Source organism: Paralichthys olivaceus, chromosome 9 (genome assembly GCF_024713975.1).
Source record: "Paralichthys olivaceus isolate ysfri-2021 chromosome 9, ASM2471397v2, whole genome shotgun sequence".
Classification (NCBI taxonomy): Eukaryota; Metazoa; Chordata; class Actinopteri; order Pleuronectiformes; family Paralichthyidae; genus Paralichthys; species Paralichthys olivaceus.
In genome coordinates, this window is record NC_091101.1 from 9818422 (window position 1) to 9938901 (window position 120480).

General features: G+C 41.0%; 1 protein-coding gene across 1 annotated transcript; it reads right to left on the reverse strand.

Annotated features, from left to right (window-relative positions):
• Positions 1 to 20055: 20055 nt before the first annotated feature.
• On the reverse strand, positions 20056 to 94646 carry gria1a (glutamate receptor, ionotropic, AMPA 1a). The gene is given in 18 exon segments (XM_020083542.2): positions 20056 to 23305; positions 23308 to 23376; positions 23378 to 23539; positions 25464 to 25598; positions 32290 to 32404; positions 36513 to 36760; positions 37278 to 37476; positions 55433 to 55875; positions 56806 to 57012; positions 61612 to 61722; positions 62477 to 62581; positions 63593 to 63760; positions 64183 to 64341; positions 68736 to 68789; positions 72121 to 72305; positions 77395 to 77634; positions 93990 to 94124; positions 94260 to 94646. Coding segments are annotated over 18 exon segments (2892 nt in total). The 5' UTR covers positions 94348 to 94646; the 3' UTR covers positions 20056 to 23236.
• Positions 94647 to 120480: the final 25834 nt, after the last annotated feature.

Here is a 120480-nt window from a genome sequence, read left to right on the forward strand (position 1 = left end):
AACGTTTTGCACTGAATCCACACTGTCTCTAATGGAGAACAGGGAGCATAATAAGTGACTTGTTGTTGGCAGCGATTCCCCTGCGAGGACAAGTCTTACACTCGTGTTGTACTTCAGAGAGGCTGTGAAAAGCACCATGGCTGACGTGTTCCTGCTATGTGCTGCAGCTTTGCAGGAAATGTTGGCTGATGTGGTCTGATGGTCTGTGTGTAAACTGCAGACATGTCTGTTGTTCTCTGCACAAATACATCTATGTTAGTACATGTCAAACTAAAACTGAAGCAGTTTTCATGTGGTGTATATGTATTCTGCTTCTGAGCCAAGAGCAGTACATTATCCTGATCTGATTATCATTTATTTGCTTATTAAATGTTAAATATATCAAATTTAAAAGCAAATCCTTCATCATCTTTATTAAATGTGCCTGTTTTTTTTTTATCTAAGTGATTTTTAAATGTTATACCACCATGTTTTGGTGGTTACAGTGACATTACGATCTAAATGGAGATGCTGAGAAATGGTGCAATTCTCAGTGTGAGAGAAATTGGAAGAGAGGAGGGGTGATGGGAGTGAAACATGCCTCACATACTTATAGATAGACACTTTGGCACAGAAACAGTTATAATTACGGAGAGAAGTGTGAAGTGCTGCAGCTGCAGAGGGCTGAAAGAAGCCTCTGGTTTTCTCTCTTGTGGATAGAAATTAAAATTAGAATAGCTAGAATGGGTATTCCCAGTGAATTTATAATTGAATGATATTTTTAGGCTTTCTTCCAGCACTTCCATTGTGTAGTCGTAGAGAAATGGCAGAGATTGCTGTGTAAAAGTTCACTGTTTGTGTTATGTTCTTCTTTCATCCAACCAATTTATAATGTGGGAGGAAGCCCCTGCAAAGTGTGATCCTCACAGCAAGGGACACATCCTTCTATACACAAAAACAAGTCTGCATGTTTTCCACCAGGGGGCAGTCTGTAGCTATGGAAGTCTATACAAGTATAATACAAATGGAATCACACTTTATAAACAAGGCGCAATCTTGCGAGAATATGGCTCATAAGGAAAAGGAAATGGCTTTTTTTTAAAAACAAGCTCATGGTTATCACAGTTTGGGTCAAAAGAAAAGCGAGGTTCTGCATGGGAGGGAGAGCCAATCAGATCAAACAAGCTGGGAGGAAGTGGTTATTTCCCATCAAGCTTCAAGAGAACAAAACATTTGTGAAAGTAAGAAGAGGATGTGTTGTTGTGCGTGAGCAACACTCCACAAACAAGAAGGTAAAAAAAGAAAAATCAGCATAGCAGAAGTAAGACACGTTTCATGACTGTGTCCTCTGCATTGGGAGCAGGCAAATGAAAAGAGGTTTCACTGGCTTCAGCTGGGTTCTGTAATGCAGCTCAGCATCTACATCAAAGCCCATTACATTTGAAGAATGCTGCAGCTTTTCTGTACTAAATTGATCCATCAGCTTGCTCTGACTCCTTGCTTGTGTATGACTGAGTAAGGATGACAGGCGTTTTGTAGGAGTTATCACAAAGAGGGGGACCGGCTGTGGTTCTGTGTGTGTGTGTGTGTGTGTGTGTGTGTCTGTGTCCTGGCATGACTACTGTTAAAAAATTTCCTCACAAGGACAGAAATGTGACGAGAATCCTTCACTGAGAGGCTTTTTAGACTAGTTAGGAGTCAGCATCAATAATTTAAGTTGGAATTAATGTCAGGTTAGGGTCAAGGTGTAACAGAGAGGATGGTTTGAGTATGAGCCCTGAAAACCATATTACACGTGGGTGTGTGCATGAGTGATGCTTGATGCTTCAATAATCTTCCATAATTATAAAGCAACTCGCTGGGGTCCCCCTTAAAATAGAACAGCCTGCTTTGTGCAATATGGAACGACAGCTAGAGAGTCACAAAGAGTATCAAAGGATGAACGCAGCACTGTTGTCATAGGAACCAAACTCAGCCTGCAAAACCTCAATATCAAGGGTAAGATTATCAATTAGATAATTGTAGAACTTTTGTCTTAAAGTGAAAAAGCCTGAAAGACAACACTCATGGAGCTAATTCCCTCAATACAAAACAACAAAAAGAAAGTCACAACGAGTATCAAAGCATGAACACATAGAAACTTAATCCAAGCTGTAAAACTTAAATATCAGGAGCAAGATTATCAATTAGGAAATTATTATTTTTTTGTCTTTGAAGTGAAAAGGTTGTAAAATCCCACAAAATAGAACAACAGCAAGTCACAGAGAGCATCAGAAGATGGATGCAGCTCTGTTGTCATAGGAACTAAATCCAGCAATATCAAGAGCAAGATTATCAATTAGGACATTGTAAAACTTTTGTCTTTGAAGTGAAAAACCCTGAAAGACAATACACTGCAAAGTCTGACAATATTGAACAACAGCAAGAGAGACGTAGAGAGCATCAGAGGATGTAAGCAACTGTGTTGTCATAGGAACTAAATCCAGCCTGCAAAACCTAAATATCAAGAGCGACTTTATCAATTAGGACATTGACAACTTTTGTCTTTGAAGTGCAAAAGCCTGAAAGACAAGACGCAGGGAGCAAATTCTCACGTCTATGTGTGGTGAATTGGAGTGGAGGGGAGACAAGATAGTGAGCTCAAGTTACCAAACGTGTGTGTGTTTTGTGCAGTGCTCAATGCCTCTTCTTTGGAGGATTACAGTTTTCCTGAGTGTATGTGTCAGTAAGTGTGGCGTGTGTGTTCTTCTTTGGGTGTGAGGCTGTCTGTCTTTGTATAATCCTCTCGAGTGTCAACACGATGATAACGCCCTGAGTACCCTCTTATGTGGCAGTGCCTCTGAGAGCCAAGGTAAACATATTGGCCACCTGCCTCTGTCAGCACCATGGGACATCTCATGAATACCTTGATATACAGAAACACAAGAGAACAGAAGAAAACACAAAAAACAAAGACTCTCGACCCAGAAAGCAGCATTGTCTTGCAGGATTAGGAAACAAAACTCTTTCCTTTCTTCTCAAAGATCTTACTTTTTCCCCTCCAAGACTGATTTAGGTCTGGCTTGAACTTAAGTTCAATGAGGTAACAAATCTGAGCGTTGCATGATTGTCCATAAATAAAGAACGATCAGCTCCTTTGTCCCCACTTCAAAGTAAATATCTGAGGCAGAATCGGCACAGATTGAGTCGGAAGAAGTGAACTTGGCTGTCCATTTATATTCTGGAAATTCCTTGTGGAAGAAAAACCCAAAAAAAACACCAACAAATGAAGCAAATCAGGATCGCCTGCTGGGAAATGAAGGACAGAAAAAACAGGAAGCAGCGGAGGGAGGAGGGGGTGAGCGCTGCGGGAGACATGATATAATGCAACTGGCTCACCGATTCATAGAGTTACTGCCTGCTGGGACACACACCTGGCTGAGTTTCATAAAGTCCTCATGATTGTATAAAATGAGGTGTTGCTTTTTTATATATATTTTCATACCTGAAGACCAGAGAGATCTAAATGTAATCATGGCAGGACATGCCCAAAGACAGTTTGTTAGAGCAATGCATGTGTGCATTTGCGTTTGGGCATTCTTAATTCTTCAGCTGTGTACTGTGTTGTGTTGTGTGACCAACAGATGTGTTTTCATATGAGTCCAAATATACCCATTTTGTGCTTCGTGCAAACTTTTTGCAATCAAAAGATGGCGCCATGTGTGACTTCAGAAAGATAAAATGTAGCACAGCCTGTTTTGTGTCACTACAAACGTGTCACAAAATCTAACTGGTTTATTTTTACAATTTTACTGATTTATCTCTTTTCATTTGCTGCAATCTTCTTCTGTCTTTCAGCTCTTGGTTTGAATTTTCCAGCCCAAAAAAATATTGTTCCTATTGTAGCAGACTGTGAAAAAGCAGTAGAAACCTTTTAACAAAGATCTGTAGAACATGGGGAAATGGGAAAAAGGGGTTAAACCAACAATTCACAAGTCAGAGTGACTTTCTTTACTTAGCAAAAGCATTTCAAATTCTTTGGTGGGACGAGCTACATAAGCCTTTGACACCTATGATGTAACGAAGGAGAGACAATGTCAAACCAGACTGTCAAAGTCCAGCACATTGTAGAAAAATGTCTGCTTAACGAAAGGGATGATGGGACGCTGGGTGACATACAGTTTGGGAGAGATTACCTTTGAATAATGGCCATCTGAAAGATAAAAAACTATGCAACAGTTCATAATGAATCAACAACAACTTCCAAGACCATGGTGAGGATAGTGAGTGCGAAAAAGATGATGAAAGAAGAAAATAAGTAGTTGAGGAAAAAAGAGATGATGCAGAGGAAGCAGAGGAATTGAGATAAGAGGACGGACAGATTCAGGGGTCAGCTCCGTTTGATAAATATGCTCATTTTAGTAAATACAGTCATATCAGTCTATTCCATCTCATCACCTAGTGGCCATAATTTTACCAGGGGCGTCTTACCTCAGGTGAATTTCAGATTTCAGCTCCCTGCCGACCAAAGGTGTGTCTGAAAGATAAGGAGAAGTGTGAAAAGAATCAGCCACCACAGCTGTGGTTGAAATTATATTTACTGTTCACCCTTTGAGTCTCACCATTACAGTAAGTCCTGGAACAAAGGAACAATGTGCAGCGGCAGGGAGAAGGGAGTCAAGTGTTTTCCTCAAACATGAAACATGGGCAGCTTCAGTGCAGTGACTAAGTGCTTTGATCCGACTCATCTCAGCAGCTATCGCTGAGCGCAGTCATTTTCTCCAGTTCTGATGTTTGGTTGTCATGGATGCGAGGTGGTTGGCCTTGGTTACCATTACATTTATAATCTGCTCAGTGGGCATTTCTTAATTAGATCACTGCTGGATGCAGACATCCTGTGAATCCAGGGACAATATTTAATGATGTATGTGTGCAAATAAATTAATAATAAAATAATCAGTATCTCAGTATTTCAAGTTGTTGAAAATTATTGAAGTTGATGCCAAAAGTAGTTTATTAATTTCACAATTTATTCACAGCTTTATAAGACTTTATAGTTCATGTGGTCATTTCCAATAAATGGGATAAAATCCACCCTAATGCTGAGTGACAGTGGCCTGGATCACTGGATGACGCACAGACAGCTCTGTCTCAGTTTGGGCAATGTGGTCCCACTCAAAACACAGCAGGCGAATAGTTCGAAATATACAGTGCTCAATTAGGTGTACACGTCCCGACACGTGACCACAGAGCTCTCAGTGTGAACATTCATTACATGTGTGTGTACGTGTGTGTTGACTTTTATCATGTGGCTGTATAGTCGCCCACAAAGACACATGGAACGTGCTGTAACAGGAACGATAGAAGAGGAGGAAGTGCTGTGGTTGTTTCTTTCTGTCTTTGTCAGCTCAGGGTGCGTGCATGAGCGCACGTGTCTGAACGGTCATATGCCTTGTATCGGTTTTGCTTAAGGGAACACTTAAAGAGACGTATGACGACAGAGCTGCAAAGTTATTCCAAAGCCACTGAAAAGCCCCAGAAAAGACGACACATTCAAGCATGTAAGTAGCCATATACTGTCTGTCATTACTGTACATGAGTGGGAGCATGCACACACATACCCACATGCTCCCACACACACTTGTACACAAAGCATGTGCTGGAGATTTGTGAGTGCAGGGTGCGTGTCTCCTGTGGGGGATTTGCAGAACATAGCAGTGAACATAGTGCAGGATTTCTGTCATCATTGAGCACATGGGGAGAGGAGTCTGCCTCGACAGCAGCATTGACAGATTGCATGAATAATTTAGGAACAAAGTGAGAGGCCTCATAGACCTCTGAATCACTACCAATGACAGCTGCCTGCTCTGACTTCGTCTCCTCTCTCATCTTTTTTAATGCATATTATTTCCATAAATTCCTTTTCTTACATCTCTATGCTGTGTCCGGATGCAAAGGGCATAGTGCTGAATCTGTCACAGCACGGCCACAACTTTGAAAAAAATGTTTATCTTGTGTTTTTGCTTCCACCTTCAGCGAGCCTATGCCGGCCCCGCCTCCTCAGCTGCTAACCTCCAGCCAGACAACGCCATCCCCGGCCTGGCGCTCCAGCCAGTCTCCTGCCTCCTACTGCCGCCAGCTTTTCTTTCATTAAACCACCGTAAACTTGCTGACCTTGTCTGTGTGTGCCTTTGGGTCCAACAAAAATACAAAACAAACTGTCCCAGGTTCTCTGACATGTGGACACAGGCACAGGAGAGATAGCCTTGAAGCTTCTCACATATTTTCTTGAAGCAGTGAAACCACAAGTGTCTTTGCTTCTTGTCTGAATTTATAGGGAGGAGGCATAGAAGAGCTGGACCTGACATAAATAACCTTACAATGTATGATACATGAGACATTACAAAAAAGATCTTCAATGATCCATGCTTATATTGTGGGCATTCCCTTATGGGTGGCAGAGAGTCTGTATTGATTTGCGATTTCCAGTCATATGCATTTGGGGGATGGAGATTAGTGGACTTGTTCATTTCAGAGGTAGGAGGAGAACTGGAGGAGAGAAGGGAGGAAACACAAATGAAAACCGCTGGGAAATATTTACAAATTGGTTGCTGCACTGCAGATGTCCAGCATCAGTGAAAAACAAGCTTCACATCAGTGACGTGATTAAACTTTTAAAGACGGAGATGCCCAGTAAAGGTGTGCTGATTTACCATCTCAGTGCTCCCATCACTGAAGACAGAGTAACAACATGAACTGAAGCTTTACTGAATTATTGTTTAAATTTGCATAATCATAACTTTCTATATCATGTCATTATTTAGACAGCAGAGGTATTTCACAAGGAAATGAAAATCTACATAGTTCAGTGTATATTTCTCCATTATATACAAGAGCTAGGGAGCCAATATTAACTTACTGATCATATCTGTCTATATTTCAGCCAATAAATACAAAATATATAACATATATATATATGTTATATATTTTTTAGAGCAATGGAAAGTAAATATCTACATTAGACAGTACTGTTCAATACTTCAAATTCTGAAGTAAGTAAATCTTTAAGCAATAAGATTCTCTGTACATGTTAATGGATGTGAAAAAAGAAATCTAGAAATGTAAAACAGTAAATACTGTTAGATTGTGGGCATTATGTAGATTGACAGCATTTACTATATACATATATGTTTGTATTTAAGTTTGCTTATGTTCCTTTGGATTGCTCAGGTATACATTTTAAATGCTCAACTTTTTATTGTAACAGATAAAATTCACTCTGTGGTATTGATACTTTCACCTAAGTAAAGAGTCTGAATACTGACAGTAAATTACTTTTTAGTTATACATGATTAATTTATTTTACTGCTGCTTGAATTATGATTTTTAAACCATAGACTCCTTCACAGGATTTTCATGTGACGAGATGTCAGGGAGGATGTCATTGTTATGAAAGTTTTCTGGAAGCTGGTGACAGCAGAACTCAGGCAGCAGCTGATGTCTTATGCAGAATATTTTAATGTAGACTTGAGGCATCAACGAGACCAGAAGGTGCAACAATATACAAATGCTACCAGAGTAACATGAGCAATTGTCACCCCCAAGTCTGAGGATGTCTCCCACAGCATCCGAGTACATGTCCCTCTACTTGTGTCACCCATTCTAACAGCACATCTATGAATGGCTAGTATTGCTGTCACTCTCTATGTTACATGTAGATGTTCGCATCCTATTGGATAGTTCAGCCTAAAGTATATATTCCTAAATCACATTGTGTCCTTACGTCTTGCCACTGGTGAAGTAAGCAAAATAGTTGAAGTTGGTGCCTCTCTGTCTGGAGCATCTGAATTAGATATGAAAGTCCCTCAGCGTATGACACTACAATGTACTGTTGGTTGGTCCTATCTATAACCTGACCTTGGGTACTGTTTAGAGAGAGAAGGGAGTACCTGTTGAATTAGACAGGCACTATTCTCCTGTACAGATATAATATACAATATACATTATATATATAATATATAGTGGAATATACAGTAATGTGTTAGGATGGTCAAAACTCAGATCTGTCAGAGATTCACAATGTCAGTCGGTGTGCTTTATTCTCAGGTTCCTGGGATATACATGCACAGTGTATTCCCCCGAACACTGGGGTTTTAGATAGGCGAAAAAACTGGACCACTTCACTGCATCATGTTTGAATTTAAGCCAAGCTGCCGGGGTTGATACATTCACTTGAGCTCATGATTAAAGAGGGTTTAAAGCTCTGTCTGGAGTGTGTGTTTGTGTGTGTGAGTGTGTCACACACAGAGAGGATGGGATATGGTAGTCAGAAAGGATTGCAGGCTGCAGCATCAGTGCCTGCAGACTCGCTTCACAGTGTTTGGACTGATTTTTAACTTTGGACAACTTGCCCCAAGAGCCCTGACTTCAGGAGTGTTTCAGAGTCACTTTTCCAAGGCAACCAAAAACAATCCTGGTACATTCTGCCTAAACCCCATCAGGCACTCTATAATCCGCACAGCCATTATTAAAGAGTGACCTTTTTCATTGTGGATTTAAAAAAATATCACAGAATCCACTGATTCTTAAATGACCTTTTTGCACTAGAAGTGATTAGAAGCAGCATTCCTGTTCCCCATGTCACGTACAGAGGAACAGTCGGACAGACCTGCTGTAATCTGCATTTTGACCCCCCTCCCCATCCTTTCTTCAAAGAGGAAATTGGAGGTTTATTAGAGTTGGTGGCCTGTGATTGTGTTTTAATGAGAGAATGACTGCGGAGGGGAGATAAGGCACCCAGTTCAGGCTGAGAGGTCCTTGGTGGGATTAGAAAAATCATCAAAAAAAACGCCATGTCTTTAAAAAACACACAATGGAACAGGGTCGCTCCTGTCATCCTTCACTCCTCTGCCCATTCATCCCTCCATCTCACCATCCCCTCCACCCCAACGTCGGTCCGCCAATTGACATTCCAGGGTGACGGTCCGCTGCTTGCAGTGGAGTGTGACATTTCCTCTCATCGCTCTCTGCACAGCACCAAATGTGCGGTTTTACCGATTAGAGAGTATAGAGGGGCAACAAGAAAAACGTGAAGATGGGGCGGGGAGAGTGGATGAGAGAAGATGTGATAGATGTAAGAGATTGAGGAAGCACATACAGAGAGACAGGGGGAGATAGAGAGAAATAAAGAGGTGTTCTACCGACTTAATGCAAATCCATGATAGTGAGGCATTCAGATACACGCTGCATCATTAATCATCAAGATTTCAGAATTACTGTGTTAACTTTATTTACACATTCTCTATTTAATGTCAACAGTTGACCACTGGCTGTCAGTTGCATTATGGACATCAGAGGTTGAGTGGGACAAATATAACAGCAGTTTTTAGTAAGGTCTCTCTTAAATGTCACATGTTAATGTAGCATTAAGACTATGTACAGTTCTCCCTTTGGCTGAAACTGGCTTGAACATATGTTCATATATTAATCTGTATATTATGTGTTTACATTGAGGAAATATATTCACTAAGCTGCAGTAGAGCATCATCTGATTTTGTACATTGCAAACATAACAAACCATGGAAAACACATTGTGTCAATAAGTATTAAGTGATTTCTCTTTGGCAGTCAAAACAAGCTGTAACCCAACACTGATATGATTTCACCTTATGATGTTGATTTGGTGAGCTCATTTGAAAAAAAAAATGCGAACAACGTTATATTCATGTGGAGTTATTCCACAAATATAAGTCCAATATTCACACCTTATAGCTCTTTTTTGTTCTCCTCCGCCTCCTGTCTGGTTGGCAGCAAAATATTTGCAAGTATTTTTATACTCTTATACTGTGGTTGTTGTATATGAGTGGGTATTGAGAGTGATTCGAGTAAAGGTTGCCGACAGCGAAACAAAAACAATGAGCTGAAAGGCACTAAAATGCTCTTTAGAGGGAAACCGTGGTCTAGAGCTGAGCTGCTTTGTTGAGCTTTTGATTAACTGGTCGATCTAAGTTCAGACCCTTAATCATGGTCATCAGCTCTGGGCTGTGGCAGAAAGAACAACATTTCAAAGTGGCTGAAATAAGTTTTCTCAGCTCAGAGTAGCTCAGAGCACTGATCCTTCACGTTTGAAAGGGACAGTTGAGGTGGTTCGAGCATTTAGTCAGGATGCCTCCTGGGCGGCTTCTGTTGAAGGTTTAAGAGAGTGAGCCTGACCGGGGGGAGACCCAAGGTTGACCCAGAATTTGCTGGAGGGACTACATATCCCATCTGGTCTGGGGACGCCTTGGGGGTCCTCCAGGCAGTGCTTGATAGCATGGCTGAGGAGAGGGACATCTGGAATGCCCAATTTTGACGGATTCCTCTGCGTACCGAATAAGCGGGAGATAATACATAAATAGATGGATGGATGGGGGACTGCACAATGATAGAGGTGATAACTCTGCTAGTTTGTCACGAACAAAAATGTTTTCCACTTTTTTAAGTTTAATTATAGGATCTTTTGTTGTTGTTTGAAAAACTTCCCTCCAATGTCATCTTTCAGACTGTGAAAGAACATTTCCAAGTACTGGTATGAACAATGCACTGGTAAATATGTATGTAAGTATAGTTTTATATTTATAGCCTTATTTTACCTCAAACATTTAAAATAGACCTGAGAGGAGAATAAGATTAGAATAAAACCAATTTTAAAAAATGATGTATTGTTGAACATGTCGGTATGAAGAGACTTCTTTCCTTCTGCTCTTAAATCATCTCTCCGCAGTGTTGAGAATGACCTTGGAGCTACACTATGTGGTGTCAGCAGACTGAATTTGTGCATTGAGACTTTTCACAGCTCTCATATGTGAATATTTCACAGGGCCATAAATTGACCACTGGGAAGAAAAGCTCGGATCCCCCAGTCGTATCCCACCCACAGGTATTATTTGATTATTGATAATGATGGCCCAATCCCGCAGAGAAGCAGAACCTGTGCTGCAGAGTCTCGGAAAAACCCACCCCACCACAAGAGAGCCTGTGTGGGTTGTGAATATTATTGTGTGGTTACCCTGTGGGCGTGTTTTTATGTGTGCGTGAGGGAGAGAAAGTTCAAGAGGTGTCTGAGAGCTTCTGTTGTTATTCTGTATTTAGTAACGCCTTCATCCCTGTGCATGTGTTTGCCCTTTTCCAAATCCGATCTCACTGCACACGTAATTGTGATCTGTTTTATAATATCATTGTCCTCTAGCTTTGCACTAGTCATTAACTAAGCAGGAAAGTGAAGAGCAGTTTCAAGGTTTCTGTTATCAACAAGTTGGAAAGGTGTTTAACATTGATAGAAGCCGCTCATTCCCCAAACGCAAAGATGCCACAGAGGTCGACGTGCAACTTTCATTCCAATTATCAAACGGAGAGGACCTGGGTGTGATAAGGTGACAAAACCCTGTAGGGGACAGGGGGATATGTGAACTCTGTTCAGCTGGAACACTCCCTTATTTACTGCTCTTTAAATGCTGTTTAAATCAGGCCGGCTAATCTGAAAAGCTTAACCAGTGTTGATGTGTGTGTGTGTGCAGTTTGTGACAGAGAGAGAGAGAGAGAGAGAGAGAGAGAGAGAGAAAGAAAGGGAGTGTTAGTTTGCCGCCTCTCTCTACAGGGACTGTGGATTATGTTTCTCTGCTGTCATGTGTTCTGACATTCAGAATGTTATTAAACTTCAATAGGCTGAGCTCAGGGTTCACTGATTACTCTTACTGGGGCTACATCCATTATTCAGAGTTTATGCCGCACCGTGTGTTCACCAAAATCACAATCACACCTGCACGCTTCACACGCCGATGCATGCACACCTGCACATGCACGCATATATGCATCTTCCCTACAGATGTTTCAGCAAGAAGATTTGTACACCCGGATATAAATGCATTAGGCTAAATGCACATTACTGCAGAAATGCGTTTAAGGTAATGTGACCTTGGACAATTTGATTTGTGTCGCTGCTAAATATGCGTTCAGGCCGATGGGTAGGACAAGGCCAAACCTTCGAGTTAAGGATGTTTCTTGGGTTATGTGTGCATGTTTCAAGTGAACTCTGACATTGAGAATGAGAACAGAAAAAAGAAACTGTCTCTTAAAGCTGAAGAGATTGCAAACGCACAGCTCCGAGCAGCCGCAGCAGTGTGCGCTGACTGGTGGAATGAAAAATGTCTGCTTGTGTCAAAAAAAAAGTCCCTTTCCGACAAATGGAAAGGACAGATGAAGCATTGCTTTTCAGCAGGGGGCTTTAAGAAGGGAATTCTGGCCCATTGAGTCAAACATTACATTGAAATGGAGGATATTTCCTCTATCTTTGGATTTTGACCCTGTCCCCCAGAGCGATTGGCCAGGAGTCCACCTGGGTTGTGCAGGGGAGGCTCCCTAACTTTGATCACGGTGGAAAGTAGCCCTGCTCCATAATCCCTTCATCTGTCATTCTGTCTGAGGCAATGTGGGCCACCATACATCTCTCCCTCACTCCCTCTCCAGCTCTCTTGCTCTCTCTGTCTCCTGCGCGCCGTTTACTACCTCCATCCATCTTCCCCTCCAAACCGTCGTCTGCCCATGTCCACCGAGATGGACAGATGGGAAATGGAGGGGAGAGAGAAGTGGGGTTCAGGGTGCACACTTTCCCTTCAGTCCAGGAAGGGCTGGCAGAGGAGCAACTTTTCTGTTCGCCAAACCACGAGGAGGCACATATCTCAAACAGGGACATTAATCTGGAGAACATCGGCTCGGTCTCGTGATTGACTGTCCCTTTCAGTCGGTCCCTGGGTGACCCTCAGCACCCCAGATGGGAGAACCAATAAAGCTCCAACTGGATAATAACCCACCATAACCTCATACGTTTCCATTTACAGAGCAATATAACTGCATTACCAGTTATAAATCAACACCTAATGGGATAAGTGGCGCCTAAAACTCTGAGTCGTGATGTGTGTACTGGCCACTGAGATGCTGAAGCAATATTTAAGACACTCCTGCCTGAGGCCAGTGTTGTATTAGCTGATCACCAGTCTGGTCCAAAATATTAAGCTTTATTTATTGTGTACTGCATCACAATGAAACAACTGACTTTTATCTTAAATTTGAATTGTTTGCATCCACATCAGATTATAGGAGTTTTTTACCCAGAACCCCCCAATTTTAGATCATAGAATGTAATTTACAAAGTTAACACAATTTAGAGCCCCTATTTGTAAGATTAAGGGCATTTGTTCTCTTCCAAGATCAGAGACTGCATATCAGGATGACCAACATGATGGCTCCCCATGCCTGTTGATGTGTCAGGTAGTTCTTACACTGATGTTTGTTCAAGTAATTATTCAGATAAATTCGTTTTTAATTAGTTATTGGATGCTATAAAAACAGGGTGAGACATGATGATTTACAGCTGAATCTGACTCAGGATTGGTCGAGCATGTGGATCCACAGGACCTCACTACCGCAGCCCCATCCTCCGAACACTACCGTAATACATTTTATTCATTCAATATCTCCTGATTGAATTACTGTTTCCCAATCATTTCTCAGGGCAGTTTGCACAAACAATGCTTGATTAGTATCTTCCTCACCCTGTTAAGATGTAACAACAAACCCTGTGATCATTCTTACTGGTACATAGTGTTTGGAGACTTCATGTTATATCAAGCATAGCTCGGACCAAATCACATCTGACTAAAGGTCTAATAAGATGGGGAAATACTATTTGACACATTTCACATTGCTTTTCTGAATGTAATGTTCTGCACATGTTTGTCCATGTTTGTCCACCAAGACTGTCCTGGAGAGATGTCTGTGTATTGTCAGTGTGTTCTTAGATGCTGTCTTCAGATCTCATCCTGCTGCGAGTGCCTGTCACTCAGACTGAGAGAGGGCTGGATGGATGAGAGGCGAGAGGTGCTACATGCTACTGAACAGGGCTTCTCCCTTACAGCATCTATGTAGGCGGAGTGTGTGTGTGTGTGTGTATGTGCACTTGGGCTTGTGTGCATCCATGTCCATCTCTGTGTCTATGCTCATGTATGTGCGTGAAAGAAAACTCCCACTCAGAAATGTGTGCAACCACTGCCTGCAGCTGCCTGTCTACAAGGTATACACAGCACACATGGAGGGGACAGCTAGGGGGCTGACACAAGAGAGACAGAAAGGGTGACAGGTGAATAAAAGCTACCTTTAAAGACAAAAATAATGAGGACGAGTCAACATCCCTGAAGCTGTGAGTGTCTCTTCCCCTCAGCTAAAGACTGAGGCATTTCACGGAAGCTGAACCAAAGAGGAGCGAGCATTTCCTCCCTGATGGGCGTGAGACTTTACTACATCCCCACAACACGACATGGCAGCAGTGTCTTCTCCACTATTGATTTCCTTTCCTCCTCTGTTTGAAAAAACATGGCTCACCTGCCAGGAAGGAGACACGGCAACAAAGTCAGACCAGCTCTCTTCATAACAGCATTACTGAAATGCAAAGGACGAGGAAGAGCGGGGGCTGGGAAATGACCTGATTTGAAAAAACAACCAGCCCAAAACAAATTATAACAATAACCTCACACGAACACACACACGAACACACACACACACACACACACACCCATCCAAAGTAACAATGAAAATATTCTCACAAGCATAAGCTCCTGACTACACACACAGCATGTATAGAACAGCTATCATCTGCTAATTGAGTTCAAAGGTTTGCGAATACATCACCCAAAAATTCTAGTTATTAAAACGCGCATTTCTTCACAGAACTGGGAGCGACAGAATTTATTTCAATGAGGTTTACTAACCATATTGAAACATTTTTGAATCACGTGTCATCATTATCAGTTGACTGCATCACATATCTTCAAAGATAGATTGACACACGTTTTGCAGTTGTTGATTTATCATAGAAAAGCACCACCTTTACAGTGTCTGGTTTGTCTGCTCTAATGTGAGTTAAACACTGTCAGGCTGGCTTACACAGTAGCTTAGTACCTACAGTGAGTCAGTAAGTGCATCCGAGGAGGATTTCATACTAGATTATTTTGTGGGTTTAACAGCTTATGTAAAAATAAAGCCCTTCATCATAACACATCCACCGTGTGGTAGTTTTGCTTTATCAGATAGACTCAGATAGACACATAGTTTCCCCAATACTCTATAACTCTGAACTGCAATAGAAGAACATATTAACTGTGTCTCAATTCAGGAGCTGCATCCTCCAGAGGATGTGGACTACCCAGCCCACGATGACTGCCTCCTTTATGGGCCAGGTAGCTGAGGTCAGACACAATGAGAAATGCCTGTTTGGTTGAATTAACACTAAAGCACTGCACACCTATTGGTGTCATTATCTCTTTGATAAATGTTTTGTCATTGAAGTGCAATGAATTGTGGGATAGGGCCCACAAGGATACAACCGCTGGAGCCTTTATTTCTCTGGGATGGAAGGATGCATTTGTTGGCTGCATTTGAAGAAGCCTTCAAAAAATCACTGACACAATTGGTTTTTAAATGGAGAAGCAATTGAATTGAGACACTGTTGTTTTTTATGCTGATAATTATCTGATTAGGATGCTAACTGTTTGTCTGGGAAATCCATCTTTACCTCAACCTCTTCACAACATCGTGCAACCTTTAAGTTGCCGTTTTAAAACAACTCAAACATTAAGTCAGCCGCAACAATAATGTTAGCTAAGTCTGCTACAGCTCGAATGTTCTGTCTTCAGTCTGATATCAAAATGAATTGTTTTGAAGGTTTTAGTGTTAAATCTTTCCCTATAACCAACGTCAAATGCATACAGTATCATGGGAATGGAAGGTCTGACATAGCAATGATAACTAAGTGAGAAACGGGACAATATGTATTGATCCAGAGCAAGAAGAATGGATCTGTCCAATATGCTGTCTAAATGATGCGGATCGTTTTCTACTGTCACTTTTATTGTGACCTCTGTAATGCTCAGTTCTTTAAAATACAAAAAGATTGATTTGTAAATATGAGTGATTTGAGCTTTCTGTTCATGTATTAACTTCATAATTTAGCCAGTTGTGTGGTTATCAGAAATCCTGAAAGAATCAAAAAGTTCAGTTCGGTTTTTGGTCCTTTTCACTTTTCCACGTTTTGTATATATAATACCAGAACATGTATATAAATTAGGGGTGTCTTGTAGTCCAAATAAGGGGTGGGCCAAAATGCATTGGCAGGACACAGCAATACAAATATATGTATTTATGTACATATATAATTTTGTGATTTTGACTGAAACATTTTTTATTTGTGACACTGCACCTGTGTTTGTCTGGACGTATTGCAGACTGTCCCTGTTGCTAATAAACTGTCCCTATTAGAAAACCTATGCATCTGTTTATGAGTGTGTGTGTGTGTGTGTGTGTGTGTGTGTGTGTGTGTGTGTGTCCACTTGTCTGGGCATCAACAATTCGCTAATGAGAGATACAAAGTGTTTGTAAGAAATCTGCACCTGGACACAATTAACCAGATAAAGACTCTCCTCATACTTTTCTTTTCATGTCTTGTTTATCTCTCTTTCTCTTTTGTTTTGCAGACTTTCTGATTTCCTCTTTACTCCTACATAATATTTCTGCTGCCTTCACCACCATCACTGCACCTTCGGGTGTTTCAGAGAATCTTTTTTTATTCCCTGAAAACATCATGGTTGTAAAGGATTTTAGGATGTGATTTCACTGGTCTGCAAAGATCCAGGACAGGTGACATGTCCAGATTTAATTTTAGATAAGGACTAATTATCCAGGCTCAAACCTGGGGACATGATTTTACTCTCCTGAGATGAATTTCATCCACGGTGTGAGCTCCGAGTCAGTGACTCTTTAGGACCAGCGGGCAGCCCAGGACATTTATATCACGGACCAGAATCACGCAGCAAGGAGAGAAAGTTGAGTGATTTCACATAAATAAGATGTGATACTGGAAAACACATTTAAAGGTTTGACAAGTCTCCATGTTACAAAATGAGGGTGAAAAGCAAAAGCAAGACTGTGAGTCTTGAAACACCTATCTCAGGAAGGAGAGCGACAGAAAGGAAGAGAAATAGAGATGTTAATTATACATTAGGCCTGAAGCTGTCAGAGGGAGGGAGCGAGGCCTTTCTGGCTGTCGATGTCACTAATCATGGGGTGTGACACAGCATGACACCCTGCTATGTCTGTGTTTTACACACGCACACACACACATGCACGCACACACACACACACACACATTATTATTATTATTCATCATAATGATAATTCCTTCCTCTCAGTGATAATATGCTGTTGCATGACATTTTTCTTCCAGGATGTAAGGAGGCTTCATAAACAAAAAGGCTAAGAATTGGAGAAATGTAGTTTTGATGAATCTCAAGTCATTGTCAAAGTAACTGGAATTGAGAAACCTGCATTTATGTTTGTCATTTATGTTTTAATGTGCTCAAAGATCTGAGCTATAATTTCTGAAAGTAAATTGCAATCTAATAGATTTGACAAAATGCACAGAGCGACTGCTCATTTCCTGTTTATGATCAGTGAAGGGAAGCCTGTTCTCTAAGTCAGCTCAAGTCTGCTGCCTCACTCGCATGGCAAACTACTGTCCCTGCAGCATATTTGTTTTTGACATGACACGTCTCCACACATCATTCACCTGCAGAGCTGAGTCTCCAGTCTCCCAAGGACAAAGCTACCACTTCCTGCCATGCTGGGCTTCCGGTTGGTTGTGTGGAGTGATGAGTTCAGAGCAGAGACGTCATTATATATATATCTGAAGTAGTAGCAGTAATATTATTAGTATTATAGTATTAGCATAACATTACTTGTGATACTTCATGTCACAAATGAGGATGGAAATAAAGTGTGACCACAGAAACAGGAGAGAAAACTGTGGTTAGCCTCACTCAGACCTACTAAAGTTTTTTGATTGGTTAGTTAAAGCTACAGTACATAATATCTTCAAGTAACAATGGAGACGGACAAAAAAAATGTAGTGTGACAGACGTCTCTTATCATGATGAGCCCACAGACACTTATCGCCCGGCTCTGTGGTTCCTCTCTGTTGTAGGAAACATTGTAGTGTCTTTCAGCTCACTGTTTTGATTTTGAGCCTGACTATTTTGGTTCAGTCTTGTCACATTTTGCTCAGGCATCACTGGAGTTGATCGAAAATGACTGAGAATTAGCTGTTTCTGCAGTGATCTGGTCGGAGCTCTGGATTTTATGACGGCTGTGGAGGGTTGTACTCTGAGACTGTGGGGATAAGCACCGGTTTTCAGGTAGAGCAGCTCTCATGTTTTCAAGGCTGAGGGTCTCTGTATTTGATATGCATTTGGAGTTTGAAAATACATGTCAAGTTGTTATACCTCAAACTTTCAGAGAAGAAAATGAATCGGAGTACTGATCCATTCCTGTATTGACAAAGCTTGACAGGAGTGAAGCGATGTCTGCTACATCACACCTATCTGTAATATTTGATCTTGGATTAATGAAGCACAGTGTCTGGTATAATAAGAGTTTGTAAGACTTTTATACATGTTAATATTACCAATATAATACATTAATCATGTTTATTGTGATTTTAACCTTTGTTATTAGTTTATTTTTTAATGTCCCAGTCGAGCTGTGGAGTAGGGGTGTAAAATGTATTTGTAACTCGTGTACCAATGCAGTCTCTGCACGTGTGGAATGTTTTATGTGTGCAGAATTCAATTTGAAAGCCCAAAGCGATAGCAAAAACCACAGGTCCTTCTAGAACACGTGACCTCGTTGAGAACACAGGTTTTAAACACGCTGACAATAAGTGATTCCCCTAATTGAGCCCTGAAAGCTGCTTTATTGTGAAGTACAATAAGGTTCAAGCACAGCTAGTTTTCTAAATGCCTCACCTCATTTATTTATTTTTTTAATTTGAAGGTGGATTTATTTAATTAACCATTGTGTACACTTTCATTAGCAGCCAGTTGCGGCAGTATCACAGACTTCAAAATGACAGCCATAGTCTGCTAAGTGAGCTTAATGCAAAAATGCAGTTATTTCGTGTTTTAACTTAACTGAAAACATACCAAACCCAAACTTCAAAACCTAACTACATAAATTTTTGTGTAGCTTACCATTACACCCCTACTGTCGAGGTACCTTTGTGTTGACCCTCGTTTAGTGTTATCACTGCTACTAGCTACTGTTTCTCACTGGTATATTTATCATGTTCACTGCAAAAAATGTACGTATGCAATGTAAGGATGTGTCACATACAAAATCACCACTGGGATCAGTATTGATACCAAAAGAGGTGGTGACCTCTAACACAAACTGCAATGTCTCCAACACAGACTGTACATAAAGATGATGAAGTGTCTCCATTTCCTCCTTCTATCCAGAAATGAAGTCAAAATATCTCAGAACGCCGCCCAAAAATGTAACATACATCAGTGTGATAAGAACTACCTAAAATAACAGAAACTATCTTTGCCAATAAAGTGGCCTATTTAACGTGTACTTTTTGGTTTAGTCCATGTCCCATCTGCAGTCATGGAGGAGGGGTTTACGACCCATACTGCAGTCTGTCACCAGGTGGCAATCTAAATGCTTTGGCCTCACTTTTTGGGAGGAGTCATGTTGTCCATCTTTATAGTCCATGGTTCCCAATATGAACCAATTGAAAGAACCTTTTCATGTCATCACTCTCTCTTTCTACATTTTCTGTTTAAATCTGCACGCTATCTGTCTGATAAAGGCATGTATGCCTACATATGCAAATTAGCGTGAAGGTGGCGCTCAATTAAGTCTTGTCTTGACTCACTCATTTGTAAGACCCTGACGAGGACCATTAAGTCGACACAAATTGGCTGTCTTTAATTCTTTCGCAGCTCATGTAGCACTGTTGTTTTATTTTCTTTAACATGAGACAGGGTGTCTGAGCTCATTTTTTGGATCACTGCTTTCCTTCCAGACAAAGACAGTGCTTTATCCCCCTCTGCTTGTGATATCTCAAATCACATACCATTTGCCCAAGGCTGCAGTATTAAAACTGAACAAATACATCATTTTTTCCCCTTTATTCGGTTACAAAAGCATGATGACTTCCTTCCAGGACACTCTGGTTAGAAAAAAAAGTTTATTTCTCAAAAGTTGGATTCCTAATATCTGTATTCTTTAAATTCTTTTAAAGTGTCAACCCATTTGTTGACCATAGACCATGAAATTCTGAAACACCCTTGTCAAAGTATAGGAATAAAAAAACAAAAATAATGATGCTTCTGGTCAACAAACTGTGAGAAGATTCCAATAGTAAAATACTGTGGAAAAGAAAAAACGACAAAGAATTATTCAAATGGTGTTAAATTCCAAGCACTTAAAAAACACTGACAAATTAAACTAACTCAAAACTGGCTTTAAACAACATTAGCGTCTAAAGATTATTCAACATCAGTGTGTGTGTGTTTTTTTTACACTTGTCCAAGTGTACAACACTTTGCCGGCACCCCAACTGTTTCTTCAGTATAATACAAACATTGAGTCTTTTTTTCGTTTTGCTTTTTTTAAACAAATCTTGTTATGGCATATAAAACATCTTTCTGAAGGTAAAACCTCCACTGAAGAGCTGTGCTGTGTCCTAATTAATACAACATCAGCAAAAGAAGACGCGTAGATGACGGAGGAAAGGAAAAGTACTCACGCAGTAGGTAACTAAGTCAGGTACACAGAGGCATGGTTTGCAAGAGAACATTTTCACCGGGGGAAGAGGAAAAAAGCCTTTTATATACATAATAGGTGGAGATATGTATGATTTCAGTAAACTTGAACTGCCCGTTTTTTATGATTCTGTGATGATTTGAGGGGAAGGAGAGGAGTCATACTTAAGATGTGGTACTTTTCAAAGCAGAAACTCACAGGAAGAGAGAAAGTAAAAGGTGCTGCCTTTGTAAAGATGCTTGGCCTCTTCTGTGAAAGGAGGGGTCAGGAAGCGTTCATCACATAGAGCTGACCACTTGCATCACACAGCAGCGAAAGCCCCATGTCAAGCAACAACCTTCCTGTCACCTTAAAATAAAATCTCACCTCTGAACACATACTGTGATGATAATGATGTTCAGTGCATTTCAAGACTGTACATTGTTATGAATAATTTGATACCCACTTACTTACTCAAGCTAATTCATATACTTATATATATAAATATATCAGAAAATCTACATTTGGTACAGTTGTATTTAGCTGTGGAATATTTGTGTGGGTGGAGAGAGCGAAAGATAAATAAGCAAGCGGACAGGCATGAGATTTCTAAGAGGGCACACAATGTCACCTTTACATAGCTTGTGGCTGTGATGTGTTGTGAATAACTGTTATTGGTTTGTTTTACGCTCTGACAATTATCACCTTTGACACAGCTGAGTTTAAAAGAAAAGGCTGGCGATGTCTTTTTACTGACAACAAGTCCTATAAAAAGATCAAACCCCACACTTAAACCATGTTATAAAAAAGGTGTTGTAAAAGCCTGATCTGGAACTACAATTAAAAAAAATGGATATGGTTTTTAAAAAACATATCTATCACATTTTGAGACATATTTCTAAATCCTTTGACATATATCACTTTTCCCAATTGAGCCTATTCTCTCAAGTGATAAGAGGTAAGACAAAAGTGAAGACGATGAAACATTTCAGGTGAAATTGTCAAAACGGTTGGAATTTCTGGCAGAAAATCATGCCTCCATGTTAGAACTCATTGCTCACTGGAAGACGCTGGTTTTCAGGCCTTCACTGGAAGTACTAACAAATTATTGTCATGAGGTTAAATGGCACTTGTTGACAATAAGAAATAATGCCAGCTTTTTTCTTTTGCTGATTAAAAGTGTAATTTAATTAATTGATATAATGTTATGTTTTCTGCTGTGGGTCAGTCACTCATGGCAGTGTCCAATCGTACAGTCCTGTAAATGCACATGACATCAAGAGTAATTTTGTTCACACAATGGAAATTTTTGGGGTGAAATTTTCTTTTCAGGACCTCCGGGTCCAGGCCCTGCCACTCTGATTCCTGTTTACCTCACACGATCTGAAAGGGACGACTCAGAGCTGAGCAGCGACCCCTTGACTTGCAGAAGACACAGACGATACAGACTGTGACATCACCTTCCTCAGCTATAGCTAGCAACAGCAAGAGAAGGCTAACCTTCCTTTTATAGGCCGTGCACGATCTGAAGGGGATGTGCCACTCTCAATTAATCGAGGGTGAATAGCTGCCCATTTCATTAAAAGTGAATACAGCTGAAAATAAATCAGAGGAGAGAGTGAATTATGCATCAACGGCTAACTATAGTTTCTCCAGATAATATCTGGATTTTGTCGATCTTTGTTCTCTAACGTGCTGCAAATAGACTCCCAAGGTATATTGATGGATATGCTATGAATGTCACAAGAGGAGAATACAGTGTAAGGTCACTCAGTACTGTACAGAACCACAGAGTAATGTGTGTTTTCTCTTATCTGTCTCACAAAGATCAGAGTCTCTGAATCTGAGCTCTGCGATAATGATATACTAAAACTCTATCTGCAGGTCAAACTAATGACTAAGCAGCAACAAGTGTAAAGTGTATCTGTGTTCATCTGTGAGAATGGTCATATGGCACAAAGACAAGGCATGATGTGTTAGATGAGGTGTAGCAGCAATGCATGTTTGTCGTAGCCTGGTCAAACGGCATCAACCTTCAGTCGAGGAGTAGTCAAATCAAACTACAGACAAAGCACTATTTCAACAGTGTAAACCATACAATATATATCTGAATACTGGCTTTGCTACACAGAGCACTCTGTCCTTCCAAAACATAGCGCATAAATGTGAGAGTGAGAGAGAGAGCGTAAGTCCCAAAAAACAATATCAAATCATGGCAGCAGTCACAAGCGTTTGTCCTCCTCCGCCAACATCTGTGCAAAGACATGTTCCATTAGCCGTCGCAAAGCATCTAGGTAGTACAAGGTCAGCGGTGAAGGTGAGGATATTGCACACGCAGTCTAACGTCAACAGCTCCATTGAAATGGCACAACGCAGGCGTCACACTGAAGAATAAAGTTCTTTTTTTTCACACACAGTAAAGGAACACTGTAAAAAATTCAAAAACACGCCCCTCATCTTTATTGCAGCACATTTCCTTTCTTTTTCTTTTAGAACCTCTTTTTCAACTCTTAAAAAACAAAAAAATCAAGTCTCTGTTCTGTTCGTAGTTCGTAAGGAGTGGTTCGACAGTGCATTTTGGCAGTAAAGTTAAGTCTTTAAAGAGTCAGAGCAAGTCGACAGCCGGGAGAATAGATGGGTCAAAGTGGACAGCCATGATTTTTGAGGTCCTTAAAGAGTCTTGTGCTCTTCTTTTACCCCACCCTGCCCGTTCCTCGCCGCCAGCACAGTCATGTGATGATCACATGCCGGAGGCACCCAGACCCATGCTGGCGGTGTGGCTCATGCAGGGCAGAGTCTGAACGGTTTTGGGGAAGTCGTGGGTGAGGATTCGCCCGTTCTCGCCCCCGCTCCCGTTGCCACTCATCCTGGTCAGGGTGGAGCAGCGCATGGCGTCGTTGATGGATTGCTGCGAAGACAAACAGGTAAGAGTTAGTCTACATGCCTGATTTCTATGTATCTCAACCACATGCATTAGAGGAATCTTAATCACAACAGAGACGACTTATGTAACAGAATTAGCAGCATTTTCAGCTATACAACAATAAAGATAACTCTGCAGAATATTATGAAATTTCCTGCTCTTTATTCTATGAATACATGCACATCAGCAGGGGTTGAGTCCCTATCTGGATGTGGTGCTGGCACACCAGGAAGATTCAGAGGCAAAATGGTGTGATAGAAGTCATAGGGTGCTAGTTTTCACCATCTTTATCTGGGCTTGAGTGAAATTAAATGCTGGCCTTTGTGCATCAACTAATTTGCAACAGGTTGGAGCAGAGCGACGTGTGGGCGGTAAGACTGCAGCCGAGCCTTCACTCATTGGTTTAATAGGTCCGTTCTCTAGTTTGGCAACAATAAAAGCCACTGAGCCTGAAAGCCAACTTAATGATGTGTGATGTATGTATGTGTGTGTACGCAAGCACACTTGTATGCCTACCTCCCTCATTCAATAGCTGAATAAATTGGGCAAAACAAGTGCAACCTGGAGCAACCGGGGAGTGGAGCACTGCAGGCGGATCTTAGAATCACGCCGCCCTCTAATTGGAACAACGTTGTTGTTTCTTTCAAGCCAAACGGCATAAAGGCACCTCTGGACTAATTATCTCCTCGCCAATCTCATCAGCATACTGATCAGGTGCATCTCCGTGGGCTGATTAAAACATACTGGTGTAGAAGATCACTCCTCGTCTTGGCCCTGAATTGCTTTTTATTGCTGTTTACATGAAGAGTAAATTGATTGGCTCTGATGTTGGATGAATGAATCAAATTGTATTTGTTGTAAATTGATCCACGAGGCAGAGAACAGCATATCGCAGCTGCTGGACCAGAAACTTCATGTCTCCAAATAAAAGTATTTCACTACAGGTTATTTTGAGATTTCTGACATACAAACATTTTTCGTTAAGACTATTCTGGGTTATAAAGCGGTGATGGGACACATGTGAGCCGCAGCAGGCCTGCCTTATGGTATACATATAAAGGATGTTCACCACAATGGGCCCTGCGTTTGCAAGACAGTCAGCAAAAAGAGGGGAAGGAGCAGCGGAGAGGTTTGCTCACAGCGACAGAAGTAGATTGATGATACCACTGCGATTCAAATTGCCTTTATACCCATGATGAACAGTAAAATTTCCTCACTTGGGAATGTGAGCTACAAGATTATTAAAAATATGATTTAACTAGAGGCGTGAGGTGAACATTTTGGTTAAATTAAATAGAAAAGTGTAATGTGTGCTGGGTTAGACAAAGTTGAGATAATTTCCTTATGATTGTCCAACAAAAAAAATTGCATATTGAGATAATTTGATGATATATTATAGAGTCTTCTTTCATGACCCCCAAATGTAACTTAAAATATTTACTAAAGGAAAATGGTTTATTTTAACAATCTTGCGATACAAAAAACAGGAAAACAATATTTAGTTTAAGAACATGAAGAAAAAACTGGCATAAGGGCAATTTAGAATTGAGTGATTCGACAACACTGCAGGTCAGTGACATAAAGACTGAGCAAGGGAGCGGCAGAGGTAGAAAGAGGTACAGGAGAGCGTTTGCACTGCGGTGGAAGCCTTGAAAGGCCCTACTGTGATCACAGGTTAGATGGGCGGGGATGTGAAGAGGCAGATGTCATCATCATCATCATCATCATCATGGCTTGATCACAGCGTTTCCTACCCCATGGCTGTGCTCTGCTCTTATATCTTAACAGTGTTGTTCGCGTACAGGCCGTAGCTCTGCAGCTCAGTGTAGGGGGCGCTAGCACCACTGTCTAAGGCTGAGCAGTGAAAGGCCTGAGCGGCTGAGGCGGCAGCGGCCCGCGCAGTTGACACCTTCATTCGGCGCGACTCGGTCCTGGACTTGTAGCAGAACTCCACAAGCGCCACCAGCATAGCCAGGCCCAGGCCGCCGATCAGGATGTAGAAGACCCCCGCCACGTTGCTGAGGCTCAGAGCGCTCGTCTTGTCCTGTGGGGGTGGGGAAGAAAGAGCGGAGCAGAGTGTTGAGAAGCCATAGTGAGGTGGAGTGACACCAAAGACTTGACAGATACACACACACATACTTACAGACAGACATTAACCTTACACACACACACACACACACACACACACACACACACACACACACACACACACACACACACACACACACACACACACACACACACACACTGTACATGTAAAGTATATGACTGGAAAACAAGACAAACATAAAACACAAAACAACACATTAACAATAAAAACACAGGTTAAAGGCCTGTCTCACAAAGTTCAGTTTATAGTATTACCTGGACAACTTTAATAATGAAAATCACTCACACCTTTAATCTCACTAACAAAGGTAGAGTTTAAAAAAATGAATTTATAATGTAGATAATCAGGCCTATGGGTGAAAACATATTAACTGTGAGGAGAAAATGAGTCAACAATCCAACAGGATCCAAACTAGACAAAAACACTACACTAGTCACAGCCTATAGAACTTTTTATATGAACTGGTGACATCTCTTTGTTTTATTATAATTTATTAGGTTATTAACTAGAACCAAGAGATATGATCACATCACACCTGTTTTATGGTTTTTAACATTGATTCCCAGTTTGTTTTTGTACTGATTCAAAAATGTTTCCGATAACTTTAAAAGCCTATAGCCAGAAGCTATGACTCTGATCTTGTAATTCCTTATTTACTTCTTTGCAGTTTGCGATCTTTGGGTGGGAGTTTACTGTCATATCTGAAACTAGGCTGACAACTAGGGGGGGCAGCGCATTTGCCATCAGGGCTGTGGAATGAATTGTCTGAGGAAATAAGGCTGTCTGAAATACTCTTTTTTGGAAGACATTCTATTTATTTTTGTTGTTCTGTTATTTCTAATATGAGCATTATTATTCATGCACTTCTTTCTGTATCTTAAACATTTGTTTTCTAGTTGTACTCTACAATTTGTTATTTTTATATCAGACGTATATTAAAGACTTAAACTGTCACGTATCGTCGTCGGCACAACAGCAGGTAATAGAGAACGATGTAAATGGACTCAAAGTAATTTTGACAGTATGTTAAAGCAGAGATAGAAAATGGTGTCATCTGTCAGAGGGCTCATTAAATGTATGATGATATGGCCCAATACCCACTGCAGGGCCTAATTATAGGTCAAAACATCATTTAACATGAATACTGGGAATATCCGCTCATCTTTTGATACATGTCACCATGGGAATGGATAAAAAAACGCTCATTAATAATTTGCAGTACAGCTAGCTATCTACCTTTCTGGCAAAAAAAAAACTTCTCACAGAACAGCCAGTACAGTGGGGGGTTAGAAAACCCATGAATAGAGTCGAGTCTGCTGCTGCATATTAATATTACTGCACTGACGTTCTTTCTGATTGAACGTAGACTGTTGGACTCATTTTCCATCACAGCAGAAACCGAGAATATGAGTCGACTTCCTTGATGACACTGTCACATAAATAAGAGGCATTCTGATTGCGCCTTAATGAAGAGGAGAAATCAGCCTTTTTTAATTTAAAAGAAAAGACGATGAAAATTAGCTCCTGCTGATTTATCCAAGTTACATCTTGGTCACAGGCCATCATTAAGTCAATTTTAATATAAGAAAGCAGACTCCTGCGGTGAGCCACAACACTGGGAAACATTTTGATTTTCTGTTTTTTACCACTCATATTTATTCATTCTGTAAGAAGAAACACAACATGTTTTCATGTACATGTGTTTTAAGCTGTGTGGCCACCAGCTTTCTGAGACATTGTCCAGAATCAGCAGAGTAAGATTAGTAAAACAGGATGCTAATTCCAAGAGATGTTGCTTTGTGAGACAGGCCCTATAGATATATAAAAAATTTGATCTAGAATTTTTTTTAAACTTACTTATACATTTCTGAACATTTTACACAAATGCTGATACACAAAATTGCTGTCTAATTATTGCATTTTGTGAGGGAACAGGTAGGAAAGTGCATTAATACCCCATGCATTCATGCAGCTACAACACAAACAAGTCTTCAGTTTGACTTTCCTTCATTTTATAGCTCATTATTCTCTATTTGCAATGGCTCAGACCTAATTATAGAATTGTAATGAAGTGGAATCATTAAGATTAGGATTTAAATCAGTCAACCTAACTAGCGTTCATGGAGCAATAAGAACTAATGGGAATGTTATTTCCTGTAAATCCATTTAGGGAAAACCTTTGAGTCAATTGAGGAGATCAATGGCACATGAAAAGGCATTTTGTTAAGATGGTTACACTTTATTATGCTTTGATATGGATTTGAGCTTGCAGGTAACAAAGTTTATAAGTGATCTCTAGCTACCACTTAAATTCAGGCTGTCATGTGTCCTATAGATCTGAATTGGAACACATTTAGTCAGTCTTTAGGTTGCTGTTATATGAAGTTAGATTATGTGACATAAATCATATTTTTATACTAGGGCATGTATTCGTGTCAAACTGTGTGCTATCACTGGGGAGTCAGTAGAGATTTTCAAAGACTGTTCTTCATCCGAGCTTGAATTTATATTCATCACCTGGAGCTGTACAAAGCCTCCAAAATATGTATAAATACAAATAAAACAGATGGATTTCAATGCCACTGGACCTAGCTAGCTGCTACCCTGTTTATACAAAGCAAATCTAACTAGCTGTAGCTACATTGCTAGCACATAATGTCTATGTGAGTATCAATATTCTCATCAGACTCTCTGCAACAATATGTTGCCAAACTTTTAGACTATTATAAAAAATTATTAGACAGGGATTTGAAATTTAAGCAAACCGCCTTAAAGCAACACTATGTAACTTTAAATGAGTAGCAGCGCCCTCTGCAGCCATATTTGGTGATTAGTTCTGTTAAACTCCAACATAGAATAGAATGGTGGATATTCCTCATGGATCCCTGGCTTCCTAAACCATAAGAGTTTTGAATGTAACAAATACACGTAACGTTGTTCAAAATATTTCATATTTTAAAAGTTTCCTTGCTGAGTAGATAAAAGATGGTTTTAATGACTTCTGAGTCTTTTTAAATGATCTACAGCTCAGCATGATTCTTGAACTTGCTGGATGGATTCTGATTTATTTATGCATTTTTATGCTGCAACAGTCAGTTAAGCACTTATAACAGGAGATCGTGAGGAGTGGGAATGAAAGCAATTCCATTCTCCCTGTTCCAAGACCGTGAAACACAAACTCATTCTGAAGCTGCTATTTTATGTAAAACGTGTCACAGTGTTGCTTTAAATAAAGATGTACAGTATGTAACATGTATCTTCTTGACCGCTGAAAATATATTCTGATAATTCTTAAATCACATAAGGCTTTTCTATGAGCCTTTAGCTGTGTTTAGATTTCAAAAAGTCATCCTCCGATTATTTGTCATATTTTCTCCTGGGACCAAGCCCTTCATAGCACACAGTTTGACAGTCCTGCACTAAAACTATATAAATATATGAGCAGGGCTAAGGAAATGTGCTGACAGATCAGAAGGCCAGCTGACATTACAAACACATGCAGAGGGAGCTGAGCCAAAGAGCAAGAGCTTTTCTGTCGGGGGAACTGCTTCATGAGACAGTGGATCAACCACGAATGCATGCAAGCACAGTAGCAGACTGTGTTTGACTTGGGGGGTCAATGTAGCAGACTGACAAGGGTGGCATCCATACATGCACACTCTTCAGTAAGAATTGGGGAAGAATTTTTCCAAGAGCCAGAGAGCAAAGGTCACTGCTCAATATGGTCCATGGGTTCAGTTAAGTCCAATGGCTTTATGTCATCATCTGTCTCACCCTGCGTCCTCCCATTTTTCTTTTCCTTATTTTTTCTCCATAGGAAGGAGATTTATTCTGACAAATTGCTTTCAGAGTGATTTATATTTAATCTACAGTACAACTCAAGGTCATCGTAACGCTTGATCTGTGTGTATGCATCTGTGTCGTGGGGGCGGTTGGACAATTTATCTTGAGAGGATTTATTCTACCTATATGGTAAATGTGCTCTCTATCTGTATAATAGCTTGAATAACAGTTTAAGTCAACACACAATATTTATGTACACTCTGGTATCGAACATTAAATCTCTGACAACACAAGCTCATCAGTGAGAAGAAATAGACACCTGAGAACCACCAGAATACTGGCCCAAATATAAGAAGACGTTTTGGAAAGTACATTTGTAACCGTTAGAGTCGCTGCAAAAGAGGACAACATTTTTAAGGTTTTACAAAAGAAGATATTCTCTTTTAATACTGTGTTCTACAGAACTGTTACTTCAAGACTCAGCTGCATGAAGCTAGCTTGTTTTAGGGTTGCTGAGCAAGCTATGTTTTAATATCTGCACTGATCAACCCCAAACATTTCTAGTAGGCCTAGTTTAAAGCACGCCGTGCAACATTAGTTTTTGTTTTTTAATAATAAAATTTGTAACATTTTTGTCCAGAAAATTTAATTTTGTTCAGTGCAATATTGATGGGCCTTTTTCTTGACTTTGGTATTACCACTTGCTTTTGGTAACTAATGTTCATAGGGAAAGCCGTCAAACTTAAACTGCGGGACTACTGTGACTATGTTTTTTGGCTAATGTTTAATGGATAGATTACCCAATATAAAAATGCACTAATTATCTACTCACCACTATGCAGATGGAGGGGTGGGGGAAGTGTTTGAGTCCACAAAACACTTCAGGAATTTCAGGGGTAAACAGTGTTGCAGCCAAATCTAACACAATTGAACTTAATGGTGACCACTTCTTCAAACGTTAACAAACAGCAAATAAAATCGTAAAATGCCTCCATACTGCTCCTGTGGAGAGTATTGTAAGAACTTGCAAAAGCCGCAGCAGTAACACGGAGGAGGACAACATTAAGGCTAAAAACATAGTGTAAATTATGCCGTTTCAAGTCCTGCCACAGGAGCAGTAGTACGTTTGAATTAGTGGTCACAATTAACTTCATTTGTATTGGATTTGACTGCAATGCTGTTTACTCCTGAAACTCCAGAGGTGTTTTATGGACTCAAACACTTCACCCACCGCTCCAGCGGCATAGTGGTGAGCAGATAATGAGTGAATTTATATATTTGGATGAACTATCCCTTGAATCTTACAGCAGAAAAGGATTGGACAGTCAGTGGTGTCAATTAGCTTATTGGAAAGCCAAAGAAGACGCTGCTTAAAATGGGAAAAAACACAAATTAAACAATACCTTACAGTGGTGATAAAATGGGCTTACTGGTGATACCATGATGATACACCATTCATTTTCAGCAGCAGTGGTAGATGTTGTAGTATTTATAGGAGCGGTAGCTAATATTAATAATACTAACAGCAGTAGTAAGAGACTAGAAATAAAAGTCAAAGCATTGACAGTATCAGTAGTGACAATAGCAGAGACTGAGGTTGTTTCAAGTTGATTATTGGAATTTAAAATGTTAATTCACAATTAAAACTAAAGTCAAACTATTTGTTCCAGTAAATAAAAAATGGATTGTGCTTCCAAAACTGTATTTTATGTACTCAAGCATAACTTGAATGTCGCAATTATGTTAATTATTTTCTTGACAGTGATTTACTGCACTTTCATTTATATATTTTAAAATCTTAAATTTTTAAAATAATTTATATTACAGAATGTGGGGTTGTCTTATATTTGTGCCAATATGGTGGTGATCTCATAGTCACATGGGAAGCATTGCTCAGTGTGATGGAGGCTGGGGGCAGGACTTTGGGCTATTCTAGGACCAGGGCAGGGTTGTGCTATAGGAGGTGCTGTGAGGTGACAGGTTTGGGTTGGAGACTAACCTTTCTTGCGGAGTCCTTGCTGCCACACTCCCCTTTATCGTACCACCATTTGTTTTTCAGTTTGTCTAAGACGGCTTGCTCATTGAGTTTCAACACCGCTAGGTTTACTGGGATTCTTCCAACCATAAGGAAATAACATAAATAACATATTATACCATGTTATTTTATGTTATTAATTCAGAAACATAGAGCAGCAAATACATACACACGTTAATGCTTTGAGCTTGCTTATAGATATTAAAAAAACGTATCACACACACACAATACATACGCACACACGTACACATATATAAAGCATAAAAATCATTAGAAACAACAGAGTTAAAGTGATATGCATTAATACTCCATCTAGCTTTGTTGGCTTGCTCCCTAGGGCAGTAGATGTGTATTACTATATCACTTTGGGTAACCGGCACACTGCTTATCCTCGCAACATGGTAGTGTCAATGATTTCAACAATCTTTTGTTTGAGAAATTGGCCACAATTGTTCATTTAACCTGAAAAAATCCAAAGCCACTAAATGTGATGTGGTGGTATATATATCACTGAGCATGGGGGACCCAGCTAGTTTAATTCTAGATTCTGATACATTTGACATACTTGTTCCTTTTGTTTCTGCAAATGAGATGATACAAAAGTTTCCTCTCTGTGGATTTCAAATTCAGCCACCACATCCCCACACTCACTACAGCTCCTCTGATTTTTCCCACGCCACAGAGAGGTCAGTGTCGCCTGAGTGTAAGCGCAGCGTGGGCCTGCCGGTTACCCCGTCTCCCCACAGTCCCCGCCTCCACTCCCAGTGGTGGCGGGTTACCCGCAGGGTTTATCAAACTGGCTCTGACCTTGGAGTCCCCGCCCCCGCTGCCGCACTCGCCCTTGTCGTACCACCACTTGTTTTTCAATTTGTCCAAGAGGCCCTGCTCGTTCAGTTTTAACACTGCCAGGTTTACTGGGTTTCTTGAAAATGATATCAAACAATAACCATTAGGAGACACTCTATGGGACAGATATAAAAGAAGATTGGTCGCATGGTGGTGGTGATTATGGCAACACTGAATTGACTATTCAAGACTCTCCTGCATGTAACTACTGATATGAAGCAGGAGTACTGGCTTCAGATGCATATATGTTAGTTGGGGCTGAAATGCTGAGGACCCATACAGTAGTAGAGTCAGGTTTTACCAAGCAGGGGCCTCAGAGGGAGACAGAGCAGACACTGTGGATGGAGATGATTTGGATACGGAATTCTGTCCACAGATGGTAATTTCCTTTCAGTGGCACCAGCATACAGATTGCCATGGTAACTAACGTATCAATATTCAACCACGCACGGCATCCTGGTACATGTGGAAGCCCCCGTTGATTAATTTAGAACTATCAGGAAAGACAAATGAGAATGAGGCCTTAAATGTTTCACTTTAACACCAGAGTTATGCCTCTATCTGGCTGAAAGGAAACTATGTGACCAGCTACAGGTGACGTCTTGAAACCGCCCGAACCTCCTCATCCAAAGCATCTCCTCAAACGCTGCTCTCTCTCTCTCTGGTGAGCGTGTGTGTGCATTTCCTTTAGTTGACAGTCCAGGAACAAAGACTCTCTCCATTCACAAATCACAGAAAGGCAGAATGTGCAATCACAATTTGCATAAAAGAAGTAAAGATTACAGCCTTTGCCAGATCTGTGCCCTCAAATCAGTCAGTCTGTGCAGCAACATTTTATTTAGGTGACATTCTGCCTTTCTCACCATCAGATGAGTGGAGAAGAGTCTTTATCTCCCAAACCTTGAGTGCACGACACAGCTGTAGGGAACACAAGTATCCTCAGAGCTGGTAAAACCTCTGAATTCTTTCGTGGCCCAGTGGGCTCAGACGGAAAGAAAGAAGTCAAAGTGTGTGGACGTGAATGATCTGGAGACCTGCAGGTCACTGGTTAGTTTGGTCAGTTGGTTTGAGGCGAGCAGATGTCACAGATGTCAGAGAGGCTACTGTATGTTAGGTGGAATGGGGGGAAACAGTCAGGCAGGTATGGGGGTGGATAGATGAAGAGTTCTTTGAAGAAAGTCCTGTAAAATGAAAAGTTATCACATTTGAGTATCTTTGTTTTCAAAGCACTAATTTCAGTTAGACCAGCACTGCAAAAGAATACATAAAATGTAAATATTTAAATATATTCAGTAGGACGCTCAGATCTTTGGGATCAGTGTCAAGTGACAGATCTGTGCTCCATTCAAATGTTGCTGTGAACTAAATGTATGTGTTATATCACTATTAAAGTAGCCAGATATTTTACTGATGTAAAGGTACTGCACTGAAAATGTTACTCAAGTAAAAGTATGCGTAAAAGTACAAAAATTATTTTAGTATCAAAAGTAAGTAGTACTTAAGAACTCAGTGAAGAAAACTGATGGTTAATATTCTATCATTAGATTATCATTAATGTCCAAGCAGCATTTTACTATTGTAGTTTTTCAAAAAATAGTCAAAACCTCAATCATTTAAAATAACCCAAATTTACTGAAATAATTCAAAGCAAAAGCAATTACTTATCACACATAAATTAGAACCATGAAATATTTGACTTTTTTTTTCTAAAATGACTTAATTATCAAATTAGGAATATATTCAGTCAGCTAATTGATTAATCAACAAATCATTTCAGGTACAATAGTTTTAATTTGCCACAAACCATCATATTTACGAGTTCTCCACATATTTTGTATGTATAATTCGTAATCCGTGGAAGTGCTGTTAGATAATCAAATAATAAAGACAGATTTTGCCTTTGGAATGTCATGAAGAAAAAGTGGCCTTAAAAAAAAAAAAAATCAAGAACAAGCACCTCATATTTTACAGTTAAGAGCAGTACCTGAGTGAATATAGTTTACTTTCTACCCCTGGTTACTGTGCACTTGTGAATTATGAATTAATTACCAAAAACTGATGTGATAAGTGTATCTTTTGTTAAAGTACAGTTAACTTGTAAATTGTCATACAAATCATCCCAATGAGGGATGATCATGCAAATGATTTTCATGTGGAATGAAGAAAGATTACAAATATCTGGAATAGAGAGAAGTGGTATCTGACTGATGCAGATACAACGAGTTTACATGCATGAGCATCTGGAGAGAAACAGTCAGATTGGTGCTTCTCTTATATGCAGCACTTTGATGTATGAATGATGCATTGCAGGTATAACTGAACCCAACTCTTTGAATTCACTGCACATTCACTCATGTCTGATTCTGGGTGAGCAGGACAACTGCAAATTCTACTTCAACAGTAAAAACATTTGAATTAATCATGTTTTCATCCTTTAACAACAAATATCCTAAATATTACTCATCTGTCAATGAAACTCAGTATCAGACATCTGTGAATGGACCAAGTTGCAGCCTAACAACAACACGTCTTGAATAATATAACAGAAAGAGGCAGACGAGAGGGACATCCTCAGCATTTAAACACTGCATCCCATTGGTACATTGTAGGTTTAGACCAATCTGACCTGGGAGCAGATTCATTTTACTTGTCTCATTACTAATACAGCATTTAACTCGCTGCATGAAATCCAATTTGTAGGAATTTTATAAGGAGCCCCTGCGTAAACATGGGAAACATTTCTCGTTCTTGCTGTTCTGACCTTTGGCTGTCAACCAAGGTGGAACCCCGAATGAATCCTCAGCGACTCTGAGTGAAACCTCCCCATATGGCTCCTTTCATTAAAATGAATGAGGCCTATTAGAGACAGATTAAAAGCTTCAGATGCCACCAGCGTCTGTGTACTCTCTCTCTCTCTCTCGGTCAGAGCAGGAGAAATCCGAATGGGACGTTGGTTAAGGTGTTGTAATGTAATGTGAAATGACAGCTGCTGCTCTTGGACATCGGCGGTAGAAGTGTATCAAGTATGAATTATCATTCATTACAGCAATTATCACATTGCAAATATTAATTCAACTCAGCTGACTTCACATTCAAGGTGTGAGCCCCGGCCTAAGTGGGAAAGTAGCCATATGAGATGCAGTCATACACAGCTGTGATTCCTGCTTCTGGGGCCCTGCTAGTCAATGACCCCTTCAGACCTGGTGGTGTGGACACATTCTTTTCGCTGAGTGAACACAAATGCATCCTGGGCCACATATGAAGGACCGTTTACTCAGTGGACGTCCTGTGACCTGCGAAAGTTTCACTATGAAGCACATTTTGGTACTTTTCTTTTCTTAAATTGGTCAATTCTTTCTTCATAGCAGAGCTGCATCCATTCAGCCTCTCCTGACCCCTCTCTCTCTCTCTCTCTCTCTTGCTCCTACAGACATCGTAACACATGGCATACACATCGGGATAAATCTTTAAACTCAGACTGGGCAAAAACAGCAATTTGGTCTTCCCAAACATAAATGACATGACAGGATTATTTGCATATAGAGCAGGGAAGTGAGATCTGATCACAACTGGTCACAGGAGACACATTCAGGATGCATTTTGATACCAGGTCTGAACAGAGCCTCTGACACATACATTAACATTTTGTGTGTGTCTTTAGGTGATACTACAGGTTTACAGAAGACTAGTGAAGAAGACTATAATTTGAGAGCAAGATAAAATAAGAGAGGGACATCCCTCAGTCCTACTTCCCACTTCTGCCAGTGCTCAAAAGTCAGCTTTGAACAGGCTTGGGTGCATACATACATGTGCAGAAACAAACATAGATGATCTTTAAAGGTGCAAATGGACTAGAAGACGATGTCAATGTCTGTGTGATGAGTGCAAACTAAAAACAAAAGCAGAAAAAAGTTGGATGCAGTGTTGTCAAAGTAAAAGCATGCAGTCTATATTATGTATCGAAATTGTAATATGGACATGTTATAAGATAAAAAACGAAGCATGAATAAATCAAAATGCATGAAATGTTACATAAAGGTGCAACTAATCAATCCAAGCTCATGTATGTGTTCATACATGAGCAAATGCAACAAGAAGTGAGCTCTATGAACAAATGAAGGGATGACGCTCATGCGTGAGCTGGATGGCCTCCATCCACGCTGCGGTGGCTGGGGCGTAGTTACCTGAGAGGAGAGCCCTTCGGCGTGGCGATGCCGTAACCTTTAGAATCCAGGTTCCCTCCCACCTTCATGGTGTCGCACGGCTTCCTCTGCTCTATGTACTCATTCATTGTGGACTCCAGCAGGTAGGCGTACTTGCCCTTGGACTTCCTGACCCTCATCACGCCCTCGTCCGTGGTCTTGACGAACACAGACGGGTCAGCCGCCTTCATATAGGACCACATCTTCTCAAACACGGCGATCTTAGACCTCTGAAAACCACAAGTGGAGACCAGTGAGACAGGAAGACAGAGAAAGAAGCAGCATCAGAGTGAATATAATAATAATAATATTCCTTATTCTTTATTAAATAAAAGCCCATTTTTGTTTGTAGTTATGGTCAATATATCAAAAACCTTTGTTATAGTGCTACTGATTACAATTACATTGGGATCATTACTTATTGCCCAGCCATAGAAGAAAAGGTCGACACTTACCAGACACTGTGGCTCAAAGATACTGAACCCAGACTTGGGTTGTACCGACAGTATATAAATGCGTGTGCATATAGTAGCGCTGAGTGTGTGCATGAATGGGTGAATAAGACTTGTACTGTGAAGGGCTATGAGTGGTTGATAAGACTCAAAACGTGTTATACAAATACAGTCTATTACGAGGGAATCACAGTAATTTATGCACATATCTGATGCAACATTGCAGTTTGTAATTTTGAGCACGGAACATGCAAAATGTTTTGATTAATGTTTAAGTCTGTATTTTTCCTCTCACCCTGAAGAATTCTTTGGTGGATCCGGCATCCAGCGTTCCATAGGCGATCTCCGTCTGCTTGGCCAAATCCTCTGCGCTCTCTATAGGAGACACCATCCTTTCCACTGTCAGGAAGGCAGCCAAGTTGGCAGTATAGGACGAGATGATGATTAGGGTGAAGAACCACCACACGCCTCCGACGATGCGGCCTGACAGAGAGCTAACAACACAGGGACAGAAGGTTTGGTTTGGACGAGAATAGACACTTAAAAGACCTAGCATGTTTAAACGATCTTATACTTCAAATTCTCTGCATGGTTTCTTTATTCACGAGAGAGGTGGTGACTTGGTAAACAAACAGCTTCAGTATTTTTCTTCCTGGCCAAGTTTTTGCACACAATCAAGAAAATCAATCTAAAAAGTGTGTGATGTTCACACCATCCACATGACCTACATTGCATCACACTCCTTCCACACTCACATACCCTTCATACCACTGGGCTTGGAGAGCTTAGTCCAATGTGCTAAGGAAAGATAACCAGTTCCATAAAGGCCCACTCAGCTTCTTGCCTGTCAAATTAATCTCACTTTAAGAAATTTGCCAATATGTTTCATGCAACCATGCGTATTATTTGTTGAGGATTAATAGGCAGAGGAGAATACTTAGCCACTGCTCTAATTGCACTTAATACAAAATTTTTTTGGCGCAAACTCCCCTGAGTCAAATCCCTGTCTTTCCACTCTGCACGTCTCTTCACTTCAAGAGAAGCCAGAGAGAAGAGAAACAGCAGAAATCATGTTGCGTTACATATCGGGACCCTCGACAAGAGTGGTGCAGCTTACGCAATGAAAATGACACAAATCTGAAACAAAAAAAGGCTTTCATGATTCACCTTTGTACCGTCAAGCCAAACTCAGCGTGAACATGAAGGCAAGATTAAGTGTTGAGAGCAAAAAAAAATGGAAGACGCTAAAACATAATCATTTAAGATGCTTTTCAGATGACGGGTGGATGATGAAAGAGCAGCCGGAGAGCAAGTGGAAAGCAAACACAGAATGGATGCCGAGGCTTTGAAAATCAGTCGCGAGAATGCAGAGCTGTCTGCAGGGTGTGAGAGTGTGTGTGTGTGTGTGTGTGTGTGTGTGTGTGTGTGTGCGTGCGTGCGTGCGTGTGTGAGTGTGTGTGTATTTTGACTTGTTCACTCATCATTGCTCAAATGGGTGTGGGTGAGGTTAAGCTTTGACTGTGAAGTGAGAAAAACAACATTTCCAGATACCTCTGTGAAATCATGAGCAACTGGTTGGTTCTCTAATGTAATAAACAGCACTGGTATCATGTATATTTATGTAAACAAAGAAACCGCAGCATCCATACATGAGGTCTATAGTGGTAAACAAAATCCTTAGGTTGTAAACAAGAATGGTACATTATCAAATATAAAAGCCCAAACTACATATATACATATTATACTAAAACTGGTGCAGTCTAATACAATCATACCTGCTTCATCAACATTATAATAATTGTTTTTTTGTATAATATTATGCGATAATATTTTTGATTCCACTGAAGGATCATTTAAAAGCTGCACTTTGGGTTGCTGTTCTTCTGCATCACATTATACAAGAAGGAAGGTCTGTGGTTCAGCCTTCTCCCATTGGTTTTAATGGAGTAGACGAAATAACAGCAACACTGCGAAACATAATGAAATGTAGTTCAACAGCAACACAGCTCACATCCTCTAAAATGATCTGTAACACAGTTTAAACCAAAGCTGAACATTGAAACCTTAATGAGCCTTTATTACAGAAGTGTTGTATTGAGCGGCACTAGTGTTAGCTGGGTGTACCTAATGAATAGAGTATAAATCTGTCCAACCCCACCTTGCATCTCTCTTACTGCTCTTTCTGACAGTACAGCCATCTCCAAATGAAGAACTGGTCAGTCCACATGTTCTGACTCATACATTGTTAAATGACTGAACATGGTCGACTGTTTTAACTGGAACACTCCTGACATGAAGACATGTCACCGAGGTCCACGGAACTCTTGTGAAATGCAATATTAGGGGAGGGCAACAAGTCACTTGATTAACTATTGTCCTCGAATACATAGAACTTGTGATAACATAGAGAGACGAGTGCCCGTCCTCAGCCTCTTTCCAGTGTTCCACAATCTGTGACCCATCAAACTCTGTGACCTGTTGCAGTGTAACGTACGATTTCGCCTTGTGCCAACATGTGTTCAGAATAAGTGATTTATTTAGTCTGATTAATAAATATTGTTTCTCCTGAGCATTTTTTACTTAAGCATGTAGAGCTTCTGTAGCTGCAGCACACCAGTGAGGTGCAAATGCCACTTTCCAACCACAGACAGAAAAAGGAGTGACACCAGGTCTAATGAAGTCCTGTGTCACAGAGCAGTGAAAAATACATGGTGACCATTTGAGCATAGTACAATCTCTGTGGTTTGGATGTAATACAAAGTGGGAGAGAAATGGGAGACATAAGGAACTGGATTCGAGTTATATAATATGAAACACATCGAACACCATCCCGACTGACAAATAACAGGAAGTTTTCATGTTTCAGCTGCTTTAACCAGTGAAATGTTGGCATTAATGCTGAAAAAGACTGGAATTATTATTTTAATGAAACAAAATTGGCCAATAAACTTTCTGTCTAGAAGAAGATTACATTTATCAGACTGGGGGGGTGTCATCTACATCAATATAAGAAAAAACTATTATACATCTCAGCTGATGCATGATATCAGTTGAAATAACTAGATCAAATATAAATCTTTCAAAAGCAAAGAGCCCCCTGTACGATTGGTCTAAGTGTGCGTTATGTTCGGCTGCACAGCTTTAAGTGAGTGAGATAAATAGAGAGGAAGGGAGAAATGGCAGCAGAGATGAAAAGTAAACTAGATAATACCACCGGGGGCTGACAAACTTCCTAGCTTTGACTGCTGCTGGCCTCCAGAGATGGCAGTAAACAGCTGTATAATCCTCCTCCAATTATTCAGCCATTCTTCTGTCCTACTCCCTCTCTCCACCTATCCTTTCTTTTTCCTTTCCCTCTCCATCCACCCAAACGTCCCTGCTGTGCTCGCTGCCTGTCTCTTCCTGCGCTCCAGAGCTGACAGGGGTTTGTTTTTGGCAAAGACAACAATGGCCTACACCTTGGCTCAGGCACTGATGCACCCAACAAACGCACAAACTCCTCAGAACAGTAGTGTTTGCATGTTTGTATCTATACATGTGTGTGTGTTTGTGTGTAAAACAGGTCACCATTTGCAGTGAGTGTGACTGTGCTGAGGAGAACTAAAGGGGCTGTGTGAGAGTAAGAGAGAGTGTGTGTGTGTGTGTGTGTGTGTGTGTGGGTTCTCATGCAGCACTCCTCCTCCCTGGTCGAGCAGAGCGACTGACAAACACAGATCTGTTAGTCTCCGTTTGTTTCCTTTTGAACTGGTTTCCGTCTCGCCTCCTTTTCCGCTCCTCATACATTATTGCACAGCAGCCAACTTTGGTGCTTTGGTGAGACATCAACTCAGCCGTCTCCTTACAGTAAGGGACATCATCAAAGTAGCATTGTAATTTCATAGTCTTGTCAAGGCAATGATAAATCATTTATTCACTCTGCCTCTGTTATCTCATTACCATGAAAAGGAATGGGAGCGGCCAGAAGCACGAGCTCAATAGCAGCGCTGCGCTGCGTACAGGAATACAGCTGTGTTTTTTTTCATTATTGTATCGTTGAAATCATTTAAGACGTAGACATACCAATGAATTACCAGTTACCAGAATAAAAGACTATGAACTAGAAGGGCACTCTGAGAGGGTATACCTCCACTAAGGCTAATGCCCTATGTCACCATGTAAAAGCAGTGTTTCCCATCAACTATCTAGACTGTGGCGGCCCACCATAACTAGTCCTTACACGGTTTCATAATGAACCACAACCATTTTTACACTACTCATAATGACATTAGAGATTTCTAACTTCTTGTTTTGCTCCATTGCTGCTTTGTATAGCTGTGTGCAGCAGTATTTGCAGCATGCTATCGCCCATAAATTTGTTCCTTTCCACTCAGTCAGACCGCAGCTACAGTTGCTCTCTTGCCCTCAAGTGGCATGTATCGCAGCTCTCTCTCTCTCTCTCTCTCTCTCTCTCTCACTCACACACAACAACTTGACTTTTACCCTTTAGTCTGTTTACCTGTCACTCGGGAATCTGTTTTGTGTAAGAGCCACGTTACTGTTAAAGATCGAATTAATTCTTTGGGAAAACACTGCAGAGAATGTCAAACTAAATTCCTTGATTCCCCATCTTTTTGAATCCGCACAAAAATTCTATGGTTTTCCTGAAACCATACTGCTTCCTTTCACCAAGTTTTAATCTTTCAACTAACAGACAAACAAAATAAAAACATTAACACCATGGTGGAGGTAATAACAGATTTTAAAAAACTCAATAAAGTATTTTCTCAAATTTGAATCCAGTACCAAATTTGTATGCTTCCAAATCCCTGTTTGAATTAATTTAGGTTTAACTATTATAGAAGTATACCTCAAAGAGTGCCAATATACAAAGTGTTTTGAAAAGTGGGGGACAGTGAACATGTGTTGAGGAAATTACACTTTAGATTTTCCATGTGGATGAACAGCACATCATATTTTTTGGCCCCAAAACCAAATTAAATTTTTTTTTGGCTTCCAGGGGGATACACAAACCACAAAGGTGACATGACTGTATCACCTCATAAAGCTGATAAGGCGAAAGTGTGAGTAAACAGTTATTATTTACACATCCAGTTCACAGAGCAACAGAGCCACCTGTACATGTCCAGCTCTGCCTCTTCTTTAACTCCTGAGGGAAATATGTGGCTCTTTAACCGCTAAAAGCTCCACGATGTTGAGCAGCACGTCTTTTAACCTTTCGATTGTTTTTACTGATTAACTTAAGTTATTCCATAGAGAGTCTTTAAAACGAGTGCTGTGGAGGAAAACAGCTGCTGCTGCTGCGTCTGGAAACAGGGTTTGACAACAGCAGCAAGACTGAACCAAAACAAGGAGCTGATAGATGGCAAAAGACTCTGAGCATCATTATCTGTGGGTTTGCCATGAAAAATGTGTGCTTTTATACATACTTTTATTTTAAAGAACATTTTAAGAATGGGTCCTTTTGTTTCACCTCGTGGAGAATGCAGACCAGAAACTAAATAAAAGGATTTTTAAGTATCACTGTTTTAAATTTATTGCCAAATAAACAGAATAAGGACATAAAATGCTAAATTCTAAATCCTCCTACTGAGATTGAGGATGAGGCTGAGGTCAGGGACGGTCTCTGCTGTAACCAACCTTCCCCGTCATGAGTCATGCTCGCCAAATTTAGAGATAAGCGCCCACCCTCACCACCTGAGGAGGGAGGTGGGCACATATAAACAGAAATAAAAGTCAACTTTAAATAATAGGAATTTAAATATATCTCGAATGTGGCTTTTTCAGTTTATCTTTCCTCTATTTTATTACATGGACTTTTTCTGAGAAAGATTCTGCAGAGTTGAAAATGTCCAAACTCCCAATAAAGGAAGCTCCTATTTCCTATAGAAAAAACACTGCTCTTTAACACCTCATCAGTCGTATGGCCATAATTCCAGGGTATTGTGACATCATTATTCACAGTCAGGTAAAGCGGAACCAATCACAGCAGGGTGCGTCAGCTGACCTATCAAAGCAGAATGGGCTTTTTTGGAGGGGGGTCTTAAAGAGACAGGAGCTAAAACAAAGCATTTCAGGCAGAGGCTGAAAAGAAGAGCTGCAGCAATTGAAAGTATGAGGAAATGTACTTGTTTTCTGAACACTGAAGCATGTAAACCTTTTCAAGTAATAACTCAAATTAAAATTAGTATTTCTGAATATGAGCATAACATGTCACCTTTAAAATAGATCCCATACATTTATAGATTTTAGCAGCTTTAATTTATTCAGGTATTTTCCCCAACACAAAATGCAAATCCAATGCATACTGCAAGATGTAGGTGATGTATTGTGCATTTGCAATATATTCTACCCTTGTCAGTAGCAAATGCTTATGTTCTCAGGCACTTTTCCAGGTGTGCATGTTTTGTTATGATGAAGAGCAAAATGAATTGGAGCGTCTGTCTATGTCAGTTCCAGATCTTTATCCTTTGTTATAAGATCTCCACCCAGAGTTCCCTGAGATTCTGCCCGAGCACTAAACTCTCATTAGAATTCCCCTGGCTGGCCTACTCTATTCAATATGGTAATTAGTAATGACTAATGACTTTAGCAAGTGTAAAAAATGAGCCAGTAATGGCCACATTACAATGGATTAGGAATTACAGAGGTTTAAATGAGAATGAAAACGGTCTCTAATTGTGGTGTGATTCTAAGACAAATCAGGGGTGGAAAAGGAGTTTTCTGCTACACTGCCTTTTTTTCCCACTTCTTGACAATTAGCAAGACAGCTGTATGTTCTCATTGATTGGGCACAGTCACTCCCATTAAATCTGTTCTGACAAGATTTTTTTTCCCGCACCAGTCAATCGAGAAGATAAAATGAGAGTGACAGTGGCTGGCAAGAGAAAAGCACCGAGGCAGGAAAGATCTATAGATACAGCAGACGGAGAGAGTACGTGTATAAGCTGCTTTCAGACCTGCACTGGACTCCGCAGTTCATCTGTATTTTCTCCGGAGATTGTGCATGTGTGAACGCAAATGTCCGAGGGAGACTCTCCGTAGAAATCCAGGGGAACTTGATGTGTGAATCCAGCAGAGGATAACCCCCCCAACTTGGATTCACACATCAAGCGAGTGAGGGGGGGGGGGTTGATGGAGCTTCAAACATGCGTCAGACACAAATATGAAATAAATCATCAAGAAAACCAATATCTCCTGGTGAAAAAGCAGGGACACGCTACAAAGACAGACAAAGACGTCAAGAGAGTTTGTGGTGATTAGAGCCGACGACAGCACTTATCACGTGATCTCCACAGCAGAGTTAAAACGCCACTTACTGCCTCTGTCTGCTGCATCCGGCTGACAGAGCCAGGTCGTGTCTGAAAACGGCTATACATTGAACATACACATCAGTGTAGCAACAGAGTATGAAGTGTTAGTGAGTATGTGCTGACTAATTGGCCACTGCTGTGGCGGAGTGCAGGAAACATCCTTAGCAACCACAGCTCCCTAGATGTGAAAATTATGACAGAGTTGAGAAAAGGAAAAAAACTAAACAAATATAACACCAGGGCATTATATCAACAGCACATCGGACAGCTTTCACTTAACAACACAGGCCCATAGAGGAGGGGATGTGACATGAAGACCTCAGGTTCAACAAGTTCAACACTTCAACACAGCCTTCTAAGTGAATAAATACACCTCCTGCTGCTGCCTTCTGATGATACTTCTCTAAAACAAAAGCAGTGCAGCTCCACACTCATGCTTCCAAGCCGTGTGTGCACGGTGTCTGTATTTGCTGACTTATACCACAAGGCTTTTGCTAATTAGCGCACCCTCGACTGTGCTTTAGCTGCTTGTAAATGTTAGGAATAGATAAACATTTTATGAAGCCTCTCGAGTTCCCCACAGCCTCCTCAGCAGAAAACAGCGTGTGAAGAACATGCATAATAATGTGCTAGTGTCAGGGTTATTAACCAGAATAAAGTATTTATAAATGTGATTACCTTTTTATGTAATTCCATATAGGTCACTGTGGTTCCTTCAGCTACACACAGGGGGGCAACCAGGCTCAGTGGAGAGGGGCATTATGGGTTTGATATGCAACACATAATGCTTTTGGTGCATGCTTGGCCCATAACAGTGTATATAAAGATGGATGACGTTTCTCCAATTCCAGAAATGAAGCCAAAATATCTATATCTCTGTAGAGTCTGCACAGAGGCCATCGGGGGATGGAGTGGCAGCAGTACGGTTCTGCAGATGTGCTTGATCAATTAAAAGTCAGTCTCAAAAAAAAATAAACATCACTGAGATAAATTAATGATATATACAATCAAATACAGTCTTTATATACAATCTATGGATTATGTATTTTTTGCAACCATACTTTCACCCAAAGAATAATTTAAATGTTGCTCCAATCATCCAACACAACTATACATCTAAAGCCATTGTGCTAGTGTGTTGCTGAAAGCAAATGTCAGTATGCTAACATGCTCACAATGCTAAAATAATAACATTTAGCTGGTGCGATGTTTACCATCATCACCATCTTATTTTAGCAAGTTAGCATTTTTTTGCTAAATGCTAGGACACAGAGATTAGGTGAGGCAAAAAAATGCTGGCATTCCTGTCCTTGGAGCATGAAAGGAATTTAAAATAACTGCAGCTAGCGGGTGGTGATCGAGACCCTATGGCAGTCATGTTGTCCAACTTTATATACAGCGTATGGTCTTATACAGACCTGAAAGTAACCCTAAAATTGGTATATATTACATGAAGTGACCCATAATTAAGTTTGTAAATTACGCTCTATGACCTAGAATAGGGGTTTATGGATTAAATGAGCCACACTAATAATTTAATGAGATGATAATGATAATTCAAAACTGAGCTATATGTTAGTTGTTTCAAATCAAAGTCAGGGTGCTACAGTACAGAACAAGAGTGGCGAACAGTAGCGCTCACACCTCTACCAAGGTCCCTTATGAAACCATATTCAAATTCACAAGATCTGGATTTTTGCACTCCATAAGTCCATGTCCCACAAACTAACATGGAGAGGGGGAATTAATGACCTATACTGCAGCCAGCCAGCAGAGGGTGATTGAGATGCTTTGGCTTGAATTTTGAGGAGCAGTTATGTTGACCTGACAGATACTTCCCACTGTCTCAAAATTGCTGAATGAGGCTCTGAGGGATGAAAATGTGCTAATGTCAATGCTGTTGCTAAGTGGTGAGTTTACTTACAGATTTTGTTTGCTTGCGCATTTGTTTTGTTGGTCTCGCGATTATGTTGTATATATTTAATGCACTTTCATCTTCGAGGCTGACGCGAGCTTGAAGCAAGGAGCAGAAACAGATGATTTCTTGAAGCATCTCTCTTTCTCCTCCTCTCTCTGCATCTGAAGGTCAACATCACCACACCACTGAGTTGAAAGGGAATATTATGATAATGCTGGTTACAGCCTCCCACCAACACAACAAGAGTGGGTAAATGCATTCATTCAAGTGCGCTACAGAGAATCTGACAAAAGGCATTATGATTTAAATGCAATGTTTATTTCATTAATAAGTGGCAAACGCAGAACAATGAGTCTCCCAGTTAATTATTGGCGCAAAGGAAATCGATATGTTTGCGATACGACGACTCTAACCCTCGGATCTGGGGCTGTACACACGTGTGATGATATCATGGGCACTTTCTTGTAACCTCATGCAACCTGAGATAAGTTAGTATTGGCGAGCTGTGAGAGCGCTCGCGATGCGCCCACACACATACGCACAGCCTCTTAGTCACTCCGGCCAGAAAACAGGGATACAAACAGATACATCACAGCTGTTCACTGAGCAATCAATAACCATCAGCAGACACACAATCTGACTTATGGCGCATTAAATCAGGCTGCATAGTAACGCAGAGGAGACATGCATGTGTGCTCAAGTGCAGTTTTAACAGACCAGAGACAATTGATGTGAAGCTGCGCCACTCTGAAAGAAAAATCTCTTTATGGTTGCCATGGCAGCACACTCTGCGCTCCAAACAGTACAGCTGAGCTGAGAGAGACTTTTAGTCATCCCACTCATCTCCCTCTTTGTGTTTGCATCTATAAGGGTGAGCACCCCTATAGTAGGATAGATTTGCCATTACCTGCGAAATGCTCTCATTATGTCTCGTTTCGACTTACTTATCTTTCCAGTCAAACTATTGGCAGCATTTCCTGCGATCCAGGTAGATTTCCCATACGGCCTGTGGCCTGGTGTATAATTCATGGCTGAAGAAAAGATGTTCATATACCATCACAGCTTGATTACAGTATATACCCTTGCTGTTCTGGAAACATATGTGACTGTGTTTTAAATGCAAATTTGACAGAGTGTGCTCCTCTGAGGAAATGGTGTCTCTGTCTGTGAACAAAGTGTGAAACCCAGTGAAATCCTCAGGGGGTGTGTGTGTCTGTGTGTGTATAAGTGTGTTTGTGTGCCTTTGCATGTATGATCAAAAGTTTCCTTCATGCGATTTCCAGATAAATAAAACATAAAGTGTTGCTGTGAACTAAAATGAACTGTCTCTTTATGAATAAAACATCATTTCCTACCAAGTCTTCCCCAACTGCTTTGACAGCAACTTACTAACTTCACAATTATGTAACTCAGTGGTGTGTAACAAAATCTAATTTCTTGTTGTTACAATAAATAACAGCAATGTTATATCTAATGGATTCCTGTGCAAGATCAATAACGATTACAAGAATCTGCTGGGTTTGTCCCAGTGGGCTTGATTAGCAACAGCAACTTGAATCTGATCATACAACGCTCCTAACATTATCACATTTTCTGCATCATGAAATCTATGGAGATCATTTTCCTAGGTGAGAATCTAATATTTAACATGGTGACACATAAAAGCAACAAGAAGGGGATCAGAAACAATAGATTAAAACACCACCTGCAGCAGCAGTGCCAAGCCTTAAAGAAAATATGGATTTTTTAGTTCTTTAACTTATCATGTCATATTAAGTTGACCATTATTAGTCCATATTTGAAAATATGGAGGCAGTGGTTTCCATTCCCTCTGAGTATGTCATAAACATTAAGCTGAAAAGAACTGAAAACATTATCGAGCTAAAATCTTTCCCACAGAGAACATTTTGTTGAATTTATTTGTCCATTACCACCCAGCGCTAATGAAGTTGCAAGCAGGGACCATTGTGAAAGCTCGTGGTGGGGTGTTCAAGGACACTCTGACATAGAAAAATATCACAGTTATTTTTATCATCATCTGTGCAGAACTACAAGCCAATACTGTAACTATGACAAAGATGATGAAATATGAAACTTACAAATTACAGTTAATAAGTTTGCTTTGGAGAATGTTTAATAACATATTATGCAAAATGGTTAAAACATGCAAAAACATTGGTGCTGTACTTAAAAACACCAAAACATCTCAATATTGTATCTTTGTTGACTCTTGCTATGCATCTACTGTATGTCTAAAGGGTCATTTATGCTTTACGTACAAAAAGAGTGTTTTAAACAATGTAACCGTCACTGGCGACATACTTCTATGCGTCCTTTACGTTGGCCTGGTTAATGAACACTACATCCACTAGAGGTCAGAGAAGACTCAAGAGTTGCTGACAACAACAAACATGTCGACGATGGAGGAGGTTGTGATAATGGAGTTCTGAAATAAGAGACAAAGTGCCCATTCAAAGTAACATCATATACTGTAGATGCCTGCAGTGTCTTATCAACTCGCAAAGTCGCACATTTCTTCTTACTGCCCTGGGATCGTCTCGTATGAGCTATCGGCTACAATGTCCGCCACAAGTTTCAGTGGTTTGGCATCATTTTGTCAATTTCGTCTGTATCTATAAGCTTTCAGAAAACATACACAAAATGAATGCAGAGTACAGAGGGCTCTGTACATTTCCATATACCTCAAGATTGACACAAAACTGCCCACCAAACAGGTAATTAATCCCACCTCCTCCATGTTAGTGGATAGGAAATAGACCATACTAAAAAGTCACCTCAAATAAGTCTTTCTCAATGATGGTCTCTGTCAATTTAGGTAGCTCTCTTCAAACGGATCGCTACTGCGGCTGCATCTCCTACTACACAGGCTCCAAATGCACAAGATGGTGCCGTCTGTAGCAGGATATTTTGGCTTCATTTCTGGTTAGTGGGACAGTAGAATCAAATGTGCATTTATAGAAACAGTCCATGCCTAATATGTACCACATGCACAATAGTGAGTAAGAATTTCTTGAACAGATAGAAAATAGATCTTGGTCTATTAAGGCTACTCTGTCTTTGCCCTGTCCGGTTTAATGCTTCAAAGAGGGAAACAAGTATAACTGTATGACTCAGTTTGAGAAACACTGTCCCTCCCCAGGTTACCATAACACACCACAGACACACAATCCATTATTGAATGATTCTGACCGCCAGACTGAGAAATTGCTGTTGTGGCAGCAGGGTGTGAGTGACAGAGCTGATTTATTTCAGTCTACAATCATGTTACAGCAGAAACACAGGCACAGAGGAGAGGAGACGACTCCATGGGGCCATGCAGTTCAAACACACGCACACGCACACACACACACAGATATTGAACACGGACATTAACATCTGCAAACACATTCTCTGAAGGAACATCATGAACCCACGCCCTTTTTACGCAATTTCACTTCCTGCCGATCGAGACCCTACAAGCTTCATACGGAAATAGCTGCTTCACAGTAGAAGCATTTGCACCAGCAATGGAAGTATCACAATTTGGAACATCAAAAAACGAAATCTGAGCCCGAGGTGCAATTAACAATTCTATTCTGATAACTAACAAAAGCCCATGATTTTTTTCATTATCATGAAAAGACAAAAATCGCACAGTAGAGTCTGCTGGTTCCTCACTACATTTTTAAAAAAAAATTTATGTGTGCAGCTGTTTGGCACATACGTGATATGAAACCTAAAACATTACTGAAGCTATGACATGCGACAAGGAACACATGAACAACAATCATTGGAAGAGAGATGAAAGATGGAGAGCAGAGAAAACTGAAAAGAGGCGAGCGGAGAGGAAGTAAATGTGTGGATGGATGGAGGTGTTGGTGGTGGTGGTGGTGGGGGTGTTACTCTCAGAGTGCACCTGTCTGCAGAGATAAACACGGGGAGGGTCCGACTGCACGGACTGGGGCTTATGGGAGGGCCTGACTGACAGCGCTGACATTTAGAAAGAGCACAGTAAACAAGGTCTCGCACAGGAAAAGTAGCAGGGGGAGACACATTTATGTACTGTACATTAATGCATCACATCTGTGTGTAAATGCATGATTACCACACACACGCACACACACACGTGCACACACACGCCTGTAAAACCTTGAAGCAGAGATACCTTTAGGATGGTCCAATCAGATTCTTACGATGTAGAAACAGGAAAATGGCAGTAAGTGTTTCTTTTAATAGAAACAGCTAATACATACACGTACACATGCGCACGCACACACGCACCAGCTCATACAGGCAGACAGGGAAATTAAATACGCCCACTGATTAATCCAGGACAGAGTGGATCGTCAGTGTTGTTCCTTGGCCTTTTGTCTCTTAATTAATGGAGGATCGTAAAGCATGAAGCACGTCAAGCTGCCTACCCTCGAGCTGAATGCACCTTTTACAAAATTGTCTTTGTCACCTACAGGCCCTGTTCACAGCAGACATTTTGACTTGCCACAGTAGGAAAAGCACAGGTGTAAAATATAAAACGAACGATGGTTGTATTGAAATTAACAATGTTATCACGAAGACCTGAGCTTCTCAGTTCACAATGATGGTTATAGGAGCATGTTCACAAATTTCAGAAACACCATTAGTAAAATTTTGTACAGATTATAAATGAACCAGTGTTAAAATTGAATTATTAAAGTATTGTTCTCATTGTTGTAGTTCAATTATTTATTCAATTTTAGACGTTTGTATTTCATAATGACCTTAATGAATCCAAGTTATTTCAAAATGATTCTTTGGTGATTTTTATTTTGTCACTTTTATGTGAGTGATACTGTTCCTATCAAACAACTTCTCCCTTTATTAGTAAGCTTAACACTTGCTCCCAAATTTAGCCTTTAGCTCCTGTTAGCTAGAACAACGACGTCTAACTAATTCTACGGACAAACTACCATTGATATAAATAAACATGGTGCAAACACTAGCTACTTGCTGCAGGCATCTTATGAGATATATGTGTAGATCCACCTTGTGGTTTCATAGAAAGATAAATATTCACATTCAATAAGTGATTACAAACCTCTGAACCCCATTGTATTTACTTTACTCCACTACATCTATCTGACAGATACTCACCTTCTAGAATACACTAACATGATCAGCTAACAAAGTACTGTTTATTGATTCATCAACATTTCTGTTATAATAAGACCAAAAACATCTACTTCAAACTTTTGTGGTTAAATGTTACATGCAGGACTGGTGCCTGTGACGGTGTATTTTTATACTCAAACTGAATACTTGTTCCACCACTGTAACTAATTGGTATATTTGACTTGACTGTTCAAATATCTAAAATCCTCTGTTTGAAAATATTAAGATATTATTTCAGCTTCTAAAAAAACACAGAAACTAGACGACATCTTTATGAGCCTTAGAATCCAGTTTATTGAAGTTTTCTTCATAATCTTACAAATGTGCAGAAAACCTGTCTGTGTCTTTATGTATGTATATATTTGTGCATGCACATATGTAATTCGACTATTTCAAGAACCATTTCTCTGATCTACTTAAGGCTTTGCAAATGTGTTGCTGGGAGCCCGAGGGAGTGCAGTAGTTGGTGCAATATGGGCCCATGACGCGTGAAATATTGATACATTTTGGATAAACAGAAAAACAGCACTCCCTAGCAAATGGTGCTGGACTCTTGTGCATACTTGATGTCATCAATCACGACTATGGCAGCACTTGGTCCAAAACAGTAAATAAGGGTCCAATCATAATTCCTTTGGCGAACACCCTGTAGCTAAAGAGCTTTCAGCCCGGATCACCTAAACTGTGGGGGTATAAGACAGAGACCCATCAATGAGGTTCTCTGTAAGCTCTTTGCATTGGAAATGTCACAGCATCATACTGTATATCAGGATTACCAGCATAGAAAACGTGCTTCTGTTAGTGGTACACAGCAATTTTCTGAATGTTTCGTAATTGGTCTCACGACTATTTCTGCATTGCTGATGTTAAGGTAACTTTGAAATGGGTTAAAAAGGAAATACTTCAATCCAGGTTGTAAATGGGTTCAGAACCTACAAGTATGAAGAAATGAACAAATAATTGCAGGCATAAAATAACTAAAAAGCCTCATTCTCTCAAGTCCAATTAAGTGAAACTGTACACTGTGTTAATGCCAAACTCTGACAACAAAATGTGAGGTTACGAGGCTCCTACTGTTTTCATCTGACAAAGCCTGAGTAAAAACATTACATGTCCCTTTAAATCCAGCAGAGCAACTGAGCGCTCACTTTAGAAGTCGCATCAACCTGCAGCTCGGTGTGTGAATATGCGCCGTGCTAACTGGAGCATCTAGGTCACCCAAATTTTCAAGCGGAAGATGTTTCCTTCAGGGCAGAAATTAGTGGGGTGAAACATTCGCTGTGTTGGTTTTCAAGACATCAGGCAGACTCCACCACACGATAGACCTGTTTTTTTCAAAAGCTTCCATGCGGAGTGCAAATGAGAATAAGGACACTGTAAGTAAAGAAAGATGTCTCTCTCAAGGCCTATATGAGGACACCACCCTCACTGATGACACAAAGGACATTTTCGCTTCTACCTGAATTATTTTTAAGCTAGAATTTACCAAGTGCCAGTTACCAAATATCCCAAAATACTAAAAACTGTTACTGGGCAGACAAAACTCAATATAATCTGTAGAGTATGTCACATCTCAGTATAATAGTAGGTAAATGGGCCAACAGCCTTGTTACAGTTATTAAGAGATGATGAAATATTCCTCAGAACTGGTTAATTCTGCAGTCGGAGGAGGCATCAGCAGGATTTATCTGTTTTGTCCTTGTAAACATTCAGGGAAAGGTCTTGCATCAGAAGGGATTGCTTCCCCCGAGCAAAACAAACGCAGATACTGTACAAACAAGAGCAAATCAATGTGTGCTCAAGCTCATATATAGTAACATACATGCAATACAAACAAAACATGTGTGTGTGCATAAGAAGCCAAACCACAGGGACCAGATCATTTGCAGGAGCACAGTGACATTCTCCCTGTCTCTGTAAGGTGTACAAGGAAATCAATAGTTATTGGAGATGTATTTTCAGCTTGTAGGAGAACACTGAGACAATAGCCATCACCCTGCATGAGGCGCAGCAGAGTCTCCAGGCAGAAAATGTAAATATCAAGTGTAGGCCTGTGGGAGTGGGGTTTCGCCACGTACATCATGTACTGCTGAGCACCTATGTGCAGCACGCAGGCCTGTGGGTGCAGAGATTTTTTCTCCCTTCTGATATTTGTGCAAGGTAAGAGTGGAAACACATTCTGTAAATGTCACACGATGGAAGCCAAGATAAAAATCGAATGTCGCTCGCTGATATAATTTCTTTAACCTTCAGCCACTCAATCAGGGAAGGTAGACTGAGAACCACGGATATTTCTCAGCTACATGCTTCAAAATGAATGAATACATGTCTCCTGTTGTTGTTGTTGTGATCGGCCTTGGTAGTCAATTTGCTCCCCCTCCCAAAAACAAATTACCAGTGTTATTGAGCCATGCATATTTGTTTAATACACAGAGGTGGAAACTGATACCTCTCCCTTATCTATCAATCCAATATTGACTTATTGCCAGGAAATGGTTTGCCTTCTAACATTTAGCTGTTAAGTTTAATCCATACAATTACTGAAATATGATATTACTGTATATTCACACATCAATTACTATGCACATTAACCAACTAGCTTTAGAGGAGCTATTGGGTAGATTCATTTCTATTCTAATCCTTGTGCTTGCCTAACCAACTTATGGCTCAGGCTTCATATAACATAAATCAATGATACCGCTTTTACACACAAATTAGCAGGTCTAAGCAGGTTTTTTTATCACAGGAAAAAATATGCAAAAACTGAATGACGTCTTTCCTGTTGCCAAAAGAGGAGTCTGTCTTTCTGTTTTTTGTACCCCTGCAGTGAGTCTTGTTCGACATGACAAACTCCCGGGAAAACAACGCATCTAAAACCTTGCTTTCTTGGTAGTGTTGCCACTTGCACAATATATAGGAAAAAAAAAACATTATTCCCAAGCTGTAAAAACAAATAAGCACACAAACCTTAACATCTATCAAGGCACCAACAAAGATATAATGTTGCACTGGAAACATTTGTGTCAAGTATAGTTTAACCGTTATGACTGAGTACAAGTTATTATTTATCCAGGTATTGATATTAAGAACTGTTCAGCTTTGAATCCAAACCACAGCAGCAGCATCAGTCTCTCCATCCTCACAGTATAGTACACTTCAGAGAGATACATTATGTATACATGCACCACCACACTGCAGACATACATAATGCATATGTAGCTTAATGTTTAAAGAGACAAGAAGCTCTGTGTCTGTCCATGACCTAACCTGCCTGTGCTGGTTCAGAACTTACAGTGATCACACTGACATTATCTTCTCATCTCATCCTGCAGGTCCCTCTGGAAAGCTCAGAAAGTCGACCTCAGTGTCTCTAATTTCAGACACTTAATGAGATTTTTAATTGGTGACCTTTTGAGGACTGTTTCATACAGCGGCTCATGAGAGCACTTGAGGGGAGTCAAACCACACCACGCAACACTCACACCAGGATCCTTCATACGACCTCTCAGGCTAATATTTACCTTTACCCACACATACTGTAGATATATGGACAAATAAACAAACAGAGCTAGGTAGGTGGGTGGGTGGGTGGATGGATGGATGGATGATGAGTGGGTACATAGATAGATTTAAAATGTTAAACATTGGCGGGAGCTACCTGTAGGTTTTTCAAGTCCCAAAGGTTCATGCCATGTTTATACCACTACAGTAAGTGTCTGGAGAGACTGAGAATGAAACACAACACTCTGCAACATCACCACATCATAAACTCCCTCCGCTGCTCCTCGTGCAACTTTTATCATTGCTCTGTATGACAAGTGAACAAAATCTCAACCAACAAAAGCCCAATATCCACAGTCGCCAAAGTGCTTGCTCATTGTGGAAACGGTTGGGTTTCTCTATATTAATACGATTTTAAGGTCTTGACCTTCTATGTAAAGTGCCTTGAGATAATGTATATTATGATTTGGCGCTATACAAATAAAACTGAATTGAATTGAATTGAACACAAAAGCAACATGTTATTCAAAGGAGAGTGTAAGTTTGTGTAAATCCACAGCCTTGGTTTCTTACCGTGGGGAGATATCACATCCCTGCTGCATGAAGGCGCCCAGTGAAAACCAAAGGGAGTTGAAGATGCCAAACTCATTAGTCTGCTCAAGACTCTGCTGGTTTGTGTTCTGCTGCGTCTGTGTCTGGCCCTGCTGCACCCCATTGGAGGCCGAAGCTTGGGTGGGAGACTGTGGCTCTCCTTCCTCATAGTCCTCGGCGTGCCACTCGTAGGGGCTGAACCGACTGACGAGGAAGAGGACGACGCTGACGCCAATGTAGGCAAACACTATGCACATCCAGATCTCATAAGCCAGCGGGTCAAGGAATGAAAACACACCAGGTTTGGATTTGGTGGGTTTCTTAATCATGATGGAGATTCCAAGGGACATGAATGGCTTGGAGAAGTCGATGACTTCTTCACGGACCAGGGTGATGGTCAAAGGAGCCACAGCCACATCCGCTTTCTGATGGAAAAAAACAGAAACATATAAAGACATAAACACAAGTACAGTGTGTCATTAATGTCAGTTTTTTATGTTCTACAGTGTTTGTTAATTTTTCAGCTCTGCAAGCTATTTGCAATTCTCAGGGAATGTCAGCATTGGTTGGCCTAAGCTAGTCTTTGATTTGACGTAAACAATATACCTGCTTAGTGGTATTATATCAGCATTGTTAGCATGCTGGCATTTGCGTTCAGCTCAAATCAACAATGTGCCTGACTACTGCCGCATAGAGCTGCTAGAATTGTGGCTGTAGACCCTTAGTCCTGTTATATGACCTTTAAATAACCTTTAAGTGATTCTCATGGTGCAAGTTTATACTGGACTGAATAAACATGAATGACATGACGGCTCTCTAAAAGTGAAGCCAAATCATCTAGCTCGAGCCCTGCAGTATAGTTTATGAACCCTGTCTCATTCATGTTAGTGGATTGGTTATGAACCAAACTAAGATAGAGTCTAAGTACACTTTAATTCCATTATTCTCTAAGATTGTTTTATTAATTTTAAGTAGTAAAAATGGGGTCGAACATAATGACTGACAGCCGAGACTGACTCCTGATTGGTCGAGCATGTGTATTTGCCGGTCTTCAGCACCACAGTTCCCCTTCCTGATCACTCCTGTGCTGAAACTGTCTCCAAACAACGTCAAAAGCTCAAGATGGCGGCAGCTGTACTTGTACCCGAATGCAGACATTCACTCTCAGTGTCACTGCCTTTTTGATTGTATCATTGTGTTGTTACTGCAAAATAATCAAGGCAGACTACTAAAATACAATTGTTAACTAAACATAAAAGATTGTTTGTTTGAGTATCACTGTTAAGCCTTTAGACTTTTTGTAGGTTGTCTTCCAGCTTTAAGTGGAGAATGATCACAAGTCTCTGTCTACTCACCCCATACACCAGTTCTCCCACCATGCCGTTCCACATCTTGGTATCTGGGTCTCTTGCTCCGTACTTGCCATCCGAGACAACCTTGAGTTTGTACTGGTAGCCCACATGTTTGGCTATCTCTGCAGCCAGCTCCACGATGTAGCCCTCATACTTATCATTTCCCACAAGCTGCTCGTGGTTCTTCTTCAGCATGACATACGGTGACTCCTGTCAGATGAGGTGAGGCAACATGAGTAAACAACAGCTCTTTCTGTCCACACTCATCGATTCTACATCAGACTTAAAAAAATCACACACAGGAAATAAATCAAGAATTTCAGTGATCTACACTGATGTGAATTTCTTGACAAGCTGATGTGACTGTAAGACACATAACATTTACAGCAACAATTTGTAAAGCTAATCAAGTCAAAGACAGCATTACGGCTGATGATAACATTTTTAGTATGTAGTTAAGTTTAATAATACTATGTGAATATTTTGGAAGACATGGATACATTTAGTGCCTCAGTGCAAACCCACCGACCCTGAGCAAAGCTACGGGCTTTTAAAAAACTCTTACTGGGCCCAAAATATAATTGTTAGTGTGAAAGGTTCGCAAGAAAAGATAATTCTATGAAATTACGAGGTATTATTTTGGCTTTATTCCTTGAAGGTATGGTGTGTAATTTAAATACAAAAGGTGCCTAAGTATGATCATTACAGCAGCGTTGCCACATTAGAGCGGGCTGCGAGGAAACAGAGGAAGAGGAGGAGGGTTATTAAAGCTGAGAAGAGGCTCAGAGAGGAAGGAGCATGTGTGTGTGTGTCTGCATGCGTGTGAATGTTTAAGCCATGTAGAAGGGGAAGCAGACGCTGACCTTCGCACCGGAGCCAGGCTGTTCTTGCTGTATCACACTGATATTTGTACATGTCACACTGATTGGGTGTCGTGACAAATTACAGCAGACATGACATCTGGGGCCGCACTTTCAGAAAAATGCATTTCATACAGAATTCCACTGCATTGTCCACATATGCTATAGCAGAGCCTCAATTCCCATAAGTTGTTATGTGGCTGATTCTAGCTAAGGCTGTGCTGAGCTGAGCAAATCCTGCCACCGTATTTCATCAGGGTCTGGAGACGAGGTGGGGGTGCTGGGGGTTTCCTCTGTGTGTTATGGTTATCTGGGTTCTCCTGCTCTTTATGGCTGAGGTGAAGGTAATCAGTGTTACACATGGAAACCCGAGGCCCGCTGGTGGAGACACGGCACCCCAGGGGAGTGGAGAGCGAGAGAGAGAGGGAGTGGGGCTGGTGTGCAGCGCTTCCACGGGCTATGCACTTGCACTCACAGTCACTAGACAACAACAGACACACACGTGAGCACACAGACACACTAACACACACGCACATTGAGATATGGCACGACATACAGAGGGTCCTCCAGGACTCAGTCTCATTGACCTCAAACTGTTCCACTGAGATCCATCTTTACTCAACCATGATGAATATGCCACAGACACACACAAGAACACATTTCAAACACACATTATGTTTACAAATGTAAACAAACACATTGAAAGTAAACAGAGTAAAAGAAAATGCATGGAAACTAGACCAGCACTCACATAGCAAACACCTCTAAGGCCCAACAGTCCCCTTATGTTTTATTTAGATCTGCACACACTCAAGTAACAGTCCCCTGAAAAGTTTTTTTAAGACATGGAAAAATATTTCCAGGTAGAAGTTTTAGCAGACAAAAACAAAACCACCTTGACTTAGGTATTTAGTATGTTTAGTTAGACATCTACACCGTATTACATAATTTGAACATTTTCTCACTGAGAGCCTGCTCAACAGTGAATGTCATTAATAGCCGACTCCCACCAAGCACAACTAAACCCTAAAATTCCAGTCATAGCCTGGTTTTACTGTAAAGCCAAGATTGTGAAGACACATAACTCAAGCTCTCAATTAAATATGTTCTACTTCACTCCTCCAGGCTTGGACTGTGTGCACAGTGGGACAACAGGGTAAGTGTGTGTGTGTGTGTGTGTGTGTGTGTGTGTGTGTGTGTGTGTGTGTGTGTGTGTGTGTGGAGGGGGATGAAGTGATACCGACACACTGGCAAAACAACATGCTCCCTCGAGCGACGAATCAGTGGGGACAAAAGTTATAAGGTGCAAGAAAACTCCACTCCACTGCTTGCCTGCAGCCCAATGACTGTTCACACCTTATCTCTACTCTTAGGTTCCAAGACAGAAAACCAATTTATCTTCCTAGAAAAGGGGACACTGATAGGAGATTATGTCAGAGAGACTTATTTTAGATCCGTTCTCTTGAGACACTGCAACCGTTGGGTTTAAATGAGGATTTTCATGTTTTTTAATTAGATGCCAATAGACGACGATGTAAAGTTTTCCAAACTATGCCTAGGCTTCCAACATTTTATTTGTCAAATGCCAATTTAGAGTCTCTTTAGGTTGCTTAGATCAAATCTTACTACTACCACTTTTAACGAGTTTCTCTGCCTAGTTTGCACACAACCGCAGTCGCAACATGTTCATTAATTACAGCAGACTTAATTTATATATAAAATCATAGTTTTAATTCTTTTTAATTAATTGAGCTACTCAGTTTTCCCCTTGGTGTATTTTCAAATTGCACACGATTCATGCAGAATGTCAAATTGGGAATAGTGCAAAGATGTCTGTGTAATTAAGCAGTTGCTCAGCACGTACACACCAGTTAATCTAAAAGTAGCCCAATACCACATCCGCACTAACGCTTTGCAAAACAAACCGTTTCCTCTGTGTTTCGGCCTCTCTTCCACAGGCAAATGGTGCTTTAAGTCACTCAAGCTGAGATTTTTACAAATGTCTTCTGAAGTACAGTCAATAACTCCAGTTTCTGTGTATCCATGTTAAATAAAGTGTTTGGGGAACAATGATGCTACAGTTTATTTCACCCAGAATCCACAACAACAGCAGCAATATACTGTTTTTTCTATGTTTTTTAGCACTGATAGGTCTAATTACAAGTTTGGAGCTAAATTGAGCATCACAGCACCACATTACCTACACTCACAGGCGACTGTCTCACACTATATTCTCACACCACAGTGTTCTTCTCTGGTATTTGACGGATCATTGGTGTAGACTTTATCGCCACCGACTGGCCCGGCATGCTCATTTGAGCATCTGTAGCAATTATTGTATTCCGTCTGGATGGAAATTTCTGGGGAAAACAAAGGCTGCATGGACGGAGGGGAGAATATCCACAATGCTGGAGACAAGGTTATTTTGTCTCATTTCTATCCTGTTGTTATCAAGTTAAATCAGGTATAAACAAACTTATTTCTTTGTTAAATTGATTGTCATAATATTAATGCTGAGGTTCATTTAAATTCAACTTATGTACTAACAGAACAATTTTGGTACAAATTTGTTGAGACTTGACCAAAACTTTCCTCCATTTTGAAGATTGCAGCTGGAGATTCCTCATATCTTAATTAAAACTAAGAGGCTGACGTGAGCAGTTATTCCCATTAAGGTGCTTGTATATGTTCGATAGGAAAACATTACCCAATGATTCTCATTGGAAATGTGCTTCACATTGTAGTGTTCGCCTGTTTCTTGCTGATGCTGCAAGATCTCAGACTGAAAGCCTTACATCTATAAAATAAGATGGCGCAGGTTGGAGTGTGCTGTTATTCTGTGTTGTCTGTCAAGCTTTTATCTGGCGAGTGGTGAATTTCTCTTAAGGGAAACCCCTTTACCCAATTAACCTCTCTCAGTGGAGATCAGCTACACACGCTGCCCTGCCAGACCTGAAGTCACCAATAGAATATCTAAAATCAGCAAGTGCATGCTTTTTTCTTTGACACACATTTTATCCACACCTTAGCAATAGCTGCGCCTTTTCTTATTCCAATGAAATAATACAGTGGAAGTAAAACCCAGAGATAAAAGACATTGCCGTTTCAAAAAAAACAAAAAACAAACACCTGAAGAGCCAATGCTGGGCTCCAGGGGTCCACAGGCATGGATCAATCTCTGATATTAAATTTTCAACAAGATGCAGACACTGAGAACATCCTGTGCCTGCAGAGACATGCACAATACCATCTGTATTATCCTCGGATGTGTATCAGCCAGGTATTGCCTGCTGCTGTAGGTCCTCTCTTTTCAGAAAATGTCAGGATAAGCAAACCGTCATGACAGTTGGTCAGATTGAATTTTTTCCTCCCTGTTCCTCAAATCACAGCCCCTGCTAGCTTCTTCTCCGATATATAGGCCAGAACACTTCACATAACCTGGACACATCACATTCAACAGCCTGGTGGTGACATGGGAGCCAAATAAAGAACATGGCAGCAGAAAGAAATGAAGGACACATTGACACTTCACAGCCTCAGAAGTGAAGTGCTTATAATGTATTTTATAACAAGGCTATTTAAAGCTGTATGACCACCGGAGCCTTCAACTCTTCCTGTGTTTTTTGACATGAAATTTCAAGGTTGTGCTGCCCTTGTCTTTTAAATGTGCCAGTAAGCAAGTGTACCCCGTACACATTTCTGCACTTCTGCCTTGTACCTGCCAAATAAAGCTGTTCTAATTCCGAGCAGGCTCCAGACAGGACGGAGAAAAGTTAGCGGAGTTAAGAGTGGAAGAAGGGGATGGAGATACAATCACTGGTGTCTGCTGAATTCTTTCAGGGGCCCTGAACTTAGGGATCTCTATCATAAAAGAAAATGAAAAATGTTACCCTGACTTTCTCTTTCTCATCTCACCCACCTCCAACAAATCCCTCTCTGTTTGACTCACCAAGATAGTGGTGACTATGTAGGTTCTGTTCTGCAGGCCGTACGTCTCGTTGCTGCCTCGCATGAAGCTCGCCGTGGTCACGTACTTCTCATCTTCATTCCAGTAGCCAACCTATAAGCCAAGGAGAACGAATCATAATCAAAGGTGTATTTATTAAACTGTCACTATTACTGTCTCTTATAGGAAATGCTTTTACAAAATATCATTAGTCATGATGATACTGTTATCATCAGTGTATGTATAATCAAATCAGAAAAGGGTAATTAAGCCACATTAAATATTCCACTTTTTTCATTATCAGCTGAGCAAACAACACAAATGAAGCTGACACTGAGTTTTTGTCACTTTTCCCTGTTTGTACTTGTCAGTGTGGTACTAAATTCACTGCAGCAGGATTTCTCTCCTCCTGATTTCATTGTCTTATGTTTCCATCATCTAATCCATTGATGTGGATTATTCTCCTTCATTATGAATGAAGGATTTCATACAGATAATAAATAATAATACAGTAATAATGGAAAAACAGTTTGAGTTAATTGTAATATTTTTTCTAAGAATGAGCCGCTGAGCAAATGTCCTTGTATGCACATAAATAATCCTGAGATCACTTGAGAGCTGTTATAATAGCTTCTTCTTACACTTTAAAAAGCAGAAAGTCTCTTGTTGAAAGTGTTTTTCACGCCATTATTATTATTCTAATTCTTTTACATCTTATGAATACAGGCCCAGGTATTTCTTGAATTTTGTAAAGTCCTATTTAACGAGCAAATAATAATAATGATGATGAGCATGCAGCCACAGTTTTAAATACAGCCCTTCAGCAGGAATATATAATATAATTCAACACCTCAGGCTGCAGACTTACCTTCTTGGGTCCAGATGGGGCCAGTTCCATGACGCTCACAGTGTAGTTTGTTCTGCGGCCTTTCTCGTTAAACTGAATGTGACCAGTCAACCCATCTATACGCACCTGGAATGGAGTCACAGATATTGAATTACTAACACATGGGCTTGGACTCACATCGGCAGATGGGTAAATAATGGCTGCCGCCAAGCATATTCATACACGCCATTTTCTGCACCTCTGCACTAGGAGCTAGCATTTGCATGTCATGTTCACATGCGATGCATGTTAAGCATAGTTTTTTGTGCGTTTGTGTATTGATTTGTAAAAATTCCACAGTACCCAGGTCCCTGCAGAGGTGAATGACAGGCGGCATGCGTGTATGTGTACAGTGCCGTGTGTTTGTCTTGGCCGTGTGATGGGGTTAATTGAGCGAACACGGCTTCAATCTCCAGTCTATCCGCAGGCAGATGGTTAGATTGACTATGAGCAGGCCTCTGCACAGCCACTCTGCAGACAGGGCCTCAGGCTGCACACTCCCACATGCAATTACACGTATGCCCTTGCAAACATATTGCATTTATTATACACTGTTCATAGTCAAAGTACATTTTCTCACTGAAAATTCTCAGGTTCCAGATTAAAAATACAGAAATCTCAACATATTTGAGATTTGGCTTTTTAATTAGGACTAAAACATTTTTAATTGTCCCTACTCCTTAGTTTTCTGCACGTGTGTGTGTGTGTGTGTGTGTGTGTGTGTGTGTGTGTGTGTGTGTGTGTGTGTGCATGAGATCAAGGAGTCAATCCTGCATTTCCATTCCCAAATATAACATCTCTAAACTCAATTGCTGATGTCATATTCCATGATGATCACAGCAGAGTGTTAGTGCCCACAGAATTTGTTTACTAGCCATGATGTCACATTTGATACTGGAAAGCTCTCCAACGACTTAATGTGAACTTTATACGACAGAATGAGACCTAATTTGTTCAGCCAGCCCCGACTCAGGAGCTGTTAGCTGATGTGTCACTCAATAATTTGTGCAAATGTGAGCCCCCGCCCATGTATGTGCATGTGTGGTATGTGTGTATGTATGTGAATTTATTAGTGTGTTTCTATGTATGGCTGCAGACCTGCTGCAAGGCTCTCTGGATGTCTATGCCCTGTCCCCAGGGGGCTGGTGGGTTGGCGAGACACTCGCCAGCGTTGCCTCTGCGAGAAATGTCTATCCTCTGTCTCCTTAAATTCTGGAAGGCGGTGGACATGACTTTCACCCCGTCGTACGTTAGAGCGCCAGTGTACTGCAAAGAGAGAGCAGACAGTTCAAACAACAGCGACACTATTACAAACCGATAAAGGTCTAAACTGAACAGGGGTGATTTGAGTTGGTTTTTGACTTTCTAAACACAAATGTTTGGATTTGGAATTAATCCTCTATCACAGCTGGTTTGGCCAGTTGTTAGGAATAAAAATCAATAATCGTTTAACAGCACAAATCCCCCATCTGAACCAACAAACTCAGAAAGGATCAAAGGTTATCCACCAACTTATATTTAATGAAAACCGTTTCATAACCTTTACCAATAAACAGCTGACAGTCAAACAAACCTCCTGAAAAGAGAAATTTAAAAAAATGCTCTCGGCCAAGGTAACCGTAACCTCGAGCAGAAAATCAGTGATCAAAACTCCACAGTTGAGTGACAGGAGAATGAAGGTCAAATACCTTGAGTCCACTCTTGGGCACTTTGGAGTCTTTATTGTCAAACTCCAACCACTGCTGGACGACACGGCTGACACTGGGCTCAGAGTTATTGACGAGCTGGAAGCCGGTAATGTTCGCCCCACCTTTCCTCAGGTCTGTCAGGTCGATGTCTAGGAAACCCTGAAGACAGCGAGGAGGACAGGCAAGGAACATTTTAATTCATGTGCATGATTATAATGAACAAAGCAAGCTCTTGCAACATAATGCCTCACCATACATACAACAACAAAAAACAAGAGAGCGTCCATTCAAGCAGAAACACGACTGCTAATTGTGTTTTATCTGGAGTGACCATCGTGCTAATTGGCTTGTGACCCCTGAAAATAAATCAATGTTCATTTGCAACCACTCCTTACTGGTTGTGAAGTGCACTTCAAATCTGATCAGTTCCAAAGTCCAAAGAGAGATTATTTCCTTGTACATTATTTTGTTTGGGATTTTTAGAAGATGTCAAAGTATCCAGTATTTCGCAAAAAAAGAACCCTGCAAATCATCCATAGATACGAGCTCATACATGGTGATGATTCAATTTTCAGTACAACTACTGACCCACATCCTTTAATTTCTTTATTTGGAGTAAGACCTGAAAACTTTGGCAATCAACATTTAATATACATTTAAATCTGAAGAGCTAAAAATCTCCATCCCATGTCATGTGGATCAGGGACATTATGTGTCATCTAAAATTGAGAGGATAAAAATACCTTTAAAGAGGAGCAAAGGTAAGTTCACAAAGGTCTGGAGACCTTTTCTCTATCTACTAGTCTAACCACTGTTTAGCTTTTGATTATAGTCTGAACATTTTAGCTGTAGAATGAGTGTTCTTTGTTTAGTTATCAATCAATGTATTCATTTTTGTATTTATTTATTTTACTGTGAAGGGAGGGGAGTAGGGGGATTTGCGATGTAAAAATATTCAATGTGGGATTTATACACATGTTTAAACAAAACATTTCAATAAACAGATTAAAAAATACGCTGCAAATCTGATTTTCTTTCTAATTTAATTATTTGTCTTGATTTCAGGAGTCCCAGCCATCAAGTTCAATGAACCACTGCACTTAATGATTGACAGGATGGGAAAACAGAAAAAAACCCAACATATTTCTCACTTTTTGTGTGTGTTTCTACTGGAATAAGTCAATCGTACCTCTAAAACCTCTAAAGCTGCTGATCAGGGGTCACAAGTAATCATTGCTTTGTTTCTGGGCTCACAAGCTGAAAACGTTGGAAACATGGGTAATTCAAAAGAATACTTTGTGGTAAACGTTTTAAACTGTTCCAATAGAGTGCGATGGTTGACTGCATAATGAAAATGAAAAATCCTTCTTTTTCACCCAGAGAGTTTACCTATTGAACAGATTCCATCTGTGTGCTTCCTAAGGGATGAGGGTAGTGAGAAAAGAAAATAGAAAAGCTAATTTTATGTCCGGAGAAGTCTGCTCCTAATCTATGATAGACTCCGAGTCCTCATTGGCCACTGTTATGTATGGCGGGATCGAACCCTTATGTGGCGCTGTGAACAATATAAGGGGCACTTCAGGCAAAGTGGAATGGGAAAAGGAATGATTCGCTGTAATGGTATCTCCTACTTGGGTTTTTTCCTCTGACTATTATGTGGTGGAGACTGTTTTTTAGAGAGGCAGCAAAGTGGGAAAGGTGGGTTTGGTCTCTCAGCCGGCTGCCTGTTAGCATGGGGGAGAAGAAGTAGGGATGGGTGGGAGCAAAGGGAAAAAAGATTTGTCAAGATTTAAGAGCAAAGTTTTGACAGACGAGAAGAGAAGGTGACTCACAGGATCAGCTCCTGCTCAACTGGCATCTGTCTGACAGCACAAACCTCCTCTCTTTCCCTCTGAGCTCTGCTCTGATGTTATTTGTTTCATGTCAGTCAAAGCTGCGGCTCTCTCTTGACCGTGCGTCATGTTGCAGAAGTCTCATTTGTTTACTTTCTCTGATCTTCATATATCCACACAATACAGAGAAAGGAAGTCAAATAGTAGTGCTTGACTGTTAACGGGGGCAACGATCTAATTGTTCCATGCTCCTCACGAGTGTACATTTCAAAAAATGTCTTACCAATCACCGGAAAGAAAGCTGCAAAAGCCACTTGAGACCCACAAATGTAGCATTTTCTCCATAAAAATTTAATATTGTTTCAATATATTGCATTTTGATTAAAAACAACATTTTTAAAAATCGCATGCTAACATTACATGGTTATTGCAGATTTATGCACGATAATCTTGTATTTTGACATAATTCCATGTTGCCTCCCCCCTTCTGGAAGATACATGGAGCACTTGATTTAACCCACATATAGCAGCAAGGTTAATGAACGTAACTGCTTCTCTAATAACAATGCATCCTGGCAGGGTTGCCTACAAACCACTGCTAGAAGCCTGAAGCTGTGTGCGTTTGATTTATGACTGAAATAATGCATAGCATCCACGCTTTTCAATTTTAATTGGATGAACGGTAAATGTCATTGTGCTGTACCATTAATGTCACAGTACCGAGGGGAAGCAGGAAAACACGTCAAACAGGTTATTTGATTCATCTGCATCATCGATGCTATTTGGATATTATAGATTTGTCACTTTAGTAACAGTAAGCAATAGCATAGGTTAATTTAGGATCTCAATGTTCCTACAATGACATCCCCAGCAAAACATTTTATTGCGTCTCTGTGTTGGGTTCCCGTGACGACTACTGATGATGTAACAGTTTCTATCGATGACTTCTGATGACATAACGTAAGCTTCTTGAAGGGCTGTTCCAATTCGTAGGGGAAGATTTCAACCACTTCCCCTTGTAACTCTGTTTCAAGGGGCAAGATAACCCTAGAAAACAACGGGTAGGGAGAAGGGTTGAAATGGGAATGAGACTTCCCTCTTCCTCCCACAGCTGTCTCCCTAATGTACCTGTCTGTTGCAAGGTGTCCATATTTCTCAGCTGAACACACAGAGTCGTCTTTTTCTGCTCCATGTATGAGCTAATGTAGTGCAGTCAGCTGGAGAGGTTACTATAGAAACTAGCCTTTCCCACACTGGACATGGAGCACAGTATTTCAGACAGTTATTTTAGCAACATTTAAAGATTTATATATATAGATATATATCTATGTCTATATATATTTAATGTTTATATGAGGTTCTAACTTTAATACATCAGCCAATGCGTATGTTCTATGTAAAGAAATAATGCAGTAATAGCATCCTTTTCTGATCTAGTAGTCGGTTCTCTGACGTATGTTCTTATGCAAGGACATGTGAGTCCCTAACTGGCTAGCAGTGTGTCTTTACTTTGCCACACAACTTTTGCCCAGGAAGCGGAGATGATCAAAGCTACGAGTAAAGCAGATATTCAGGTTTGTTTTAGAATCGCTTTCTCTGGGCTTCACTGAACTTGGAGACTGTAGAGGCAACAGCTAATCTACAACACTGAGAGGGGGTAGATGTGTGTGGCACCAAGGGGTTGTTTTGGTCCGAGGGGTGCTGTTGCAGCATTAAAAAAATCAAGAAGACGGCCAAGCCAACATTACCAAACCTGACTCAAACCATTTCAAAATATCAGCCCAATGGGTCCCAACGGGTCCAGCCGGCTCATGACAGGTTCAGGTCGTGTATCCACACTTGACTAGTGGCAATGAGTTTTGTATATAACATTCAGGTGTGTACTTAAATTACGTCCTCTTTTCTCTATCACACTATGCTCTGTTTTTTCATATACACAAGCTGCAGATGGACGCACAAGTAAGTAAATTAGAAAAAGTATGAAAAGGTGCAGGGACAAAAAAAGGACCTTATTTTGCACAAACCTTTTAATGGGCCCATTATAAATGAGGGTAGCCACTTTGCCTATCAGCTGTTATTACCCTGCAAGTCTTATCATTTAAAATTAAATCTGGCAAACTGGCCAGACAAGAGAGATTGAACTAATCTAAAACCCCAGCAGTGAGAAATTGTTCACGCCAGCAGCTGCATATTAATGCTGTTATTACTACAGCTTCTATTGATGTCAATTTTCTCTTCATTTGGTCGCATTTAGTTGGACTGAACAGTGCTGCAGGGGGCTATGCAACACGTGCACTGAGAAAATGGCAGACAAAGGAAGCTAATGTATATAAGCTTGCACAGATTGGCTCCCTGACCTTTTTCTATCACGTTGAGTCTGCGTCTGTGTCTAGCTGTCAAGGTGTTCCCTCTTGCACTTCACTGTAAGTCTACTAGTGTGCTACACTGTTATGTCTGCAAGTTTGACAGCACAGTGGAAAGAACATATAGTGTAACTGAAGAGGAAAATGAAATAAAGGAGCATAAATGACATGAAACCATACACTTTGAGCAGGAAACATTAGGTATATGCAATTTGTTTGAATGGGAAAGAATAGAAAATCTGGAATCCTGTTAAAAGCCACATTTCACAGAAATTCAGTCGAGGTGTGAAGGTATGTAGAGAATCTCCAAACACATCTACATAAAAGATAAAAATGCAATGATATTATATTTCCTTACCAGGTTAGCCAGGATGTAGTGATAGCTCTTAGCATTCTTCCCCTGTTCGACAATCTGGAAGACAAAGGTGGAGGAGAAATACAGAATAAGTGTAAGTAAGAGAGCGAGGGGAGGTGTTTAACAGCATCTCAGCAGCGTGCCTGCTACAGTGTACAGAATTTGACCTTGTGCAAAACAGACAGGAAGAAATGAGAGTGAGCATGGAACAATCTACAGTATAAAAGGGTGACGAACTTCACAAATGTCAGTTTTAATCTGGTGGTGGCGTATTAACAGATTACCAGCTCCGTACAGACAAAGTAGCTTAAATAGAATGACAGCTCTGGAGTCAGTGAGAAACCTTTCCTATCCTCCATCACCTCTGCTGTTTCCTCCTGTCTCTCGTTTTCCTCTCCTCTCCCATTCCTCCTCTCATCTCCTCTGCTGTTCCTCCTCTCTCCTCTCTTCAGTGATGAAAGGTATTACTGTGAGGAGTCATTTCTTACAACTGTGTTGCCTTTGGGCAGACCACACATCACTTATTCATATATTAAAATAGCCACTAAATTAATGAAATCCATAAAATATTTGAACTTCAATGCATCAACATATAAAGTTTAGTCACACCCTATAAAATCCAGATGTCTGAAAATAGCAGTAGCATTAATTGAATTAAGAAAATTACTTGAAAATGAATGAGTAAATTAATATTTTAATGCAAGTGAACCTGTCAGAAAATGTGCAATTAGTGATCTTATTTGTAAACAGAAAACTGTACACTGTATTTTGCTTCCCTCCCCCTCCTATTCTGTTTTCAGTGTGGTTCCCCTGAGAGCTCTGGTTTGATCTTTGATCTAATATTTTAAAAAAGCACAACACCCTGGAACTCCTTGTGGTCTAACAATATCATCAAATAATCCAGTGTGTCAGGGCTGAACCGTACACAAGCCCCCGCCTCCCAACTACTGAACACTCCATCTCTCTCCTGCAACTGCTGTCACTTTCCAACTGCAGGCGACGCAGGTCAGCTGAGCACCTACCGGTCAGGGCAGTTAAGACATCACACTGGGGTGTGTAGTGTAGTGCCAGAGCTGGTTTATCCACCAGACTGACATTTAGATGTAGATACAAAATTGGGGGGGGGGGGGGGCTCAGCGCTCTACGCTGAGCCTGCTGCGCTGCAGTGTGTATATGTGTCATCACAGCATACTTGGCAGTCACATGAAATAAGGCCAAGTGGGCAGCACTGATCTAAAGCCGTGCACCATCCAATTAGCACGGAGGATAAGGAATTTCACTGACTCCTCTCCTCTCCTCTCTGTTAGTGTTTCCTCCGATGTATACTTTGTCGAGTGAATTCTTTTGTTTGTGCGTGTGTCAAATGATGCTGCAGGTCATGACAGACGGTGGCATTTGTTATTAATGGTGACCCCAGCACAAGGCGGGCCCCGTGGCTGAGCCCCGGGCAAGGAACATTTTGAGGGAAAGAGACACACTGACACCAACACACCCGACACTGTGGGGAAACGCACACATTACTGCCACAGTGGACTGTCAAATGGAAATGTTTTGGAAGCAAGTAGCATTTTAATTATTCATAAAGATTTGAAGAGTCATTCAGAGTTCAGCCCCGAGAGAAACGGGTCATTTTCTTTCTGACTCTCTGTAGAAAAACACACTCCGAGGTAGCTCTTCTGTCACAATCGATGTTCTCTGAGAAGGCGACATCACCATTCAGGCTGCATGAGAGGTCACCCTCAGGATACTGTCAGCGACTCTATCATGTGAGAATCTGTGTACTGTATGAGATGAACACAGGAGTGAGTTTAAAGGGCAAAAGAGGCAGAAGCGAGAGGGACGCAGATGTGGGTGATTGATGGTGGCCGTCTGAATGGAGAGCGTCTCAGGCTCCGCTCTTGTAAACCGGTGAGAACTCATGCAATAACCTTAACTGTAGACACCGGGCCATCAATAACAGTCACGGAGAGCAGACGTAGCCTACACATACAGATGGGGACTGTGTGTGTGTGTGTATGTGTGTATGTGTGTGTGTGTGTGTGTGTGTCTGTGGCCTAAATCTGTTTACACAGTTACATTTCGAGGCACAGGGAAGAAGGTACAGATATGGTTAGGTGTAAGTCAGTGTGTGTGTCATGCTCATCATTAAAGTGCACCTGGGCTTTTTCATTTACCACAAGACAATTAGAACCCGCTGAAAATCATAAATCTTACAAAGCAGCACGAGCAGCCAAAACAATTCAGAAATCTATAAAATATATGTAGCCAAAGATATCATGCCACAGGTTGAACAGATACCAGTGAGCCAGCATGCTACATACCAAACCTCGAACTAGCTAACCTACATGCAAAGCGTTCGTGTTAAAAGCCTGAGGAGAAACCCAACACATATAGAGTATGGAGCTATAGTCCTGGTTCTACAGGTGTAAAAAGAGGGAATGTCAAGGTTCATATATTTTGTCTTTCCCTACGAAAAGAAATGTGTCCGCTGACAGATGTATTCTTTGCATCGGCATGGTTGTTAAGCAATATATCCAGTAGAGGGCAGCACAGAGGCGGGTGTTTTTGAAAGCTACAAACGTCGCTGTTGGAGGTTGAGATAATGTACTAGATACAGGAAAAGGCAGCTGTTTATCAAAGATGTAGTTTCTTACCAAATTGCAAATCTGAGCAAATTGGACTTTGTACAAATAAGAGTAGCTTGTCCCTGTCCCATGTGCCTGTAAGCTTTCAGAAGACATGCAAATGTACGAAATCAGTGAAATAAATAATAAATACAGAGAGAATTAGACACATCCTTGCTTAGCTTGTTTACAAACAGAATTATATCTGAGGAAGAAACAGTAAACTATTGTAGTTACTCAAAGAAATGCTCCTTTGCTTTTAAAGTGATGCAAAAGAGGTTACAAATAAAATCAAAGCCAGAACTGCCATGCCTAGTTACGGTTGCTAAGCTATGATTGGATCTCTATTCATGGGAGGACACCAAGATCCTTTTTCCTTTCAATAGAACAGTGGTGAGTGAGTGATGATGCTATCAAAGAAGAACTGCCGACTCCAAATGCCAATGCTGTGTTATTTATCGCTCCCGTCTTTAATTCTCCAGGAGACCAAACACAAGAGCAGACCGCAAACCAGCCCCCACTTCCCATTTACACCCCGTCTTACTTTTCCAACTGCATCTCTCCTTTGTTCAGCAGATTTAAACATGCACAGCCTCGCTCTTAAGTGTGTGCTTTTTATTTGTCTTCAATATATTATTTCTGAGGAAGTCTTTTAATCTTAATGTGCAGGCTGAAAACGACTGAAATTTCATTATAGAGTAAATTCCATCATGATTGCATTTTCCACTATCATTGCATGAACAGTGCAGAGAAATGCTCTTTACCTTCCTGAGGATGCCAGTGAGCCTCTCGGTCTCACAGTCGATGATAATCTGGCCCTCCTTCCTCTTGTCCAGATCCTGAAACACTTTCAAGAACGAGGCCTCAGTCATGGTCTCCACGTTCACCGAGGTCACCAGCCAGTTGCTCTCCGCTGCTGTGTCCAGAACCTTCTGCAGCACCGACAGGCCTGGTGACAAGAATGAGAAGAGCTGAAACTCCAAAGCAAAAGTGAAAAAGGAACTAAAATTCAGCTGAAGAGGAACTTCAGGAGCTGCATGTCTGCGCATTTACTCCAAAGGTTCTGCAAAGATAAATAAAGTGATGAATGACAAATTGGTATTAAGTCACTGAAAGCAATTAGGGTTGGCTGGACCGAATCACAATGCAGATTTAAGTGCCTGCTCTCAGCACTGAAATAGCTGCCTTGCTTTTTGGCAACAAACAGCAATGCCCGGGCCAAATTAACATTACACTCAGCTCTGGTGGCAACACAACGTTAGCCTACAGTTAGCTCGTAGCTAACTTAAACTCAAGTCAACACAACAAAATGTCTAAAGCGAAATGGTCAAAATGTGGCTGAACTTCACTTGACAGGATTCCAACACTGAGACGTGCAGCAGAAAAACAACTGTAATTAAAGGGAGGAAGAAGACAACCTTAATGAAGCACCTGGCAACACACAGATACATCTGAGTAAAGGGATTCTCTGTGGGATGATGACGAGTTTAGAGCTGGAGTTTTTATTTTTTACTGTATTGAGCACTGAAACTGAAATTTAGGTGAAAGGGATCTATTGGCAGACATTTTATGTAAAATAACCCTCATGATGTTTTCACTAGTTTGTTTCATCTAAATTGTATGAATTGTAATTTTCTTTTCCCCAAAAAAGGCCTTTTTTAAAAATACTTAATATTTACATTGAGGGGGTCCTCCCTACGGAGGCCGCCATGCTTTTTAACATTAGTCCAGACTGAACAAACACCTTTGAGTTTTTATGACAACTGAAGCTACCACATGTACTTTTCATGTTTGGAAGGAGAGGGTGAGGGGTGTTCAGCTGCAACATGCAATTTCAACACTAGATATCACAAAATTCTACACACTGTACCTTTAAGTTACTGCAGTTGGGTTAGGTTTGATTTATTATGCATTCTGCACTTTTTTATATCTGTATATCTGTATATATATGTTAGAGTTGAATTTCATCTTCCAATTCTCCGCTCTTAACGAAGACCATTGTTTTATGCTTGAAAAAAATGTATGAAAGTCCATTAAACACACTGACATGTACAGGTGAGCTTTTCCAGCTCATACAGCGCCGGGCTAAATAATCACCACTTTCACTCTAACAAATATTCAGCCAGGGCATCATCACAGGCTACACACTCACAGCCAGCATTACGCCCTCAGAGCGCCATTACAGGTGCCGCCCAATTACACTGATACGCTGCTGAGACCGCCAAGCATCGCGGAGAACGATGCAGAGCAGCCAATGAGCTAGGGGTTCACGCTAAGACAGGAAATAAAAGGCGATTAGAGAACACATTGATCTTGAGCTCTGATTTACAATCTGACTCACTGTTGTACTACTTCGCTGTTGGCAGCAGACCAATCAGATTCCTCCCGAGCTGGCAGCCACTGTTGTTCCACAGAGTAAATAAAGTAATTTCACCCGCAGCAGACTGGCAGCCATTACCCAAATGAATTATAGCAATTACAAAATTTTGAAATGTAAACTAATACACGATGTAGCCGCATTTGTTTTTTATTTACACTAAGCTGGCAAACTGTGGGCCTATACGCGGTGTGTTTTGCATATCCTCCATGCTTGTTTGTTAACATTCATACAGGCTTTTTATGCATATTGAGCAAATGTAAAAATGGCTCATCCACAACAACAAACACAACATAGAGGCTGTCAGAAGAAGAATGAGAGATGCAGTCACCACCTCTGAAAGATGATTGCCTGGCTTTATTAGAATGCACTCCAGCTGCTCTTGAGGCAATTCGTGCTGCCTGTTTGACACCGGGTCATTAAGAAATGAAGAGATGGATGGTGTTTCACCTCAACATATGACCACAATACAGAACATGTAAATAAATTGGACAACCAAAAAAATGCAAGGGTGTTGGATGAAAATTATGCACAGGGGTTTGTAAAGCATTACTGGAAAGGTGCACCGGGACATATGGCACCTTTCACTGTTTCTTCCCATTCACTGTTGCTCATGAGTGAATAGTTGTGCACCTTGTTGCTGACAGGTTTAATAGTAGCTATGAAACAGATGATGGACGTGGGAACATAGGAGGCAGTTAATCATGGCCGTGAATAAGGTCAGTGGGCGCTGAGGAGAATGGACACGTCTTTGAATGGAGCCGAGTCCTGGTTTATGTCTGCTGCACATTGGAGGATCATCAGGCTGATTTCGGGATCTGATAGAGCCCTCTTGACAATCGTGGGGGGGTTGCTGATAAAACGCTAATCTGAACACCTATTCGGTCAAATTATCATGTGGTATGATGGGTTTGCAGACATCATGTCACCGACTGAATCGGAGCCTCCCTGATTTTGAATCGTAAATATCAAAGATATTTAATGTTTACGATCTGGAATCGTATTTTGTATTTGAAAGGAACAGCGATTGGAATGTGGAAAGAGTGTGATTGAATGTGGTTTTCAAACAACCATAGCCAAAAAGAGCAGCTGAAAAAACAGAGCAAGTTGAGCCATACAATAAAGAAAAAGAGAAGAAGTGTGAAAACACATCAGAAAAAGAGAGAGATGGGTGCTTAATTAATGTGTCCTGCTGTCTGTGCAAAACATTACACAAACAAGCGCAACCTGCTGACGACGCTGGCAGTCCGCCGTTTGTTTTTATTCTCAAGTCACGTGTGATCATGCACGTTTCTGCCACTTCAAAATCGTTTGTTTGGACGCCAAGTGAGTCGTCCTGCGTCTCGGCTGAATCATCTTGTGTGTGAATTGTCACAATTAAGATTAAATGTCAGTTGCATTTGTTATGTCTGTGTTTTAAAGTTTAAATAATCCTCTCGAGTGCTGCAGGCATTTAGCAGGAGGTTTCAGAACCATGGACAGCTCCGTTTTGAAAAGGAGACTGTTACGAAAGCTGTTCACTTCTTTTTATCTTTCTATTCTTTTGTTGCTTCCATTTTAATAATCTTCAAACTTTCCTCTCGTCTCTACACTTTCATTTGTTTGTGAAACTGGTTCTGCACAATGTAAATTATGCCCCAGCACCTGAGCATACAGCTGTGCATGCAGCAGTCAAGATGAGCTAAAATTAGTGTTAGAATCTCATTAACGCTTCGTGTTGAAATGTTCTCAGCTGAAATGCATTACAGACGGAGCTGGAGTCCACTTTTCTTCAATATTACTACTGTGGCTGAACTGCAACAATTTATCTCTCTCCATATCTTCCATCTGTTTAGTTTTTTATTCCTTCTCCCTTTCCTGTTCGCTGTGTTTGCATTGAACATCCTCTCTTCTCTTTAAATGCAGCCATGTGCCCCGACGCTCCCCTATAAATCAGAGCCCGGCTGACAGAGAGGCTCGTAGGACAAGCCAAGGGAAAAAAATGGTCCTCCAAAGGCATCCTGGAAGAGAATTATATCATAATAGAATCTGGCTGTCATAAGCACCCTTTTGGCCGGAGGCACTACACAGAGACCTGGGAACTGGGCGATCGAGGGAGGAGAAAATAACACTTTCAGAAACCATTTCCTGAATATTGTTTATGATAGGTTTAATGGCCTATCAAATTTGCTTTCCTGTTCTTGGCTTTTGAAAATAAAAACAAGAGGCACTTTTATTAGCAGATGCTGTGCGGTAAGACAGCAAGACAGATGTTAGAAGAAGAAAAAAAAAGAGGAAGATGTTAAAGCTCTGGAGATGGCTGTAAAGTGGTAATGTCTGCTATATATGTGCACGTCCTTATCCACTTCACATAATTGACAAAAACACAGGGAACATTAAGAATATGAATATATATCTAATAGAAATATATCAGAGCAGAAATGAAAAAACGTTTTGGTCTCTTCATAGGACATATTACTAGGTGCAACCCCCCCCCCCCCACACACACACACATACACAGACATACACAAAAATTCATCAAGTCAATATGATTTTTCTTTAAAGGCTTAAAATAACCCTGTAGGAAAGGTGACTGCAGTGTAGTATCCAGGCAACAGAAGACTACTGATATGGATTCCACTGGCTCCATCCCACCACTCAATCACACAGGGGTGACCCTGCACGCACACACACACACACACACACACACACACACACACACACACAAATATAAACACCCCAACAGTTTGTGAGTGGATAATGAAGGGATCACAGAAGATTAAAGTAGTCTGTGGGACGTGTGTGACGCCACAGCCGTCATACATCAATAGGGCTGGAGGCCACTGTGAAATCTCCCTCGTCAACACTCGATCGTGCGCTGTGAGGAGTGACATGATGGCATCTGTCTTTTAAAGCTGACTTAAGCTTACTTATTTATCTCACTCAAGTCAAACACATCAGTGGATCAAAAGTTTCACAAAGCCCTCAAGCTGTAGCATCTGCAAAAAGTACACACATATTGAAAGTGTGCATGTCTCTGGGTGCACACACACCCATCACGGTCAAGCTCCAAAACTCACGACACCTGGTGCAGATGGCATGGCATTATGGGAAGGGTACAGCTGATTGGTTAGAGAGGAGGAAACGAGGAAGATGCCGGAGGCTGACAGGTGTGCTACTTTATTTCTGCCTTCCTCTGCAGAAGTGTTATTAACAGTCCGCAGCACTTTTGTGTTTTTCTTTTTTCTGACATTACTGATGCTGCGACATGGGTCACCACAGACAACTGCTCATCTTTTGTTCCATTGTGAGATTATCTGCCAGTCACTGCAGGTCAATACTTCTTTTATGTGTCTTTTGTCTGTACAGGGATGATGGTCGAAAAGAAATGTTCTGATGGCTGCACAATGGCTACAGTTGACCCCATTGCTGTCGCCATGGCAATCTGAAGACGACTAATGGGGGTTGGTTTATAGGCTGGTGCAGGCTCTGACTCTCTTTGTGTGCATGTAGTACTACACATTTTACTTACATTTAATCATTATGACACATACATTTTTGATGCTAAAAAACAAATAAGGATATCACATTTAATAAAATTATAAAAGTAAAACCGTCCACCTCAAAAAAAGATACAAACAGTATGATTAATGAAAAATGCAAATTAAATTTGGTTTCTTACCTGAATCAGAGCTGTACATGTAGACAAACTTGGTCCACCCGTAGTGGTTGATTACACCCACCAGAGCATCCTGCAGCTCAGGCCTCAGCTGGATGACAAACTGGTTGGCCGTCTCGATGGGAAAAGACGGCGTGACGAAGCAGACGTGCAGCGCTCCGCAGAAGGACATGAGCATGTTGACTGTCTTCCTGTCATACAGGCCGATGATGGCATACACACCTTTGGAGAACTGTGAGCAAACTGTGAGCGAGAGGAGAGAAAAGAGGGGAGAGGAGACAAGAGGTTAGATATTCTCAAGACGTTCCAGAGTGGAGGATTATGGAATACTTGCATTCAACTGACAAAAAAGGGCTGATTAAACCGAAAGTAAAAGCCAAGGCAATTAAAGTGAGACACAACAAAATGAATAGCTCCTCTTTTCTTCAAGTAGGATTTGGCAGCATTGCACACCCACAGTGGTTAGTAAGAAACCATTAAACTCTAAAATGTTTGGTACTGATATTGGTCATTTGAAGCTTTTAACAGTTGATTAAATCAAAACATTTCACAATGTGTAATATAAATCGAACCTGATTGTGAATTTGTATTAAATTATAGCTGGAATGAGTCAGAACAAAAACAGTTAGTTTGTTAATTCCAGCTTCATCGAAGTGTACATTTGTTGCTGTCTCATATTATATTAAATGTGTTTGGGGTTAATAATTTAGATTTAACAAATACTATTTTTTCAAGTTTTATAGACAGTGACAAATGAATCATTAAAGTGTATGTGACACCTTATATTGAATCGAATGAGCTGAGGCTACATCTGAACCACCTTTTCATTGGAAGACGCATCACCTCTGCTACGGATATGTCTGGCGTCCACACTACTCCAGAGTTTTAGAGGCGTTAAAAATGGAGAAGATCGTAAACGCTGCTGCCCCCATTTTAGTTTGAAAACTCCAAAGCATGCATTTTAGTCTGGGTGTGCAGAAACAAATATTGCTGATGTACCCTCTTTAGGCTCCAATCACATGACCCTCTCCCAGAAGAAAAAAACTGGCATTAGCCTCAACTACCAGTGTAGAACACAACATGGATTAATTACAAGTGTTGCTGACCGTGTTGTCTCTGCTAACAGATGTTGTGCAGTTAAATTCTGCATTTTACAATGATACAACTGGTTACATGTTGAGACAAACTGATATTTGAGCTGTGACATGTGCAGGTGAGTGTCTATGGACGGTAATTAAAAGTGATGAGATCCAAGAAGAGATCAAACATGTACTTGTATCGTTGTAGCCTAAATTCAACTAAAAGTACAGAAGTTTCAACAATCTTCAGCTGAGATGAATTTTCTTTAGCTTTTGCCGCTCTGTGACATGTTTATGCAAAGCTGGCCCGTTGGTCTGTGTACCACCAGTCTGTTTGTTTGCCTTCAGTGAGAGGTGGAGGAGGTGAAGGCAGATTAGGCGTAGAGAGGTTAATCAATGCATCCCCAGGGTTCCATTGACATTTTACTGGCAGCAGGAGGCGGCTCCAGTCTCTCATTTGCTCTTCTCCCTCGCTCTGTCCATTTCTCTTTCTCTCATTGTCTGCCTGTCACTCCTCACACTTCCCCTCACCCTCTAATATCTCAAAATAGATCATTTGCGTTGACAGAGGTGTATCCTCTCCATGCTTTCAGAGTAGCATCCTACCTATGAACGCGCATGTCTGGCCTGGGCTAGTTCCTGTGCTGTGGTGATGGGTGGGCATTACTCATCTCAGTATTTACCAAACAGATTGAAGTCTCTGTCTGTCCCTCGTGCGAGGGCCAGCTCGCTGCTAGGCACCAAGGGAAAAAACGGTGAGAAGATGGCCTGCACCCAAAATGCCTAACCTGTCACAGACCTGCACCCTCCATGCAGGCACGTGAGACAGAGTGAGAGTGGTATGATATAAAAATACATGTGCACATACACATATGCAGAAGCTAGCCTGGTGACTCACCCTACTTAAAAAAAAGGCCCTGAAATAGACATTTTGCGCCTCGCCACACTGACTCAATAACAGACCTATCTCTCCTCCATGGTCTGCACATGCTCTTGCTGGTAAATGGAACCTCTCTCATCTATTGCATTCTACCAGCACACATTATATTTCCCCTCACCATTTTGTAGGATCAATTTCAGAGGTGATCCCATGTTCTGCTTGGATAAAAGGTAATGAGAGCTTGTTTGACTTTTTGTGCAGTGTCCCATTACTCTGCCCTGCAGCAGGTTACCACGTTTCACTGAATATGAGTCATTTCTCATACCTACAGTATGTCTGACGAAAACTGAAAAAAACCAACATGCAGCCATGTGGCACGGACCTCCTGCTCCGAGTTGGCAAGAGAACCATGTGCTCGTCTGATTCGACACGAGCGCGACACAGAACATTAGTGTAACTCAGCGGCCTCAGATCAGATAGCAGAATAACCGGAGCGGTGTGGGGTGGTGGGGGGTGTTGTGTTTGTGTTGTGAGCGGCTTGTTAGCAAAGCTCCACGTGAGGAACTACATTTGAGGCAGAGCTAAGGCACCGAAAATGATCTTGCAGACGCCGGCAACACCTGTCCACCCTGGCACTCTGTGTCTTCTTGTCCACAAGCCACAGCTGCCATGGCGGCAGGGCTGAGGTTGCCTGGGCAACAGCAAGGGATTTACAGTAGCTCAGAGCTGCTAAAGGACTTTTGAAAGATGGAGTGGGAATTTTTTGTGAGTGTTTGGACATTTTGTCATAATTAGCCTTCCTCTTGGGAAATTGCCAAATTTGCAAAACTGACTCTGCTTTGCAAAATCATTCAATAATATCAGACATAATGGGGAGATTTGTAGCTGAGTCTCACCGCACCGCATTCTTATTTACACTCAAAACAAACCGTACCAATTTTCAAGAGTCAACAAAATCCATCAGCATATGCATACAGATGTACCGGCGCTCCAGTGGTACGGTCCCCTGAGTCGAGGTATTCACCTGCTGTAAACTTTTCCTATGAATGAACAATGAGTCCATTTGCAGTCGGTGTGGCTGAAGAGTTTTTGGTCAGCAGGAAGAGAGAGGAAGGAAACTCAAGTCCTGAAGGGACTGATAGTAGCACAACAGGAGGAGCTGTCAGAAACAACTCACGCAGTTACTGTCTTCCCTGTGCTCTGTTTCCTGTGCCCTGCAGCTGTTCCTCTGCTTAGCATGAGCCAAATATCAAACGACAGACGTGTCTGTGCCGGCTGCAAAGAGGGCGTGTTTATGACAGTTGTTCCTGAATCTGAAGTTGAGGATGATGGTAGGGCTGCAAGGGGGGGGGGTACAAGCTATGAATGTTTAAAAAGCTCAGTTTTAAATCACACACTGCCTCTGAAACATCACCGGTTCACTCCTGAAAAAAGTCTGAGTGTGACTTGATCATATGCATTTACAATGAAGCTGTAAAATCTGATGCAGGAAGTTAAAGAAATAGACTGATAGATTTTCTTTACTTGCGGAAAGGGGGAAATATCCTGCTATCAAAGTAAGACTATGTGACTGGTCAATGATAAATGAAATGTCAATAAAAGCCAGATATATGGATGTGTAAGTGAGAGGAGTCAAGGTGCCCTTGAGCCTGCGCCTCCCTGCTGCTCCACTGGAGCCGCTCACTAACCTGTGTGCAGGACTGAATATTATAGAGCAGCTCCTTTATCTGAATGTGGGATTTTTTATTCAGTAGCTCTTCGTTGCTTGATGAAAGTTCAATTGAGTTGAACTGAATTGTGCATTTCTCTGTACATTTGGGGGAACACACAACCAGGTTTGCAAGAATCAATATGATGAATGTGTTCTGAGCATGTTGGCTCAGTAATGACATGTATTCCAGACTCATGGGTTTCCTGTGGCAGCACGAAAACCACAATTCGGACAAGGACATTATACAGAAGATATACACCCCCCCCTCCCCCACACACACACACACACACAGAACAGAGTGTTTCTACTATTCCTCTCCACTGGGACTTGCATGCTATTATCCTGAGCAACATTAAGGTCAGCCGTACACAGGGAATTTCAGAGCAGCAGGGAGCTGGCTTCAGCTGGAGGGAGCGTAATGATTGGAGGGGTCTTGCTCAGCCATCCATAAAGGTCTTTTTTTAATAGTGCCCCACTACTGTGGACTGACATGTCCACTGACTCCACAAAATACGATGTCTGATTGTTAAGTTGCTCATCTTACCCACTGAGAAACTATATGCGACCCTCAAACTCTGAATAGATCTGTTATTCTCAACAATGAAATCATCTGTTTTTGTTTTAAGACTTATTGTTAAGAATAGTTCACCCAAAAAATTGAATTCACCCAATATCTATTCACCACTATGCCGATGGAGGGGTGTTTACATGTTACACCATGTTTTTAGTTTAAAGACAAAGTGTAAATGATGCCATTTTGAGTCGAATTTGAACGCCGGGGCTTATGGACACTTTGATGACACCACCAGAGCAGTATGGAGGCACGATGTGTTTTTTTTCCTGTTGTTTTCATAGGTTTGATGAAGTGGTCCTCACTTATTTCAATTGTATTGGATTTGGCTGCAACGCTGTTTATCTCTGAAATGCCAAAAGTGTTTTGTGGCATTAAACAGTTCCCTCATGCCTCCATCTGCTCAGCGGTGAGCAGATAGTGAGTGAATCTTCATTTTTTTGGGCGAACTATTCCTTTAACAAAGGAGCAGTTAGATGTTAAATCCAGCCGAGCTGTTCTTTATAAAACTGTTAAATATGTTTTCAGAGTAAAACACAACTTTCATACATTGAGCCTCAACACAACAACTACAGCCAGGTTTATCACGTCAATCCAAATGTCCCCTTTACAACACAAGACGACAGCTTTCACACACTGATGCCAGACTAATCTGTCAAATCTGTTTTCTCTCTCAGCCAAGTCTGATTAAAACACATTTGATCATGTTTGAGTTAATCATTTACTTTTTTAAAAGTCAGAATTCCTTGAAAATGCCAAAGCATCTTGATCATCTCCTCGTGGTGGGCTGCAGTGTAAGTTAAAAATCCTAAAGTCTTTTCTATAATAATGGATGGGACATGGAGCAAACTAAGAAGTGATGTAACACTTAAAATAGAGTTTTCTGTTTTAGATAGTTCTTATCTCACTGGTGTATGTCCAAGTGTCCATTTTTCTAATGGTTAGTTTGGTTTAATTATTTTATGATATTAAAAGGTGTTGAAACATGAAGACCAAATGCAGCACAGTGGGAGGAGGTGAAGACATCGTCCGTCCTTCAGCATCACATTCCTGCTTTGCTTTGGCTCCAGTTTTGCTTTTCTTTCATTGTTATTCACAACATTGAGCAAAAAGTCACAGATGCTGTGTTGAAGAAGTCAACACACTATTCATTATGTTCCTTTTCAGTGCACTGTGTTGCTAAATGTTTGTGGGTGGCTCAGGAGGTACAGGTCCACTGACCAGAGGGTCAGTAGTTTGATTCCCGGCTCCTCAGGTCTGCATTCTGAAGTGTCATTGGGCAAGACACTATGCCCCACATTGCTCCTGGTGACTGTATGAATGGTGAGTGATAGAATATGTAGAATGCCGTGTGTGGGGAGATCATTAGTGCTTTGAGTGGTTGATAAGACTAGAAAACTACTAAAATATAGTTCATTTATTTCATCATCTATTGTCAGAAATCTTACAGTGTGAGAGGATTTCAGCATACAACCCACTTGTGTGTTTCCATACCAATCTGTGTGGGTGATTCAATCAATTGTTGCAGTCATGGGCTGAGGGTTAAGCTGCAGCTCATGAACAAGAACATCCTAAGAACATCCGACCAGGAGCTGTTGCTGACCCTCCCCTCATACGATATGAAAGCAGGTTCATTTTGGCTCTCACACAAATCCTTGTTACTCATCATACTCACACTGCCACTGTATCGCTTCCATATTTAGTTTAAGGGATCCTTCAGAAAGACGTGAGGGATGATAGGAGCAGCAGGGCTGCTGTCACATAAGGCAGTAATATACACCACCTCCGTAAGGGGGAAGGGTCACTCAATCCACCACAGCGCACTTTGAGGGGAGATATACACATCTGCCAACAGACACCGCAGACACACACAATCATCCTCCACTCAGCCACCCGTGGCTAATAACTGTCAGATGATGTGTGTAATAAAAACAGAGAGCATGTTGTGGTCCCTCTGGTGCCATCCATCTTGCAGAGGGCTAATCAGCTATGTTAATGAGAGGACCAGAAAAAGAAGTTGATGCCCAACTCTCGCACACACACACAGTCAGGACCTGTTAAGGGTGCACACGCTTGATACACTTATCAGCACGCCCCCCCCCCCCCCCCCCCCGACACCCCACTAAAAAAAAGTCTTGCTGATTCTGACAAGAGCGAGTCTCACACACAGCTTGTGCTTGTGAAGAATCTCTCAGGTGACGGGTGGGGGAGGCCTTCATTATGAGCCCTCCAACACAGCATGACTCACACAGTGCAATCAATCTCCTGTGCTGGGGACGGGGGGGCCGGGGGCCCAGGTGACCGAAACGCAGCACCTACGTGGATCTGCAAGAACTTCTCCACACATGACCGAGTAGGAGGATTGTTTTTACTGGGCTCTTCCACAACCGACTTGAAATCTGAAGAAAATTATCCAACCAACCCTTCTCAGTGATAACAGGTCAGCACACAGTAAAGAGGTTATTTGGACCATACATATTCTATAAGAAATACAAAAGTTAGTGGGCTTTGCCTCACTGGCTTCCCATCTCTGCGGAGGACCCATATGCCCCATGGAGTGCTGTGCTCCAGAGAGGTGCACTCACTGTTCCCCAGCATAAACAGCTTTAGCTCCTCCAGCTCAGGGGAGATTTAGAGCCTGTGGAAGAGCAATAAAACTGTGTTTATGTCACTGCTGCTACCAGTGTGTGTGGCAAATAAAACATAGAGACAATAGTAGAGAAAGAGGAGGAAAAGACAGATAAAAAAGTAAGAGTTGAGGCAAAAGATGGAAAAGAGATCAAAAAGAAAAAACAGAGGAAGAAGGTCGACAGGGAAGACACTAAACTTTTAAGCTTTGCACCGCTGGGAGCAGCAGTGATCGGAGCAGATGACCAGCCAAACAGTTCCTAGATTAATGTTGGAGAGCGACGGATACTCATGAGAGATTACATTAGCTGAAACGGGGGGGTAATGGAAGGTTAATAGGGATGAGCCAAAAAAAGCAAGCGTGTCTTGAAAATGTAGAAGAGGGCAGACAGAAGGCGAGGCTGGTTGCTGGAGACGAGAAGAAACAGAAGCATTAGTGTCAGTGAGAGGAGATGATAGGGAGACTGCTGAGAACAAAGGGAACAGATGCCAGCCTAGCAGTGGGAAACAGGGCCACACGGTGAAATCTAGATTTCTCCTATTTCCTCTAAGTAATAAAACAATGGCACTGCGTCGCCTCATTAAATGGGTAATCGAGGGTGTGAGAGTGCTCCCCTCGGCACTGAACAGCTCTCTTGCTCCCTCATCCTGTGTCTCACTCTCTAACCCCCCCATGTTAGGCCACTGTCTCCCCCCCTTGCTGTTTCTCGCCGCGTTTCCAATCTGGTTTGCCGCGGAGCTACTGAATAAATGCTTACCTGGGCAGAGGGTCAGAATCCAAGCCCAGACCAGCTCCTTTCAGGGGGTACGGAAACTTCAATTATCTCCTTAACAATCATCCCTTCCCAATTATCTCCCCATCTGCGTGTCAGCGTGGACAGGTGCAGAGGGACGGTTCCGCTCCCTCACTTTCATTTCTCTGACAGTGGAAGTGATGGAGGTTGATATGCAGAGCAAGAAGAGGCGGACGCACAGCCTGCATGCCAATTCATTAGGCCCCGCTGTAGAAATTAACAACTGTCTTCTACAAATTTCCAGTCAAGCCGCTGGGAAATAAAGTATTCGTAATGGACTTGAGGATTAAATCCTAAAAGTCTATTAAAAGTAAGAAGAAAATGACCATCAAACTTATCAAGAGCCCAATGATGTCCTGATATACAATGTCTTTTTAAAAACAGTCCAAAACTCAAAGACACTCAATTTAAAATGATACTGAGTAAAGCAGAAAATTGTTTCATTTTAGGAGCTGGAAACTGCAAAAGTTCCATCTTTTTAAAACACATCAACACTACAAGTGAATCTATTTGAAGCAGTACATTAATATGTTATCATGGATCATCCTTGTGAATAAAAAATATAGATTTATAATCAGCTTTCAATATCAGCTTTTAATTTTAACTTTAACACAATATTTTTTAGCTAATAAAGATTTAAATGGTTTATATGCTTGTCACACCCAATACTTTTTTTTGAGTGTCATTCTATGCATACATGGGAAAAGGTTGTCGAGGTGTTGTTTAAACACATAAATGCAACACATACTGTTTACAGGGTCCAAGTTTTTTCCCCACTTTATTACGTGAAAGCACATGAAGTCACCAAAGTCGGAATAATGACTCAGAATACGTGACCTTGTGAGGAGCACATGAAAACTTTGGTAGTCCAAAAGCACCACCATTAGCAGCTACATCTTATTTAGTGGAGCTAGAAACACACCAACCGATATGTGATTCCAAAAGTGGTATCTTTGATGTGACGACGAGGTTAGCACTTGAGCTAAACAATAGCATGTGGACACATATGTGTGTTTGTCTTATGCTGTCATTTTCATTTTTTTTCCCTCGTCTTATTTGCGTCTCTGACTTTCATTAACTGTTGCAGGCTCGTTGTCATGGCGAGGCAGTCATTTAGTACTGCGAGCCTCTGAGCATCTGTGCTGCTGCGTGGATGACAACAGCAGTCTTTGTTGTCACTGTAAAAGCAACTGCACTATGTCAGATTGTTTAATATGCTTGTAGGCTGTGTCCCTCATTAAAGTACACAGACGCTCCTGAGATGTACTGTATGACAAAAGAGGGACTCCGCTTCTGTCTTTGCCGCAAAAACATGACAGCTGCCATCATCAGGCGCTCGTGCCTCCACCCCGCAGCACGAAGCCTGGTCCTCATCCCCAAACACATTGTTTTCTAATTGCCAGCCCCACACGTCTCAGCTCAGACCTCCAGAGATGACAGATTTGTTTTAAATACTTGGTGAGCTTGTATGAATACAGAAAAGGATTCAGAGCAGATTTGGAAAAACAAAGAGGAGAACAAATGGAAACGGAGTGGACATTATTTGAAGACCTAAAGTTGCATGTGTGATAAAGGCCTTTTCTACACTACTGCGGATATCATTTTGAACAAGAACTTGCATCTTAGTTTTTAAAAATAGATAAAGTCTACATCAGATACAAGAGAAGAACATTGTGAGCATGCTTATTCTCCTTTGGCGGTACGAACAAAATATTTGATACAAATCAAAAATTATTTGAAATTGGAAAAGAAGGCAAAGTAACAAGACTGTGTACTTTATTATTTTAAGAGTGAAGAAACTGTGCATCCTATGAACCTTTGCAAATGATCCCTTCCAGTGCACTTCTTAGATTAAACCTCGTAGTGATTTTCACCACCTTGGACTTCCTTTTCTCTCTGAATAACTGCAGTCAGTGATGGAAATCATGGTTTTTCTATGGTAAATAATAGAAGTATTATGGCTGATTATCAAGATGGCTATACAGAAAATTAATGGGATTTTCACTTCTGGAACAACGCTGTTAAGCTCTATAGACGCTCATTATTTTTTTCTTATAGATTTGCTTATAAATTGGGCAAGGCAGACTTCTGTGAATGTCTGCAATGAGGTGCAGTAATGCTAAATTTAGCTGCAGACCTATAACTAAACTTATCAGTGCTAACTTAATGTAGAGAAACAGGTTGCTATTATTGTTGTTTGTGCCGAATGCTCATTAGACAAAGCAACTGTGGGCATGTGCAAATTAAACTGCGACGTCATTGTTTCCCAAATTCTCCATTTTACATAGTCACACAGATACACAGAAACTGAATTTTTGAAAAATCTGCACTGTGGAAGGTTTTTAAAAATCCTTGTAAAACTGATTTAAAATGCCGTTTGCGTGTGGGCGAGAGGAAAGACTTTCACAAAATATCTGCATTAGTGTGGACGAGGGCCAAAATGTTCCCTTTCTTCAGAGCTGATTTCTCAAATGTTACAGGGTTACATTAAAGTGCCTCTTAGAGAAAAATGGCCATCAGAGGGTGAAGAGAATAAATGACAGGTTACCTATTTTCTCTATCCATGTCTCTCTTGTCTCTTGCGTTGACCTTGCTCCTCTGCCTTTCTTTTGCAAAACAACATGCGCTCACACACAACACACAGAGACAATCTCCACACCATCTCCCTGCTGCTGGGGGAGCAGTTTCAGCTGATCTGCATTGATTGCTATGGGCCATCCTCTATCCCTGGCACAGGAAAATAAAAACTGAAAAATCGGAGCTCTCCCTCATTCATCAAACCAGCACCTGCCAGACAGTAGCCCAAGAGAACTACCGTGAGTTTCTTCTCTTTCCTTTTTTGTTTTTATCTCTCACACCAGTCCCTTTGTTTTCTTCTTGACAAATAACTGTCATGTCCCAACCAGTCAGGAGGGAGTGGTGATCTGCTATCCCGCCGCCCTTTTCAATAACACGCTGAACACACAGTAATCCCTCTGAACTGCATTGTGGAAGTCAGTCACCGAGGTGCAGCCGGGGTGACACAGCGGCTACACAATAAAATACAACACCCCAGAGCATCACTGACACCAGACACCGAGTCTTGATATTGGAGCTTAACCACCTCCACCTCCCACCATCACCACCCCCATCCTCTTAACACTTGAACCCCAGCAGAGACATTCCTTTCTGGGGTGTTGTTTGGGGTTGAGAGTGGGGCAAAAAAGATGTATAGAAAGAAAGAGTGAACAAACAGACAGAGAGACATTTATTTTTTAGTTTCTCCAGGAGGTCCTACAGTGAACTGAAAACTTTGAAGCATTACAGAGTTCTCCTTTTCCCCCTGCTGGATTAGTATAACATATTTATGCTTATAAGTGAATAGAGTGATCACTAGGGATGCAGTGCATTGAATAATACATTAAATGCATCTGCTCAAGCTCTGTCTCATGTTAACTGCTGTGTGTGTGTGCAAGTGTCTCAGAAAGCAATCTTGTAGGCTTTCATACATTTAGTCGTGTGTATTCACGTCATGATGCTGGACTGATGAGGAAAACATGAGTCAACAGGAAGTCGTAGTACAGAAGGAAAAAACAACAGATTGTCATGCATGTTAAATGAACCAGGGATTTTTAAAAATATTGTTGGGCATAAAAATGTTTTTCATAACGGTACACTCATTAAAGTAATTGCTGAGTTGTGGGAACATGACAGCACTGGGTTGACATTAGTGTAGCGTCTGTACAGAAGTACGGCTTCTCCTGCAAAATGAAAACTGTGGTTGCACTCCTGAGGGTAAGGACCAAAGTGGGGATAGGAGGATACAAGAATAATACACACTCATATACAGAATGTATTTCTTTATGTCAGTGCACTGATGCTCAAAGCATTTCATATGTTGAATTACTGGTTTTTAAAATAGGGGAAAATGGCCACATTAGAACACAATCATTGTTTTGTGAGGGGTCAGAAGCCAGAGCGTCTGGGAACCATTGGTCTAAACTATTTTGGTGCCAAACTAAGAGTGAAGACACCTGATTGATCCACCATGAAGTCGGCTTGGGTTATAACTTTTCCATTTTCTCTTTAAAATAGCTTTGGTTAACTTGAAGTGTTTAAAAGCAGCCTGACCGCCCGGCTGCCTGTGTCTCTTGCCCTTTCAGAGTTCTCTTTAGGTGGAACACAGCAACCCCAAATCTCAACCACTATCTTCATGACTACAATGATATTACTGAATAAAACTACAATATCACAAAGTGGAGCATTTACATCTGCCGAGGCGAAGCAATCTTACACGTGTCTCTCAGAACTGGATTATTATCTGAATCTGCACCAAAATGTACAAACTCCCTGAACTCAACACCATAAACGTCAGATTATTCATTGTAATACAAAGGTGAAAATCTTTTTTTGCATAATCCTGCTAAGAAATAAACAATCAAACACTGAGGAAAACATAACCTCTTCGATAGAGTTAATAAGTTGTAACAACCAAAAGTAATGTTTCTATGTTGAGTTATACTACTCTATGAAACAATACAGCACTCTGCCTCTCAGTCACCATGGAAGCTGCTGTTAGTGAAAAATATGACGATATAGTACTTGGCATGGTGCACAGTAGAGTCGTTCTGTTAAAGATACCATCGGCGAGTACATGAATCTGTGCACCGCCCAGATGAAACTGCAATTTTCTTCTCCCAGACATCACATCGTCTTCACTGCTCCAAAACAGCAGTTGTATTGTATTTCCACTGGCAAGTAATGTTTTTTAAACAGCGAAGAAGTGATTTCCAGTCGTGTTTCACACTGGAAAGTTCAACAAGTAAAAAAAGAGATATGTATCATGCAAAACTTCAGTTTCAAACTGTTTTTAAGACGTAATTGTTTTGTTTTCCTTGATCAAATTTTTTTTTTTTTCAGTTATGATTTTAGGCACCAAAATCCGTTTGTACTTGGTATTGGTTGATACACAAAATCGGAGGCAGTATGAAGAAAAGAAAAAAGTATCAGAAAATCTGCAGTACATGAGAGAAAGGTCAAAGCATCCACACACTTCTACCAAAACCAAACTTTCTGTTTACCCTCATTCTTTATGAGAGGCAAATAACTTTAGTGGCGACTGTCTTTGTACACCACAGACAGTTTTCAGAACATCAGTGTTGCTGGGCTCAATCTTTTCTAATTATCCATCTGTGGTATCAAATCCTGATGCAGAAGCAGATCAGTTTTGTGGTCTCAAGAAAATTCTGGTGGTAACGATACATCTTTCATTTTTATCAGCAATTTAATAAATACATCCAGTACGTTACCAATATATATTGTTTTACATGATATTGTTGGGAAATCCCATTGGCACCATTGATGTTACAGCTTGTATCCAACAATGCAGGATTTGATTTACGATCATCGTTGGACCACCCCTGGACTTGACCTCTACCTGTACACTCTCTATGTGACATAGACCTACATACATCCCAGCATCCGGCAATAATTCATATATGTCCCCCAGGCCTGCACGAAGGAAGCGTCCCACAACCCCCGCCCTCCTCTCATCTGTGCCGTATTGATCGGGCTGGGCAGGCCTCCACGCGATGCTCAGTTCATTGATCATGGCTGCCTCATAGATCCTCCTCCCCAGTCCTGTTTAACTGACCCTCAGAGACCTGAGGAAATACTGCAGCCTGCATCACACTGACAGCACAAATCGTCTTTTCCATGAACACTAATTAGTCTTAATGAGAGATTTATTATCACAACGGCTGAACTGGACACAAAATCAAACGAAGTGAGTTAGTGACTCAGAAAAAAGTTCAATCCGACTTCAAATTCCCAAGTGAAAGTCAAACGTTAAATGATGTTGCTAGGTTGTGTTGCCAGGTGCAATATCCTGCACAGAAAAGAGCCAAAGTTTCGACTTAATCTCTTCACACATGTGTAGGATATCAAAGGGAGAAGTAGATATTGTAGGCGGGAGCCTGCAGGGGATTTGAAGCAACGCTAGTGATTCAGTGACGTCCTTATTATAAACCAAGTCAATAGCAGATTATGGTAATGTGATATCTAACTGAGGGGGAACAGTGACTAATATCCTGCGTGTACACACAGCATCCCTGGTGGTTATTTTTAACCAGTAGAAATGTAAAAGGAGCCACTTCACTAAGTGCTTTCACTGAAAATGTGACAAAACAGGCACATATAGAAAAAAAGGCATCATCCATTAAAAATATCACGTTATGACTTGGTTTATATACATCGAGAGGAAGAAAGAAGACAGAAATGCAAATGAGTTCCTCAACCCTGTCTCAAAATATGTCGGCAGCGTTGCCATCGTCATTACAACCCTGATGACTCCACAGGCGATTACTATTTAATGATTCGGTTTATTATCTTTTCCTCTTTGTGTCTTCTTTCACCTTTGCCCTACTCACCCTGACCTCCCCACCCTCAGCCCTTATACTCCTACTCCTTAGGCAGGTGCCAGTCAGTGTGTGTGGGTGTGTGTGAGTGTGTGTGTGTGTGTGTGTGTGTGTGTGTGTGTGTGTGTGTGTGTGTGTGTGTGTGTGTTGGAAGGGCTTGCTGCTGAGAGGAAGTGGCTAGTCATAAGAGCCAGCTGATGAGTATCACCCTCATCCGGAGCTCCATTCATCCCTGTGCACAAGGGGCCATTCACCCCCCGCTTTTCACACTCGTGTACCCTGAGGGCCACACTCACACGCACTTACAGAGGTGAACTGTCACTCACTCAAGACAACCTACACAGATGCAGATACACACACACAGACACACACACTCTCTCACTCCTCCATATAAGCTTACGAAATAAAGCAAGCCAAGAAGGAAGAAGCCAAAGCAGCTTTTCTCATCTGACTCATTATAAACAAGCCCTGGAGCCCTCACAAATATGTCTCTATAGGCTTCATGTCTAAATACTCTTTTAGAACAAGTGACACATGGCGGAATGAGGTGTCATTTTCTCCTTCCACTGTGAATCCTTCTGACACACGTACCAGATAGATAGCAGCTGGATCTAGTAAATTCTCTATACTGGTGGTTATACTTGGTCAAATCATCAGTTTTCAGGTAGTTACCTGAACTCTTTTCCTTTGTGCAAAATGAATCTTTGTAGATATTTAGAAAGTATCTCTTTAACCCGATATTTCAACAGAGCCACTGCCACTGTGTCCATATTGTTCTTTAACAGCCTACTATTCATACTGCTGTCTCTCCATTGGTTGCACACTGTGACTAAGACATTAATGCCCACACCTCCCTGCAACCCCCCACTGTGGTCTCACATTTGGTCCACTAGCGACGTCCCTGAAAAACGCTCGACAGCAGCCGGACCCTCGCATTCACACCATATTCCCTTCTGAGCGGAGGACCATCTCATTAATGAGGGCTTCTCGTGTGTGTTTACATTTCGTTACACCACCCCTGCCCGGCTCCCCGGCCTAAATAGCTGGAGGGGGGGTGGTGCTGAGTGTAGATGTCCAGGTTTTTAAATATTTTACAAAGCTCTTATGTTCTTAAAGTCGTCTCTGCAGAATAATACACACTACAAAGCCCGATCTGGACAGGATGGAGTTCATAAAGCCTGGTTTTATGAACAAGTATAGGAAGATGGTGGTAAATAATAGAAAAGGGCAGGGAAATCAGTGACAGATGAGAGTAAATTTCCTTCTAGTGATGATGTTCAACATTCGGTGGCAAATACTGAGTTCCACATTACATTAAACCTCTGAGGCAAAATATCATTACGCTTGTACGCTATGTCTCTATAAAACTGCGTCGTATTTTTCCCATTTTCTTTGTTTAATCTGTATGGGAGCCAGTCTTTGAATTTCACGCAGGTTTGAAACCACAATCGGTGGCTGAGGGAAAAAACCAAGTGCCCGTCACTGAAGCAATGTCACACAGCATCGCAGACAGACAGGCCATGCTGTCAGAGGGTATATTTCCTGGACGTCTTCACTGACATACTCAAAGGATTCTATGATGGAGCAGGCGGAAAACATGCCTGGACAACCTCGAGGGCATCAACATGTTGTCAGGTATGCAGGGAAAGATGGCGTTAACAAGTCAGACTGTCATCTAAAGCTCAGTGTGATTGTGTGGCTGGCATAATGGCACACATTATCACCCACAGGAGAATGGCGTCACCACAGCTCTGACCAGTGACTCAGAATAATGATTATTTTAAAACTTCTTCACTGGCCATAAATCCTACATCCCACTGGCACCATGCCCACATCCTAACTCGAAGTTTTACTAATATGCACATTGGAGGTAATCCTGCAAGTCTTGAAAGTTGAAATGTAGCCTATACAATGTGCGTGCATGTGCGCGTGCCTCTGCAGAGATGTTTACTGTGGGAGGGTTTAACAGCGCGTGTTGTTTAAAAAAAAACAAAAACATAATCGGATTGTGATCCATGTCTAATTAGAAATGCATTTAGAGTCGTTTCCTCCTTCTTTGTTCGCAATGCCTGGTGAGAGCGCCCTGCTCCTGCGCTCTGCCTCTCCTGTTTTCCATCTCGATTTAAAAGAAGCAAAGAAGCACTGTGGATCAGTGATAGCAGGTTTTTTTTCTTTTTTACAATTCTTACAGATGTAAAAAAAAAAAAAAAAAAAGGTGTTACATGACTGTATGATGATGATGCTGCTGAGGCTGGATCTAAATCCCTGTGCCCGGAGCGCAAAGAAAAACGCAGCAATCATGCAGAGGAAGGGAGAGAAATCAAGTCCCACGCAACAGTTATTAAACCAAGACAATAAAACACGCACGTCTTTGCACTTTCAGGCCTATGATGAATGCGATTATACCTGGACAGGATTATGCTCATGGAGTTGCATGCGCTCCTGAACAAGTCGATCCACAAGACTGAGATCGGGGGGGGGGGCTGAACAGACTGAATAATACAGATGAAATCACGCGTTTCCAGAGAGATGACACTTACATGCATATGTCATGGAGAAGCTATTCCCCATCCTGACCATATCCACCTGCGGCACCAGTTTGGGGATGTCCTGGTGGTGCGACAGGGCGAAGCGGAACACCTCATATTCGTGCGATTCGGTGGGGAACAATCCTCCTGTTGAGCAGCAGAGGACAAATCAGGGAAACAAAAAAACACGCACATTGGAAACAAGAGAAAGAGGAGGTAGAGAAGAAGTAGATGATCTGTTGCGGAGACAAAGGGGATGCGCTGCGTGTGCGTAATTCTCACCTATATTGATGTTACTTGGGAAACTTGAGCTTGAACCCAAGCACACCCCCAGTAAACTGGTGTAGAGGATGGTGAAGCTTCGCTGCATATTTCCTTTTGCATTGGCGAAGGGGAGAAGAGCCGAAATCCGAGCATAGGTTTGTCCGCTTGTGTGTGAGAGTGTGAAGTTAAATCCTCCAGGCTTCCTCCAGATCGCTGCGTTTACACCGACATCGATTCAACGCGCCGAGACAATTATGGCAATGGTGAGTGAGAGGAGGCACCTTCCTCTCTCTCTCTCTCCCGCTCTCTGATGCTCTCTTGTCCTTGGCTGCTGTTGTATGAGACGGAGTCTTCAGCAGGAGCCACGCTGCAAAAAATGCGACAAGCTGTTGAGTCTCGGTGATCAGATCAGTCTCCCCTCACAATGCTGCGACATGGTTTCAGTTGCTTTGCTGCACGGGGGAATCTTTATTAAAGGGATGCCTGTTGAAGTGAGTGTGCTGCAATAAAGGGAATTGCATGTGTGGATAAATGAGAATGATTACAGGATATAAAAGGAAGAAAAACCTGCTTTGCATGAGGAATAAAATGTTGTATCTTACCCATTGATGGATGGTTTCTTCTCGTCTGAAAAATAAAGACATTTGCACTCTGGATATTTCACTGAATGACTCGCGGGGTTGGATATTTTTTGCAGTGTGCACCCTCAGCGCGCACCCGCAGGTCCCTTATAAATCGCACGGGATTTCATGCCCATTCATTTTTCCCAGCACTGCAGACAGTATCCATGTTACTATATATCCACCACATATATATGATGTCTACTGTGATTCTTAAATACATTTTTGGAATTGTATGCATTCAACAATTGTAGACAAAAATTAAGATAAAATGATGTTTGGCAAAAACTAGTGTGCAATATTTTAAATGTCTTGTAAAAGCAATACAACAGCCCAGTGTACTTTGATTTCAACACAATCAAATAAAAACTATAATAAGGAAGACATAGACATGCAGTTTGTGGGTCATATACATATAATCAGCACATTTTATATCCATGTAAATTCATATATGAGCAATATATTTCTGTTTCCAACATTGAATTCTCCCTTGGTGGAACTAATAAAGAGCAACCTTACCTTGTCTTCTATATGTCAAATGTATAAAAGAAGCTCACTATGCACAGAACTGATTTGAAGTTGCTGACATGTTGAGTTATTGCAAACCAGCTCAAAATGTCACATTTCATCATATGCCCTTAAAAGACTGAGTTTTCAATCTCTCATGTTCCCATGGTCAAGAAAGGACTTTTCAATCTTCAAGCCTTCATGTGTGAGATGTCCATAAAGTCTACAAAAAGGGAAGATTTGGGACCATGTGATATATGACGGAAAGCTCCAGAACATGAGCTATAGATGGGCCCTCAACAAACCGAGGAGTAAACTTTATAAACAGAATGTGCATATTATTGTTGTGCTTTAATTTTTGAATAGGATCAATTTAATTTGTAACTTCTAGCATATGAAGACTTGCTCTTCATATTGTTTACATCAAAATTGAGCTTAGAGACATGTGTGCTTAGAAAGCATTGGGACAATATAGCTATTGCTACTGTTAAATGACAGGATCATATTAGTTTGAAACATTATTTCATTGACTGAAGTTATTATATTATAAGTTTATCCTGTAGAATGAAAAAAATACAAAACAGATAATGCAGTGTGCAGCGCAGGGTCCAATTATAATCTTCCTGTGAGTTTTGACTTTGCCTGTAAGGGTTATGAAATCAACACAGTAATGGATGAGTGGCTGGATGGAAACATCTCCACCAGGTATTACCGTGCTTTGTTTACCACTTGAGAAATCTTCTCTCATTTTCTTGGACCTGAAAGCACAAGGCAATTTGAATTACATATTAACAAAAAACTGTTTAAGAAGGTTGAAAAAGGAAAAAGCACTGTCTGGGAAATGGGCTCATTAATGCCAAGATTCATTTCTTAAACTGGTTTAGTTAAATATGAAATTTGAGAATTGTGAATGTGGAAGAAGACTTTAGTGTCTACATGCTCAGCCCCCCCCCACTCATGCGAGGCAGGACTGGCGAGCAGCTGATAAGGCGGGTTATGATTTAAACCACGTATTTACTGACAGCTAAAGCCAATTATTTCCTGAAGAGAAAGGTACATGCCCTCCCTGCTATAGTACACAGTGCAAAATTAACACAAACTGGAGATATTCACAAAAGATTGATAGCAAACCACAACACGGAGTGACGCCCCAGTGCTTGTTTAGAAAATGAAATGGTAAATCCTGCCGTTGACACAATTAGGATTAGGAATGAGCTCATTTATCAGACCAAGGCAGGGTACTTTCTTTCATTAAAATCACTTTTCCACACTCATTGTTTCCACAACACGAAGGCAGGCATTAACACATTTCTGTAAGAAAATGAAATTTAAAGATTAGGAGCTTATTCTGAATTAGATTTCCAGTGTTTCCAATTGAGTTGAAACAATTCTGATAAAAAAAACAGAAGAGACTCACTCCCTCTGGCTGCAGCGTTCCACACACTTGAGCAATAGAAATGCAGGAGGTATAAAGGTTATCTAATTTATGAATGATGGATACAAGCAGAATGGACCATTTTCGACACCTTTGTTCAAAATGATGAGGGGCGAGCATAAATGGTCGGGCAGGCTTTCATTACAGCACTTCATTTTATTTTTCCCTAACATCTTTTGGTATTTCATTCTCTGTGTGCAAGTACACACTCGACTTATGCATATTTCCAGCCTGTTTTCATCGTGTTTATTTCAGGGTGCGCTTGCTGTTTGCCTGCAGTGCCCCACGTGTAATGAGTACCATGCATCTTTACTAAAATCCTGATTAATGCAAATAGATCTTGGAATAGCATTGGTAACAATGTTGGTGCTAAAGAAGACGAATAGCAAACACAGAGACAACGACTGTTGTCTTAGGTTAGAAATATCGTCACCATCAGACTGATTCTATATGAGAGAAGGAAATACTCTGTTTTCATACCTAAAGATGTCTCCATCGTAGATTATAATGCGAGTGTCTGTCAGGAGCTTTTTAATAGAAGTCTATGTGAAGAGTATAATGAGGCTAATCCATCAAAATCTTCTGAAAAACAAACTCTAGCATGTCATTCCTATAATTCAGCCACCGCACTTGTGCTGTCAAGTATACTTGTGTACGTCATACTGCTGCAGGCAAAACTATAAAAAGTATGTTGGTACAGGGGTGACAAAGGAACAAAATATGTCAAACAGGAGGATTGCTATAATAACATAATGTCAACCTGCCACAGATGGTTCTCCAGGGACAACAGAACTACTGACAGCAAGAACAAAAACACAGGGAGAGATGGTCTCAGATTGTCAAAGCATGAGGCCAAAAATATTACAACAAATCGGTTCCATAGTTTGTGTTTCCCATCACCCTGGATTCATCAGTGTTCGAATATAGGCTAGTAGGTTGTTTAAATGACAACCTCTGATAAACCAACTATAGCCCTATGCTACATATAGCACCAAACCAAAGATAAGTCCACAGCTAACACTCAAAGCATTCAGCAGCGTAAGTTAAAACAGCTAAAACTACATGTTTTCCTCATAAACTGGTGGAGACCAAAATAAAGTCAGTTACATTTGTCAGGTGACCAAAAACAACTCAAAAGTATAAACATAGGAAACTGTTTGCTAACATGTTCGCCAAAACATAACCTAGGAGTTGTGTCTGTGCACCTGTCAGCTTGTTTTTGAGTTTTTATGCCAAAACTGGTCCAAAATTATTTGAAGCTGCTTCAATTGATTGTACAAGAAAATCATCTTTATTTAAAATCAATGGTATGCATGATTATGTGATTTGTTCAAAAGCCTATTTCCACTTCAATTCAAGTAGGGAAATTTGCTGAATTGAATGACATGTTTCTGAAACTTAATATTGCCATTAGCCTTTTAAAAAGCTAATTCGAAGATTATAGACATTCAGTCACTAACATGCTGTGACTAATAATTTCAAAGGTTTCAATGGTGAACAGGCAGAATATCTTTCTCATCTTTCGTAAACACAGTGACACAAGGCTGAGTTTTAAACTGCCGAAGATCTCTAAGTAAAACTATGTAAGAAACAAAGATAAACAGAGAGCCTCCCCATGTTTTTTTTTTAATTCACCACTCCTGATATATATTTCCTTTCATTCGCCTCAGTGAACACTATAGGGTATCAAAAAAAGCAGACCAGACCAATCAATTATGCTATCATTTCTTATAACTCAGCACAGAAAAAGAGGCAACATAATTCATAAGATGATGGTGTGAAAATTCTCCTTCCTTCCCTCTAAATGTGATCAAGCAGCGCAACACTGATCAATCTTCATGTGACACACACACAAATCAGTAATGGATTCTGACAGGTTTGGCTTGTTCCTCGCTCGATCTGCAGACTTGATTACAGCACTTGTTGGCTGCATGAAAGACACTGTGGAAGTTCACCAGCAGCCTTGCATAAATGCCCAGCATTAGCACAGAATCGATAAGAGGCAGACCGGCCTGGACTCCAGTGAAAGCCTGTTTTCTGCCCTGTGCCTTAATTGGGATGAGTTATTGACACGTTGCTTGATTAGTTGCCCACATAATTGATTTAGCAGGTCTGCACGGGAGAAAGCTTCCCTTCACAAAGTGGAAGATACATCCATACTGAAAGTCTCAAAGTTGTTAGAGAGTTCACCTACCATGTGTTTTAGAAGAGGAGGTATTCCTGGTGCTTTGTAAACCAGTCTGCTTCTAGCTCTCACCCTCAAGTCTGTCATTTCCTGCAGGAGACAAAACATCTTTAAAAAATAGTACTTAAAAGCTTTTAAAAGGCTATAAGTTACTAAAACACCTGGACACAGTAGATTTTTAGAAAAAGATGACCAATAATGGCTCTCAGAGAGAACCTCCTCCAATTGTCCCCTTAGATTCAAGCAAGCTGCACAAACTCCTATAGAACCCCTAAATGTGCCTGATTTTTTCAAACAATATTTTTTAAAAATAGTGATAAAAAATGTCCTGTATTCACCCTCTGATATGGATCTGCACCAAAATGTCATGGTTTCTTCCCTGACCCATATTGAATCATTTCCTGAATCCGTCAGGCAGTTTTTTGCATAGTCTTGCTTACAAATAAACAAACAGAAAGAATGAAAACATAACCTCCTTGGCGGAGGTAATAAAAGAAAAAATATTTTGTTAGGGAGCTATTTTCCACTATGGATGAATAAGAAAACATCTTTTGGTCTGTATTGATTATGGGTGAGTTTTTATTACAGCAGAAGGGCGTATGTGGGATTGACCAGCAGTGCCTATGAAGGATAAGGTTTTTTTAGGCTTCGACTATACAATACGTTTCAGTAGTTGAACTGGTTTGGTCATTAGGTTCAGTTGGCTTCTCGTCACAGTGCACAGTGCCTTTATCTTTTCTAGCTACATTGTTGCAATTTAACAATTCAGGGCACATTTTTGAAGCAATACACAATTTAAGTAGCATCACAACACAACAAGAAAAAATGATGCTTTTCAAGTGTCTCTGTTGATATTTATACTCAAAGAAGGAAAAAAAAAAAGACGTGCAACTTTGCTTTTTGTCTTTGTTCGATATTTATTGTTGTGAATTGAGTGGAAACCAAAAAAACAGTACTGTACTGTATATCATAGTCAATAAGCAATGTGGAAAAACATTGGTAAACTCATTTAACCCACACTCCAACTTCAGTTTCCAAATTCCTGGCAGGCATTGTAGATGCTTGCACTAAATATTTGTACCAGTCAGCCTCTTATACCCAGGGAGGCTGTTTATGTAGAGAGCAAAGTCAATCAGATAATGCCAGTTATCAAACAGGCATACAGCACAAAGAGAAAAGCATTAAGTGGCTTGGGGAATAAACATGCTCTCTGCTCTGTCTACCCTTTTACTGCTAGTCAGGTGTTCTCTCTCTCTGTCCCTAGCTCCCTCTCCCTCATATCCTACCTGAATAGCCTAATTGCCTTTCCCCTCCACTGGCCGCAGGAGTGGTTGAGCTCTCACAACGTTACTGTGGTAATTTTGATTGATGGAGTCGATACTCGTGTGGTTCCAGAACATCGAGCATCGCCGCACACAAACATGACACATTTCTGGTAACAAATTATAATGGCCAGCATCATGATTAATCCCCACTGGGGAAATGGAAATATTGTGAATACCTATGAACCCATGGAGGATGAAGAGCTGTACAATGGGGGGGGGGGGGGGGCTGCTGCTTTACAATGCATGAAAGACTAGTTAATGATAAATCATGCCAGATTTCAAAAGAATATTTTTTTGTGACATGATTAGTTAATCAGACTCCCTCCAAATGCTCAGAAATTACTCTCACTGTTCCTTGATTAACTTGATGATGGAGTAGTCATGTGGTCAACAGTCGTGACAGGGATTCAGTGTGGAGATGATGTGCCACTGTTAAAAACGAGGTTCTTTAATCTATCAGTTTCAGCCTGATAATTTACTGGTGTTTATAATTAGCTTTGTAATTATAACTTAATAAGTCAAACCCTATATAACCACATAGGGAGTAACTTGTCCATTTACTAGTAGCATATTTGTTAACTAGTAAAGAAAATCAAATTAAAAATGTGTTTACTGGCCGTTATGCAATTCATATGCAATTCACGTTAATGGATAAAAACCCTTGGGACTTTGCACAATGCTTTGAAATCACACGGTAAGCAAACATAAAGAATCACATATTAACCCTCATAATTCATGTGCTACTGCAAATAAATTAACCTAAAATAAATTAACCTAATTAGGTCAATGGGTTTAAATTATCACACAGACAGAGACAGAGCAGTAGTTTGTAAAACATCTCATGACATATTGAAAGGTATCTTTATTTGTTAATATATGTTCCATTAATAGCTATATTATTGTAGTGGTAAGACATATTGGCATTGCTGGAAGAAAAATGCTGAAATAACAATACTCAATAGCAATAAAATGTGCTTCAGTATAAAATCAATCATGTACCCTTAATGGATACTGCCCCTCTCAAAGTGCAAAAAGATGAATTAATTAGTGTATCTAAGTGGTAATTCAAAGCTCTATAGCGGTGAGCCGTCCAAAAGTGCTGATGCCAAGCTTTTGATGGGGTCCTCCCAAACAGTCACATGTGACACTGACATATTTCTCTTCAACAGCTCACCATCACATTCAAATTCCATTCAAGGTTCTTCACTGGGCTCAGCATGGTGCTACAACTGCAGCAGACAGAGCTTTGGTAATATTACAAAAGGAGGAGCAACAAATGGGAACAATGGGTTGACAAAACTCTATGCGCCTGTTTTTATCAACAAAGTACTTGTACAAACCATGACCTTTCTCTGAACCTAACCAGGTATTTGTTTGTGCCTAAATGTATAACCTTCGTCACAAAATACAATGGTTAGTGTTTTTTTTCTTTTCAACAGTGATTTTAAAAGCTCAGGTGTCACTACCGACTTGAACAGCGCTCTTCTCTATTCAAAATGTCCCAGGAAGTCATGACAGTGTCAGAACATGAATGATACCAGGACTCTGAAACTGAAGCAGCTAAATGGAATTCAGCTGTCATTCATTTCGTTGTTTACTCCAGTGTTGCTCAGACTGTGAAGTGTCAGAAAAGATTTATTTGTAAGCACAGATCTGTCGCAGGTTGAGTCAGTGAACTGTCACGTACAGTAAATCAAACTATATCTACAACTACTGCTGCAGTTCGATGCGTAGCATTCACTGTATATTCTGTATAATAGTTACTTAATTATGACACTTTGGTGTAATTACAGTTAAACAAGTGAGATTGCTTGTTTTTTCTTAATTGCTTTACTGAAGGGGATGAACATGTCCTGTTAGTTCCATAAAAAGCCTTTAGTCCCTCCACCATCTGCCTCTGCAGGAGACAGCCAATTGGGATATACTTTCTTTTTAAATTCCTTTTATGCATGTCTAGATTTTTTTTTTTTTTTTTTTGCATGGCAAAAAGTATAACAGCAAAGTGGTCAGGTATAAATTGATATAAATCCTTATTGTCTGACTATCTCATAATTTTTAATATCAAGCCACCGTCTCTCCGTATGAACGTCCCGCTTTGGCCAACAACCGTTTAGGATCAATCAAAACAAATTAACGTCCTGCACGGCTAACGGAGTCAGCCCAAATGAGATCAGACACGCTTACAGGGACAATCAAAGAAAAATTAATGATGAACAGGACCCCGAGCTGCCAATCTCACTGGCCAGTTTTTACTCATGAAGCACTTTCATGAGAATGATTTCAGAGTAAACGTGGAAGTGGCTGCATATGATAATAGCAATTGTGGCCGTTTAGCCAGAGGACGGCAGAAGGAGAATATAAATATACTCTTGAAATTGTTATTGAGACAGTAGAAAAGCCTCCACTCTTCAGTAAAGAAAAGAAAACTTTGGATGTAATGTAATTAATTTTGTAATCAAGAAATCCCTCTGAAACCTTTCTGGCTGGTTTAATATCCACCGTCTGCCTCTTTATTCTTCCCTCTCTCCCTCTTTAACTCTCACACAGGGTTCAGTATCATGCCTCAAGTGTTGCAGTATACATTGGGGGTGATGGAGCTGACAGCTCTTTCCCGTGAACGCAACCACGCATCACGTATTTGCCAAGGGAAATCAGAGCAGGTCCAATCAATTTATACATTTGCATTTGTGTGTGTGTGCGTGCGTGCGTTTACGTCAGCAGTGCAAACCTTCACTGCCGCAGCTGCACGGGGTGCTGGGAGCTCGTTAAATCAGCAGATCTAATGATCTCAATCGCCGTCTGATTCAGTCGGTCTGACTTGATAGTTGCAGAGAACGTCCTGGAAAGTGGGAGAGAAGCACAGTGGTGGAAGTGAAGCAAGACACAAAAGCAACATGAGTGAGCTCAGTCACTTAAACGCAAGAACTAGTCATTTTATCAAATATGAAATCTAAACTCCAGTTAGTTCACAACAAACCCCCCCAAAAATCTGTAGTAAGCAGAGTAAATATGTCATCATCTGCATTCTAGTTCCACAAACATATGTCTGTCCTTCTGTCTGTCTGAAATTATATTGAACTGAATTACAGATTTTTATTCTGAAATATTGTGAACTTGGGTCTGAAAAGTGTTTGGATTTCTTAACAGACCTTTTAAGTAGCCGACATGGAATATGAAAAAATAACAGCAGTTAAGTAATTCATTCAAAGTTGTCTACAAAACAACACATGTGAACATTAATTAGGCAAATCCAGTTTCATTTTATGAAAAACACTGACTCTAAAATCTTCATTGCAGACGAACCAGGTAGGATGAATACAAAGTTTTCTTACTTCACTCTGCACCATAGACTGTAAAGACCTCTGCACACAACTTCCAGGACACAAACAACAACTGACAGTATATTGTAGTGTATTAAATCTGAAGTAGCTCCAGAGCTTAAACACTGACCAAGTAAACAGACCATTACAAACAGTCAGATTTAGAATGCGCACTGAAGATGTTTTATAATGATTTACCATAACTTTTGTAACATTGCATCACTTACAATCTCTGCTTTTTTTGTGTTCGCAATATGTCGCAGTTCACATTAAAGAACATGAGGTTATTAAAGTAAACACACAACCATGAGTTCCTTTTAGAGAGATTTTATTATTTTGCAGGTCAGGACATTGGTTAATTGTTTGTTTCTTACTCACCACGTGTTCCTTTGTTCTAACCCACCATGCAGCATAGTGTTTGTGAGGGCGCCGCCCACAAGGTCCTGGTTTTTATATTCGTGGTGACATCAAGGATGACATCGCTGGGACAAACTAAGTGAAAGGGTTTTCTTCTGGCCAGGAATGTTTGCTCTGGTGATTTTCAAGCAGTATTAGTTTTTGTTTATTTCCTTTTTTAGAGTTATTTAAATGTAAATTAGCTTCTATATTTGTAACAGAAGGATAGAAGATTGTCTGTGCAGTAACAAAATACTGCATCTAGTTACCTGTTCCTCATGGTTCAGGCAGACAGTGGGAATTGAACATCCTATAGAAACATCTGAACTCTGTCATTCTAGAGGCAATGTGAATGTGATGCCACTAGCTCATGCATTTAGTTTGAGTGTTATAGTTGGATTGAAAAAAATAAATATATATATATATATATATATATATATTTCAAAGTTACATTCATCTTTTTTTGACCCCCGTGCTACTCTATTTTACAACAATGTGATTGAGAACCATGAAATAAAAAGGCTCAGGGATATATTTATGCTACATGTAACTTAAGAAGACACACTTGAGTAGATAAAACAGAAGAAAAAGAAGCTAAATCGCTGCTGGATGCAACTTTATAATTTAAGTTATAATCCTTAAGACCCATAGTTACTGTATAAGAGCAGGTATGGTTTACTACCATTGCTGTCAACGCTAACCTTGGTACAATTACCTAATGTTTCCTTTTTTTGCTTTACAGTGCTTTACAAGCTACCTTTTTGTCCACTGAGGAAATGTTCTGTTTGAATGAGCAGCAGCTGAATACATGAACGTACTAGACATAATACATAATGCTGCACCATTCCCTGGGACTCACTTGTGAGAGGAATGTTGAACTCTACCACTAAAAATGAAAGTGTAGAGGGCAAGTGGAACCAGAATATCTGGGTTCTGTTCCAAAAGCTAAAAAAACCTCATTCAAAAGCCTACTGACGTTTGTTATCAAGATTCACTTTATTTTCCTTCAGACAGTAGAATGAAATTACGTTGCACAAATGCAATTTAGAATGCTATGGGTTTCCTACAATACTAATCACTTAAAATACAGCTTCAGTACAGAGCCTTTATCAACAAACACATGTTTAGATAAGGACAGCAGGTTTTTAAATTTTTTTTAATTTAATCTAATATAATCATTCTCTTAATATTTGAGAGTGAATTTTAATGAACACAAATTTAAAAAGAACGACTGCTGTGAGGGATGTAGTCGAACAAGGTTCATTTTTCAGAAAAACTGATGACAGAAATGGGAAATGAGAAACATGGGGAGAAACAGGGAAGCCGATGGCACAGAGGCTCATGACATCATGACTTAAATACATTAAAAGAATATAGAAAAAATGGCTGACCATATATAGCATCAAAAACAAGGTTTGATTTTATAAACATTTTATGTTTTATTATAAATTGAACCACTCAAGATAAGTGGTATATCTTATCTTAATATGCAAGAAAGTGAATGTATGTTTCCCAACATATAACAGCAATAGCACGAAAACACAGGTATTATCTTTAAATAGAAACTAACAAACAAAGTCTTTTATATCAAAATTAATCTACTGATGTATTCATTAAAAACATAGTTTGTTGAAATGGTTTGAATAGTTTAAACTACTGTTAAATCCATTCAGGTCTACAGTGAAAGGCTGAGGGGCCACGACCTAAACTGTTTGAAACAAACAAGCAAAAAAACGTACATCGATTCTCATAAAGTCACGGGAAAAAGGCCCTGCCAAGGTTTCTGAAGGTCACAGCGCACTCTGGATACTGAGAAATCAATTTCCTTTTGAGCTAAAATGTCCCTTGTGTTTTATTGACCCATATCTTTTAAGTCGCCAACACCATTCTGTGGTCACCCCCGAGTGTCTTAGTGCCAGAAATGGAGCGAAACAATGCACCATGCACCATTGCACCATTGGTGACACACTGCTGGAGCAGTGTGTCACCAATACAGTATATGCATACTGTTCATATGTGTGATGGGAGTGGATAACCTGCTTTTGCTGTTCATGCCTGTGTGAATTTTGCATGTGCACATGAAAGCTCTGGAGATTTCACCATGAGGGTTTTTTTTTCTCTTTTGTGTGGATTCTCATGAGTGAAGTCTACGTAAATGCATGCATGTGTGTGTGCGCGTGTCAGAGTGCTGAATCCGTGCTTTGCTTTGAAGGAAAGGGAGGCAGGGATTGGAAGTCAATCTGTTCCTCTGCAGATTACCTCTCTCATCCCAGACCCCTGGTTTCTCCAAAAGACCCACTATCTCCAGCGTCTGTCTTCCTTCCCCACCTCCTCCTCCTCTTCCATCACACCCTCCACAGTTCCTCCCCTATTCCATCTGTATACTCTCGGTCTCTCTCTTACTCCCTGTCAATCAGGGTACCTGCATGGGCCCCTTGGACATTTGTGTAGGAGAGTGATGAATCTGTTCTCGCCGAGATGGTGTAGAGATCCAACCTTATTTTGAGTCTTTCAAAGACCTCATCTGTCCTCAGGAAGGGGTATTGTTAGAGAGACACTGAGGGGATAGACTGAGGCCACAAGCTGAGAAAAGATGGAAGACCTGAACTGCATCCTGCCCTGGTCCCTGTGACAAAAGGCGCAAACTTTTCACGGCATTCACTGAGTGGAAGTAAACAGAAGAGAGAGACATTGTTCCCTGTCCAATTAGTTGAGCATCCAGCCGCTCCCAGCCTTTTCAGCATGTGGGGAATGAGAAGCTAAGAGAGAGTGATTATAGAGAGAGGCACAGAGAGAGAAGGAGGACATGTGAAGGAATAAACAACTCACCTTCAGGACCACTGGGAACACATCCTCCCTCCCAGTCGGGCTGCAACGAGGAGAGGGAGAAAGGAGAAAGAAAGAGACGGATGAAACATGAATAGAGCAACACTGGGTGAGGTGATGGTGGCGGTGGCGGATGAAGAGAGAAAGAAAACCCTGCGGGGCTCTGCAGCTACCTCTCCCACACATTTCTCTGTTTTAAGTTTGGAGTCCGTCCCTCTGTAATTGGATTTTGTGCTGAATACACTAGAAGGTAAAGAGATAGGACGACAGAGGGGGCCTGGACAGGTTGGTGGGTGAGGTGGGGGAAAGGAGGAGGTGCTGTAGATGGTGGAGAGGTTGGGTGAGGGGAGTTGAGAAGAGGTGTAGGGAAACAGTAAGGGTGCTAACACTCTGCATGCTTTCATTAGCACTCTAAATGCTAATGAATAACTTCATTGCTTTGAAGATGCAGCTATGTTAAATATGCATGGGTTAGAGAGGGGGAAAAGGGAGTGAAAGAGGAAGGGAGAGGAGAGATACAGTAGAGATGGAAGGAAGGGTGTGAAAGGAGGTGGAGGGAAAAGGGGAGAGGAAAAGAAGCTGTGGCAGACATGTCTCCGCTTCTCTTCTCTTCCTTCATTTATGTACTTTTCTGTCCTTTCCTTTCCCTCCTCTTTTCTCCACCGTCCTCCTCTTTCATCCTCTTTCCTCTCTTCTAAGATCTGAATCATTCCTTTCCTTTCCTCACCTGTCCTCTCCTTTTATACCTCTTTCCCATCCCCTCTATCAGATCAGATCTGATTCTTTCCTTTCCTTTCCTTTCCCTTCTCTTCTTCTTTCCACAGCTGTCCTCTTCTTTTCTCCTCTTTTGTTTCCTCTTTTCTCAGATCATTTCCTTTCCTTCCTCAACAGTCTTCTGCTCCCCCCCCCCCCTCCCCTCTCCTCTAATGGGTCATCATTTCTTCGCTAACGTCCACATGAAAACCCAAAACATCCTTCAGGAGATACTTTTAGGAAAACTGACAAAAACCTGAATCGCTGGCTTAATTGCTGCATATAAAAGTTAGTGTGACTCTTCATGGCGTTCCTGTCCGCTGTCTTCCCCGCAGGGACAGATGCAGAGTCAGTCATTAGCGTTAAGTCAAAAGACATTAAGCCAAGCTGCTTGTGGTGCGGTAATGACCCGGCAGTTTGAAGCGATGACAACAGCAACTAGGGACAAATCTCGGCGGAGAACAGAATCATCTTCTTCCACCCCCGCAGGAAGGAGGAGAGTAGTGTTTGGTCTAGGGAAGCCCCAGACAAATACATCACATATATTTGTATACAAACACTAAAGAGTATACACACGGTACGTACCATTACCATCATCTGCATTTTTAGCATGTTTGAGGCCTCTCATCTTATGCTATCCTGTGATGTTTGAACTCTGCTGCACAAATTGAATAAATGCATGTATAATGTCAGTTAATTGATCATTACAGTATGCTGGTCGTTAACACGTTAATGGTTTTGCATTAATACCCCTGCTAGAGTGATGGGGGGTTGGAGGAGCTTCCTCAATTTGATTTCTAATTAATATGTATGAGTAGACCTGTGTGAGAGAGATGATGGGAAGACACTTTTCCAGAGCCGAGCGGAGATGAAAAAGCTATCTGATGACTTGGCTTGAACAGAAAGTGACCACAGTGTTAATGGTCTCACCACTGATAGGAGAGCAGGTGTAATAGGTGTTCCGTGCTTCTTTCACTGCATGTTAAATTCTTTTGAGGGAGGCACCATGTTTGTCCTATTTCCATCTCTGCTCTGCCTTTATACACTGTCCATAAATCTTCATCCAGCCATAGGGAAGAAGATAGTTTTGCAGCTTTTTATATCCGACCGGAGCTAGAATCTAAAGTGTTCGCACAAGAGTTATTAAAGAGACTGACAAGCTCATATCAGGTAAGGCCAAGTTTAATAATATATATAGGAAGAGGAGGAGAGTGGCAATGAACATGAATCTTAAAATGACCAACAATCAGACCTCTGTCATGTTGAGATATAATGATATAAAATAAAAGATCTGAACACTCTTGAGTAAAACCTCAAGTGAATTTAGGGGGAACAATTCATTAAAACACGTAAGAGGCAGGGGCGGATTTCCCAGGGGGGGTTGACAGGGGGTCCAGATGTCCCCATCAATATTATTGCAAGCATAAGCAAAGATATATATATTTAAATACATGTAATTATACAATATATACACTGAATGCATGTTTGCTAATTATAGACACACAATAAAGCATTATTATGCTTTCACAGATTGTACCCCCCCCCGCCTCACAGTGGTTTGGTCCACTGCTCACTGCTCCCCCTCCTGTATCTCTCTCTCTCTCTCTCTCTCTCTCTCACTCACACACACACACACATTCTCTCTCTCTCTCTCTCAGAGCAATGCAATCTCAGTGTTGACTGACCTCCTGTACGTTCCTGTAACTAAAGAGTCAGACACCTTGCATTATTTCTACCACTCAATAGAATAAACCACATTAACTTTCCCAAAATAATTAGGTTCTAGGTGCATTATTTTTTCCCACAGCATGTAAAACCACTGCCATGATGGATTTTCTGTATAATCTTGGAAATAACTAATAAGTCTTAATTAATTGAAAAAAGACAAAATTACAACATACACTGTTATATATGTACAGTGTCTATAGGCTTAATAGTGTTGTGCACTTTTACACATCGAAAGCAAAATATTAGAGATTGGCTTCTTCAGGAAAACAAAATCTAATATTATTTACTTCAGCTCAGTTAATGGGTGCTGTTTCTCTACTGCCACTGTGAATAATCTGTGAAGAAAAGACCAAAACAACAAGTAAGGACCCCAGTGATATCAAATGCAAGTTGATATAGGAAAGTAATGAAGTGCTTCTGGAAATGTTTCACAAATGTGTTATCAGACAAATGGGAGCTGGGCAAAGTCAGACAGTCAGACAGTAGTGTAGAGTCTCAGGTAAGTCTGAAGAAAGCCCTGTTGTATTTAAACTTGTAAAAAGTAAAGACATTTGTCCTATTATAGGAGACAGAGTGTTCAGGGGAAACAGTTGAATGTGACTAGGGAACAGCTAAAATCCTTTTTATGGAATCACTGTAAGGCCACCCTCTTCAGGCCTGTCATACTAGATTGGAGGAAAAATAAATATTCAGGGAAAAGATTTGACGAAGATGGGCACATTGATCAAATTCATAGAGGTCTAATCTTTGCTGATGAAATTCTTTTTGTGTTATTTGTATTAAAATCCTGGAAGATAAAAGATGTGCTGGCAGGAGATCTAACAACGAGTAGTAGTAGAAGTTAGTTGACCTAATAGCACTCAAGAAGTGTTTTTTATTGAGATGAGGACTGTGAATGGTTTTGGTCATAGCTGAGCTGCAGGCTTCAAAACTTTGACCATTGCCTTGGTGATCGACATCCAAATCAATATTTGAATGTTTCATGTTGGTGACAGTTTTGTATGTCACATGATGCAGCACAAGCACTGATGGTGGCCATGTAACAGATTTACAGTGTCTGGAATAAATTACACTTTAAAAAAATTTACCACAAAAAGTTGGTTAGATAAACAGCAAAGTATCAACTGCTAAGCTGAAAGTTTTTATTATTTATGACTGACTGACTAGGTGTGAGGGTAACTCTCAGTTAAGCTACAGAGACATCAAAATAGTATTTGGAACAGCCCTTGTTTTGGAAGCACGCACTGCCGTGCACTGATCCTAACAAGAATAAATAAATGAATAGTAGAAACAGCAGGGGGAAGTAAAGTAGAACCAGCGTCAATCCAAGCACCAGCAGAGCCTACACTATCTAAAATAGGGCTGTGAAGTAAAAAAGAACAGAAAGGTGGCCAGGGTCTTGCAGGAAAAAACATTAATTGACTATTAATTTTATGATGAAAGCATTAAGATCAATACAATTTCAAATCAATTGTCCTGTTCATCTATTTTAGGATGCCCATCATGTTTAAACAGCTCCCACTCAGGCCATCAAAAGTCTATCAAAAATTATTAATAAAACCAATTCCAGAGTTAGTATTAAAATGTTGCAACCACAGTTGCAGACAAAAACAGCAGATAAAATGTTCAGAGCTCTGTCACAGTGGGAGTCTGATGAGACAGGACACATTTCCTTCCCACGCTTTTAACTGTGGAGGCCGAGAGTTCATAGTGCAGCTGAGAAGATTGCCTGGACATGATGCCATTTGTGCCAGTGTGCACTATCAGTGTGGACAGAGGGATGGATGTGAAGGGGAGCTGGAATTAATAAAAAAAAAAATCGTCTGTCTTGTCTCCTGAGAGACAGTGTGTGATTGCACCAGGGAGCAGGAGATGCAGGGGAAGGCAAGTCTGGGGACAAGGTGTAACTGGCGGGTGGTCTCCAAACGCAGACCACACACGCTTAGCTCTGCGAGCAGGGGGTGGAAAAGGGAAGAGGAAAGGCTCTGGAGGAAGCTTTGCCAACAACATTATAACACTGTAAATCTGTGTCATCTGGAGAAATTTTACGATGCATACATTTTTGTTTTCTATAGTCAGTATAAATTGGAGCATGTAGAACAGAAGAGCACAAAAAATGGATCGCTGGGGTACTCCACTATCTTTTATAGGCTCAGATGTGCAATTACCAATTCACTTTGCTCCCAGTCCTTCAAATAGGATTCAAAACAGCTCAGTGCTGTGCGAGAAAGTCTTCCCAGGTTTTCCAGTCTGTCTAGTAGCATGTTGAAGGTGGAGGAGGGGGAAGAAAGGATGAAGCAGACGGTAAGATTTATTCTGAAACAGGCAAGATTTCAGGCCCATATGGTAGCACAAAGCTGGTTAGGTGCTGAAATATGCTGATGGCAAGCATGAGTACCAGGGAATCCAGGGAAGTTGGATGAGAGTTGCGCAGAATTTGCATACGTAGGCAGTGGGAGCAAAATAAGACCCCACACTTCATCATAAATCCCATGGAATGTGTCTTTCTGCTGGGGGAATACTTTGATGTCAAAAACGCAGCGCTTAGGTGTAACATATTCTATGTAAACGATAACAACGGCGGAGGATGTAGTTCTTTCTCTCTCTCCATCCATGCATTAATGACCAGCTATTTGTTTACTCACAGTTGACAGCATTAAAGCACACGACTCCTCCATCTGTACCACTGCACTCTCTGTTATGAATTATGCTGTTTAAATGGGTTCCCTCCTTCAGAAGAGCTCTGGGCACGGTCTGTGGAGAGGCATCTAATGGCAGCTAAATGAATTCATGCCCAGATAAGGCGTAGGCTGCAAACACAGCAAAGCAACAACAGCTGTTAGAGATAGAGAGGGAAGTAGAAAGAGAGCAGCGACAGAGGGGAAGAGAGGAGAGGGACCTGGTCTGGAGAGAAGATGTAAAAACAAATGGAGTATGTGAGCGGGAAATGAGGAAAAATCTGGTGCTGTGCTATCTCTCAACAAGTGAGGAGGTGTGTGGGAGAGAGCAGAACAGAGTGTGACATTAGTTGTGAGGAAATCTATTGATTGCCACAGCAGGCATTATTCTCGATGTCAAGAGACTCCAGTGAATGGAGGAGGGATGTGATGGATGGTATTTGATGTGATTTTCTATTTCTCATCCCGGGTGTCATTGATTTCTATTGGTCAGTGTTTGCATTTGATGGCTAACATTTAGTTTTGCTTGAAAAAAAAACAAATTTACCAGTGGCTTTAACACTGGCTCCGAGCTGTCGTCACTCTCTTCTAAGTCTAATAGAACACATGGCAAAAAAAAATAGAGATGAAATCCATTCATTTCTTGCTGGAAAGATGTGCACCTTGCTAAACTGCTGCTGACGTGCAGATATATACCAAGGGGGAGAGAAAGGGAGGCGGCACAAATGAGTAGGGGGGTGGCAGCTCAGCAATAGAGGGGAGGGAAGCGTTTATGTATGATGGATGAGAGGTGGAGAGGGTTGCAGACTGTCAGATATTCCCTTTATCTCTCTTATGTTTTTTTGATACGCAGTGTGAGGTAGGGTCGGACAGTAGGAGGGTGGGAGGACTGAGGAGCGAAGACAGATTGGCGGTGATGGAATAAAAAAAAAAAGGGGGGGGGGGGGGTTATGTTAAAAAGGAGGAGGAGATGCTATCACATGTGTAACCTGGCAGAATGTTTCTGGCATCTCTGCTCATCTTTAATGAGGCCAGTAGGAACATTATGCAGATGAGCCTTAATGGAGCGTGGACTATACAGCCTCCAATGCAGGGTCACTGATCGCTACATCTCCCTCTTCCCTCTCGTCGTTGCCCCCGTCTTCTTTCTGTCCTCCTCCTCGTTCAATTTGTCAGTGTCCTTATACCTTCCCCTTCTTCTTTTTAATTATCTCCTTGAGGCCTTACCTCATTTTGCAACCTCCCCCCATGCACTCACCCTTGTGTTCGCTTCTCCAGCCCATCCTCATCATCTCATTCCCCTTTTCACAAAGCAACACTGTGCCATCACTCTCCACTTAAAGACACGCTGGCTGGTCAGAAGATGAAGAGGGCCCTTATGATGCAAAGATGAGATTCATTGCGGAAAGCATGCTTTAAACTAGCATCTGGTGAAGAGGTGGAAGGGGAGATGGAGGAAACACAAGCAGCGAGAGGAGGGAAATGAAAGACAGGGCATCTGGAGGATTCTGAACGTCAAAGATGGAATTTCGAGGGCCATTCCGGAATGATGGCTTATCAAGCTTCATTCGGCATCTCATATCTAATTGCGCTCAGACCTGTTCCTATGGAAACTGCAGTTCTCTTTTAAGCTGCTGAGTGGGGATGTTTTATCACCTTTTCTCTTGGGGATTGGCGCCACCACTGCATGTATGGTTTGGATAACGCTATGGATACGCTCACTGGGCCTCAGAGGACAAGCGTCACAATATGAAAGCAGAAAGTAGGATAAAGGCGTATTTCATAACTGTGGAAATACTGAATGCATAGCTCGCTGTCACATGAGACAACAGAAAACCGAAAAAAGAATGAATATGCATTGGCAAGCATGTGCAGAAACTGCGTGTGTGTTGTATGATATGGACACACACACACACCAGCATAATCGTGGGGGAGAAACTCCCCTTGGCAGAGGAAAAGACTTCTTTAAACTGGAACTGCTGGAATACAGCACAACAGACTTTCAGCTGTGTGCGTAGCTGGGAATCTTTCATTGGTCATATCTCGAAGCTATAACAACACACAAACTGTTCTCATTGTATGTTGCGTGATAAGACACAGGAGGTGGTTTTAGAGTGGGCTTTGAAAGCGCAGATGTAATAGATTCCTGTACTATTGCCTCTGCAAACTCTTTCATGCATTTCTTCCATTCTTCCACAACAAGCATTTTGTTATAATGCAGCCACCCCCTAAAGTGATGGATGAATGTTTACAAGTAATTTGGGTATGACTGATAAAAAAAATCATGCTTCCTTTCAGGGGAGGAAAACAGGAACACTCATTTCTTCTCTGCTAGAATTTATGTTTCACAATGCCTAGGAGTCTTCTCACTCGCTTTTTGCTGCAAGGATATCAAATATTTCCCACATTAGCACAAGCGGTGTGCAGCACACTCTTGTCCATCTTCAGAAGTGACACATTCATATTGAGTAATGCAGGTTTAATTACAACATTTCCCCCCAAAGCCCTGAAACATTTCTTTTTTGTTAAATTAGCATGCCTAGTGGGGTGTAAAACATCAGGGTTAGGGCAGTGGTGTACAGACTCATTACCAAATATACACTTTATATTATATACAAGAGCATGACGTTGGGTTAATGCTGATCAAACGGCCGTTGTTATTCTGTTTATCTCACTCAATAATGAGTTTTCCTGCTAGAGCTTGTGGTCGAGCAGTCGGATATGGTGTCAGCACAGGTCAAGAGGATCCTTGGTGGATTCTGGGTAAACAGTGATTGTATCTGTTTCCTGTCTGCAGTTCTTCCACTGTGTGAATTATGCATGGCTCTCTCAAAATAATTTGTTGGTTAACAGAATGTAATGAGGCTGATACTTGGCAGGGTTATGAACTTCTTAATGGGAACCATGTCAACTACAGTTTGCTGCCTTGGTACTTCTACTTTAATTGTTTCAACCACCATTGAGTTCCAGTCAAATGCAAGAATTTTTTGTGATTCATTCAGTTCAGTGTTCACTGCTTTTGCAGATAAGCAAAAAGATTCCAAACAGTGCATGTTGTTGACTCGCTTCCCTACAGAGCTCAGTTGATGGCCTTTCGTCCGTACCCTCATGGGCGGCATTACAGAGGTAATCCCTCTCTCTTGCAGCCTTGCTCCACTTGGCCACCTCGGCTGCAGAGGGTCATTCGTCGCTGTACAGCAGCACTTCATTCAATTCAAGTCCTTCTTCTTCGTTTCTAAGCCACTGGGACAGATGATGGAGGAGGAAAACGAATTTAGTGATTTCCAGCCTCAGTCCCACATGGACTGCTTGCCTGCTTTCAATGTTTCCAGCATTTGCCCAAATTTGCTTTCCGGAGTACGCTATTTACTTTCATGAGGAAAGTGGTGCAGTTCTCATTTCCAAGAAAACACATGGGTCCATACATGCATTTGACCCACAGAATGCCTTCTGACTCACTGGTTTACGAAGATACACTTGAACACAACATTTATCACATATCAGAGGTTCCCAGACACAGCGAGTTTCCTCCTCTTTACCCTTCAGGTGGTAAATCCATTCACTGTTTGGCTACCGTCCAGTGACTTCCACTCAAAATGGAGTGGACACAGTCTGCTCCAGTCACTGGTACACCAGGTAAGCACTGACTGTTTGAGAATAAGTAAAGTTCTATAGATGCAGGACTGGCACATAAAGGATATGGGTTATACAGATGGTACGTAGGTGCAGATTCTACCTGGTAAAGGCCGGCTGCACACCCTGTTAAACTTTTATAATGACCAATGTCTGCGTTACAAGTTTTTACAATGCCTCTAAATTTGAAACATTAAAACCCATTCATTCCTCATACTTGTACAGTTTTTTTGTAATATGCTCTCAAAACAGAAATGCAGTATATTCTCTCTTCAGATAGAGGCTAAGGCCTTGTCTACACTTCTACTATGTGGATATTCCTTTAGGGATTTTAAAAGAAATTGCCATCCACACAACCTGGTGTAAACCCTGTGTAAAACAAAAAACAATATATCTCCCTTCAGACCAGAAGACAAAAACGATTACAAACATGTAAGCCAGGCCATTAGGTGGCTGTAAAGTCTATGTCAACAATCTGTCAAATACCAGATAAAATTTTGAGCATAGTCACACATATACAGCCCCCAACTGTTGTTTCTGGTGCAAGCTAATTTCATAAAACAACAAAATAATCTGTGATGTGAACTTTTCCAAAACGCTCCATTTTACATGTACACACAGATACACAGAAGCTTGAGTTTTTTCTACAAAAACTCTGTTTAGTGACTTAAAACAACATTTGCACGTGGAAAAAGTTTGTTCTGCAAAATATCTGTATTAGTGTGGACATACACACACACTTGTGCACCTACAGCATACAAAGACCCAAACGTTCGCACACACTACTTATTTTTCTGTTTCAAAAACATTGCTTCTAGACTTACCCATGTCAGCTGCCATTTGTCGCTTTGCCTGTGTGTGGCAAAGGGTGATGGGAGATGTTGATTTTCCAGATATGACACATGTGACACTAAGACTTGAATACTTGAAAGTAGAAGAGATGGATTTTGTGCAATACATCAACCTGAACTGCTTTAGGAGATAGTCATCGTCCAAACGACCACTTGTATGTGACTACTCTGGTCTATATAAAACATAATCTGTATCATCATACACAACTGTTTGGATTGACTTGCTGACAACAAAAAGTTGAACTGAAATGTGAAGTGCTGGTTTAAACTTAACCAGGACTTCAGAAATTATGTTTGTCCTCATCAGGACCAGGCTTTGGTCCCCATGAGCTCTACAGGTCCAAACAAAATCAGTGATTACGCTGGAAAAGGTCCTAAAGCTATAACAAAAATGAGGACACACACATATAGCACACATACACACCTTTATCTCCTTCGCGCTTCCTTGTTTATGTCTCTCTTCTTTCTCATTTTCAATCTCTTTTACCTCTAAATTGTTTGTCTTTGCTTTCCCCATCCTCGCTCCGCCTGCCGTCCGCTGTTTAGATAAGATGATGTATAAATTCCTCCTCGCTCCTCATCATGGCTGGTTGCCTTATCAAGGTCAAGAGAGTGCTTTGCAACACTTACAGCATTTTATCTGGATATTACCCAAGTGCAGGAGAAGACAAGGAAACGGGCCTGAGGGCTGAACTGTTTTTGATGACAGGCCACGAGTATGTTTAATGTTGCCTGTGCTGAGGCTTTGCAAACCTGAGGATCATTACAGTCTAATCTTCAGCCCCTAATCCTCCCAACCAACCTACCCATCCACCCACACCCCAAACCCTCTGCTTCACAGCAAATCCTCAACCTTGACTTGGCTTCATCTGTTTTAACAAGAGCCTATCACAAGGCTTAACCTTTCCCTGGAATTAAAACATCAAAAAACAACCCTAACTGATTCAATGAAAGGAAAACAAAAAATAAATCAATCCAAATGCACACAAACACACAGTGTCTGGTGTGACACTGTATTTAATCCTCACCAACTACCCCATGATTGTGCTGAGCATGAAATGGTTATTGGCATTTGACGCCTTGGCTGTAATTCCTGGTTTTACAGAGCCAGTCAACAGGGTGGTGGTTGATGTAAATGGAAATTAAAAACAAAACTGTTTCTTTGATGTCTGTCCTCTGGGAACGAAGGTTAAAAAAAAAAAAACCAAAGAGCAAAGTCTTTTAACAGGAGAGCTCTTTTAAGATCAAGTGCAACACAAATATCACACCAAACTGGACCAAAGTGATAAACACCTCATTGCATTTTAAAACGCAGCGTAGCCTTTGAAGAAATACAAGCTCATATTGGTCCAGTTGGAGGTCAGAGTCTGAAACAGGGTAACTGATTTTCCTTAAATGCTGTTACTTCTTTCTCATGAGATATCCATCATTACTTTTACACATTTATGTAAATCATCATTATTTTTGCCGCCATCACATTAATACTTACATAGTTACATGCATAATCACTGTTAATTAGTCTATTGCATTTCCATATCTTTCTCTTCCCATTAGTCGCTCAAGGCTGTGTCATCTGCATCATCAGCAACCCCGAGTGCTGACGTGACCTACATGTGAGTTGACAAAGGATCCGTGTCTGAAAAGTGCCAGTGTTGAGTCAATCCAAATTGCCTGTTATGGGTCACAGGATGTGGGAATTGGGAGCGTGAATGACAGTTACATAACGGAACGACATCAATAAAGGAAGGAGACACAGAAAGGACAACATATAGTGCATTTAACAGATCCAATTGAAGGAAAAAGCTGTGAGGCTGCAGAGGCTCGGTACACAGCAGAAAACAAACATTGGTGGGTGGAAATAAAATGGAGACAACTTTGTGTCAAAAGGAAATTTGTGGGGGTGGGGTGGCATAATCCTTTCTGGATATTTTGTCAACGTGTTACAGGATTTACACTTTGGACAGGCAGCACAGTGGTGCCTCACAGTCAAATGGTTCCAGGTTTAAATCCCAGTTCGGCCAGGGTGGGGAGTTTGCATGTTCTCCTCGTGCTTATGCAGGTTTTCTCCGGCTTCTTCCCACAGTGAAAAGACAAGCAGCGGTTAGGTTAATGTGAATGTTAGTGTAAATGGTTGTTTGTCTCTTAATAGCTGTTTTCAGACATGACAAGTTTCGGAAAATTGAGTCTGGACCATCCGCATACTTCAGGCGAAGGGTGGTGCAGCCAGGTGCAGGAGGCAGAGGCAGGAAGTGAAGTATTAACCTCGCTGCGGATATCATTTTTATAGCACATTGACACAGGTGTCAGCTTTTATCACCACAAACTCTCTTGGCATCTTTGTGGGTGTGCTCTTCATGTATGACGCTGCTTTCTGCGGACCTTATACTCAGGGGCCAGGCAGAGAAAGTCTGCAGAAAGTCCAGAAGCTCTTACTCAGACATTTGCATTCACACACACAGATACACCTTCTCTGGAGAAAATGTGGAGAATCTCCAGATTTCAGTGCATATCTGAAAGCAGCTTATGTTGGGTCTGTGATATGCTGGCGACCTGTTAAGGGTAAACCATGCCTATCGCCCAATTTCAGCTGGGATTGGCTGCAGCTGCCTCCAAACCTCAAAAGGATAAGCGATATAGATGATGGATTGATGAAGGAAACTCCTTCGACTCACTTCTATGCTGATATTAGAATAGCCAAACATTCATCAGTCTAAGTCAGTGATACTCAAACTGGGGAGTGTGACCCCCCTGCAGCAGCACAAAGCTATTAAAGTGGTGTTATTCTCAATTGTGAAGTAGCTTACTTTGTTTCAATGATCACTATAAATTAATCATTTATTATCCTCCAGGAGTTTAATGATGATGATTGAAGTTTTGTGCATGTGATAAATTAGTGGAACGGCTGCTAAAGAGCCTTGGGTGTGTAACTATTGTGCATATAACAGCTGCTCTGGTGCTTTTGCAGAACTGAGACAATCGATAAAACTGTACTTCTTCTTTGCAGCTCTGCTCACTGACAAGTCTAATGAGTGGTGGAGCTGCCACTACTATTGATATGCCAACTAAGGCTTATGGACAGTTCTACATCCATTCTTGACAAAATATGGGAGGTGGAAATGAGGCCTGTGCATGTGAGTAAGAACCGTACAAGTGTGATTTAAAAAATGTGACAAATGGAACTTAACTTAAACTTCCTTTATTGATCCCACAAGGGGACATTCTTTTTACACTCATGTTTTCATTTTATACATGCATTAACCCACAATCCCACACACACACAGAGGGCTCAAAGACATGCACATTTTGGAGAGAGATGGTAGAGTGATGGGCAGCCCCAGGAAAAGCACCCTATGAGCAATTGGGGGGGTACGGTGCCTTGCTCAAGGGCACCTCAGCAGTGCCCAGAAGGTGAACTGACACCTCTCCAGCTACCAGTCCACCTTCCATGCTGGACTTGAACCAGCCACCCTCCGGTTCCCAAGCCAAATCCTTATGGACTGAGCTACTGCTGCCCTAGTTTGTGTATTTGTGTCTTTGTGTTTACACATTTTAAGACGTTAATCTATACAGAGTTTAATGAATATGGCTTATTGTCGTTCAGTATGAAAATGCTGCAATACATTGATATTGTTTTTATATTGTGATTGTGATTGGTGCCAGACTGCATAGTGATGAGGATGTGAAGCTGTGATATCAGGGTCCCAAAGTAAATATATATATACCCAAACTTATCTAACTCTAACAACAAAAGAGGTACATCAGCATTAGTGCTTTCACTAATTGATTCAGTTTGACTTTAAATCAATCTCTGAATCCAATCAGCACAGCTCTGGTATTTTTGTTGCATTAAGATGAGGCAACAGTGCTGAAGGTGCATACGTCAATAATGTGTCGAGGACAGGTTCAAAGTGATGCAGGTAAGTTCAGAGGTTCAGCCAAACAGCGCTTATCTCCAGCTGACAGCTGGACGTGGCAGAAATAA